The 144,179-nt window shown below is 45.2% G+C and overlaps 6 protein-coding genes across 7 annotated transcripts; 2 read left to right on the top strand and 4 right to left on the bottom strand.

Annotated features, from left to right (window-relative positions):
- The first annotated feature begins 60,191 nt into the window (after positions 1-60,191).
- On the top strand, positions 60,192-78,087 carry LOC123424488 (vacuolar protein-sorting-associated protein 33 homolog). Its single transcript, XM_045108108.1, has 23 exons — positions 60,192-60,470; positions 61,206-61,274; positions 61,361-61,400; positions 61,483-61,563; positions 61,777-61,971; positions 67,095-67,205; positions 67,280-67,345; positions 67,722-67,829; positions 67,914-67,958; positions 68,140-68,196; positions 69,708-69,802; positions 70,127-70,178; positions 70,312-70,371; positions 72,060-72,122; positions 72,192-72,298; positions 74,293-74,415; positions 74,544-74,625; positions 74,759-74,829; positions 75,368-75,448; positions 76,372-76,429; positions 76,517-76,581; positions 77,231-77,318; positions 77,659-78,087. The coding sequence occupies exons 2-23, from the start codon at positions 61,222-61,224 to the stop codon at positions 77,758-77,760; spliced, it is 1,803 nt and encodes a 600-aa protein (XP_044964043.1). The 5' UTR covers positions 60,192-60,470; positions 61,206-61,221; the 3' UTR covers positions 77,761-78,087.
- Positions 78,088-87,058: 8,971 nt separating this feature from the next.
- LOC123424487 (thylakoid lumenal 15.0 kDa protein 2, chloroplastic-like) lies at positions 87,059-89,923 on the bottom strand. Of its 2 annotated transcripts, none has more exons than XM_045108106.1 (6): positions 89,622-89,923; positions 89,431-89,560; positions 88,905-88,995; positions 88,086-88,154; positions 87,384-87,493; positions 87,059-87,291 (listed from the first exon to the last, which is right to left on the bottom strand). In XM_045108106.1, the coding sequence occupies exons 1-6, from the start codon at positions 89,906-89,908 to the stop codon at positions 87,199-87,201; spliced, it is 780 nt and encodes a 259-aa protein (XP_044964041.1). In that variant the 5' UTR covers positions 89,909-89,923; the 3' UTR covers positions 87,059-87,198. The 2 variants fall into 2 exon arrangements, with proteins under 2 accessions (XP_044964041.1, XP_044964042.1); XM_045108107.1 differs by having other exon boundaries at positions 89,431-89,534; positions 89,622-89,891.
- Positions 89,924-90,333: 410 nt separating this feature from the next.
- On the bottom strand, positions 90,334-110,041 carry LOC123424486 (vacuolar protein sorting-associated protein 54, chloroplastic). Its single transcript, XM_045108105.1, has 19 exons — positions 109,233-110,041; positions 108,275-108,337; positions 108,012-108,091; positions 99,024-99,141; positions 98,126-98,200; positions 97,475-97,631; positions 97,294-97,382; positions 96,959-97,209; positions 96,612-96,783; positions 96,434-96,517; positions 95,568-95,914; positions 95,034-95,187; positions 94,434-94,515; positions 93,317-93,396; positions 93,040-93,201; positions 92,368-92,435; positions 91,582-91,662; positions 91,185-91,432; positions 90,334-90,837 (listed from the first exon to the last, which is right to left on the bottom strand). The coding sequence occupies exons 1-18, from the start codon at positions 110,001-110,003 to the stop codon at positions 91,294-91,296; spliced, it is 2,973 nt and encodes a 990-aa protein (XP_044964040.1). The 5' UTR covers positions 110,004-110,041; the 3' UTR covers positions 90,334-90,837; positions 91,185-91,293.
- Positions 110,042-118,100: 8,059 nt separating this feature from the next.
- Positions 118,101-119,363, bottom strand: LOC123425019 (acyl transferase 15-like). Its single transcript, XM_045108691.1, has one exon. It carries the CDS (start codon positions 119,361-119,363, stop codon positions 118,101-118,103), a length of 1,263 nt encoding a protein of 420 aa, XP_044964626.1.
- A 379-nt stretch (positions 119,364-119,742) lies between these two features.
- On the top strand, positions 119,743-120,875 carry LOC123425018 (acyl transferase 15-like). The gene is made up of 3 exons (XM_045108689.1): positions 119,743-119,752; positions 120,112-120,572; positions 120,621-120,875. The coding sequence occupies exons 1-3, from the start codon at positions 119,743-119,745 to the stop codon at positions 120,873-120,875; spliced, it is 726 nt and encodes a 241-aa protein (XP_044964624.1).
- A 57-nt stretch (positions 120,876-120,932) lies between these two features.
- LOC123424485 (DNA repair protein RAD5B) lies at positions 120,933-126,700 on the bottom strand. The gene is made up of 17 exons (XM_045108104.1): positions 126,077-126,700; positions 125,832-125,965; positions 125,578-125,713; positions 125,440-125,490; positions 125,085-125,243; positions 124,831-124,982; positions 124,659-124,743; positions 124,003-124,209; positions 123,602-123,745; positions 123,352-123,501; positions 123,142-123,209; positions 122,934-123,056; positions 122,705-122,804; positions 122,401-122,513; positions 121,743-122,316; positions 121,581-121,652; positions 120,933-121,458 (listed from the first exon to the last, which is right to left on the bottom strand). Exons 1-17 carry the CDS (start codon positions 126,608-126,610, stop codon positions 121,237-121,239), a joined length of 3,024 nt encoding a protein of 1,007 aa, XP_044964039.1. The 5' UTR covers positions 126,611-126,700; the 3' UTR covers positions 120,933-121,236.
- Positions 126,701-144,179: the final 17,479 nt, after the last annotated feature.

The following is a 144,179-nucleotide window of genomic DNA, read 5'->3' as shown; positions in this document are numbered from 1 at the left end:
TTAAACACTGCAGGGGCTGTTATAGATTGCAACAAAGGCAATGTCACTTTCCATGTCAACGGTAATGAGCATACAATGCACTTTCCAAAGAAACGATATCAAGTACATAGCATCAATGCTATCGAAAAAACTTCATCGATTCTTACTGGGAGCTTTGAATGCCCTATTCCTCGTGTCAAGATGAAGTATGATTTGCCTGTTGGGGAGATACATATCCCCATTGAGGTGACTTAGTGGCTATTCAAAAATTCTCCGTTCTCTTTTGCGATTCGCAAAGGTTTTGTCATGAGGATTTTATCAACTCCATTGATGGATTTCTTTCGATGACCATGAAATGGATGAATCAAGGAGTCACATACCTCTGTTTTAAGCTTTCACTTTCTCTTGCTTAGAAGAAAAATGATAGATTTAGTTTAGTTTTTCCTGTTCTCTGTTTCAGCGTCCCGGAGAAAAATACCTTGAAAATAAAAGTTCTCCGATGGTCCTGAAAATCTATTATGATTTTTTCTAGAATATTTGAAAAATACAGGGACTGAGAACTGGCCTGGGGGCCACACCAGTGGGCCACAAGCCCTGTAGCCGCCCCCCTGGTGGCGGCTACCAAGCTTGTGGGGCCCACAGGGACCCCCTCCACTCATTCTAGCTCCCATCCTCTTCTTCCACCTCCAGAAAAAATCGTTTCGCAACTCAAACCCGTGTTCTTGCTCATTTGGTTGTGATTTTCGATCTCCTTGCTCAAAGCACCATTCTCCGAACCGTTTTGGGGAAATTACTCCTTGGTAAGTGACTCCTCCATTGGTCCAATTAGTTTTGCTCTAGTGCTTTATCCTTCGCGTATTCTTGCTGCCTTGGTGACCCTGTTCTTGAGCTTGAAATGTTGATTTTAGCTGGTCCCAAGTGGTTTTAGCGCGTGATACGGTCTCTAGGCACTAGTAGGAGTAGTTGCTAAGAGTTGGGTTAATCCTTACTCACTTTTCTTTCGAAGTCTCTAAAAATTTCAGAATTTTTTAGAGCTAGAAAAGGAAAAAAGATGAGGAGGTTCTTGAGAGGCTCTTCAAGCCGTATCCCCAAGGAGGATGAGAAGAACCACCCCAAGTACGTGGTTCCTCGTGTCACAGAAGTTCGAGCGTGCGAGTGGCCAAGTGATGAATTTTTGCGCGCCGCTGGGCTTTATGAAGACTTTTATTACTTGGTGGAGAACGCAGGTCTTACCGCGTTCGTTGAAGATAAGTGCTCACAATACCTCGTCCTCACCAATATTTTCGTTCAAAGCTTCAACTTTTATCCGAGGAAGAATCCTCCCATGGTTGATTTCATGTTATACGACGTCCCCCAGTGCATGACGCTACAGGATTTTTGCAATGTATGCAAATTACCTTATGTTGGGGATATTCGTGACCCTCGTCCACGGGACTTGGAGGATTTCATAGGTACTATTGCTGTTGGAGAGGAGAGAGGAGTGTCTCGCGCTAGAATTGCTAGCGTACATTTTCCTGTGCTTCGGTACTTCTCATTATTTGTGGGAAAATATTTGATTGGCCGTGGGGAGGCTGGATCACTTAGCTCTCCAGACCTTGCGTTTTGCGTGAAAGCCTTTATAACGATAAGACTTATAGCCTAGGTGCTATAGTAGCTCAGGGGTTGAACACCAACCGTTCCAAGGGTGTCGTCTATGGAGGTATCTATGCTACCCGTCTTGCCAGACACTTTGAGATACCCGTTAGACTGGGGGGCAAGGAGAGATGCTTCTTCCTGAGAAATATCTGGATTATGACAGCATGGTTCGCCATGATTTTCTGGATAGAGATGCTAGTAGACGGATGATTTATAACCTGGTATTTAGTCAGGGTACTCGAGAGACTATTACTTTGCCTGCTCCTTCTTTGTTCGATCTTCATGCAGGCAGGTACACTATTATGCCCTCGGTCATCTACGCATATTGGGGCTTGGCCCAACCACAGGTGCCCGTGCCTGAGCTGCCAGTCGAGTACCAGACGTCAGTTTATCAGTGGGAGCCAGAGGAGCTCACACAGCAGTGGCATCCACAGTCTGCTCCGGAGTATCCCAGAGCTGGTTACTTCCCACCTTGGGAGTAGACCAAGCTAGGCCAAAAGCCTAAGCTTGGGGGAGTACGTGTTCTCACCGACCTTACATTCATGCTTATGCTTTCACTTTGTTCGTCGGTGTTTACACTTTGCCACTGTATTATCCATGCTAGTTTATTTTCGTTTTCTTGTTTAGTTGTTTTGTGTCCTTTTGAGAAAACCCAAAAATATTTTTCTTTCTTCTTTTGCTTGTTGGGAGTTTTCCCGTGTAAATAGTTCTCTTTTTCTTTGGGTCAAGGTAGAAGATATTGGTTACAATGTTTAGTGGCTCTTGCATGCATACATGTTTAGCTTTCAAAGAGCCATATTACTTTGTCTTCTCCTTTGTGTTTGCCTGCAGATTCAGCTTAGTCCAATGCACGAGCACTCTTATTATTGTTCACATCGTTTGATCGTGCAAGTGAAAGGCAATAATGATGATATATGATGAAGTGACTGAGACTGGAAAAGTTGGTATGAACTCTATCTATTTTGTTTTTGTAAATATGACTAGCTTGTCGTCCCAGATTCAGCTTTGTTGTGAGAGAACCATGTTTGCAATGACAACTTAGAGATCATAGTTTCTGATGCCATGCTTAATTAGCTGAGAGCTTATAATGGTTTGTCTTGAATGCCAACATAGATTTTGAGATGACTATGATGTAGTATGATAGGATGGTATTCTCCTTTGAATGATTCAAGTGGCTTGACTTGGCGCGTGTTCATGCATGTAGTTGAAACAAAATCAACATAGCCTCTATGATGTTCGTATTCATGGTGATTTATATCATGTTCATGCTTGCACTCAATGTTAGTCAAACTCATTGCATCTTGATGACTGTTGTCGCTCTCTAGTTGGTCGCTTCCCAGTCTTTTGCTAGCATTCACTTGTACTAAACGGAATACTGCTTATGCATCCACTTCCTTAAACCCAAAAGTTTTTCCATGAGAGTCCACCATACCTACCTATTTGTGGTATCTACCTACCGTTCCAAGCAAATTTGCACGTGCCATTCTCTAAACCTTCAAGAAATAATCTGTTTTGCATGCCCGAACCGCTCATGTGATGACAGGGGGCTATTGGTATCTTCCATGTTAGGCGTGTTATCCTCGACATGTGTTTATTCACTTTCATTCACGAGAAAGGGGTCAGTAATTGGAATCCCCAGTTCCACGCTTAAATCAAAAACATAACTGTAAAACAAGACTCCCCCCGGATTGATGTTAGTATGGACGGTATCCGAGGATTCGGCTAGCCGTGGAGTGTGATTGATTGGTGGTGGGGGAGTTAAAACTTTACTTTTATGTTTGGGAACCGCCTATAGCATGAGTAGCATGGAATATATTGAGAACTCTTGGTCATTGCGTTGACAATGAAAGCATGCCACCCAAGATTATTATCTCTGTTTTCAAAGCTTGAGCTCTGGCACCTCTACAAATCAATGCTTCTCTCTACGAAGGGCATGTCTATTTATTTTCCTGTTGAGTCATCCTCCTCTTGTATAAGCACCAATTAGAGAGCACCTCTATCATTTTTATGCTTTGCTTTTGATTGATATTGAGTATGACTATGACTGGATCTTCGTTGCTATGAATTACAATGTTTAGTCAGCCCTTGATCTTTGAAAGTGCTCTGCATTTATGTTTTGCGGTCTCAGAAAGAGCTAGCGAGATACCACTTATTCATATTGCTTCATGCTTGTTTTGATTGAATTGTTGGTATCTGAAACTCATTATTATTTGCTCGTTAGCTGATTATGCCATTGATATTAGTTTACCGTGAGACCTTTGTGTCACTTGCTTATGTGGTTAACTTGTGAACTTGCTGAAATTCTGGTTATGAGTTAGACATAGTTGCAACAACAAGATCAAACAGAGTTTGTCAAAGTTTTTCTTTCTCTTTCAGTTTGTCAACTGAGTTGCTTGAGGACAAGCAAGGTTTTAAGCTTGGGGGAGTTGATACGTCTCCATCGTATCTACTTTTCCAAACTCTTTTGCCCTTGTTTTGGACTCTAATTTGCATGATTTGAATGGAACTAACCTGGACTGACGTTGTTTTCAGTTGAATTGCCATGGTGTTGTTTTTGTGCAGAAATGAAAGTTTTCAGAACGTCCTGAAAATTTACGGAGAATATTTCTGGAAAATATGAAAAATACCTGCGCAAAGATCCACCGGAGGGGATGGGCCAGTGGGCCACAAGCCCTGTAACCTCCCCCCCCCACCTGGTGGCGGCTACCAAGCTTGTGGGGCCCACGTGGCTCTGCCGCCCCCAAACTCAGCTCTATAAATTCACTTTCGTCCCAGAAAAAATAAAAAAGAGAAGATTTCATCGCGTTTGCGATACAGAGGCGTCGCCACATCCTGTTCTTCATCTGGAGGGCAGATCTGGAGTCCGTTTTGGGCTCCGGGGAGGGGAAATCGTTGCCATCGTCATCATCAACCTTCTTCCCTCTCCAATTCCATGAAGATCTTCATCCTTTGTGAGTAATCTATTCGTAGGCTCGCTGGGCGGTGATGAGCAGGATGAGATCTATCATGTAATCGAGTTAGTTTTGATGAGGATTGATCCCTAATATCCACTATGTTCTGAGATTGGTGTTGCTACTACTTTGCCATGCTTAATGCTTGTCACTAGGGCCCGAGTGCCATGATTTCAGATCTGAAATTATTATGTTGTCACCAATATATGTGTGTTTTAGATCCGATCTTGCAAGTGGTAGTTACCTACTATGTATTATGACCCGGCAACCCCGGAGTGACAATAACCGGAACCACTCCCGGTGATGAGCATAGTTTGAGGAGTTCATGTGTTCATCAAGTGCTAATGCGTTGGTCCGGTTCTTTATTAAAAGGAGAACCTTAATATCCCGTAGTATCCTTTTGGACCCTGCTGCCACAGGAGGGATGGACAATAGATGTCATGCAAGTTCTTTTCCCTAAGCACGTATGACGACACACGGAATGCATGCCTACATCACATTCACGAACGGGAGCTAGCCACATATCTCTCTGTGTTATAACTGTTGGATGATGAATATCATCCAAACAAATCACCAACCCATTGCCTACGAGTTTGTCCCACTGCTGCTACTGTTACTTGTTTTGCTCTCCTACTGTTACTACTGTTGCTGCTGCCGTTACTTGCTTTGCTGTGTTGCTGTTACTACTGTTGTTGCTACTATTACTTGCTTTGTCGTGCTGCTGCTGTCACTATTGCTACTTGCTACTATTGCTACTTGCTACTGCTGTCACTACTGTTGTTCCTTGCCACTGATGTTACTCGTTACACTGCTGCTACCTGCTACAATACTTTTTCTCGCACCGTTGCCGGGAAAGAATATTTCCCGTCCACGGGCAACTTTTGGCGCCATTGATACAACAGTTAGGAATAGTCTGCCGTCAACAAATCGTTTCTGACACCGTTGTTATCATACTACTTTGCTGCTGACACCTTGCTTGCAGATACTAATCTTTGAGGTGTGGTTGAATCTGACGCATTCAGCTGCTAATACTTGAGAATATACTTTCGCTTCCCGTCATGTGAACCAACAAATTTGGGTTGAATACTCTACCCTCGAAAACTGCCTCGATCCCACGCACTGGTGGGCTATTGCAAGACAATTTCTAATTGTTGAGCAATCGAGAACAACATTTTTCTAGCTATTGCCAGGGATCTGCTAACACGTCCCACCTATGCGGAAATGCAACGTGCGTTCCACACGGGTCCGGGACAATGATGCACCACTGGCTCGCTACCCCGTGGATGATATCAAAGAGAGGACAGATTGTGAGCTACACCAGAAAATGAAAAACATATCCATAAAGGTGACAGTCGGCTTTGCTTTACCGAATGCACCTAAAGCAGCCATTCATGGCAATCCGATTCCAACTAGCTATGCTAAAGTCGAGGTGGATGAATTAGTTCTGGCGGGATACGATTCACTAGGACGTCGGCCGGGCCTCGACAGGCATCAGTCCCGGTTCAACTTGGACCTTTGGTCCGGGTTCCAGACAACAACATGGACTAAAAAGGTTGCTACCCTTTAGTCCCGGTTTATGTCTAAAACCGGGACTAAAGGGTAGCCTTTAGTCCAGGTTTTAGACATAAACCGGGACTAAAGGGTAGGCCTCCAACCCTCCTCTCAATTAAAGAAGAAGAAAAAAAGAGCTCAGCGGCGAGAGAGACACTGCCACTAGTCCCCTTCCTCCCACACACACTCCGCTCGCTCCATCCTCTCCTAGCCGAGGCGGCGCCAACACCGCCAGCCCTCCCCCCTGCCCACGCGCCAGCCCGCACATCGGGCGCCAACGGACCCCCAGTCGCGCGTGCCATAGCTGCGGGGTCTGAATCTCGTCCCGCCGCGGCAGAACACCACTTTTTTGGCTCCTCCTGATAACCGCATAATCATTTTCAGTGAGAATGCAGAATGTTGTCACTGCATTACGACAGTCCACCATCGACTGGAATACGGTGCCGACAGCAAGTTGAGGATATTTACTGTTCCACTCAATTGTTGGTATGTCATCACCATCATATTTATTTACTAAGCTGTCAATGTTCTCCTCCCTCTCTTCATCGTCACTGTCATCAAATCTAGCATCGGTGATAGGTTCCTCCTGATATTCATCCTCCATTGCTTGTTGGCTAACTTTATCTACAAGTTTAGTGTACATATTTTCATCCTCATCATCAAGCCGAGGCACTTCCTCGTCTGGTTCTACATCTTGTTCCACATTGGCCGCAGAAGCGACAATAGGAGAATTGGCACAAGAAGAGGAAGTGGTCATATTGTGACTTTCAGAACCACTAGCTCTGCTTGGTCTCGACCTATAAGAAGCGCCGAGGCGCTCGCTGTTAGTAGATACACAAGATTTCCCAACACCCTTCCAACTGTCACGGTCATTGCCTCGTGGCTGAAGCACCTCAACAAGAATTTTACCAAAGCGCCTTTGAGCATTCAAAGTGAACAGCAATCCCAGATGCTCGTCGCAAGTTAGTGGGACAATTTTTTGCTCGATACTGTTGAAATATTTAAGTTCAACAACATCGGCTTCAGTCAACCCATATGGAGGAGAACTGATTGCATCCTACAAAGCTTTGAAAGAAATGTTGGTTTCTACCACCTTCGGACAGATAAATCTAGTCATCAAATGCGGATTTGTACCACGTAGCACACTAACTTCCATTCTAACTCCCAGCCATAAAGCAAGTGCAGGATCAATCCTATTCAATTAGCAAATAAAGGTGCGAGTTAGGCCAGCAAAATTGGAAAACTTCACGCGACCACCTGTCAAATATGACCTAACAAACGAATCAACACATCAATTAAAAGAGGAAATGATGCTTACCCAGGGGTAATCCATGAATTATCCGTTGCCGATTCCACCCAAGCCTCTCCTTATCCATCCAGATGGGGGTGGGGTAAATGTGGCGGAGGGCACGACGGCGGCGGGGGTGGACTATGGTAGGTGCAGCACTCGACGGCGCGGAGGCGGCACGACGGCGGTGGACGCGACACGATGGTTGCTGAGGCGGCACGACGGCGGCGGAGTGGCTCGATCTGGTTTCAGTTGCAGATCCAGCCCGACACGTCAGTAAGCAACAGTCAAAGAAGTACCCTTTGACGCGACCCCACCTATCAGGTCTAACGGCCGGCCAATGGACAAAGAAGAACATGTTAGAAATATGCCCTAGAGGCAATAATAAAGTGGTTATTATTATATTTCCTAGTTCATGATAATTTTCTATTATTCATGCTATAATTGTATTTTCCGGAAACCGTAATACACGTGTGAATATATAGATCACAATGCGTCCCTAGTGAGCCTCTAGTTGGCTAGCTCGTTGATCAATAGATGATCATGGTTTCCTGATCATGGACATTGGATGTCATTGATAGCGGGATCACATCATTGGGAATGATGTGATGGACAAGACCCAATCCTAAGCATAGCACTAGATCGTGTCGTTCGTCTGCTAAAGATTTTCTAATGTCAAGTATCATTTCCTTAGACCATGGAATTGTGCAACTCCCGGATACCGTAGGAGTGCTTTGGGTGTATCAAACGTCATAATGTAACTGGGTGATTATAAAGGTGCACTACGGGTATCTCCGAAAGTGTCTGTTGGGTTGCACGAATCGAGACTGGGATTTGTCACTCCGTGTGACGGAGAGGTATCTCTGGGCCCACTCGGTAATCCATCATCATATTGAGCTCAGTGTAACTAAGGAGTAAGACACGGGATGATGTATTACGGAATGAGTAAAGAGGCTTGCCGGCAATGAGATTGAACAAGGTATGGGGATACCGACGGTCGAATCTCGGGCAAGTATCATACCGATAGACAAAGGGAATTGCATACGGGATTGATTGAATCCCTGACATCGTGGTTCATCCGACGAGATCATCATGGAACATGTGGGAACCAACATGGATATCCAGACTCTGTTGTTGGTTATTGGCCGTGGAGATGTCTCGGTCATGTTAGCATGTCTCCCGAACCCGTAGGGTCTACACACTTAAGTTCGATGATGCTAGAGTTGTAAAGGTAATAGTATGTGGTTACCGAAGGTTGTTCGGAGTCCTGGATGAGATCATGGCCATCACGAGGAGCTCCGTAATGGTCTTGAGGTAAAGATTGATATATATAGGAAGTCCTATTTTGGTCACCGGGAAAGTTTCGGGCTCATCGGTAGTGTACCGGGAGTGCCGGGACGGTGTCGGGGGACCCTGGGAGGGGTGTGACGACCAAAGGAGCTCATGGGCTATTAGAGGAGGTGGACCAGACCTTATTGGGTTGGCCAAGGCCTTCCCTAAAGTCGCATGCGGCTAGGGATAAGGAGATAAGCCAAGAGGGGGTTTAAAAGGAAGGGATCCACCTCCCTTGTGGGAGGTGGACTCCTCCCTAGCTCGGCCAAACTCCTCCTGCTTGGAGGAGGGGCCAAGGCAGCCCTCCCTCTCCTTCCCCATATATATACTTGAGGTTTTGGGATTTTTGAGACACAATTATTCATCTCTCTCCCACGGTGCAGCCCTACCTCTCTCTTCCTCCTCCTCCGCACCGCCTCGCGAAGCCATGCCGAAGAACCACATAGCTCCACCGTCACCACGCCGTCGTGTTGGCGGAGCTCTCCCTCAACTTATCCTCTCTCCTTGCTGGATTAAGAAGGAGGAGACGTCGCCGAGTGATACGTCTCCGTCGTATCTACTTTTCCGGACTCTTTTGCCCTTGTTTTGGACTCTAATTTGCATGATTTGAATGGAACTAACCCGGACTGACGCTGTTTTCAGCAGAATTGCCATGGTGTTGTTTTTGTGCACAAATAAAAGTTATCGGAATGTCCTGAAAATTTACGGAGATTTTTTCTGGAATAAAAGAAAAATACCTGCGCAAAGATCCACCTAAGGGGGCATGTGATGACCCACAAGTATAGGGGATCAATCGTAGTCCTTCGATAAGTAAGAGTGTCGAACCCAACGAGGAGGAGAAGGCTCTGATAAACGGTTTTCAGCAAGGTAATAACTGCAAGCACTGAAAGTAGCGGTAACAAGTGATGGTATAGTGAGGTGAAACGTAGCAAGCGAAAAGTAACAAGTAACAAGTAGTAGCAACGGTGCAGCAAGTGGCCCAATCCCTTTTGTAGCAAGGGACAAGCCTGAACAAAGTCTTATAAGAGGAAAAGCGCTCCCGAGGACACACGGGAATTTCTGTCATGCTAGTTTCATCATGTTCATATGATTCGCGTTCGTTACTTTGATAGTTTGATATGTGGGTGGACCGGCGCTTGGGTACTGCCCTTACTTGGACAAGCATCCCACTTATGATTAACCCCTCTCGCAAGCATCCGCAACTATGAAAGAAGAATTAAGACAATGTCTAACCATAGCATTAAACTAGTGGATCCAAATCAGCCCCTTACGAAGCAACGCATAGACTGGGGCTTAAGCTTCTGTCACTCCAGCAACCCATCATCTACTTACTACTCCCCAATGCCTTCCTCTAGGCCCAAATATGGTGAAGTGTTATTTAGTCGACGTTCACATAACACCACTAGAGGAAAAACAACATAGAGCATATCAAAATACCAAACGAATACCAAATTCACATGACTATTATTAGCATGACTTATCCCATGTCCTCAGGAACAAAAGTAACTACTCACAAAGCATAATCATAATCATGATCAGAGGTGTAATGAATAGCATCAAGGATCTGAACATAAACTCTTCCACCAAGTAATCCAACTAGCATCAACTACAAAGAGTAATCAACACTACTAGCAACCTTACAAGTACCAATCGGAGTCGCGAGACAAAGATTGGTTACAAGAGATGAACTAGGGATTGGAGAGGAGATGGTGCTGATGAAGATGTTGATGGAGATGCCTCCCCTCCAACGAGAGGAGTGTTGGTGATGACGATGGCGACGATTTCCCCCTCCGGGAGGGAAGTTTCCCCGATAGGATCGTCCTAGCGGAGCTCTAGATTGGATATGCTCAAGTTCCGCCTCGTGGCGGCGGCGAATCCACGAAAAAGCTCCACCCTGATTTTTTTTCCGGACGAAGCCCTTCATATAGCAAAAGAGGGGGGCCAGTGGGCCGCCAGGGTGCCCACAAGCCCTGTTGCCGCGGCCAGGGGGGTAGGCCGCGGCAACCAGGCTTGTGGGCCCCTGGTTGCTCCCCTCTGACACTTCTTTCGCCCAGTATTTTTTATAAAATCCAAAAAAAATCCACGTTGATTTTTAGGGCATTTGGAGTTGCGCAGAATAGAGCACTCAGACTTGCTCCTTTTCCAGTCCAGAATTCCAGCTGCCGGTATTCTCCCTCTTCAAATAAACCTTGCAAAATAAGAGAGAAAAGGCATAAGTAAGGTTCCACAAAGTATAATAACAATCCATAAAGCGATAAATATCAACATGAAAGCATGATGCAAAATGGACGTATCAGCGTGCCAGTGGGCCACAAGCCCACAGGCCGCGGCCTCCCCCTATGGACGCGCCGTGCAGGCTTGTGGGGCCCACATGGCACCACCACCCCCAAACTCAGCTCTATATCTTACGTTTCGCCTGGAAAAAAATTAAAGAGAAGGTTTCATCACGTTTTGCGATACGGAGGCGCCGCCACATCCTGTTATTCATCTAGAGGGCAGATCTAGAGTCCGTTTCGGGCTCCAGAGAGGGGAAATCGTCGCCGTCGTCATCATCAACCTTTCTCCATCGACAATGCCATGATGCTCTTCATCGTTCGTGAGTAATCTCATCGTAGGCGTGCTGGATGGTGATGAGTTGGATGAGATCTATCATGTAATCGAGTTAGTTCTTGACGGGGATTGATCCCTAGTATCCACTATGTTCCAGATTGATGTTGCTACTACTTGGCTATCCTTAATGCTTGTCACTAGGGCCCAAGTGCCATGATTTCAGATTTGAACCTATTATGTTTTCGCCAATATATGAGTGTTTTAGATCCTATCTTGCAAGTTGTAGTCACCTACTATGTGTTATGACCCGGCAACCCCGGAGTGACAATAGCCGGAACCACTCCCGGAGATGACCATAGTATGAGGAATTCATGTATTCACCGCGTGTTAATGCGTTGGTACGGTTCTTTATTAAAAGGAGAACCTTAATATCCCGTAGTTTCCATTAGGACCCCGCTGCCACGAGAGGGATGGACAATAGATGTCATGCAAGTTCTTTTCCCTAAGCACGCATGACTACATACGGAATACATGCCTACATTAGATTGACGAACGGGAGCTAGTTACATATCTCTCCGTGTTATAGTTGTTACATGATGAATCACATCCGTAATACTCATCCATCACCGATCCACTTCCTACGAGTCTTTTACTACTGGTCCTCGCTACGTTACTTTGCCTAGGCTTGTCCCTTGCTACAAAAGGGATTGGGCCACTTTGCTGCTCGTGTTACTTGTTACTTTGTTGCTGCTGCTACTGTTGTTCCTTGCCACTTCGCTGCTACTTGTTGCAAGACTTTGTTGGAGCCGTAGCCGGGGAAGCATTCTTCTCAAGAATAATCCCCCGTCAATGTGTTGGCGCCATTGATACAACAGTTAGGAATAGTCTGCCGTCAACAGATCGTTTCTGGCACCGTTGCTATCATACTACTTTGCTACTGATAATTTGCTTGCAGACACTAATCTTTCTGGTGTGGTTCAATCTGACACATTCAGCTGCTAATACTTGAGAATATTCTTTCGCTTCCCGTCGTGCGAACCAACAAATTTGGGTTGAATACTCTACCCTTGAAAACTGTTGCGATCCCATACGCTTGTGGGACATCAAGGCTTTTTCTGGCGCCGTTGCCGGGGAGGCACAGCTATATTCTCTGAGTCACTTGGGATTGACGTTTGCTGATCACTATGAGGAATCCGAAAGATCCAAGAACTAAAATCTTGCCTTCCACTACGAGGAGAGGTAAGGAACTGCCATCTAACTCTGCACTTGATTCACCTTCAGTTTTGAGTAAGTTTGCGAATTCGCCTCCTGCTAGAAATCTTGATATGTCGCGTGTGCTTGATGATGCTACTTCTGCTGTCCATGATGCTTATGATGATGCCATGCTTGATACTTGCCTGATGATGCTATGCCTGATACTGCTTTGCCACTTGGTGCCCTTGATGCACAACTTGCTAGAATTGCTGCTAGATGTGATGATACTTCTGAAACTGTTGATACTATTGAAGTAGAACCTGCTACTATGCCTAAATTGCGTGTAAGGATAGCTATGATATTGAGAAACTTCTGCGCAAGTGGAAAGAAAAATATCTGAACGCTAGGATGAAATACGACCCGAAGTTTGCCACTTCGCCTATCTTTGTGACCGATAAGGATTATGAATTCTTTGTCGACCCTGAGTTAATCACTCTAGCCGAATCTGATCCCTTTCATGGTTACGAGTCTCAGACGGTTGTAGCCCATCTTACCAAACTACACGATATAGCCACCCCATTCACTAGTGAGGAAAAGATCCGCTACTACTATATGCTCAAGCTGTTTCCTTTCTCGCTAAAGGATGATGCTAAGACCTGGTTCACTTCTCTTGCTCCTGGTTGTGTGTGTAGCCCCCAGGATATGGTCTACTACTTCTCTGAAAAATATTTCCCTGCCCATAAGAAGCAAGCTGCCTTGCAGGAAATATACAACTTTGCTCAAGCTGAAGAAGAGAGTCTCCCACAGGCTTGGGGAGGCTTATCCACCTACTGAATGCTTTGCCTGATCACCCTCTTGAGAAGAACGAAATACTTGATATCTTCTATAATGGACTTACCGATGCTTCCAAAGACCACCTAGATAGTTGTGCCGGTAGTGTTTTTAGGGAACGAACCGTAGAACAAGCTGAGATTCTACTGAATAACATCTTGTGCAATGAGAATGCTTGGACTATTCCCGAACCACCTCCTAAGCCAACTACGAAGAAAAGAGGTATTCTATTCCTCAGTCCTGAAGATATGCAAGAAGCCAAGAAATCTATGCGAGAGAAAGGCATTAAATCTGAAGATGTCAAAAATCTACCACCTATCGAAGAGATCCATGGTCTCGATAACCCGATACAGGTAGTAGAAGTAAATTATTTGTGTAGGTTTGATGAGAGTGATATTCCTTTTGATAAACCTGCTAGCTTATGCATGGATGAATTTGATAACTTCATTGCCAAACAACAGAGTTTCAATGATTATGTTAGTAGACAATTGGAAAAGAATGCTCGTATGCTTAGTCATTTAAGTGCTTGTGTGGATCAAAACGTCAATGATCTTAAACTTCTGAGTAAACATGCTTCTATGGTTACTACTCAAGTAGAACAAGTACTTAAAGCTCAGAATGACTTGCTCAATGAGTTGAATGACAATTCCGTTAGAGTCGTCACTAGAGGCGGTAGAATGACCCAGGAACCTCTGTATCCCGAGGGTCATCCGAAGAGAATTGAACAAGATTCTCAAGGAGTTAGCACTGATGCACCTAGTCATCCTAGAAAGAAGAAGAAAGATGATAGGAACCTGCACGCTAGCAACCCTGTTGCTGCCACACCTGAGAGTCCAAACGACGTCTTTGTCTCTGATGCTGAAATACAATCTGGTGATGAATATGAGCCTAATGATAATATCAATAGTGATGTTCATGATGATGCTCAACCTAGCAATGAAAAGGATGTGGAGATTGAACCTGTTGATCTTGATAACCCACAGCCTAAGACTAAGAGATACGATAATAATGACTTCGCTGCTAGGAAGCATGGTAAAGAAAGGGAGCCATGGGTTCAGAAACCCATGCCCTTTCCGCCCAAACCATCCAAGAAAAAGGATGATGAGGATTTTGAGCGATTCGTTGAGATGATCAGACCTGTCTTTCTGTAGATGCATTTGACTGATATGTTCAAGATGTCTTCGTATGCTAAGTACATGAAAGATATTGTGACTAATAAGAGGAGGATACCTGATCTTGAGATCTCCGCCATGCTCGCTAATTACACTTTCAAGGGTGGAACTCCGAAGAAACTAGGTGATCCCGGTGTGCCCACTATACCTTGCTCCATTAAAGGCAACTACATTAGAACTGCGTTATGCGACCTTGGAGCCGGTGTTAGTGTTATGCCTCTGTCTCTTTATCATAGGCTTGAACTGGATAAGTTGACACCCACTAAAATCTCTCTGCAAATGGCCGACAAATCAATTGCTTTCCCTATCGGCATTTGCCAGGATGTGCCTGTTGTGGTTGCTAACACCACTATCTTAACAGACTTTGTTATCTTGGATATTCCCGAGGACGATGCTATGGCTGTCATCCTCGGAAGACCCTTTTTAAACACTGCAGGGGCTGTTATAGATTGCAACAAAGGCAATGTCACTTTACATGTCAACGGTAATGAGCATAAGGTGCACTTTCCGAAGAAACAATATCGAGTACATTGCATCGATGCTATCGAAAAGACTTCATCGATTCTTTTTGGGAGCTTTGAATGCCCTATTCCTCGTGTTAAGATGAAGTATGATTTGCTGGTTGGGGATATAAACATCCCCATTGAGGTGACCTAGTGACTATTCAAAAATTCTCCGCCTTCTTTTGCGATTCGAGAAAGTTTTGTCGAGGGGACTTGATCAACCCCATTGACGGATTTCTTTCGATGACCATGAGATGGATGAATCAAGGAGTCACAAACCTCTGTACCAAGCTTTCACTTTAGGTTGCTTAGAAGAAAAATGATAGATTTAGTTTATTTTTCCCTGTTTTTTGTTTTAGCGTCCGGTAGAAAAGTACCCCGAAAATCAAAGTTCTCCGAACGCTGTGAAAATCAAGTATGATTTTTTTCTGGATTTTTTGAAAAATACTGGGACAAAGAGTCTGTCTGGGGGGCCACACCAGTGGGCCACAAGCCCTAGGGGCGCGGGCACCCCCCTGGCCGCGCCACCCAGGCTTGTGGGGCCCACAGGCACCCCCTCCACTCATTCTTGCTCTCATCCGCTTCTCCTACCTCCAGAAAAAATCGTTTCGCAGCTCAAACCCGTGTTCTTGCTCCTCTTGCTGGGATTTTCGATCTCTTTGCTCAAATCACCGTTCTCCGAACTGTTTTGGGGAAATTACTCCTTGGTAAGTGACTCCTCCATTGGTCCAATTAGTTTTTGCTCTAGTGCCTTATACTCCGCGTATTTTTTCTGCCTTGGTGACCATGTTCTTGAGCTTTGCATGCTGATTCTAGCTGGTCCCAAGTAGTTTTGATGCATAATATGGTCTCTAGGCACTTGTTGGAGTAGTTGCTATGACTTCAGTTGAGCCTTGTTCATTTTTCCTTTGGGTCACTGAAAATTTCAGAAAAGGAAGATGTTCAGGAGAAACTTTCATGGTGGTTCCTCAAGCAAGAGAGGTCCCCATCTTGCGATTCGGGAGCCTGATCCTTACCAACCTAGGGAAGCGCAGGTAGAACCATGTGAATGGCCTTCTGATGAATTTATGACTGAGGCAGGTTTCAAAGATGAGTTTGATGCACTTGTTCACAACGTCGGACTCGAAGAATTCATCTCCGATAAATGTGAACAGTATGTTGCTCTCACTGCCTCTTTTGTTCGTAGATTCAAATTTTCAGCTAGCCGTGAGCCATCGGTACTGTTTGATCTCTATGATAAATCGTATACCATGGATTTAGAGGGTTTCAATAGAATTTGCAAGATACCTACTTGGGGTAGCCTCAATGATCCTCCTAAATCTTCGGTTAGAGATTTTTGCTCTGGTATTACAGTTGGAGAAACTAGAGACATTGCGCAAGCTACCATGGGGAGTATTCATTTTCCCGCCTTGCATTACTTTGCCCTCTTCATAGGCAGATGCATTAATGGCAAGATTGAGCATTGTCACTGAAAGGATCGATATGGTTGACTAGAGGGGGGGTGAATAGACAACGACCACTTTTTTATTAATCTTAGCAAGTTAAGGTAAACAACATATGGGTTCACAAATATTACGACAATGAGGTGAACCCTAATGAAGCTAACAACGAGAGCTACTAAGACAAGTAAGATATAGTCCGCAACATAAACATACACAAAGTAAATGATAGAGATAACCACAAGTGGAACCAATGGAGACGAGGATGTGTTACCGAAGTTCCTTCCCTTTGACAGGAAGTACGTCTCCGTTGGAGCGGTGTGGAGGCACAATGCTCCCCAATAAGCCACTAAGGCCACCGTATTCTCCTCACGCCCTCGCACGATGCAAGGTACCGTGATTCCACTATAGGTGCCCTTGAAGGCGGCGACCGAACCTTTACAAACAAGGTTGGGGCAAACTCCACACAAAGCTTGGAGGCTCCCAACAAGACCACGAAGCTTCACCACAATGGAATATGGCTCCGAGGTGACCTCAACCGTCTAGGATGCTCAAACACCCAAGAGTAACAAGATTTGCAAGGGATTGGTGGGGGAATCAACTTTTCTCTTGGTGGAAGTGTGGATATAGGCCTTCTCAACCAATCCCTAAAGAATCAACAAGTTTGATTAGCTAGGGAGAGAGATCGGGCACTTTTGAGCTTAGGGAGCAACAATGGAGCTTGGGGAGGTAAGAGATGAGGTTCCACAGCTAGAAGAACCCGTTATATAGTGGGGGGGGGAATCCAACCGTTTTCCCACTCTCTGCCTGAGCTCCAGCGGTACTACCACTAGCTGCAGCGGTACTACCGCTGACCAGGGGCGGTACAACCGCCGACTAGCGGTACTACCGCTGGTTGCAGCGGTACTACCGCTGGCACTCCATCGGTACTACCGCTGGGCCCCTGGTAGTGCAAAAGCACTACCACCGCCAAGAAAGTCTTCGCAAAAAGGTTCGTCCACGAACAACCGCTAGGCAGGCGGTACTAAGCTCCTGGAGCAGTACTACCGCTGGCCAGGGGCGGTACTACCGCCAGCCAGCGGTACTACCGCTGGCATTCCAGCGGTACTACCGCTAGGGACCATTTTGCAAGGAGGAAAGAAACACAGTGGCGGGGGCCGCTCCAAAGATGAAGGTAAGGGAAAATATATGAAGTGTGCACGTGCAAAGATAGATTCCACCCAAACCTTTCCACTACGGTTCCCCTCTTAATAGTACGACTTTCCTATGACTCAAATAAAGAGAATCGTAGAGAGCGCCGTGCTTCCGTTCCATGAATGAGGAGGCGAGTCGTCTTGTGCCTTTGACGTGTGTTATCTGAAACCTTAACACACACGGTTAGTCCTTTACGGTACTGTCATCAATCACCAAAATTACTTAGGCATAAACTATGCCCCAACAATCTCCCCCTTTTTGGTCGATTGATGACAATACCTGATTTGCACAGTAAGAAATATGAGAACAAAAAGATAGAGATATATGACAGTACGGGGCATATGACTCACAACATATGATGGAAATAAATCTCACATAAGTTCATGTCTCACAAACGATAGCAAACTAGAAGCAAACCAAGTTCGAAGCAAACCACGAAAGAAATCAAAGCAAAGCAAAGTTCGACTCTGAAAGCAAATCCAGCTCCTAGACTCTCTCCCCCTTTGGCACAAGACACCAAAAAGGGGCACACCTAAAGCCACAGGTGGTTACTCCTCATCCTCAGCATCGCCAGACTCGTCGGTACCCTCCGGATCGTCCTTCTCTTCCTCTTCTGCCTCATCGCCAGACCACTGGTACCCTTGAGCCTGCATCCAAGTAGCCTCTAGAGTGATGTCGTCCTCTGATTCGCTGGAGATGTCAACATCAAGAGTCCTTAAAACACGCTTGTGCCTCTGGAGGCTCTCCTTCTGAGCCATGTGCGTCTGGTACTGACCCTTAGCCTGCATACAGAATAGAGTCTTCATCTTATCCTGCAGTTTGATGGCCCAAGATGGCATGGCGGAAGAGCGGGACTGAGATGTTGTTCCTCTGTCAGCAGCTGTCACTGTGTCAGTATCCATGTGCTGAGAGGAAGTGGATGGGTTGGCCCATTTATCCTTGACGCGAAGCTTGACAGGGTCGTGTATAATGTAGTCAGCCTGAATGTATAGCTCCTCCTCCGGATAGGTATCTTGCCACTTCTGACTAATATAAGCAAATAGATAGGGCCCGTAGATGGGAACCTTGCGCATCATGATGCAGTTCCAGAGCTCCGTGAACATCACATCAGAAATATCAAGAGGGGCAGACTCCTTAGTCATAGCCTCCTCACAGAGCAGCAGCATCTCAGCCAGAGAGCCATGAACCTCGTGGAAGTTACCAATGCGAGGAAAGAGGGTGTTGCGGAAGATCCGATGCATGATGTCCAGATGCTTGGGGAGCACACCCTTCTTCACATATAGTTGCTGCAATCTGTCCTTGGCGGGGGCCCTATCAGTGGGAGCTGCAGCATGAGGACGCGGCCTAAGTGGAGTGTCAGCTCGCTGGAACCCAACCTTGAGGAATGCCATGAATTCACGCCAGGTACCAGTCATCTTCTGAGTCCCAGTCATCCACACCATAGAGCGCTCGTCATCAGGAGAGAAGTGGACTGTGACATAGAACTGGGCAACAACATTGGGGTCAAAATCCGTCTTGAAGGTGATGATGTCCTTGATGCCCAGTTTGTCAATCAGAGAAAGGGCGTCACCAAAATAGTCCAGGTTCCGCTGAAGATGAGCGAGGTCAATCCACTGAACGGGGACAAAGTTCTTCTTGAACTGCATGACAATGTCACGGTAGATCCTGCAGTGATCCCTGGTCCAAACATGTTCAACATTCTTGATCACAACCCGCTCTTGGAGATAATGGTTCTGAGTGTGGAACCGCAGAAAGTCCTTGGGGGCATTGTGCTGACATTGATCCCCATGTCCTTTTGCGCGGTCTTCTTGAAAGCCTGCTTTTTGGGTTGCAGACCTGAAGTGGCGGAACCCTCTGAAGCCTCTGGGTTGCGATAATGCTTAGACTGCGTGTCCCGTGAGGGGTTCGAACGGCGAGCACCACCGGGATTCATGGCCCTTGGAGGAGGAAGGAGAAGTGGAGCAACCCCTCCAATCCAACGGAGAGAAGGAGCTCCACGAATAGAGATCAAAACAGGGGGATTTCGGGCTAGGGGAGGGAGGAGCCGCGAGGAAGAAGAAAGAGCCTGGGAAAAACGGGCTCCCCCTCCTTTATATAGCCCAAAGGGTACGGGCCAGCAGTAGTACCGCTGTGGACCTGGCGGTAGTACCGCTGGATGTCGCTGTTTGGATAGCTCTTGTCGTCCTGAATCCAACAAGCTTGGGTTTGCTCGATTCGGAGCTCGTATGCGAGAGTTATGGCTATTTCAGTGGCGAGCGGTAGTACCGCTGGACCTAGCGGTAGTACCGCTAGAGTTGGCGGTAGTACCGCTGGCCCTAGCGGTAGTACCGCCACTGGTCAGCGGTAGTACCGCCACTGGTCAGCGGTAGTACCGCTCCAGGAGCTTAGTACCGCCTGCCTAGCGGTTGTTTGTGGACGGACCTTTTTGCGAAGACTTTCTTGGCGGTGGTAGTGCCTTTGCACTACCAGGGGCCCAGCGGTAGTACCGCTGGGACGAGCGGTAGTACCGCTGGAGTGCCAGCGGTAGTACCGCTGCAGCGAGCGGTAGTACCGCTGGAGCTCGGGCAGAGAGTGGGGGTAACGGTCTGATTCCTTCCCCCACTATATAAAGGGGGTCTTCTTCCCCCTTGGCCTTATCCATTTGTTGAGCTCTTGTTCTACCTCCATTGTTGACATTCTTAGAGCTTGCTTACTCTCAATCCCTCCAATGATTCTTGCTTGTTCTTGAGGGAGAAGAGAGAGGAGATCTAGATCCACATCTCCAGCAATCACTTTCTCCTCTATGTGAGGGGAACCCCTTGGATCTTGATCTTGGAGTTCTTTGTGAGCTCCTTGTTCTTCCTCTCATATTTCTCCATAGCTTTCGTTGTTGTGGAGGGATTTGAGTGTGAGGGACTTGACCACTTCGTGTGTTCTTGCCATTGCATTAGTTGCATCGGTTTGAGTTCTCCACGGTGATACGTGGAAGTGAAGTTTGAGAAGCTTATTACCTTTGGTACTTAGTACCCTAGATATTGTTCTTCGCGGATGCTTTGGCGTCCTAGAAGCTTGGTGGTGTCTCGGAGCTCAATCATTGTGGTGTGAAGCTCCGGGCAAGCGTCGGGGTCTCCAATTAGGTTGTGGAGATTGCCCCGAGCAATTTGTACGGGTTTGGTAACCGCCCCCAAGGGTCGCTACGTGTATGGGTTCGGTGACCGCCCCCAAGGTTTGCCATTTGTACGGGTTCGGTGACCGCCCTCAAGGGTCCCTTAGTGGAATCACGACATCTTGCATTGTGTGAGGGCATGAGGAGATTACGGTGGCCTTAGTGGCATCTTGGGGAGCATTGTGCCTCCACACCGCTCTAACGGAAATTAGCATCCGCAAGGGTGTGAACTTCGGGATACATCATCGTCTCCCCGTGCCTCGGTTATCTCTTACCCGAACCCTTTACTTATGCACTTTACTTTGTGATAGACATATTGTTTATTGTAATATATCTTGTTATCACTTAGTTGTTTATCTTGCTTAGCATAAGTTGTTGGTGCACATAGGTGAGCCTAGTTGTTTGTAGGTTCTGTGCTTGACATATTAAACGTTAGTTTTATTCCGCATTTGTTCAAGCCTAAACCTTAATTATTTTAAAGCGCCTATTCACCCCCCCCCCTCTAGGCGACATCCACGTCCTTTTCAACTAGGTTCAACTCTAATTTCCTCAGGGGGTGCAAGTGGTCTAATGTAACCCCTACGTATCACAGTTGGAGCTTTAGAATAATCCTTTTTCCTAGCAGGGTATGGTGGTTTCTCAGCGTAGGCACAAGGAACAATAGGATCACTAAAAGCAATGACTTTCTCCTCAACTAGATTGGGTTTAACTATGTTGATTTCTACAGGAGGATGATATTTAAACCACTTCTCTTTCGGAAGATCAATATGAGCAGCAAAAGATTCACATAGAGAAGCTACTATCTCAGAGTCAAGTCCATACTTAGCGCTAAAATCTCTAGAAGTGTTTGTTTCAACAAAAGATTTAACGCAATCAGACTGGAAATTCATACCTGACTCCTTACCTTCTTCCAGCTCCCAATCTTCAGAGTTACGTTTGATTCTTTCCAATAAATTCCACTTGTAGTCAATATCCTTCTTCATAAAAGAACCGGTACAAGAAGTGTCAAGCATGGTACGATCTTCATGAGAAAGCCGAGCATAAAAGTTTTGAGTGATAATTTCTCTCGAGAGCTCATGATTGGGGCATGAATATAGCATTGATTTAAGCCTCCCCCAAGCTTGAGCTATGCTTTCCCTGTCATGAGTCCAAAATTTATAAATATAATTCCGATCACGATGTACTAAATGCATAGGATAAAACTTTTGATGAAATTCCAATTTCAACCGATTGTAGTCCCATGATCCAGTATCATCACATAGCCTATACCATGTCAACGCCTTATCCTTCAAAGATAAAGGAAAGACTTTCTTATTTACCTCATCCTCGGGCAAACCTGCAAGCTTAAATAAACCACAAACTTCATCTACATAGATTAGATGCAAGTCTGGATGTGAAGATCCATCTCCCGTAAAAGGATTAGCCACCAGATCTCAAGCATACCCGAAGGAATTTCCTAAAAGATATTTTCAGTAGGTACCTCAGGTTGAGGAACAACTCCTCGTGCTTCCGTTCGTGGTGAAGATACCCCGAACAAACTCCTCAAAGGAACAGTTTCCATAGTGACAAGTGACAATAAATTTCAGCACAGTATATAAATGTTTCCTTACCAAATTCCACTTACCAAAGGCGCTACCTCCCCGGCAACGGCGCCAGAAAAGAGTCTTGATGACCCACAAGTATAGGGGATCAATCGTAGTCCTTCGATAAGTAAGAGTGTCGAACCCAACGAGGAGGAGAAGGCTCTGATAAACGGTTTTCAGCAAGGTAATAACTGCAAGCACTGAAAGTAGCGGTAACAAGTGATGGTATAGTGAGGTGAAACGTAGCAAGCGAAAAGTAACAAGTAACAAGTAGTAGCAACGGTGCAGCAAGTGGCCCAATCCCTTTTGTAGCAAGGGACAAGCCTGAACAAAGTCTTATAAGAGGAAAAGCGCTCCCGAGGACACACGGGATTTCTGTCATGCTAGTTTCATCATGTTCATATGATTCGCGTTCGTTACTTTGATAGTTTGATATGTGGGTGGACCGGTGCTTGGGTACTGCCCTTACTTGGACAAGCATCCCACTTATGATTAACCCCTCTCGCAAGCATCCGCAACTACGAAAGAAGAATTAAGATAACGTCTAACCATAGCATTAAACTAGTGGATCCAAATCAGCCCCTTACGAAGCAACGCATAGACTGGGGCTTAAGCTTCTGTCACTCCAGCAACCCATCATCTACTTACTACTCCCCAATGCCTTCCTCTAGGCCCAAATATGGTGAAGTGTTATTTAGTCGACGTTCACATAACACCACTAGAGGAAAAACAACATAGAGCATATCAAAATACCAAACGAATACCAAATTCACATGACTATTATTAGCATGACTTATCCCATGTCCTCAGGAACAAAAGTAACTACTCACAAAGCATAATCATAATCATGATCAGAGGTGTAATGAATAGCATCAAGGATCTGAACATAAACTCTTCCACCAAGTAATCCAACTAGCATCAACTACAAAGAGTAATCAACACTACTAGCAACCTTACAAGTACCAATCGGAGTCGCTAGACGAATATTGGTTACAAGAGATGAACTAGGGATTGGAGAGGAGATGGTGATGATGAAGATGTTGATGGAGATGCCTCCCCTCCGACGAGAGGAGTGTTGGTGATCACGATGGCGACGATTTCCCCCTCTAGGAGGGAAGTTTCCCTGGCAGGATCGTCTTGCCGGAGCTCTAGATTGGATCTGTTCAAGTTCCGCCTCGTGGCGGCGGCGAATCCACGAAAAAGCTCCACCCTGATTTTTTTTCCGGACGAAGCCCTTCATATAGCAAAAGAGGGGGGCCAGTGGGCCGCCAGGGTGCCCACAAGCCCTGTTTCCGCGGCCAGGGGGTTAGGCCGCCGCAACCAGGCTTGTGGGCCCCTGGTTGCTCCCCTCTGACACTTCTTTCGCCCAGTATTTTTTATAAAATCCAAAAAAAATCCACGTTGATTTTCAGGGCATTTGGAGTTGCGCAGAATAGAGCACTCAGACTTGCTCCTTTTCCAGTCCAGAATTCCAGCTGCCGGTATTCTCCCTCTTCAAATAAACCTTGCAAAATAAGAGAGAAAAGGCATAAGTAAGGTTCCACAAAGTATAATAACAATCCATAAAGCGATAAATATCAACATGAAAGCATGATGCAAAATGGACGTATCAGCGTGCCAGTGGGCCACAAGCCCACAGGCCGCGGCCTCCCCCTATGGACGCGCCGTGCAGGCTTGTGGGGCCCACATGGCACCACCACCCCCAAACTCAGCTCTATATCTTACGTTTCGCCTGGAAAAAAATTAAAGAGAAGGTTTCATCACGTTTTGCGATACGGAGGCGCCGCCACATCCTGTTATTCATCTGGAGGGCAGATCTAGAGTCCGTTTCGGGCTCCAGAGAGGGGAAATCGTCGCCGTCGTCATCATCAACCTTTCTCCATCGACAATGCCATGATGCTCTTCATCGTTCGTGAGTAATCTCATCGTAGGCGTGCTGGATGGTGATGAGTTGGATGAGATCTATCATGTAATCGAGTTAGTTCTTGACGGGGATTGATCCCTAGTATCCACTATGTTCCAGATTGATGTTGCTACTACTTGGCTATCCTTAATGCTTGTCACTAGGGCCCAAGTGCCATGATTTAAGATTTGAACCTATTATGTTTTCGCCAATATATGAGTGTTTTAGATCCTATCTTGCAAGTTGTAGTCACCTACTATGTGTTATGACCCGGCAACCCCGGAGTGACAATAGCCGGAACCACTCCCGGAGATGACCATAGTATGAGGAATTCATGTATTCACCGCATGTTAATGCGTTGGTACGGTTCTTTATTAAAAGGAGAACCTTAATATCCCGTAGTTTCCATTAGGACCCCGCTGCCACGAGAGGGATGGACAATAGATGTCATGCAAGTTCTTTTCCCTAAGCACGCATGACTACATACGGAATACATGCCTACATTAGATTGACGAACGGGAGCTAGTTACATATCTCTCCGTGTTATAGTTGTTACATGATGAATCACATCCGTAATACTCATCCATCACCGATCCACTTCCTACGAGTCTTTTACTACTGGTCCTCGCTACGTTACTTTGCCTAGGCTTGTCCCTTGCTACAAAAGGGATTGGGCCACTTTGCTGCTCGTGTTACTTGTTACTTTGTTGCTGCTGCTACTGTTGTTCCTTGCCACTTCGCTGCTACTTGTTGCAAGACTTTGTTGGAGCCGTAGCCGGGGAAGCATTCTTCTCAAGAATAATCCCCCGTCAATGTGTTGGCGCCATTGATACAACAGTTAGGAATAGTCTGCCGTCAACAGATCGTTTCTGGCACCGTTGCTATCATACTACTTTGCTACTGATAATTTGCTTGCAGACACTAATCTTTCTGGTGTGGTTCAATCTGACACATTCAGCTGCTAATACTTGAGAATATTCTTTCGCTTCCCGTCGTGCGAACCAACAAATTTGGGTTGAATACTCTACCCTCGAAAACTGTTGCGATCCCATACGCTTGTGGGACATCAAGGCTTTTTCAGGCGCCGTTGCCGGGGTGGCACAGCTATATTCTCTGAGTCACTTGGGATTTACATCTGCTGATCACTATGAGGAATCCGAAAGATCCAAGAACTAAAATCTTGCCTTCCACTACGAGGAGAGGTAAGGAACTGCCATCTAACTCTGCACTTGATTCACCTTCAGTTTTGAGTAAGTTTGCGAATTCGCCTCCTGCTAGAAATCTTGATATGTCGCGTGTGCTTGATGATGCTACTTCTGCTGTCCATGATGCTTATGATGATGCCATGCTTGATACTTGCCTGATGATGCTATGCCTGATACTGCTTTGCCACTTGGTGCCCTTGATGCACAACTTGCTAGAATTGCTGCTAGATGTGATGATACTTCTGAAACTGTTGATACTATTGAAGTAGAACCTGCTACTATGCCTAAATTGCGTGTAAGGATAGCTATGATATTGAGAAACTTCTGCGCAAGTGGAAAGAAAAATATCTGAACGCTAGGATGAAATACGACCCGAAGTTTGCCACTTCGCCTATCTTTGTGACCGATAAGGATTATGAATTCTTTGTCGACCCTGAGTTAATCACTCTAGCCGAATCTGATCCCTTTCATGGTTACGAGTCTCAGACGGTTGTAGCCCATCTTACCAAACTACACGATATAGCCACCCCATTCACTAGTGAGGAAAAGATCCGCTACTACTATATGCTCAAGCTGTTTCCTTTCTCGCTAAAGGATGATGCTAAGACCTGGTTCACTTCTCTTGCTCCTGGTTGTGTGTGTAGCCCCCAGGATATGGTCTACTACTTCTCTGAAAAATATTTCCCTGCCCATAAGAAGCAAGCTGCCTTGCAGGAAATATACAACTTTGCTCAAGCTGAAGAAGAGAGTCTCCCACAGGCTTGGGGAGGCTTATCCACCTACTGAATGCTTTGCCTGATCACCCTCTTGAGAAGAACGAAATACTTGATATCTTCTATAATGGACTTACCGATGCTTCCAAAGACCACCTAGATAGTTGTGCCGGTAGTGTTTTTAGGGAACGAACCGTAGAACAAGCTGAGATTCTACTAAATAACATCTTGTGCAATGAGAATGCTTGGACTATTCCCGAACCACCTCCTAAGCCAACTACGAAGAAAAGAGGTATTCTATTCCTCAGTCCTGAAGATATGCAAGAAGCCAAGAAATCTATGCGAGAGAAAGGCATTAAATCTGAAGATGTCAAAAATCTACCACCTATCGAAGAGATCCATGGTCTCGATAACCCGATACAGGTAGTAGAAGTAAATTATTTGTGTAGGTTTGATGAGAGTGATATTCCTTTTGATAAACCTGCTAGCTTATGCATGGATGAATTTGATAACTTCATTGCCAAACAACAGAGTTTCAATGATTATGTTAGTAGACAATTGGAAAAGAATGCTCGTATGCTTAGTCATTTAAGTGCTTGTGTGGATCAAAACGTCAATGATCTTAAACTTCTGAGTAAACATGCTTCTATGGTTACTACTCAAGTAGAACAAGTACTTAAAGCTCAGAATGACTTGCTCAATGAGTTGAATGACAATTCCGTTAGAGTCGTCACTAGAGGCGGTAGAATGACCCAGGAACCTCTGTATCCCGAGGGTCATCCGAAGAGAATTGAACAAGATTCTCAAGGAGTTAGCACTGATGCACCTAGTCATCCTAGAAAGAAGAAGAAAGATGATAGGAACCTGCACGCTAGCAACCCTGTTGCTGCCACACCTGAGAGTCCAAACGACGTCTTTGTCTCTGATGCTGAAATACAATCTGGTGATGAATATGAGCCTAATGATAATATCAATAGTGATGTTCATGATGATGCTCAACCTAGCAATGAAAAGGATGTGGAGATTGAACCTGTTGATCTTGATAACCCACAGCCTAAGACTAAGAGATACGATAATAATGACTTCGCTGCTAGGAAGCATGGTAAAGAAAGGGAGCCATGGGTTCAGAAACCCATGCCCTTTCCGCCCAAACCATCCAAGAAAAAGGATGATGAGGATTTTGAGCGATTCGTTGAGATGATCAGACCTGTCTTTCTGTAGATGCATTTGACTGATATGTTCAAGATGTCTTCGTATGCTAAGTACATGAAAGATATTGTGACTAATAAGAGGAGGATACCTGATCTTGAGATCTCCGCCATGCTCGCTAATTACACTTTCAAGGGTGGAACTCCGAAGAAACTAGGTGATCCCGGTGTGCCCACTATACCTTGCTCCATTAAAGGCAACTACATTAGAACTGCGTTATGCGACCTTGGAGCCGGTGTTAGTGTTATGCCTCTGTCTCTTTATCATAGGCTTGAACTGGATAAGTTGACACCCACTAAAATCTCTCTGCAAATGGCCGACAAATCAATTGCTTTCCCTATCGGCATTTGCCAGGATGTGCCTGTTGTGGTTGCTAACACCACTATCTTAACAGACTTTGTTATCTTGGATATTCCCGAGGACGATGCTATGGCTGTCATCCTCGGAAGACCCTTTTTAAACACTGCAGGGGCTGTTATAGATTGCAACAAAGGCAATGTCACTTTACATGTCAACGGTAATGAGCATAAGGTGCACTTTCCGAAGAAACAATATCGAGTACATTGCATCGATGCTATCGAAAAGACTTCATCGATTCTTATTGGGAGCTTTGAATGCCCTATTCCTCGTGTTAAGATGAAGTATGATTTGCTGGTTGGGGATATAAACATCCCCATTGAGGTGACCTAGTGACTATTCAAAAAAGCACTACACCGCCAAGAAAGTCTTCGCAAAAAGGTCCGTCCACGAACAACCGCTAGGCATGCGGTACTAAGCTCCTGGAGCGGTACTACCGCTGGCCAGGGGCGGTACTACCGCCAGCCAGCGGTACTACCGCTAGCATTCAAGCGGTACTACCGCTAGGGACCATTTTGCAAGGAGGAAAGAAACACAGTGGCGGGGGCCGCTCCAAAGATGAAGGTAAGGGAAAATATGTGAAGTGTGCGCGTGCAAAGATAGATTCCACCCAAACCTTTCCACTACGGTTCCCCTCTTAATAGTACGGCTTTCCTATGACTCAAATAAAGAGAATCGTAGAGAGCGTCGTGCTTCCGTTCCATGAATGAGGAGGCGAGTCGTCTTGTGCCGTTGACGTGTGTTATCTGAAACCTTAACACACACGGTTAGTCCTTTACGGTACTGTCATCAATCACCAAAATTACTTAGGCATAAACTATGCCCCAACAATCTCCCCCTTTTTGGTGGATTGATGACAATACTAGATTTGCACAGTAAGAAATATGAGAACAAAAAGATAGAGATATATGACAGTACGGGGCATATGACTCACAACATATGATGGAAATAAATCTCACATAAGTTCATGTCTCACAAACGACAGCAAACTAGAAGCAAACCAAGTTCGAAGCAAACCACGAAAGAAAGCAAAGCAAAGCACAAAGCAAAGCAAAGTTCGACTCTGAAAGCAAATCCAGCTCCTAGACTCTCTCCCCCTTTGGCACAAGACACCAAAAAGGGGCACACCTAACGCCACAGGTGGTTACTCCTCATCCTCAGCATCGCCAGACTCGTCGGTACCCTCCGGATCGTCCTTCTCTTCCTCTTCTGCCTCATCGCCAGACCACTGGTACCCTTGAGCCTGCATCCAAGTAGCCTCTGGAGTGATGTCGTCCTCTGATCCGCTGGAGATGTCAACATCAAGAGTCCTTAGAACACGCTTGTGCCTCTGGCGGCTCTCCTTCTGAGCCACGTGCGTCTGGTATTGACCCTTAGCCTGCATACAGAATAGAGTCTTCATCTTATCCTGCAGTTTGATGGCCCAAGATGGCATGGCAGAAGAGCGGGATGGAGATGTTGTTCCTCTGTCAGCAGCTATCTCTGTGTCAGTATCCGTGTGCTGAGAGGAAGTGGATGGGTTGGCCCATTTATCCTTGACGCGAAGCTTGACAGGGTCGTGTATAATGTAGTCAGCCTGAATGTATAGCTCCTCCTCCGGATAGGTATCTTGCCACTTCTGACTAATATAAGCAAATAGATAGGGCCCGTAGATGGGAACCTTGCGCATCATGATGCAGTTCCAGAGCTCCGTGAACATCACATCAGAAATATCAAGAGGGGCAGACTCCTTAGTCATAGCCTCCTCATAGAGCAGCAGCATCTCATCCAGAGAGCCATGAACCTCGTCGAAGTTACCAATGCGAGGAAAGAGGGTGTTGCGGAAGATCCGATGCATGATGTCCAGATGCTTGGGGAGCACACCCTTCTTCACATATAGTTGCTGCAATCTGTCCTTGGCGGGGGCCCTATCAGTGGGAGCTGCAGCATGAGGACGCGACCCAAGTGGAGTGTCAGCTCCCTGGAACCCAACCTTGAGGAATGCCATGAATTCATGCCAGGTACCAGTCATCTTCTGAGTCCCAGTCATCCACACCATAGAGCGCTCATCATCAGGAGAGAAGTGGACTATGACATAGAACTGGGCAACAACATTGGGGTCAAAATCCGTCTTGAAGGTGATGATGTCCTTGATGCCCAGTTTGTCAATCAGAGAAAGGGCGTCACCAAAATAGTCCAGGTTCCGCTGAAGATGAGCGAGGTCAATCCACTGAACGGGGACAAAGTTCTTCTTGAACTGCATGACAATGTCACGGTAGATCCTGCAGTGATCCCTGGTCCAAACATGTTCAACATTCTTGATCACAGCCCGCTCTTGGAGATAATGGTTCTGAGTGCGGAACCGCAGAAAGTCCTTGGGGGCATTGTGCGGACATTGATCCCCTTGTCCTTTTGCGCGGTCTTCTTGAAAGCCTGCTTTTTGGGTTGCAGACCTGAAGTGGCGGAACCCTCTGGAGCCTCTGGGTTGCGATAGTGCTTAGACTGCGTGTCCCGTGAGGGGTTCGAACGGCGAGCACCACCGGGATTCATGGCCCTTGGAGGAGGAAGGAGAAGTGGAGCAACCCCTCCAATCCAACGGAGAGAAGGAGCTCCACGAATAGAGATCAAAACAGGGGGATTTCGGGCTAGGGGAGGGAGGAGCCGCGAGGAAGAAGAAAGAGTGTGGGAAAAACGGGCTCCCCCTCCTTTATATAGCCCAAGGGGTACGGGCCAGCGGTAGTACCGCTGAGGACCTGGTGGTAGTACCGCTCCCCCTGGCGGTAGTACCGCTCCCCCTTGAGACAACCCTAAAAATTTCCTAGTAGGTCGTGTTAGATGGGAATCCTGGCGGTAGTACCGCTCCCCCTTGAGATAGCCCTAAAAATTTCCTAGCAGGTCGTGTTAGATGGGAATCCCGGCGGTAGTACCGCTATCCCTGGCGGTAGTACTGCTGGGGTCCTGGCGGTAGTACCGGTGGGGTCCTGGCGACTACCGCTGGTGTCCTGGCGGTAGTACCGCTACCCCGGGCGGTAGTACCGCTGGGGTCCTAGCGGTAGTACCGCTACCCCTGGCGGTAGTACCGCTGCGAATGACATAACACGACCTAGGATAAGAGAAGAACTTGGGCAAATGACAAGTAAGTAAAAAAAAGATAGCATCCTAGAAATATGTACTGACTTGTCATTGTATATCCTTTCTTCTATACGAAAGAAAGGTGGGAGGGGCGGTGGCCGAGGCCACCTATGTTTGAGACAATGGTATGACACCGCGAAGAATTATCCTTGGGTTCATGACCAATGCTCGTCTTTGAAGCACAAGTGCCATTTGACAATGGCTAAAGTGAAAGACTAGATTGATTTATGCATAATGGGGGGAGGGAAAGTTCATTGAGAGAACAACACTCCTCCTATGTCCATGCCTACATCTAGACCAAGATGGAATGCAAAGTGAGGTGCAACATGCCTAGTTTCAATCCACATTACTTGAATCAATGATATTTAGCTCATGCCTTAACTCCCGGAACCTTGCTTCATCTAGAGGCTTAGTGAAAATATCTGCAAGTTGCTCTTCAGTGTGGATGAAGTGAACCTCAATATCACCTAGCTTGATATGTTCACGAATGAAGTGATGGCGAATATCAATATGTTTGGTTTTGCTATGTTGCACTGGGTTGAGGGAAATCTTGATAGCACTTTGATTGTCACATAGAAGAGGCACTTTGTCACAAGTGACACCATAATCCTTTAAAGTTTGCCTCATCCATAGCAATTGTGCACAACAACTTGCAGCTGCCACATACTCAGCTTCGGTGGATGATAAGGAGACGCAATTCTGCTTCTTTGACGACCAACTTACCAATGAGTGACCAAGGAATTGGCATCCTCCAGACGTTGACTTCCTCTCCACACAATCTCCTGCCCAATCTGAGTCAGAATAGCCAACTAGATTGAAGTTCGCTCCTTTGGGATACCAAAGGCCAAAGTTTGGGGTATGAGCCAAATATCGAAAGATTCGCTTAACAGCCATGTAGTGACTTTCTTTTGGTGCCGATTCAAACCGTGCACATATCCCTACACTCAACATAATATCCGGTCTAGATGCACAAAGGTAAAGGAGGGATCCAATCATGGAGCGATATACCTTTTGATCCACTGCTTTACCATTGGGATCACTGTCAAGCTTGCATCTTGTTGGCATGGGGAACTTGACCGGTTTGACATCTTCGAGTTCGAACCGTTTGAGCATGTCTTGAGTGTACTTGGCTTGTTTGATGAATGTCCCTTCTAGACCTTGTTTAATCTCGAACCCGAGGAAGAACTTCAACTCTCCCATCATGGACATCTCAAACTTCTCAGTCATTAGTGCAGCAAATTCTTCATTGAAGGAAATGTTAGGAGAGCCAAAGATAATATCATCAACATATAGTTGGCATATGAACAAATTCCCTTTAACCCTCTTAGTAAAAAGAGTGGGATCTATCTTCCCAATTTCAAACCCACGATCTTGTAACAACTCAGTAAGATACTCATACCACGCGCGTGGGGCTTGTTTAAGGCCATAGAGTGCCTTATTAAGTTTGTACACATGATTGGGGAGCTTGGGATGTTCGAATCCCGGGGGTTGTTTGACATAGACCAACTCATTTAAAGGACCATTAAGAAAGGCACTTTTCACATCCATTTGTTGTAATTTGAAGTTATGATGAGAAGCAAATGCAAGCAACATGCGAATAGATTCTAGACGAGCAACAGGGGCAAAGGTTTCACCGTAGTCGATACCCTCGACTTGGGAGTAGCCTTGAGCCACCAATCTTGCCTTGTTTCGAATCACAATCCCATTGGCATCTTGCTTGTTCTTGAATATCCATTTGGTCCCGATGACATTATGTTCCTCCATTGGCCTAGGCACTAAATCCCAGACTTGGTTGCGCTCGAAGTTGTTAAGTTCTTCGTGCATGGCCATAAGCCAATCCTCATCATCGAGCTCTTCCTGTACCTGTTGAGGTTCACAATACGAAACAAACCCGTGATGCTCACAATAATTCCAAATCTGTTGACGAGTGGATACTCCCCTTTTTAAACTGCCAAGTACATTCTTCATAAGATGTGACTTGACTCTCAGCTTGTTTGCAATCTTGGCTACTCGACGCTCCAAGAGATCTTCATTAGATAACGGGGGAGCATAGACTTGTTTACTTTGCTTGCCCTTGCGTCTTGAGCCGGCTGTTGGTGCTCCAGAAGGGAATTGTGAGACAGTCTCCTGATCATCTTGTCCTTCGACTTGAGCAGGTTCACTAGTTTGTTCTTGTATTTGTGGTTGCTCTTGATCTTGATCTTGTGCTTCTACTTGGTCTGGATCTCGGGGTTGCACTTGATCTTGATCATGAGCAGGTTCGGAGTCTTAGGGTAGTGCTCGAATATCCTGAGACACATCATCATTGTTGGGCAATTTATCTTGACCTTGAGCTTGTTTATTTTGTTGTTAGTCTTCTCTTTGTTCATCGGAAGCGTGTGGGGCTTGTGGTGGTGATGGCTCCACTCGAGTAGAGCATTGTCCTTCTCCTTCGGCCACAAGGGGTTCCTCAATGGGGAGTATTTGACCAATCCCCATTCTTCTTATGGCTTGGGGAGGAATTTCATCACCTACATCACACAGACCACTTTGCTCCACTTGGGAGCCATTATTTTCATCAAACTCTATGTTACACGTCTCCTCAATTAGTCCAGTGGACTTGTTGAGGACACGGTAAGCATGAGAGTTTGTAGCATAACCAACAAAGATACCCTCATGTGCTCTAGAATCAAATTTAGCTAACCGTGCACCTTTCTTGAGAATGAAACACTTGCAACCGAATACCCGGAAGTACTTGAGATTGGGTTTGTTTCCAGTTAGAATCTCATACGGAGTCTTGTTCAAGCCTTTGCGGATATAGAGCCGATTGGATGCATGACATGCTGTGTTGATGGCCTCTGCCCAGAAGTTATATGGAGATTTGAATTCTGCCATCATTGTCCTTGCAGCGTCTATCAAGGTCCGGTTCTTCCTTTCTGCCACGCCGTTTTGTTGAGGGGTATATGGTGCAGAGTATTGGTGTTTTATTCCCTCATCACCTAGAAACTCATCCAAGGTGTAGTTCTTGAACTCGGTTCCGTTGTCACTTCTAATCATCAAGATCCTTGCTTCATGTTGACGTTGCGCTTCATTAGCAAAGTTGATGACCGTTTGTTGAGTCTCACTCTTCTTTTTAAAGAAATATACCCGGGTATATCTTGAGTAGTCGTCAACAATCACTAAGCAATACTTTCTGCCTCCAAGACTATCAAATGATGGAGGACCAAACAGATCCATATGGAGAAGTTCCAATGGCCTCTTAGTGCAGATAAGAGTCGTTGGACGATGAGCAGTTTCATGAATCTTTCCTTCAATGCAGGCACTGCAAACATGATCTTTAGCAAAACTCACATTTGTTAGTCCACGAATATGGTCCCCTGTCAGAAGGCTTTGCAAAGATCTCATATTGACATGAGCTAAACGGCGATGCCAAAGCCAGCCCACATCAACTTTAGCCATTAAACATGTCGCAGTCTTAGTGGGTCGCTTTGAGAAGTTCACCACATAAAGACCATTTTCGACATATCCAACATAGGCTACTTTAAGAGTCTTGCTCCTCGGGAGGACCACAGTATCAAGATTAAAGAAAGTGGAAAAACCCATAATTGCGAGTTGACGAACCGAAAGTAAATTGTAGGCAAGTGACTCAACAAGCATGACCTTCTCAATAGATAAATCTTGAGAGACGACCACCTTACCAAATCCCAATACCTTTGAAGAGGATGCATCGGCGAATTGGACATGGGTGGGCATAGATGGAGAAGGATGCACATCCACCACTAAGTCCTTGCTTCCGGTCATATGATTTGTTGCTCCACTATCGAGCAACCATGGCACCCCACCGGAAGCAAACTCCTGCAATAGATCAAGGCTTGGTTTTAGGTACCCATTTTTTAATGGTTCCTTTCATGTTAGAGACAAGGGTCTTAGGAACCCAGATAGCCCATTCAATATCGTCATCGTAGGAACCAAAAAATCTGGCATAAACATGCCATCACTAGCACAACATAAGACATAAGAAGAATTGAGTTTGCCAGCTGTGTTAGTAGGAATGGTTTTGCCCTTCTTGAGGTTTCCATAGTCCACCTTGTTCCTGTTCGCCATCTGAGTCCCCTCACCCTCTTTGACAAAGATGTCCATGAGGGTGGGAGATCGTTTGTTCCTGTTCCTCCTTTTACCTTATGACTTGGAGGTAAGTCCAAGTCCCTCCTTTCCTACAACACCCTTTTGAGTGCTCAAGAGGTCGTTTAGACTCTTCTCACCTTGTATGCATGCCACAAGGCCCTTCTCAAGTTTCTCCTTTAACTTGGCATTTTCCTCCACAAGATGTACATGCTCACAACAGGGGTTAGTTGCACAAGCATTATCAGTTAACACAAAGGGAGGGCAAGTAGAGATCTCCTTGGTAAGCTTTGCTTGGAGTTGATCATGAGACTCTTTTAGAGAGAAATGAGCACCTTTCAAGACCTTGTGGGCCTTGTCAAGTGTGTCAAACTCCTCTTTGAGTCTGTCATGGCCAACCTCAAGAGCATACTTTTCAGACTTAAGCATACGAGTAAGAACAACATCATGATCTAGTTTCTTTTGCATTTTAGCGTAGTCATCGTTATATGACTCCTCAAGAGCCAAACGAAGAGTGGGCTCCTTTTCTAGAGCATTAGATAATTCGGCAATTTCATCGGCATAGTCGCGACTGCGTCCCTGAAGCTCGGAGATGGTCTCCTCATGAGACTCAATGAGGTCAGTGGCCTCACCCAGTTGTTCCAAGAGAGCAACAAAGTGCTTCTTGGGTTCTCCCTTAATAGTGCACAGAAACTTGTCAAGATCATGCTCATTAAGTTCCCCAACATCACTATCTTCAACACAATTTAACAATGAAGGGGCGGAAGTAATGTTGGTCTTAATGATGGGAGTTACCTGATTGATACCTTTTGCCATGAGGCACTTGGTGATGTGGTTCTCGTTGGGGGCGTTGAAGAGAGACACCTTCTGGGGAGGTGTAGTGGCAATAGAAGCAGTTGTCGTTGCCACTGTATCATCATCATCATCATCATCGGAAGGGTACTCTTCAAGGGCCACCATCCCTTTTGGGTGAGGTTTCTTCACAAAGTTGTTCTTGATTGGAAATGATTTGGTTTTGTCTTTGCGAATGAGCTTGCCTCCGTTGTCTTCCCTTTTATCATAGGGACATTCGGCCACGAAGTGACTCACGTTACCACAGTTATAACATGTCCTTACTCGTTGTTTGGGTTTGAATCCACTCGAGTTGTTCTTGGTGAAGGAGGGTCTTGAGTTCCTCTTGTTTCCCCAGAATTGCCTTGATGCAAGAGCCATGTGCTCATGATAGGCATACTTTGTTTCTTGAGGGCAGCCCTCCTCTTCCTCATCTTCTTCTTCTTCTTCAAGCATTGCTTTTGCTTTCAACGCAAGGTTGGGTGAAGTTGTCTTTGATCGAACACGAGCAAGTGCATTGTCGGCTGTTTCGTTCATGATTGACATTGCAATGAATTCATCCAACACCTCACTGGAAGACAAGGAGTGGAAGTCTGGCCGCTGACGAATGACAGATGACATGGCTTTGTTGAAAGGCATGATGGCTTTAAGGAACTTGCGCTTGACCCATGTATCATCCACGTCCTTGCTCCCATGATCCTTGAGTGCCACAGCAATAGCAGTCACCCTCCGATAGAGATCACGAGGGTCCTCGTCTTCCTTCATCACAAACTCATCGGCCTTATCAAGTATCACTTCATAGTTGGATCGTTGAATGCTTGAGCTTCCCTTGTACAACACCATAATATGCTCCCAACAATCCTTGGCCAAAGTGAAGGGACGCAAGTGAGGAAGATCTTCAGGTGGCACTGCAGACTGGAGGATAAACAAAGCGGAGTGATTGTATTGATTGTCTGCATCTTCTCTTGGAGTGAGGTTGCTTGGATCATGGGGATAATATCCTTGCTCGATGATTCTCCACAAGTTTGTTGAGCTGTGATTCAAATGAGACTTAATAGAAAATACCTAGTTAGCAAAGTCACCTTTCACAAGCTTAGGAGGAGGACCAACAGGATTAAGACGTGGTGCGGGAACGGATCCTCCATAGACCATGGGGGTGGAACTGAGGCATATGTTCCAGTCCCATCCTTTTCGTGAGATGAGGGAGGTTGCATAGATGAGTTGGCCTCCGAATCGGAAACGGTGGGTTTAACCACTATAGCCGGTTCGGGTGAACTTTTAAATCCCTCAATTAACTCTTCAAGCATGGTCTTGACCTCGTTCGTCAAGGACGTCTTGGGAGCGGCCATAGCCGTATTCAAGTCGTCCCTTGTGACCGAAGTCAAGTCCATGGCCTCGGGTTGCCCATGGTTAATTCCCTCTTCGCCTTCCATACTCTTCGGGTGGTTAAACCCTTAATAAAGAGACGTGGCTCTGATACCAATTGAAAGGATCGATATGGTTGACTAGAGGGGGGTGAATAGACAACGACCACTTTTTAATTAATCTTAGCAAGTTAAGGTAAACAACATATGGGTTCACAAATATTACGACAATGAGGTGAACCCTAATGAAGCTAACAACGAGAGCTACTAAGACAAGTAAGATATAGTCCGCAACATAAGCATACACAAAGTAAAGGATAGAGATAACCACAAGTGGAACCAATGGAGACGAGGATGTGTTACCGAAGTTCCTTCCCTTTGACAGGAAGTACGTCTCCGTTGGAGCGGTATGGAAGCACAATGCTCCCCAATAAGCCACTAAGGCCACCGTATTCTCCTCACGCCCTCGCACGATGCAAGGTACCGTGATTCCACTATAGGTGCCCTTGAAGGCGGCGACCGAACCTTTACAAACAAGGTTGGGGCAAACTCCACACAAAGCTTGGAGGCTCCCAGCAAGACCACGAAGCTTCACCACAATGGAATATGGCTTCAGGTGACCTCAACCGTCTAGGATGCTCAAACACCCAAGAGTAACAAGATCCGCAAGGGATTGGTGGGGGAATCAACTTTTCTCTTGGTGCAAGTGTGGATCTAGGCCTTCTCAACCAATCCCTATAGAATCAACAAGTTTGATTGGCTAGGGAGAGAGATCGGGCACTTTTGAGCTTAGGGAGCAACAATGGAGCTTGGGGAGGTAAGAGATGAGGTTCCACAGCTAGAAGAACCCTTTATATAGTGGGGGGGGAATCCAACCGTTTTCCCACTCTCTGCCCGAGCTCCAGCGGTACTACCGCTGGCACTCCAGCGGTACTACCGCCGACTAGCGGTACTACCGTTGGTTGCAGCGGTACTACCGCTGGCCCCAGCGGTACTACCGCTGGGGCCCTGGTAGTGCAAAAGCACTACCACCGCCAAGAAAGTCTTCGCAAAAAGGTCCGTCCACGAACAACCGCTAGGCAGGCGGTACTAAGCTCCTGGAGCGGTACTACCACTGGCCAGGGGCGGTACTACCGCCAGCCAGCGGTACTACCGCTGGCTGCAGCGGTACTACCGCTAGCATTCCAGCGGTACTACCGCTGGGGACCATTTTGCAAGGAGGAAAGAAACACAGTGGCGGGGGCCACTCCAAAGATGAAGGTAAGGGAAAATTTGTGAAGTGTGCGCGTGCAAAGATAGATTCCACCCAAACCTTTCCACTACGGTTCCCCTCTTAATAGTACGGCTTTCCTATGACTCAAATAAAGAGAATCGTAGAGAGCGTCGTGCTTCCGTTCCATAAATGAGGAGGCGAGTCGTTTTGTGCCGTTGACGTGTGTTATCTGAAACCTTAACACACACGGTTAGTCCTTTACGGTACTGTCATCAATCACCAAAATTACTTAGGCATAAACTATGCCCCAACAGTCACCTCTGCGCACCTGACCTTAGTATCCTTAAGAGCGCAGTGACGGGTGACAAAAGCTTCAACATGGGAGCTATTATAGCAAGGAGGCTGAATAAGAATGCTATTGAAGGGGATTTCTTTGGTGGGATCTATGCCACTCGCATAGCAAATTTTCTTGGAGTACCCATCCGCGAAGGAGATCCCCCGCTCCATACAGCTTTCCTTGACCGCGTCACTTTGACACACTACCAGTTCCTTGAGAGGGATGATGAATCCCTCCTATACCGTTTGATATTTAACCGGCAGCGTGTTTTCCATATTACCCTTCCTGCTCCTGATTTCTTTGACTTTCAGGTAAAACAGAGATATTACATAACCAGAGGAGAGGCAGAGGAGTATGAGAGGGAGGCAAAGCCTGCTCGTCTCCGTGAGGCAGCTATTCAGGCAGTGGCTGCAGCGCTCCCGTATAACCCCCATTATGATTTTGGGTTTCGCCAGGACCATCCTTAGGAGTAGACCAAGTTAGGCCAAAAGCCTAAGCTTGGGGGAGTACGTGTTTCTCACCGACTTTACATTCTTGCTTATGCTTTCACTTTGTTAGCCGGTGTTCACACTTTGCCACAGTATCATCCATGCTAGTTTATTTTCTTTTTCTCGTTTTCTTTTCGTGTGTCTGTCTAGTTTGAGAAAAACCAAAAAGATTTTATTTTCTTCTTTTGCTTGTTGGGAGCTTTCCCATGTAGATAGTTTTCTTTTTCTTTGGGTCAAGGTAGAAGATATTGGTTACAATGTTTAGTGGCTCTTGCATGCATACCTGTTTAGCTTTCAAAGAGCCATATTACTTTGTCTTCTCCTTTGTGTTTGCCTGCAGATTCCAGCTTTAGTCCAATGCACGAGCACGCTTATTATTGTTCACATCATTCGGTCGTGCAAGTGAAAGGCAATAATGACGATGTATGATGAAGTGACTCAGCCTGGAAAAGCTGGTATGAACTCGATCTATTTTGTTTTTGTAAATATGACTAGCTCATCATGCCTGATTGAGCTCTGTTGTGAGAGAAACATGTTTGCAATGACAACTTAGAGATCATAGTTGCTTATGCCATGCTTACTTAGCTAGGAGCTTATAATGGTTTGTCTTGGTTGCCAACATGAATGTTGAGATGACTATGATGTAGTATGATAGGATGGTATCCTCCTTTGAATGATTCAAGTGGCTTGACTTGGCGCATGTTCACGCATGTAGTTGAAACAAAATCAACATAGCCTCTATGATGTTCATGTTCATGGTGATTTTTGTCCTACTCATGCTTGCACTCAATGTTAGTTACGCTCAATGCATTTTGATGACCGTTGTTGCTCTCTAGTTGGTCGCTTCCCAGTCTTTTGCTAGCCTTCACTTGTACTAAGCGGGAATACTGCTTGTGCATCCACTTCCATAAACCCAAAGTTGTGCCATATGAGTCCACCATACCTACCTATGTGCGGTATCTACCTGCCGTTCCAAGTAAATTTGCATGTGTCACTCTCTAAATCTTCAAGAAATAATCTGTTTTGCATGTCCGAACCGCTCATGCGGTGACAGGGGGCTATTGTTATCTTCCATGCTAGGCGTGTTATCCTCGATATGTGTTTATTCACTATCAGTCACGAGAAAGGGGTTGGTAATTGGAATTCCCAATTTCATACTCAAATCGAAAAGATAATTGCAAACAAAACTCCCCCAGGATTAATGTTGGTATGGACGGTACCCGAGGATTCGGCTAGCCGTGGAGTGTGATTGATTGGTGGTGGGGGAGTGAAAACTTGACTTTTCTGTTTGGGAACCGCCTATAGCATGTGTAGCATGGAAGATGTTGAGAACTCTTAGTCATTGCGTTGACAATGAAAGCATGCCACCCAAAATTATTATCTCTGTTTCAAAGCTTGAGCTCTGGCACCTCTGCAAATCAATGCTTCCCTCTGCGAAGGGCCTGTCTATTTATGTTCCTGTTGAGTCATCCTCCTCTTACAAAAGCACCAATTAGAGAGCACCTCTGTCATTTTTATGCTTTGCTTTTAACTGTGTTGAGTATGACTATGACTGGATCTTCATTACCATGAATTACAATGTTTAGTCAGACCTTGGTCCTTGAAGGTGCTCTGCATTTATGTTTTGCGGTCTCAGAAAGAGCTAGCGATATACCATCTATTCGTACTGCTTCATGTTGTTCTGATTGAAGTGTTGACACTTGAGGCTTATTATTATTTGCTCGCTAGTTGATTATATCGTTGATATGAGTTTACCGTGAGACTAGATGTCATTTGCTTATGTGGTTTGCTTGTGATGTTGCTGAAATTCTGGTTATGAGTTAGACATGGTTGCAACAACAAGATCAAACAGAGTTCGTCAAAGTTTTTCTTTTGTCTCTCTCAGTTTGTCAACTTAATTGCTTGAGGACAAGCAAGGCTTTAAGCTTGGGGGAGTTGATACGTCTCCGTCGTATCTACTTTTCCGAACTCTTTTGCCCTTGATTTGGACTCTAATTTGCATGATTTGAATGGAACTAACCCAGACTGACGTTGTTTTCAGCAGAATTGCCATGGTGTTGTTTTTGTGCAGAAATAGAAGTTCTCGGAATGTCCTGAAAATTTACGGAGATTTTTTCTGGAATAAAAGAAAAATACCTGTGCAAAGATCCACCTAAGGGGGCGTGCCAGTGGGCCACAAGCCATAGGCCGCGGCCACCCCCTATGGTCGCGTCGTGCAGGCTTGTGGGGCCCACGTGGCACCACCGCACCAAACTCAGCTCTATATCTTCCGTTTCGCCTGGAAAAAAGTCAGAGAGAAGGTTTCATCGCGTTTTGCGATATGGAGGCGCCGCCACATCCTGTTCTTCATCTGGAGGGCAGATCTGGAGTCCGTTTCAGGCTCCGGAGAGGGGAAATCACCGCCATCCTCATCATCAACCTTTCTCCATCGACAATTCCATGATGCTCTTCATCGTTCGTGAGTAATCTCGTTGTAGGCTTGCTGGACGGTGATGAGTTGGATGAGATCTATCATGTAATCGAGTTAGTTCTTGACGGGGATTGATCCCTAGTATCCACTATGTTCTAGACTGATGTTGCTACTACTTCGCTATGCTTAATGCTTGTCACTAGGGCCCGAGTGCCATGATTTCAGATCTGAACCTATTATGTTGTCGCCAATATATGAGTGTTTTAGATCCTATCTTGCAAGTTGTAGTCACCTACTATGTGTTATGACCCGGCAACCCTGGAGTGACAATAGCCGGAACCACTCCCGGAGATGACCATAGTATGAGGAGTTCATGTATTCACCGCGTGTTAATGCGTTGGTCTGGTTCTTTATTAAAAGGAGAACCTTAATATCCTATAGTTTCCATTAGGACCTGCTACTGCGTCAACAGACCTTCCCTGGCAACGGCGCCAGGAATCCTTCTGCTACGGGCTACGGCTATAGGGACTTCCTTGGCAAATATGCAAAGAATTTCCCCGCGGCCTTGGAGCCTTGCGTTGGTGTTCCCTTGAAGAGGAAAGGGTGATGTAGCACAGCGGCGGTAAGTATTTCCCTCAGTTTGAGAACCAAGGTATCGATCCAGTGGGAGGATCGCGTCAAGTCACAAGTACCTGCACAAACACAAAGAGCTTGCACCCAACGCTATGAAGGGGTTGTCAATCCCTTATAGATTGTTTGCAAAGTGATAACTCAAAGCAAAAAGTAAACAAAGCAAAGTAAAAGTGAAAGTGGAGACGATAGTTGTGAATAGACCCAGGGGTCGTAGTGTTCACTAGTGGCTTCTCTCATGAAAGCAAGTAGACAGTGGGTGAATGCATTACTGACGAGCTATTGATAGAACCGCGCAAAGTCGTGATGTTATCTAAGGCAATGATTATATCTATAGGCATCACATCCAAAACAAGTAGACCGATACTTTCTGCATCTACTACTATTACTCCACACGTCGACCGCTATCCAGCATGCATCTAGTGTATTAAGTTCAAAAGAACAGAGTAACGCCTTAAGCAAGATGACATGATGTAGATGGACAATCTCAAATCTATGATGAAAGCCCATCTTGTTACCCTTGATGGCAACAACACGATGCGTGCCTTGCTGCCCCTTCTGTCATTGGGAAAGGTCACCGCAAGGTATGAACCCAAAACCAAGCACTTCTCCCATTGCAAGAATCATAGATCTAGTTGGCCAAACAAAACCCAAGACTCGGAGAGACTTACAAGGATATCAAATCATGCATATAAGAAATCAACAAAGACTCAAATATAATTCATAGATAATCTTATCACAAATCCACAATTCATCGGATCTCGACAAACACACTGCCAAAGAGGATTACATCAGATAGATCTCCATGAAGATCATGGAGAACTTTGTATTGAAGATCCAAGAGAGAGAAGAAGCCATCTAGCTACTAACAACGGACCCGTAGGTCTGAAGTGGACTACTCACGAGTCATTGGAGAGGCGATGATTTTGATGTAGAAGCCCTCCAACTCCAAAGTCCCCTCCAGCAGGGCACCGGGAAGGGTCTCCACATGAGATCTCGCGGAAATGGAAGCTTGTGGCGGCGGAAAAGTGTTTTCGTGGATGCCGTGATTTTTTCTGCGATTTTAGGGAATTTATAGGCCAAAGAGCTAGGGCAGGGGAGCGCCAGGGAGGCCACAAGTCTGGTTGCCGCAGGCCCCCTCGCCGCGACAACAGGGCTTGTGGGCTCCCTGTGGCCCCCCTGCCTTGGCCCTCAAATCCCCCGATCTTCTTCTATTCTGGAAAAATTTATTTCAGGGATTTTATTCCGTTTGGACTCCGTTCCAAAATCAGATCTGAAAAGAGTCAAAAACACAAAAAAACAGGAACTGGCACTTGGCACTGAATTAATAAGTTAGTCCCAAAAAAGATATAAAAGGTGTATAAAACATCCAAAGTTGACAAGATAACAACGTGAAACCATCAAAAATTATAGATACGTTTGAGACGTATCAGGACCCCGCTGCCACGGGAGGGATGGACAATAGATGTCATGCAAGTTCTTTTCCCTAAGCACATATGACTACATACGGAATACATGCCTACATTAGATTGACGAACGGGAGCTAGTTACATATCTCTCCGTGTTATAGCTGTTACATGATGAATCACATCCGTAATACTCATCCATCACCGATCCACTTCCTACGAGTCTTTTACTACTGGTCCTCGCTATGTTACTTTGCCTAGGCTTGTCCCTTGCTACAAAAGGGATTGGGCCACTTTGTTGCTGCTGTTACTTGTTACTTTGCTGCTGCTACTACTGTTGTTCCTTGCCACTTCACTGCTACTTGTTGCAAGACTTTGTTGGAGCCGTAGCCGGGGAAGCATTCTTCTCAAGAATAATCCCCCGTCAACGTGTTGGCGCCATTGATACAACAGTTAGGAATAGTCTGCCATCAACAGATCGTTTCTGGCACCGTTGCTATCATACTACTTTGCTACTGATACTTTGCTTGCAGACACTAATCTTTCAGGTGTGGTTGAATCTGACACATTCAGCTACTAATACTTGAGAATATTATTTCGCTTCCCGTCGTGCGAACCAACAAATTTGGGTTGAATACTCTACCCTCGAAAACTGCTGCGATCCCATACGCTTGTGGGACATCACCGAGCTGTATGTGTGTTCAACGCGGAGGCACCATCGTTTGGTGCATAGATGGGAATCTACCGCGATTTGAATTGTTGTGAGTACGACTCCATCAACCGTGTTCTAGTAACATTTTCGCTTAGCGATCTTCAAAGGTATGGAGATGCTCTACCCCTTTGCTCGTTGCTGGATTCTCCATAGATAGATCCTTGTATGGCGTAGGATTTTTTTTGAAATTACTACGATCCCCAACAGTGGCATCCGAGCCAAGGTTCTATGCGTAGATTCTATGCACGAGTAGAACACAAAAGTTGTGGGCGCTGATTTGTCGATTTGCTTGTTGTTACTAGTATTGTCTTGATTCAGCGGCATCGTGGGATGAAGCGGCCCGGACCGACTTTACACGTACTCTTACGTGAGACTGGTACCACTGACTGACATGCACTAGTTGTATAAGGTGGCTAGCGGGTGTCTATCTCTCCCACTTTAGTCGGATCGGATTCGATGAAGAGGGTCCTTATGAAGGGTAAATAGCATCGGCATATCAAGTTGTGGCTGTCACGTAGGTAAGAAACATTCTTGCTAGAAACCCTAACCAGCCACGTAAAACTTGCAACAACAATTAGAGGACGTCTAACTTGTTTTTGCAGGGTATGCTATGTGATGTGATATGGCCAAAAGGATGTGATGTTACATATGTGATGTATGAGATTGATCATGTTCTTGTAATAGGATTCACGACTTGCATGTCGATGAGTAAGACAACTGGCGGGAGCCATAGGAGTTGTCTTAATTTATTGTATGAGATGCAAGGCCATGTTGATTACTTTACTTTATCGCTAACGGTTAGCTATAGTAGTAGAAGTAATAGTTGGCGTGACGACTTCACGATGACACAATGATGGAGATCATGGTGTCATGCCGGTGACGATGATGATGATGGTGCCCCGAAGATGGTGATTGAAGGAGCAAGATGATATTGGCCATATCATGTCACTATATGATTGCATGTGATGTTTATCATGCTTTACATCTTATTGCTTAGAACGACGTTAGCAAAGATAAGATGATCCCCCATTAAAATTTCGAGATATGTATTCCCCTAAGTGTGCACCATTGCGAAGGTTCGTTGTTTTTAAGCACCACGTGTTGATCGGGTGTGATAGATTCTAACGTTCGCATACAACGGGTGTAAGCCAGTTTACACACGCAGAACACTTAGGTTGACTCGACCAGCCTAGCATGTACAGACATGGCCTCGAATACGGGAGACCGAAAGGTCGAACATGAGTCGTATGGTTGATACTATCGGCATAGAGATGCTCACCATCGATGACTGATCCGTCTCACGTGATGATCGGACACGGGCTAGTCGACATGGATCATGTAACACTTGGATGACTAGAGGGATGTCGATCTAAGTGGGAGTTCATTAGTAATTTGATTAGATGAACTTAATTATCATGAACTTAGTCTAAAAGTGTATTTACAAATATTGTAGATCAAATGGCCAATGCAAATGTCTCGTTCAAATTCAACACGTTCCTAGAGAAAACCAAGCTGAAAGACGATGGGAGCAACTATGCGGTTTGGGCTCGTAACTTAAAGCTCATCCTCAGTGCTGCCAAGAAGGCATATGTACTCACTGCACCGCTAGGTGATCCTCCCGTTCCTGCGGCTGACTAGGACACTAGGAACGCCTGACAGTCGCAGAGTGATGACTACTCTCTCGTTCAGTGTGGCATGCTTTACAGTTTAGAATCGGGGCTCCAAAGGCGTTTTGAGCAACACAGAGCATATGATAAGTTCGAGGAGCTGAAACTTGTTTTTCAAGCTCATGCCCGGGTCGAGAGATATGAAGTCTCCGACAAGTTCTTTAGGTGTAAGAAGGAGGAGAACAGTTTTATCAGTGAGCACATACTCATAATGTCTGAGTTGCACAACCGCTTGACTCAACTGGAAGTTGTACTTTCCGGATGATGCGGTCATTGATAGAAACCTCCAGTCGCTTCCACATAGCTATAAAGGCTTTGTGATGAATTACAACATGCAAGGGATGGAAAATACTATTCCCAAGTTGTATTCAATGTTGAAATCTGCGGAGGTAGAAATCAAGAAAGAGCATCAAGTGTTGATGATCAATAAGACCAACAGTTTCCAGAAGGGCAAGGGTAAGAAAAACTTCAAGAAAGACGGCAAAGCAGTTGCCGCGCCTAGTAAGCTAGTTGCCGGGAAGAAGTCAAAGAAAGGACCCAAGCCTGAGATTGAGTGTTATTACTGCAAGGGAACCGATCACTCGAAGCGGAATTGCCCCAAGTACTTAGCGGACAAGAAGGCCGACAACGTCAAAGGTATATGTGATATACTTGTTATTGATGTGTACCTTACCAGCATTCATAGTAGCTCCTTGGTATTTGATACCGGTGTTGTTGCTCACATTTGCAGCACTAAGCGGGAACTGCAGAACAAGCGTAGGCTGGCGAAGGACGAGGTGACGATGCGCGTCACGAATGGTTCCAAGGTCGATGTGATCGCCGTCGGCACGCTACCTCTACATCCACCTTCGGGATTAGTTATAAACCTTAATAATTGTTATTTAGTACCGGCTTTAAGCATGAAAATTGTATCGGGATCTCGCTTGATGCAAGATGGCTACTCATTTAAATATGAGAATAATGGTTGTTCTATTTATATGAGTGGTATGTTTTATGGTCATGCGCCGCTGGTAAATGGTTTATTCCTGATGAATCTCGATCGTGATGATACACATATTCATAGTGTGAGTACCAAAAGATGTAAGGTTGATAATGTAGTCCCACATACTTGTGGCACTGCCGCCTTGGTCATATCGGTGTAAAGCGCATGAAGAAACTCCATACTGATGGACTTTTGGAGTCTCTTGTTTTTGAATCATTTGACGCATGCGAGACGTGCCTCATGGGAAAGATGACCAAGACACCATTCTCCGGAATAATGGAGCGAGCAACCAACTTATTGGAAATAATATATACTGATATATGCAGTCCAATGAGCGATAAAGCTCGCGGTGGCTATCGTTATGTTCTCACCCTCACTGGTGATTTGAGTAGATATGGGTATATCTACTTAATGAAGCACAAGTCTGAAATCTTTGGAAAGTTCAAGGAATTTCAGAATGAGGTGGAGAATCAACGTGACAAGAAAATTAAGTTTCTACGATCTGATCGTGGAGGAGAATATTTGAGTCACGAGTTTGGCACACACCTAAGAAAATGTGGAATCGTTTCACAACTCACGCCGCCTGGCACACCGCAGCGTAACGGTGTGTCTGAACATCGTAACCGCACTCTATTGGATATGATACGATCTATGATTTCTCTTACCGATTTACCGCTATCATTTTGGGGCCATGCATTGAAAACTGCCGCATTCACTTTAAATAGGGCACCGTCTAAATCCGTTGAGACGACACCGTATGAATTATGGTTTGGCAAGAAACCTAAGTTGGCGTTTCTGAAAGTTTGGGGCTGTGATGCCTATGTGAAGATACTTCAACCAGAGAAGCTCGAACCCAAAGCGGAAAAATGCATCTTCATATAATACCCTAAGGAAACTATTGGGTACACCTTCTATCTTAGATCTGAAGGCAAGATCTTTGTTGCTAGAAACAGATCCTTTCTAGAGAAAGAGTTTCTATCGAAAGAAGTAAGTGGGAGGAAAATAGAACTTGATGAGGTAATTGTACCTCCTCTCGAACCGGAGAGTAGCGCAGCGCAAGAAAATGTTCTTGAGGCACCTGTACTGGCTAGAGATGAAGTTAATGATGATGATCATGACACTTCGGATCAAGATGCTATTGAACCTCGAAGGTCGACAAGGGTACGTTCCGCACCAGAGTGGTACGACAACCCTGTCATGGAAATCATGTTGTTAGACAATAGTGAACCTTCGAACTATGAAGAAGCGATGGCGGGCCCGGATTCCAACAAATGGCTTGAGGCCATGAAATCCAAGATAGGATCCATGTATGAGAACAAAGTATGGACTTTGGTGGACTTGCCCGATGATCGGCGAGACATAGAAAATAAATGGATCTTCAAGAAGAAGACTGACGTGAATGGTAATGTGACCATCTATAAGGCTGGACTTGTCGCTAAGGGTTATCGACAAGTTCAAGGGGTTGACTACGATGAGACTTTCTCACCCATAGCGATGCTGAAGTCGGTCTGAATCATGTTAGCGATTGCCGCATTTTATGATTATGAAATCTAGCAAATGGACGTCAAAACAACATTCCTGAACGGCTTTCTTAAAGAAGAATTGTATATGACACAGCCGGAAGGTTTTGTCGATCCTAGCAATGCTAACAAGGTATGCAAGCTCCGACGCTCCATCTATGGGTTGGTGCAAGCATCTCAGAGTTGGAACATTCGCTTTGATGAGGTGATCAAAACGTTTGGGTTTATGTAGTCTTATGGAGAAGCCTGTATTTACAAGAAAGTGAGTGGGAGCTCTGTAGCATTTCTCATATATATATATGTGGATGACATCTTGTTGATGAGAAATGATATAGAACTATTGGAAAGCATAAAGGCCTATTTGAATAAGAGTTTTTCAATGAAGGACCTTGAAGAAGCTGCTTACACATTAGGCATCAGGATCTATAGAGATAGATCGAGACGCCTCATAGGTCTTTCACAAAGCACATACCTTCACAAGATATTAAAGAAGTTCAATATGGAGAAGGCTAAGAAGGGGTTCTTGTCTGTATTGCAAGGTGTGAGGTTGAGCGCGACTCAACGACCGACCACGACAGAAGATATAGAGAAGATGAGTACCATCCCCTATGCTTCAACCATTTTATTAGGACAGTAAAACTGAACCTAAAGCGAGCCCTCTCAGTGTTTTGCTTTTTTGGCCGTCCATTTTGACGATTGGGTCGTTTCTAGCCGTCGGATGTGATGTATACAGCCACCTCCAGCACACTTTTTCATCGTCGGACCGACTGTCCTAATGGGCCGCTGCTCTGGTGGCCGAAACCGTGTTATCTAGTGAAATGGGCCTAATTTCTCAGTCCATCCAGGGTCCAAAGCGGTCTATTGCTGGTTCGTAAATGAAATTATTCGTTCAGGGGGATCCTGTCGAGGCGTTGATTCGATATCAGGCGATGGGTTCCATCCCGACCTCTCGCCTCTATTCTTCAATTCCCACCCGCGACCTCTGGTCTCTCACTCCACTATACAAGTTGCGCTGCCTTTGTTCTCGGCCGGCCGGCCGGCTGCCGCCTCATCTTCGCGTAGCCACTGTCCTCTTATTTACCCTTAAGATTCCAACACATAGGGGATCAATCTCAGATCGGTTGAGGCTCTACACCACTAAGGACCGAACCGGATTTTTCCTTCGTGTCACGCCATCGTTGGATCCAACCTCCCTTGTGTACCAGGACGCCGGTAATGGTGAGCTCCTCCTGGATCCACAACCCTAAATTTGGCATTTTATTTTGGATCCACGATACGAGTTGCAATGACCTCCTTCTGGCGACTCAGAGGGGGGTGACATGGACACGATGAAAAGGATGTGTTCATCCTCAATATTTTCTTGTCCGAGAGACCGGTGGCCGGTGGCATAGTTACCAACATGGTGTTCCAACACCATCCACGGTGAGATTTCGGTATCATTTATGTACCACGATTTTTCCATGGATTCACTTTTGAGATTAAATCCAAACTTCACTCAAGGGGATCTAGCGGCACACGCCCAGAGAAGCGACCGGTCTACGTCGATCCAGCCCCGATGAAAGGTGGATCGAGCCAAGGTGAGGCTCGCACTTGTCGACCGGAGGTGCGGCATCCGGATTCGGTCGATGCGCTCGTGGGCTTGTGGTGAAATGACTCCTCTGTCTTCGCCCAGTCGTCGTCCATCTCCAACCTTCTCAGCTCGTTCCCGTGTCTTCGGGTAGGTGAGAGCCTCATTCCCCTTCTACTATCCTACATTTTCTGATCTTGATGTTATACGTTGGCTAGACGTACATGTTGCTCTCCTGGCCTTCCCTTGATTTCTTCAGCCAAGTGAGCTCTTGTTGTGCCTGCCGTACGGTGTCCGTACAGAACGCGAGCCAGTGCCAAAATGTGTCATTAGGGCCTAGCAGTTTTTTGAACTTTGGCACTTCATAACCTCCTGCACCCTTCTGCTTGTGTTTAGAGTACTGACACAACTCCTACTGGAAACATGACAGATGGTGAACCCCAATTTCAGAAGAACTATCAAAAGAAAGTGTTGAGAATAAAAATGTGATCTACTATAGTAGTAATGTTATTTTCTTGTAGTGGGTGATATGATTTCCCCCCTTATGAACCTACTGTAGTTGTAATTTCAGCCCCCCCTTATGAACCTACTGTAGTTGTAATTTCAGGCCCCCCTTATGAACCTACTGTAGTTGTAATTTCAGGATAATGCATGTATAAGTTATATCATAATATACTCTTTATACTGCAATCTTCAGTTTAGTTCTCACGTGTGTGTTTTCTGCAGTTTTATTGAAAGCTTGATGATGTTGCATCTTCAAGTGCCATTGATTGCTATGCATCCGTTAAATCAACTAAAATTTCTATTGATTTTGTAGCTAATGTCGTGGCAACTCTTTGCATTGATTTCATATAATTAAGGTGCAGATCTATTTACCTTCTACAATCATTATTATGTTTTAGCATCATGATTCGGTTTATAAGATGTTAGAAAAATCTTGATAGGTGGTTGGGTTAGAGGCCTTGGAACATCCCGACTGCAGCAGTTGGAAATCTGGAATAACCTAACAAATAATCATATTTGAGTATGTGAAATGAAGCAGAAGTTAAGTGTTCCACTCATAACAGAAATGTTCATTTATGCTTATGTAAAGATATTTTTATTATTCTACCAAATTCCAGCGAAGGGCATCCCATTTATGGTTTTTATTATATCAGTTACTTGATTTCCTAACTAATTGAAATCCTTGTTAGCATTCTTCTTCATGAGTGTGATGCACTCCACACAAGAAATGTGTACCTGCACCAGGCCCGCCTAATTCTTCTTTGTTGTGGAACATGGCGGCCCTTTGGGTGGAGAGACGAGTAAACATTTCATTAATGCACAATGTATACAATCTATAGTGACAATTCATGTCTCATGTCTCATGTCTCATGTTTATTTTTTTGTGGCTTATTATGTGTCTTGCAACATGGATTGGTTTTATTGACTGAATATGTTGTCAGTCCAAGCAATTTGTGTATGTGAACCTTACTTTTTTTGTTGAAGTATATATGAGAGTTTCATTGATTATTGACTAATATAAAGTTATGTTTGTACAAGTATAATATATTTCATGTGCCCATAAATATTTACAAAAATTCCTATCATTTATCATACTAATAGACAGGCGCAGCAACGTGCGTCATCAATGATCTAGTAGGCTCTATTATGTATGCCATGTTGTGTACCAGACCTGATGTGAACCTTGCCATAAGTTTGGTAGGGAGGTACCAGAGTGATCCATGATTGGATCACTGGACAACGGTCAAGAATATCCTAAAGCACGTGAAAAGGACTAAAGATATGTTTCTCGTTTATGGAGGTGCTGAAGAGCTCGTCGTAAAGGGTTACGTCGATGCTAGCTTCGACACGGATCTGGATGACTCCAAGTCACAAACCGGATACATGCATATTTTGAATAATGGGGCAGTTAGCTGGTGCAGTTGCAAGCAAAGCGTCGTGGCGGCATCTACATGTGAAGCGGAGTACATCGCTGCTTTGGAAGCAACACAGGAAGGAGTCTGGATGAAGGAGTTCATCACCGACCTAGGAGTGATTCCAAGTGCGTCGGGCCATTGCAAGGGAGCCCAGGTTTCACAAGAAGACCAAGCACATCAAGCGTCGCTTCAACTCCATTCGTGGATACATCCAGGATGGAGATATAGATATTTCTAAAGTACATACGGATCTGAATGTCGCAGGCCCGTTGACTAAACCTCTTCCACGGGCAAAACATGATCAGCACCAAAACTCTATGGGTGTTCGATTCATCACAATGTAACTAGATTATTGACTCTAGTGCAAATGGGAGACTGTTGGAAATATGCCCTAGAGGCAATAATAAAGTGGTTATTATTGTATTTCCTAGTTCATGATAATTGTCTATTATTCATGTTATAAATGTATTATCCAGAAATCGTAATACATGTGTGAATATATAGATCACAATGTGTCCCTAGTGAGCCTCTAGTTGGCTAGCTCGTTGATCAATAGATGATCATGGTTTCCTGATCATGGACATTGGATGTCATTGATAACGGGATCACATCATTGGGGAATGATGTGATTGTCAAGACCAAATCCTAAGCATAGCACTAGATCATGTTGTTTGTCTGCTAAAGCTTTTCTAATGTCAACTATCATTTCCTTAGACCATGAGATTGTGCAACTCCCGGATACCATAGGAGTGCTTTGGGTGTACCAAACGTCACAACATAACTGGGTGATTATAAAGGTGCACTACACGTATCTCTGAAAGTGTCTGTTGGGTTGGTACGAATCGAGACTCGGATTATAAAGGTGCACTATGGGTATCTCTGAAAGTGTTTGTTGGGTTGCACGAATCGAGACTGGGATTTGTCACTCCGTGTGACGGAGAGGTATCTGTGGGCCCACTCGGTAATCCATCACCATATTGACCTCAATGTGACTAAGGAGTTAGCCACGGGATGATGTGTTACGGAGCGAGTAAAGTGGCTTGCCGGTAACGATATTGAACAAGCTATGGGGATACCGACGATTGAATCTCGGGCAAGTGTCATACCGGTAGACAAAGGGAATTGCATACGTGATTGATTGAATCCTTGACATCGTGGTTCATCCGATGAGATCATCGTGGAACATGTGGGAACCAACATGGATATCCAGACCCCGCTGTTGGTTATTGGACGGAGAGATGTCTCGGTCATGTCTGCATGTCTCCCGAACCCGTAGGGTCTACACACTTAAGGTTCGATGACGCTAGAGTTGTAAAGGGAATAGTATGTGGTTATAGAAGGTTTTTGGAGTCCCGGATGAGATCCCGGGACGTCACGAGGAGCTCCGGAATGGTCTTGAGGTAAAGACTGATATATAGAAAGTCATGTTTTGGTCATCGGAAAAGTTTCGGGCTCATCGGTATTGTACCGGGAGTGCCGGGAGGGTGTTGGAGGACCCCGAGAGGGGTGTGAAGACCAAAGGAGCTCATGGGATGTTAGAGGAGGTGGACCAGCCCTTATTGGGCTGTCCAAGGCCTTCCCTAGAGGCCCATGCGGCTAGGTATAAGGAGATAAGGCAAGAGGGGGTTTAAAAGGAAGGGATCCACCTCCCTTGTGGGAAGTGGACTCCTCCCTAGCTCGGCCGAACTACTACTCCTTGGAGGAGGGGCCAAGGCAGCCCTCCCTCTCCTTCCCCTTATATATACTTGAGGTTTTGGGATTTTTGAGACACAATTATTCATCTCTCTCCCACGGCGCAGCCCTACCTCTCTCTTCTTCCTCCTCCGCAGTGCTTGGCGAAGCCTTGTCGGAGAACCACATAGCTCCACTGTCACCATGCCGTCGTGCTGTCGGAGCTCTGATGATGAGTTGATGGATATACTTCTCGCCCCTCATTGGTTACCCCAAGTGGAAGGTGGAGATGTAGTTAGCAGCAGATTTCCCTTACACGGGGACTTTAAGGTTTATCGAACCAGGAGGACTCCGAGGATCAACAAGTAGGTGTCCGCTGCTCTGGCGCTAACAGAAGACGTGGACCTGCACACACAACAAATAACTTTGCTCCCAACGAGTACATAGAGGTTGTCAATCTCTCCGGCCTTGTAGTTTGCAAAGGATCAAAACACAAGCGGGAATAGTGATGATAGTGATTGCAAGGGAAAAGTAAATAAAAGCAGTAAATGGTGGAGGTGTAAGCAATGGTGGTAATATGGACCGGAGTCACATGATGTTCACTAGTGATGTCTCTCTCCCAAAAGATGATAAACAACTATGCTGGGTAAACAAATTACAGCTGGGCAATTGACAGAATTATAAACGCACCGTAATGCTAATCATGCTACTAGAAAGTTAGAGGCTCAAAAGTAATGGGCAGTACGCCAAGACAAGTAGACCGTTTATTCATCAGCATCTACTTACTAATCATCCACCTTGAGATATCTATCCAGAACATCTCGCTTGTATTAAGTTGCGAGCCCCACCCAAAGTGTAAACTCAAAGCAACGGACAACTGCATTAACGAACTTTGCGTAAGGTAAACAATACTTGCAACTGCAGTCACAAGCACCGTTGTTTTCTCCCTGGTGGCAACAACACATCCCCTAGTCTCATGTTTCTGTCACTCAAGCTAGATATCAGGGGGCATGAACCCACAATCATGCATAACACTACCTCTTGGAGTTACAATCTACTACTCGGCCAAAGCAATAAAAAGCAACGGAGAACATGCATGAATCACTAAAGAACATAATATAAAAGGATAATCAAATATATAACTCATCACAATCTGAATATAATCTCATAATCCATCGAATCCCAACAAACCAAGCATACCAATAGCAGGAAAATTACGTAGATGCCTTGATCATGTAGGGCAGCTCACAAGGGCTAAACATTGAAGCACAAGATTGGAGAGAAGACATCACATAGCTACTCGTCATGGACTCATGGTCCAAGGAGGACTACTCACGACATATCCGGGAAGCGTCCATGGTGGTGGAGAAGCTCCCGGAGATCAATCCTCCCTTCGGCAGGGTGCCGGGAAGAGGTCTTATGGTGCTCCCGATCTCGGGAGCGCTGCGGCGGCGGAACAATGGAGAAATTCACGATTATGGATATGATGGAAGGGTTTCCTATCGAAGAGGTAAATATAGGCCAAAGGAGGGCACCAGAGGAGGTGGGACCCACCCAGGCAACCTGTGGGCGCGCCCAGGGGGGAAGGCCGCGCAGGGAGGCCGCGTGGGCACGCCCTGGCTCCCCTCTGGCCCACCTTTGGTGCTCCGGAAGCTTCCGTCACGCTGATTTTTATATATTTTTCTCGGGATTTTTAGGACACTGTAAATTGGGGTAAAAGTCCCTGCAAAAAAGACATCAGCAGACAGAAACTGGCACTGGATGCACTGAGTTAGTAGGTTAGTCCAAATATGTGTAGAAGGTATAAAAGTGTAGCAAAACATATAACAATGTCACCCAAAAGGTCATGGAACAAACATAAATTATAGATACGTTTGGGACGTATCAAGCTCTCCCTCAACTTCTCCTCTCTCCTTGCTGGATCAAGAAGGAGGAGACGTCACCGAGCTATACGTGTGTTGAATGTGGAGGTACCATCGTTTGGTGCATAGATCGGAATCTACCGCGATCTGAATCGCTGCGAGTACGACTCCATCAACCGTGTTCTAGCAACGCTTCCGCTTAGCGATCTTCAAAGGTATGAAGATACTCTACCCCTTTGCTCGTTGTTGGTTTCTCCATAGATAGATCCTTGTATGGTGTAGGATTTTTTTTGAAATTACTACGATCCCCAACATCACCCTTCAACGCGACCCCATCTGTCAGGTCCAACGGTCGGCCCACTCGTCAGAGTCAACGGTCAAAGCTTGACTCCACGGCAAATGACCAGTTTGGGCTTTTGCGAGGGTTTCGGACAAGCGAATGGGGAAAAACGGGCTAAATTTTAGAGCGCGTGGATGGCTGAGTAAAGTTAAGGAACCAGGGGACATGAGTAATAAACCCTTATTTATATGATAACGACCTATATATTGACTTTGAGGAATTGTTTTAATTATACAATCAAGACACACTCGACAAATCTATCGTCCATTGATAATGTGTGTAAGTGATTTCTTTCTGTAATTTAAGTCTCTAGCTCAGCTCATTTATTACGTGTAATTATCCTCACTACATTCTTTTATATGCTATAATACATAATGAAGATTCTTGAATGTAAAAGAGGACGAATCTATGTCATTGCGTTCATTGACCCCATATATCCTTCATGAAAAATTGATACAAGACCACCCCGAAGACTCAGAGATGAACTTACTAAGGTTTTTAAAGGCAGAAAATACCAAAACAGAAATAGTATGGCCTTAAAACTTCAAGTGAATGTTATTGTCTTATACTACAAATTCCATTTTGCTTACTCGATGGTAAGTGTAGTTGATGAGTTATGCATGCATGTTTGTTTATATAAACGTGCGCAGGTTTCACTGGATACTGATAATCATTAGGGTTGATGCTCGAATTGTTGACGTCCAAGACTCACTAAATAAAAATCCTGAAGATTATGCCGGCGTGGTTAAAATGCTCGTATGTCTTGCTCAATTTGAAACATCTTCTCTGCGTAATTTGTAGCTTGACAAGGCTGTGTATGTTATGACATGCTCAATTTGAAACTTGACAATGTTGTGCTCAATTTGAGCGTCGCATTGTGTGCACTGGTCATGTCTATGTGCTAGTCGCCTTTGATCCATGTCCGTCGTATCTTGCATGTCAGCTTTCGCGGTGATGCGAGCTTGATGGCGTGGTGCAGCCACGCGGTGCCGCGATGCTCTTTTGGTACCTCCCTCATGGGGTGGTGCAGGTGTGGTAAGAGTGACCATGTCATGGTGGCGCGACAACTATGCCTCTCTCCACGACCGAGCAAGGTTTTACGGGTGGCCCCAATGTGTCGTGAGCGAAGGACGACAGAGAGTAAAGAAATGGAATATCATTGTTAGTTTCCGGAATATGCTATTTGGCGCTAGCGCCAATATAGTGCTCTGCTCTTGGTAGAAAGGGCAAACCCACATCCATTAGCTAGTTCTTTTTTTTTTTGAAAATTCCATTAGCTAGTTCTAATTGGGCCGATCCATGTATATCTCTCTCCTTCTCCGATTTTGAAACATTCTAAAAGATTCCCTCAAATTTTCCAGACCGGTTTTTTCTTATGTTTCTTTTGTAGTTTTATTCAGTTTGGATTCTTTTGTTTTTTTCTTTTCGTTCTTGAATTTTCTTCAAATCCGTGAACATTGTTTTAAATATGTGATTTTTTTGAAATCCACGTACTTTTTCGAATATGTGAAGTTTTTTAAGTTCGTACTTTTTTCAAATCCGTGAACAATTTATCGGGAATGCAAATATTTTATGAATTCATGACTACTTTAAAAAATTGTGACCATTTTTTTAGTTCACTATTTTTTTAATTCATGAAGATTCTTAATTTCCCAAACATTTTTCAAATACGTGATCTTCTTTAAATTAATAAGAAAACCATAGCCGTTTTTTCTGAACAAGCAAGATTTTTCACACGAGCTCCCAGAAAAATAGACCTAAGAGCATCTTCAACAGCCTTTGTATATTTGCACTCACTTGCTATTTTACAAATCTTGGCAAAAAAACCTTTTCCAACAGCGTTTATATAAGTGGTCCCCACCAATTTTTCTTACAAAGCTTGCTATATTTACACTCACATTTTGCATATTTGCCAAGCCAAAGGGCACTTTGTAAATTTTTAGCAAGCCTCCTAAAGCCTCACTTTGTCTCAATGACAGGTGGTCCGTGTACTAATGTGTGTGCTGCGCGTGCGCTATGTGTGTATGCGTGTGTATGTGTACGTGTACGCGTGTGTGTTGCATGTGTACGTGTATACGTGTGTGTGTTGCATATGTACGTGTGTGTGCTGCATGTGTACGTGTAAGTGTGTGTGCTGCATGTGTGTAAGTGTACGCGTGTGTGCATGTGTACATGGACGCAAGTTGTACTAGTATACATATACATGTACGTATGCTTATATGTAATGTGTCTATGACAAACTATCCACACATGTTATTGTGTGTTTTGTATAAATATAGCAATCCAATATACAAAGGCTATCAAAGCAAAAAAAACATGTTGGCTTTGTAAACCTTTTCTCTACTTTTGCTATAACAAGTTTTTAATAATTTAATATACAAAGGCTGTTGGAGATACGAAAATTGCAAATGATGCACGGGCATTATGGTGTCCGTTTTGGAAAATCATTTTCTACAATGTAAAAAAACATGAAACTTTTTGTAAACACACACATATCCAATTTGGTTATAACAAGTTTTTAACAATCTAATATACAAAGGTTGTTGGAGATACGAAAATTGCAAATGGTGCACAAGCACCGTGGTGTCCGTTTTGAAAAATCATTCTCTACAATGTAAAGAAATCTATTTTTTTTTGTAGATACACACAAACATTTTCTTGACATGCTCTCTCGCGAATGGTTCATAGTTCTGGAAGTATATCCAGAGCATTAAACACAAGATTAGGTTGGGTTTGCGGATCTCGGTGGGCGACGGATCTGGGACCCAGTTTTGGTTAGATCCTTGGTTGGAAGGAGAGCTTTTACGATTCCGTTTCCCGAGGCTCTTTGCTATCTGCGCCGACCCTGCTGTCCTTGTTTCTGCAGCTGCTCTGGAAGACGGATGGCATGTTGCATTCCGCCGTCCCCTTGGCCCTGTTGAGGTCCTGGACTAGGAATTACTCTTGGCAGTGATTCCCCTCCCGACCTCGGCGGTCAGTGATAGTGTCTCTTGGAGTCTCTCTCCATCGGGAGAATTCTCTGTTAGTTCGGCATACCTGGCCCTGTGCAGGATGTCGGTCCTCCCGTGGTTATCCCCACTCTGGAAGGCCCCGCTGCCCTTGAAGATCAAGATTTTTGTTTGACAGCTTCTCCGAGACCGTTTGCCTTCAGGGACCGAGGTGCTGAAACACCATGGTCCGGGTAACGGCATATGTCCCCTGTGCCATGTCCGGAGACTAGCTCTCACATTCTGTTCTCATGCGCTGCGGCACAGGTACTATGGTGCTTTGTATGCGAGGCTCTGGGACCGGAGTGGGAGGCTTCTGACCTTGCAGATTTTCTGCAGGTGCGGGCCACCCAGGTCGGTCATAAACGCCGACTGTTTTGGTTGATTTTCGCGGCTATGATGTGGACCCTCTGGACTACTCGCAATAAAATGGTGATTGAGAAGGTGTTTCCGCGGCGTGCTTCTGACTCGTTCTTCAAATTCCTTGCCTTCTTGCAGCATTGGCATCCGCTCGTTAGGACCCGGGACCGGGGCCGACTTCAGCACTACCTGGACGCGTTGATGGCGGCCGCCCGACGGCTCTCCTCTCCCTTGCTTGCTGCCTAGCTTGCCCCCGTGTGGGCATTTTTTTTGTTTCTTCTCTTTATTTTGGGCTAGATTGTGCTGTTGCCCCAGCGGACTCTCTTTTTTATTTTCTATGTTCGGACATGTGTGTTGGATTCAGGTCGTTGTGCTTTATCTATAAAGCGGGACGAAAGCCTGTTTCGATAACATGTATGTTGTATGTTATGTATCTGCAAAATTTCAAATCATTTTATGTTCACACGTGGCATACAAAAAAATAACAAATATGTATTTTTAAATGGGCTTCTTTTTTTGTTATTGGACCAAAATTTTGTTATTTTTGTACAGCTTACAAATTACATTTTTTCAAAACAAAATTTCACTAATTCATAACGAATGCATAGAAGTTTCCACAATTTTTTTTTGAATTTTTTCAACCTTTTAAATATGTTTTTCTATTTATTTTTAAGAAGGCACCAAAATACCCGGGCACATAAACTTCGCTCTCGTTGGAGATGCTCTAAGCAACCGAGCATACTGTGGCGAGACAAGCGACCGGGACGACCGTTGCCCGTCGGTGCTAGCCAGAAAAAAAAAACACGAGCGACCAGTGACTGGGCCACGGCCCGTGAGAGCCCGCGCGAGCACTCAGTCCTTCTTCCTACTGACTGGGCTGTTTACGTGGGAATTTTGAGGTCCCGAAAAAAAGTGGGAATTTCGTTGGTGGGCTGCAAACAAGCAGCCTGTCTGCAGCCCAGGCCCGTTTCCTTGTCTGTAACACGTCAGAGGAGCTCGTTCCTCTTCTCGCCCGCTCGGTTGCTCCTCCCCCACCGGAGCTCCGCCCTCCCGCCCGCCGGCCGCTCTCCGGCCCCCTGCAGCTCCTCCACCATCCGACCGCCCAGTCCCTTCCTTCCTCTCTTCCCTGCGCGGCCCCGTCCCCGTCTTGCCTCCTCGTCGCCTCGCCGCTGTCGACTCGACGACCCCAGCTCGCCGCCGTCCGCGAAGGCGACGACCGGAAGCAGCGGCCCAGATCGAGGAGCGAGGGCCCTCTCAGGTGAGATCCCCTCTCTCAACTGTCGTGCCACATGCCTCTGGTTAGCTCCCCGATTTGGACGATCCCGGGGTTCGATGCGTGCTGCGATTTATTTGGGGATCGATCTGGGATGATGGATGGTGGCTTTCGCGCTACCCACCCTGCTCCTAGTGGACGAGTCTCACGAAATCGCATCTCATGCCAACGAACCTGAGCGAATGATGAATAGTTGACACTGTCTGAACGAATCAACTTCACATCGCTCGTGCCATGCTAGCAGATCTCCTGTAGGCAATTTGGATTCATGTCAAGTGTATGCCAAGTGAATGAACATTGGCCGCATATGTTTATGCTTGTCTTTTTGCTACATTTTCTTAGATTTTCTGGGCAGTTCAAGCTTTTGGCCTTTGGAATGCAGCAATGCTGTTCGAGACCTTAGATCTGTTACTTGTTCCAACCCTATCTGGTAGTTATGTATAGTTTGCTTCTGGTTGTGTCAACTATAGCTACACTGGGATGTTCTGTTAGTGGATCAGTGGATGGTTTTGATTTTAATTATTTCACTTCATTGAGCAGAATGGAAGTCATCTATAAGTTGTGAACATCATGTGTGATACTTTTCATTCACCTTTTTAGAAATTTTCCTCAATACTCTGCTTCTGTCGCTGTCTTTCGATATGCTATCTAATAACTCGCGTATGCATGCTTCTTTGTGTTAAGAAGAATATATTTTTGATGTATTCGTGAAATATGAAGGTGTTGAGTGGGCCAAATGGCACAGATTCCAAACCTCGATAACGCCCCGCTCAACCTTACCGCCCTCAGGTCTCTTATCCTGATCTTACTCACTTCCTGTCTCTTCCTCTAAATCTTGAGTTGTGTTCTTAATCTGTTTTAACCCTGGCATCCAGGGAGCAGTCACAGAAGGAACTTCTCAGCATAATCAAGAGTGTGCGTTTCTCCTCCTGCACTCCCTGTTGCAATCTTATGTACTTTTGTTGACATTGAAGAGTTTGAATTCCTTGTGTATCAGATTAGGGGGAAGAAGTGTCTGGTCATTGATCCGAAGCTTGCGGGTACCCTCTCACTGATCCTGCAGACCTCGGTGCTAAAGGTTCGGTGATAGACTCTGGATGTGCTGCCAATAAGCGATACATTTCATGTCCCTAACTAATATCTTAATACATAATTTGAACTTTGGGAATGTGCCATGGGAATATTCCTTCAAATACCCTCCATACATAAACATAAGAGTAAAACCACGTTGCAGTTACTTTCTTTGTTTCAACTTGGAAAGCTCAGACATATGTTTTTTTACGTTGATTAGGAATATGGCACGGAGCTGCGGATCCTCTCTGCTGACCCTCTGCAGACAGAATGCCCCAAAGTGGTGTATCTTGTTCGCTCCCAGTTGAACTTCATGAAATTTGTGGCAAATCAAATTAAGAATGACGAATCCAAAGGGCTCCAGAGGGAATACCACCTCTATTTTGTACCACGCCGTATAGTTGCCTGTGAGAAGGTATTTTGGTTTCTGTATTTTTTGTTTCCATTAATGTACATGCATGTTTTGTTATTTTGTTTGGACTTATAATTCTAGTATGGTAGAATAATTTGTGAGACTCATGCAGAATTTGATAATTATAGAGCTCATCATTACAATAAGAGATGACTGAAACACAATCACCGTTGTCCTGTAGGGGTGTCATGTGTACTGTGGAATTTATTGATCCTTACTAATGCACAGAAAGATCGGAATTCCATCTTGTATGGATGAGATCTGCACTAGTAGATATCATAATTATAATTAAGCTTTGTTTGACTAGGTTTTAGTGAGATTGCACCTGACCAATTGACAATACATCCGAATGAATAGGCATGAAGGGAGATATGCTCCTAAGCCCCTTACTCACATATGAGGCTTGTGTGTTTTGCATATTCGCAAGCATCACATGTCAACTTGCCCTTGCCTATTTCACACATAACATCCACAAATATTCTACTCATCTTATCAAAAGATACATGCCCCATCCTGTAGTGATGGATCATCGCCTGCTTCTCCTTGTCCTCCATGGTCCCAACATACACCAAGTCCGGTTGCACTTCCTGGTCCATGTACCAGAGCCCCCTACGCCTGGTGCCAGTCCCAACTGTCTAGCTCGTTTGTAGCTCCTGAATCAAGCAACCGGACTTGTCGAGGATCACATGACAGTCTATTTGATCAATGAGAGCACTAAAAGAGACCAAATTGACAGGAAAAGCTGGCACATGTAAAACTGATGATAACGAGATAGTTGAAGTGCACTTGACTGTGCCAACCCCTATGACAGGCTGATTTGTATCATCAGCAGTTTGGATGGTGCCCTTTTGAGTAGGAGGTTGCTTATTGTAAAACTCAAACACACAGGAATTACCCACAACATGCTTAGATGCTCCAGAGTCTAGGTCCCACTCTGAAGCATCCACATTAGGAGTAAGAGATGCCTTTGTCAGATTACCTTCATCAGTAAAGGCCCAATGAGCAAAGTCTCCATAGGCAGCCTCATCAACTTCCTCGCCCTTGGACTTTGCAGTGTCCCTTTCAACTACCATATGTGCCCTCCGACCCCCTTAGTTTGCTGAATGGCCACCTTTGCCCCTAGAAACATGACCCCTTGAGGTCCCTAGGTATCAACCTATGCCTATAGCATGCCTACCTTTGCCAGTTCCCCTCTGTTGTATCCCATGCCTCCGCCACGAGTTGGACATTCCCTCTTCTAGTGACATACCTCCCCATAAATATGACATTTGTTGGGATCTCCCCACTTCATGCGCTCAGTGACTGGAAATGTCGAAGCCGGCACAACCTTCACGTCTGCATGCTCAAGAGATAGCCTCACCTCCTCTTGAGACATTGTTGCAATAGTCTCCTTAATAGTTGGCAGGAGAGGTTGGTGCAACAAGGATGCCCCCTGCCATGAAAGCAACCTCTGAGCCCTTCCAACAGTTTCAGCACACACCTGCATGCAATCCACTTGCGCCCTGACTCGATGCAAGCCGCATTACAGAGATCCAGAGGATCGCGGTTATCCTGCTTCGCCCACAAATCCTGCAGCTCTGCCACATATCCCATCATTGACATGTCGTCACCTTGGCGCAGCCGACTGATCTTCCCCTCAATCTGAGCAATTAGCATGAAATTATCCTTGCCTGAGTATTGGGTGGATAGAGCCTTCCATATCTCGGCGGACGTGGATAGTCCCTCCATAGAGTGTCCAATGGAGTGCACCACTGAGTTCAACAACCAGCCAATGAGCAGAGTTTATGACCTTCCACCTTTTCCCCTCAGCGGTAGTCTTGTCTACACCTGGGCATGGGCAGTCCGGCCCAAACACAAAGCCCGAACCCGGCCTGAAAAACCCGGGCCGGGCCGGGTTCGGCTTTATGTTTGGGCCAGGCTCGGGCTTGAAAACTAGGCTTGGTCTGTATTTCGGGCCGGGCTCGGGCTTGGGAAAATAGCCATTTTATACAGAGGCCAGACCCAGCCCGGCCCGAAATTCATCTTTTTAGTCCATTCGGGCCGGCTTCAGGCCTGAATATTCATTTTTTTGGCCAGGGCGGGCTTGGGCTTGTGATTTTCAGTTCGGGCTTTCTCAAGCCCGGCCCGGGGTATGCCCAGGTTTAGTCTTGTCTCCTGGTTCATCATCGGCACCCAATAAGTGCCCATCAAGTTCCTTCTGTTCCACAACCAACAATGCCCTCCTGGACCAGCTCAAATAATTTGTGGTCCGCTCTAGCTTCATGTCCAGGGACGACATTTCGAGCTTCTGAGGCCCTGTTGGATGGCCCCAAAGTTGGACACCGCGAGGATCTTAACTAACTTCTCGAAAGCCTCAGCGAGAGCATTTGATTCACTCATCTTTGGTTGGGATAACCAACAGCAGCAAAGACACACAGCAGTGCAGACCAATAAGTAGTAACACAACAGATCCTCCTTCCTCTCCGAAGCAGCAGCTCCAGAACCAACACACCCGCAACACACTCCAGCCGCCACAGCAAGGGGAGCTCCTCTCCCGACCAATCCCTCCCCCCCGCCCAGCTCACAGCCGCTAGCACCAGCACCAGTAGAACTCAGCCTCAGCTAGCCTCCTTTGTCCAATCAGCAGAGCAGCAGCAGCCCTCGACACCAATCAGCAGTAGCACCTTCGCTGTTGTCGGGGGGATGACCCCCGGGTGCCACAAAGGCGACAAGTCGGACGGGGTGCCCGCCCGCCCGGGCCAGCTACTCCGACTCGCACCCGTGGCCGGCTGGCCAGAGCCGGCCATGGCGTCCCATCGGACACGCGCGGACAGGTCGGCCATACCCCTCGGCGGTGCACCTTTGAGGGGTAGCAGTGCGTTGTACACACGTCAGGCGGTATCTTCTATAGTGTAACTTGTCCCATGGGCGCTGGTTTATAAAGTGCTCCAGGGGACAAGCATAGCCTAGCTCCCAAGCTAAGCGTGTAAGCTACCCATGCACTGTAGCTTACATACTAAGCCACACATCCATACAAAGGGACTCATGCCGACCACGTATGGGGATCCCCTTTTGGCTGCCCTCTCACTTCCTCATGCACACACACAAACATGAGGCTAAGGAAGGAAGCACTTAGCTCCCTCTCCCCCTCTAATACAGCTCCAGGAGCAATCTTGTACTGCAAATATACCTCATATATAGACATGCATGAGTAGGGGTATTATCTCTCCGGTGAGCCCCGAACCTGGGTAAACCATCGCGTGCTACTACCCTATCCCATCCCGGATCCTCCATGGCAGCCTTGCTCTCACCTTGATTAGCCTACCCATGGCATCTATCGTGAGAAAACGACGACAGCTGTAGTGCACACCACCAGCAGCAGCTGCAACCTCCTCCTTGGGCAATCAGCAGAACAGCAGACTCCAACAGCTGCCATACCCCTCGGCGGTGTACCGTTGTGGGGTAGCAGTGCGCTATACACACGTCAAGCGGTATCTTCTACAGTGTAACTTGTCCCATGGGCGCTGGTTTATAAAGTGCTCCAGGGGACAAGCATAGCCTAGCTCCCAAGCTACATATAGCTTGGCGTGTAAGCTACCCATGGTAGCTTACATCCCAAGCAGCTTAGTATGTAAGCTACCCACTGTAGCTTACATACTAAGCCACACATCTATACAAAGGGACTCATGCCCACCACGTATGGGGATCCCCCTTTTGGCTGCCCTCTCACTTCCTCATGCACACACACACACACACAGACATGAGGCTAAGGAAGGAAGCACTTAGCTCCCTCTTCCCCTCTAATACAGCTCCAGGAGCAATCTTGTACAGACATGCATGAGTATGGGTATTATCTCTCCGGAGAGCCCCGAACCTGGGTAAACCATCGCGTGCTACTACCCTATCCCGTCCCGGATCCTCCATGGCAACCTTGCTCTCACCTTGATTAGCCTACCCATGGCATCTGTCGTGAGAAAATGACGACAGCTGTAGTGCACACCACCAGCAGCAGCTGCAACCTCCTCCTTGGGCAATCAGCAGAACAGCAGACTCCAGCAGCTGCCCTTCTTTCTCTTCCTCTCTCCTTCTCCAGTACTCCTCGATAAATATAGCAGAAGAGAGATATATAAGAGAGTCGGGGGCAGCAATGAACCAGCCCCAGCCGTTGCACTCGCAGCCGCTTCTCCTCCTAGCGCGCACGCAGCCCCCTCTTCTCCAGCGCGCAGGACCACCGCTGATCCCCGCCGCCTTGCCGGCCGGCGTCGCCATCCGTCAGGCCCTGCCGAACCTGGCCAGTGACATGTACAGTAGTCACAGTAGGATGGAACTTTTGTTACAGATTATTCATATGAATATCTTTATACAATCTGAATGAGCTTCTCAAGGATTTCAGCTTGCCTGCTGCTTCACTGTTATATACAGCTGATGCCCTTTTACTGTAATTCGTGACCCATTGACTATGTTGTTTTGACAATTAAAATTGAGAAGCTTGAGCTATGCATTTACACTAAGTCATAATGCTGGCTATGATCCTCTAGCGCCTAAACTAGAGATAGCGTATTTCAGTTTCTCTTGAACTTCGTCACCATTGTTTGGTATTTATAAAGGAGTAACGAATTTGACTAGCCAAAAGAGGATCCAGGAACGCTAACTATCTTTATGTATAATAAAATAAATAAATCCTAAGCTATCTTTTGTAATCTCCCCTGAATTGTCATGTATCTGCGATGCTAATCACTAAATATCTGATTATGGATGGCACAGACAATTGTAAGACATAACTCAATATAGATTTTTTCTGAGTTGTAATATTCGTTGAGGAATAAATAAATGTTTACAAATTGGCAAATACATAATTCATAGCCTGTATGCAGTTATTATACTATGTACATACTTTCAGGTGCCAAAAAATTATACTGTCCTGTTGCATTGATGATAAGCAGACATTTTCCTTGTTATAGTAGTAATCTTATCCTGGCAAGTTTTTCTTCCCCTTACCTCGTGGATGTCCAAACACATGATTAGCTATTGTTCTCAGAATTTTGTGAGCTAGGAGCCTAGGACACATGAATCCAGGAATCCACTCCATGAATTTCTCTTTGCACTAAGTCATCTTCAATTTAATTCTCTTTTTTTTGCTGTCACAGATTCTAGAGGAAGAAAAAGTTCATCAAAAGTTGACAATCGGAGAATATCCCTTGTATCTAGTTCCTTTGGACGAGGATGTCCTTTCTTTGGAGCTTGACTATTCCTTGCAGGTACAGCTACATAATTGGTGTAGCATGTTTTTCTAACATTTTATGGGTCTCATTGGAGCATTTATGATTTTCAGGAATGCCTTATTGAAGGAGATACAAGTTCTGTCTGGCATGTTGCAAAAGCTATCCATAAGTTAGAGGTATGTATGTATGTCTTCCCTTCCTTCATTTGGAATGTTTTGTACTTGAAATAATGATCACTCCATTTGTGATTCATTAGTTTATGGCCGAAATATTGTTATGGATAGGCTAACTTGCGATAGACCACTATACTTGACGTTTGCATATTACTCCCTCCATAAAGAAATATAAGAGCGTTTAGATCACTAAAGTAGTGATCTAAACACTCTTTCTTTACAGAGGGAGTACTTACCAACTCTGCATCTGCAATTTCATAAGTTTTTTGACGCAATCTTTCGTTTACTAGAAATCCTTTCACCCTATTTCAATGTGGGAAACTGGCTTCCATCAAATTCATAAAGTGTTGCTCTTACGCGTATAAGATTTATTTTCCAGTTTGCCTTTGGGGTTATCCCCAATATTAGAGCCAAGGGTGTAGCATCAACCAAAGCTGCAGAATTGCTGAACCATATGCAACTCGAAGACCCGGTCAGCATGGATAATGTAATGCCATTTGATTTCAACCTTTCATGACTCAGATCTCTAAATTCAGCTGCTTGCCTAATTTTTACTTTATGGTGCTTTTAGATGGGGATTCCAGAGATAGACACCGTTATTTTGCTAGATAGAGAGGTAATTTTCTGTTGTACACTTTGTGATCATTTCTTGCTTTTCTCAGCATACATGAACCTTTTCTCTATTTTTTTAAGTGATCAAAGTTTTTTACAAATTATAGTGATCTTAGGTGTGAATGTGTGATATATTTTCTTTTGATGTCTTCTGCTTTTCTGGAATGCATATTTTATTCATTCAGGTGGATATGGTGACACCAATGTGCTCTCAGCTAACGTATGAAGGTCTATTAGACGAGGTAGGCCATGAACTTTTTGATACTGGCATTACTTATAAGTCACAAGTGTTTGATCTATTAGCTTTCTCTGTTGAATCTTGATTGATAACATATGAACGTATGACTCCATGAGCTAGCATGTTCCTGGCTTTCTAGTATTGATTTCTCTTAAGTTGGGGTTGATGCTGAGACACCACACAGTTTGTGTTCCTTGCCAATCAAAATAAGACATTTTTATTGCCGCCTCCATCTTTGTTGCGGCTCCTCCACCAGATCATGTAGGCCTTGTAATGAATTCAGCAGTATGTATGTTGTGAACCACAGTACACAACGGGGTAAACACTGCCGGGAGGGTGTCCGAATGAAGTCAGACTGATTGGGGAAGCGATTAGATCATAGGTGGGAGTTACGTTTGGGAAGGAAGATACCAGACCTGGCTGCTGGCTATATACTAACAAACTCAATCTCTAATTGATAACTATCTACTCTATGCATAACTGCGTGATAGCCATCCACCCTAGTGTCGCAGCTGTCCGGCTGTAGTCCCAAGGTCCACACCTCCCTAATCTCTACCAATGACATGTAGTAAATTTTAAAAACCATAGAGTTGCAGATGGAAATCACAGGATGCCACCAAAGGCCACCTAGAACTCTGGTTGTTACTTGGTAATGGTTCCTTGAGCCTTCATGTTTACTACCCTAGTTCCAAAATAGATGTCATTTTAAAATGTATGCAGTCAAACTTCTGTGAATTTGACGACTAATATACAGTAAAGTTGTTTAGATTGGCCTTTGTTGGTGGATTTCTTTATCAAATGATTTTTGGAATAATGTGGTCAAAGGTGTGTACTGAACTGTATGCCAGAAACATCTACCCTGGATGGAGGGGTCCTACACATTATTGCTGTCCTAATCAAATAACTGATTTGTCATCTAATATTGGTCTATCCAGATGGCTACTGGAGTTGAGCTGCATACAGAATGTTGTATCCTGACTGAACTAACTGTGATAAAAAGCTAGCTTTTAAGTAATGTCCACCTTGCGTTGGATTGTTGTCTTGAACAGGAGACGTGAAATGCAAGTAGATGCTTCCCCTGTTTACTCTTACCCTCCTAGTTTGCTAGGTTATATGCATTGCAATGGTAGCAGTGATCATACTAGTTTTAATTGTGTTAGAATGAGCAGGGTGCAATGATATTTTGGTAAATGGTGAGCTCATTAATATTTCTTAGACCAAGTTGAAACGCCTATGTAGCTGCATGCTTATACTCGTCTTTGCAGCAGGGTATTGCTTAAGATTTTAGCTCATTGGCTGGGTTGGTCTTGGTTTTATCAGTATTGTTTGTATGATTCGGGAGCAACATTAACTCAGGTGTATCCGCTGCATGAATGGCAGCTGTGCGATGTTTATTGCCTAAATCAATGCAACCAAAATGAACTGAATTTCTACCATCCTGCCACTGCATTTCCGTTACGAATCTAAATTTAGAGTAGCTTTGAATGAATCGTGCGATTATGTTTTATTTGACAGATGTTGGAAATTCATAATGGGTCTGTGGAAGTTGACGCCAGCATTATGGGTGCTCAACAAGATGGAAAAAAGGTCAAGGTTCCACTCAATTCAAGGTAAACTATCCTTGGTATGTACTATCTGGGAAAACAAACAATGAACACTGTTATAACGATGTGGCGTGTATAATTTTTGTGTGTGCAAGAATTGTTGCTTTGCTGTTTGGAAGCTTCCTCTATACATCTATATTATTGCCATTGTCATCCCGCAATATTGGTTGTAATTTTGTAGTGCATTTCTGAAGACTCAAATTTTGCATATGTACAAATACATTTTCGAACCTTCTCAGATTGCAAGTTATGCGTGTGCAATGCTCCTATGTACATAAGCATGCAATGGATTTGGAGCTATAAATTTATGTCGCTGTCTTCTCTTTTCAGTGATAAGTTGTACAAGGAGATTCGAGACCTCAACTTGCATGTTGTAGTCCAGGTTCACTCCACTGGCTCTACCTCTTGTTTATCTTGTGTGAATGAGCTTTGCACTAATGTTGTTGTTCTGGTTGTTATGCAAGCGGCGGTAAATAATATCTTGTTCTGGTCATTGCAAATTGTTTTGACTGCAGGTCGTTCGCCAAAAGGCAACGTCTATTCAGCAAGATTATGCAGAAGTAAAATCAACGAATGTAAGTATAAAAACTAAAGAGTTCTGCATCATGTTGTGTATTCTTAGTATGTATTGTCTTTTAATATTTTTCATGAATGTCGACTAGGTCCACCCAGCAGTAGGTTAGGTCCATGTGGTCCGTGACTCTTGTATAAATTTAACTATGCTTAATACAATGCAATGCATATATCTGTGATGACTTCTCTTCCCCGAAAGCTAGCATGATATTAAGAGCGAAGCAACCCCTAGCCCATCCACCATGCCAACCTCTTTGCGTGCGGTCTGCCACCTCCGCATGTGCCCCCACCAGATTTGTTTATCCACGATCAGTTCCCGCCTTGGTTCACTATGGGCATCTACTTTGTGTGTTTCAGTATTTGAGATTATAAGGTGGATTACACAGCGTATTTTCTATTTTCAATTCAGCTCCGGCATCATGCTTACTCCTGCTTAGTGACTCGTTAGATCTGGTATAGCGGTCATAGGTGTGTTAGTGTGCCTCCCTTCTTGTGCCTCAAAATGCTATAGCATAGTTCAATCACCGGTGCCTGGAGTCAATTGCAGGTTTGGCCTTGAACGTTCAAATTCGGAATAACATTGACTCATTCTGAAACTCTAGTGCCTTCAGTATGTGTCTCATGTATATGATGGTGTTAATATGTTGACTAGGATGGATAGGCTTATCTAGAATCCTTCACAATACTGTTGAATAAAAAGGTTCCAAATATGGTGTTAGTGTATGGAGCACCATCTTGAGCTGATTTTCTTTGAGAAATTTGACTGAATCCCTGTTTGTATGAATAACCACTCTATGATTGATTTTTTTGATATACTGGGCTGACATGGAATATAGGGTCATAGTTTGAGAGTTCATCTTAGTCAGTCTATATTTTTGATCTTACCCTCTTTTTGGCAAGATGAAAGTTTGATTTCTTTGTAATAAACAATGTAGTAAGGTTGTTGGTTATATGCATCTTAGAATGCAGAGGCCAGGGGTAATAAAAGCTTCCGTTTTCTAAAAAAATAATTAGAGTTAGACTTCATTTTTGTTGTTTGATGTTTGCATTGACAGGTTGCTGTCGCTGCAGTTATTTTGAAATATGGTTAATGATTCTATCTGTTGTCATATTCAGAACAAGAGCCCGTATCCATTTTGAACAATATGTTTTTGTAGTGTAAATATGATTACATTGGCATGAATTGAACTATCTGATGTGACGGTTTTGAAGAAGAAAAAGGACCACTAAACATGTACAATATGAAAATATTGTATTGTTAACTTCAGAACTATCATATATAATATATTGCCTGTTTGGCAGCTCTTTAATCTTCACTCAATATTTTTTTGATGTGGCAATTCAGAGAACATGTCTTGCCTATACTTCACATAATGTTTGGTCAAAATTTGAACTGTTCGATTTGGATATTCGGAGGACATGTCTCACGTATACTTGATGGAATGGTTTGTCAAAATTTGAATTGTTGTATTTGGAGATGATGCTGGCTTTTGATGTTACATTTGGAGTAAGGAGTGATGAACACAAGTGTCAGGATAAAATTATAAGTTTGTCCCTTTTTATGAGAACTACATACTTTGTATATCCCACTAGGGAATTTGGTGTTTAGCGTCCAAAGTATCTGCATGTGTATTCCAGTTGGTTTCTTTGTTGCTTGAATGGAAGTTATCTAAATATTTTTCATAAACAGACACAGTCGGTTTCTGAGCTGAAGGATTTTGTGAAGAGGTTACACTCGCTACCGGAGATAGCTGTGAGTTACTTCAATACCTAAGTTTGTTTGCCTCTGCTTCCACTAATTATGACACATTGTATGATTCAGAGGCATGTTAATTTGGCTCAACATTTGCAATCATTTGCGGCAAAACCCGCATTTCATGCCCGAGTAGAGATTGAGCAAATAATACTGGAGGCGCAGACCTATGAAACGTGAGTTACTTTCTTCTCAGTTTTCTTTGAGTTACTTTCTGTTAATTCCATGCTCCTTGAGTTCTGCTCCCTCCGTCCCATAATATAAGATCTTATTACATCCAATATGCGAGGACTCACATATTGAATGTAATAAGATCTTATATTATGGGACGGAGGGAGTATTATTTATTAACGCTCTATCTTCTATATGCTTGCTTCTATTGAGTAATCAATTTTGCACCTTGAAGTTTCGGGCTGGTCGCTTTAACTCCCTTAGCTTCCTAACCATGTAGTCTACCATCTAAACTTTTGGTATCAGATCCGTTGAGGCGATTTTGCCATGTGGCTCTGCATGGATATTTCTAGCTGCTTAGCAAGCTGTATAATGAAAAGAGGGGGCGGTTCTCTTACTTGTCACTGTGGAAGCTTCTGTTTTCCCTATATGCGTTATGATGGCTAGGTAAAAACCGGATATATAAAGCTAGTAGCATTGACCGCTCAGCTGGTTTGAAAAAGAGTAGCATTCTTGAGAGGAGAGACACAAACTTTGGGGCATTGAACTGGACATTCTCATTACTTGACTAATTAAAACACAATGGCTCCCTTTTTTTCGTGAAAAAGCAAAGGACCCGCGTTTCTTTTCATTGAAAAGGTAGAAGTTCAGTCACAATCCTCCGAGGAGGTACGAGGTGCAAAAAGATAAAAGAAAATTAGTGAATATCCCAGGTTTAGGGCATAACAACCTGAGCCCTTGAGCACCAGCACCAGCCCCGCCAACAGCTCTCCCCTCTGCCTCCCAGCCCCCTCCCACGCCATGTCACCCCTCATGCTGACTTCGTCGACCGTTGAGCGACCCCATTCGACGGCCATGTCTCGATGACCGTCGGCTCGATTCTGAGAGCGAGTCCTCCATGTGCTCGTAGAGTGACGTCGCCCGCATCCCTTGGGCCACCGCAACCGCTCCGACGCTCTCCCGCCCCAGGCCCCATGGCGGCACCCTCTCGGCTGCCTGCCAAGACTCACCTGGGATCTTGCTCTGAGGTCCGCGTCTCTAGCGGCGCTATGGTGGACGCCAACGGCTTCGCAGGAACCGACGCTGTCGTCCACGCCAGATCGTTGTGCCTAGCCCTCCCCCACATCACCAGCACAACCCCTCGCTGGAGGAGGTCCCAAGGTTGTGCTTTGGTTGGCTCGACCATCGCCCCCGTCTGCGTAGCTACACCACCGTCTCCCAGCTCACCAAGAACCGCCTCGACGGTGACCACTTCATTCCGAACCCATGCTTCCCTCTCTCGCTTTGTCCTTGGAGCAAGCTCGCCCATGTCGTCTCCGCCGAGTTTGAATACTGCGTCGAGCTCGAGCTTTGTGGCACCCTCACCCAAGCATGTCACCTTTCAACAACCTAACATAGCCTTCGAGAGAGCCGTTGGATCGAGCTCTCCACTCTCACACGTGTTCCTGGTAGTGGTATGTATGTGCTTTGGATGAGCTATTGTATGCTGGGATGCACACGTCATACGGTTAAACCTGTTCAGCCATGTGGTGGTGGGGAGGGGAATGGAGGTGGGAGCCTTTTCGGAGGCGTGAACTATCCTTTCTTGCCTTCTAAAGAGCGGAAGTTCTTCGTTGATTTTCTACATGGATTTCTCGTGGTTTCTTGGGCTCAACGTTTAAACCTTAGCTTGTTGCTTTGCTGTGGTTCCATGTGTCTGTCGGTCTAGTAACTTAGATGACTGTATGCTGTCATTTCCTGATTTACTAACATGGGAAGGGTACTGTTTTAGCCTACCAATTGCCATACTGGTATGAAACAGTAAGTTTTTTCATGTCGAATGCCAAAATAATATAGGTCCGATAGAAGATTCAATATTTGCCAGTGGCATATGGAAAGCTTCCCCCAAAATATTTTGTTCAATCCACTCCCTTGTTTTTAGCTTTTAGGATATCAAGCTGCTGTCAATTAGTTTCCTCTGATCTGTGTTGAAATATTAAACTAAGCTAACCATGCCCAGGTGTTACGAATACATTGAGGAGATTATACAGAAGCAAGAGCCTATTGAAACTGTACTTCGCCTTCTAGTATTATTTTCCCTTACAAATGCTGGGTTGCCGAAGAAGAATTTCGACTACTTGAGGTATTGTTATATTTCTTTATAAATCACTGTATTTCTGGGATTTCGTGATACTTTATATTTTCACTTTACAAATTCGCAACATACAAAATGTGTGTTATAGTCTTTATTCATGTTTCTGCTTCTTCTAGGCGCGAAATACTTCACAGTTATGGCTTTGAGCACATGCCCTTGTTATACAATCTGGAAAAAGCTGGCCTTGTTAAAAGGCAGGTTAGTCAAAGTAGCTTCTCTCAACTTGGCTTTCTTTTTGTTTCAGATCCTTAAGTGGCTCCTCAATGGTGTTTTATCTTGTTACTTATTCCACTTACTCTCGCATCAGTTAATGTACTATCGTATTGTGCAGGAATCGAGGACTAATTGGCCTGTTATTAGCAGAGCTCTCCAGCTTATAGTTGATATAAAGGATCCTGAAAAGTATTAACTGCATAAACTTCAGATTTACTTTGGCCTCTCTTTACAAATTTACTTATAAAACTTTATGCTGAATTAATCTGCACAAATTTTTCATCTTTCAGAAGGTGTAGTTTATTAATGTATTTTTTGTTTATTTTCATAACTGGCTAATTTATGTTCTTAAAAAGTACCCATACTTAACCGAAATGTTTTTGCAGTCTTGAGCTGTTGTGAGATGCAAAAGAATTTTCTCATTTTTGTTACTTCAGTAAATAAAATTTGTATGAATGAAGAAAAATGCTAAATTCCATATTTCCAATGAAGGTTCATGCCATATGCTTTGTTGAAACTTGTTTATGTTTTGTGTGTGTTTGAATATGTTGAAATATTGTTCATTCTCCCTCACCATGTTATGGAAAATATTCATAGCACTTCTGGGAACATTCATTCTTCTGCCTGTTGTGCATTTGTTACTAAGTTTCCATACTTAATTTGTGATCACAAGTTATCTTGGTCATGATAACAACTATCACTAAAATGTTCCTGTTTTCAATCTCAGCCCTGATGATATAGCATACATCTTTGCTGGATATGCACCTCTTAGTATTCGCCTTGTTCAGCATGCAGTGAGGTCTGGATGGTAAGTATATCCAATCAGTTTATTTTAAAAAATATATTCATGCTAGTTAGAATGTACTCCCTCCATTCCTTTTGTAAGGTGTATAATTTTCGGCACGGTGATCAAGGCACATAATTATAAAGGTGTTAGGACAAAATTACCCTTGTCAAATTTATTGGTTAGTGACAAGTAAATCAAGGAGTCTAGAAAAGTAAGAGATACACACAATCGAGAGAGAGATAGTTTCCTTTTTTGATACAATTAGAGATACATGTAATCATGAGAGATACTTTCCTTTTTCTGAGGGGCTAATAAGGGAATTAAAACGATTTACAAGAAATGCACCTTGCATTGTGGAATTTTATCGAAAAAAAAATGCACCTTATATAAAAGAACGGAGGGAGTAGTTTGCATGAGAAAATATGTTCAATTTCCCTAGTGATAGATCTTTTTTGGAGAAAATAAGCTAAAAAATCAAACAGTGAACCCTGGTAAACATCTCTAGTGTGCTCTGAGTTACAGAAAGTAAGCATTATTTATGAACTTCCCTTTTTTCTGCACTTTTAGCTGTAACAGAACTTTATACACGGTGAGAAATAATGGTGTCCCTTCTTTGCACCAGTGTCATTCTCAAACCATATTCTCCACAACGCGAATGAACTTCCATTTTTCTTATAAGCATACTTATTCATTCCTTATGGAATGTAGTTTTGGGGAGCTCATTAATTAGTTGTTTCGTAATACATCGTAGCAAGAGAGTTGTCAGTGCCAATTTGTTTGATTCATCTGTGTATGACTTCTCCCTTATAACAAGTCGTATCGACTTTCTTATCTATGATGTTATGTTGAGCAAGTGGTTTGCTTGAAAAAACAGTATTGAAGGGTTAGAAGGAGCCACAGGTTAAGATGTTTTTTTCGATATCAATTTGTGTACCATTGTGCAGGCGATCTATTGAAGAACTGTTGAAATTATTGCCAGGTCCTCATTTGGATTTCAAAAGAGTGAGCAAATATTGTCAACATTGAATTTCACTTTTTGGGGATATTGAATGTTTTTTCTTAAGATAATGATCCAGTTTACTCATATAGGGTATCTCGACCATTAGTTCATCAGAATTACTACCAGGTTCCGGGTCACAACAGAGTACCGACAGGTAAATTACCTTGATGTGAACTGTTGTTGCCACATTTTATGAATGCTAGAAATGGAAAGGGTCTGGTTATCCCAATCATGTTTGCTTTGTAGACTTGCTTGAATAATAGGTTCCGGCATTGTTTGTTGATCTGATATACCAGTTCCCATGTTATTTCATGATCTTACCGAGCAAGTATTTTTCATGTGTAGAGAGTTAGACTGTCAAAATTGTGGTGTTCTCCACATGGTTTGATCCTAAGTTATATGATATGTCTGCTGTGTGAGCTTAGTTTGACTTTTTTGGGCCATTAGACCTTGTGACATGTGAGAACTGAGGGTGTGTGATCATAAAGTAGCAGACCTTGGAGAAGAGATTATATGTAGAGTCCAGGGGAGGACGTGAAGAGTAAAACTAGGGAGACATGAAACCAAGGTGAAAAAGACAGAGAAGATTAGTACTATTAATACTATCATTTGACATTGCATCCTCTATGACTTTTGTCCCCTGGAGAAGCCGAGAATTGCACTGTTTTGTTAATCGAAGTTGTTTGTTGCCAGAACCGTATGGCTGGTTTAAGTAGATGGTTTTCCCCTATTGTGCTTGATAGCAGTGTCATCGCCAAGTTTTTTCTTCACCTGGATTTGTTATAAATGTCTGTTTGTTCTAGGGTTGGTCATCGCTCCCTGGTTCTGGTTGTATTTATTGGTGGTGTCACATCTGCTGAGATTGCTGCACTTCGGTTTCTTAGTGCACAGGTATGTATGTGCAAATTTCTCATTTTCTTTCAGATGTGAATATGGAATGGCCTACAAGATGCTACAAATTCAGTACATTTTGGAGTCCCAAAATGGAAATTAAAAATGGAAAGAGTTTGTTCCAGTTCCTTTCTACTTCATCCACTGTTTTCACTATTTTCCATGTCTAGTTCTCATTCATGATTTTTCGAAGTGATTGTTGGGAGCCTGAGTTTGACTCTGTAGATGAGGTTTTCCTTGCCACTCGGCATTACAGTATCACACTACAGTTTATTTCAGGAAAATCCTGCCATAGGCTCGAGTTTCTTACTTGCCATGTCCTGTCTCTTGTCTACCGCAGGAAGGAATGGGCTATGACTTCCTGGTTGCAACAACAAAGGTTATCACTGGCAACACATTACTGAGACCAATTATAGCCAGCAGCAAAGAGGGAATGATTTAGTTGTCTTTTCTGTGCACATCCCTTTTCGATTGTACAAAGCAGCGCACACCCGAGCCCAAGATGTGGGATTTTCCTTGTTCAGTTCTAGGCCACTTTTATTCTGCCACCGGATATGCTATTGCTTGCGCTCTTTCATTCATCAGTCTTGTTTTTCTTGTCAGATCATGTACATCGAAATCTCCTGTACAGACACAGCCGTGCTAGTTCCTTCCTTGGTGCTGGATGGTAGTTCAGCATTATGTTTTTTCATGTATATTCTTGAAATACATATCTTCATTTCTAACTCAGTTCTGCTTTCACCTTATAGATCAAGTGGTGTGTTGGGTATGTTAAGTTCTTTTTTCTGTGCGGCAATGCCAACCCTGCGGTGCACCCGACCATAATTCTGTTTTGGTTTGTGAGTGGCTCTGGGTTTGGCGAAGTGTCCGCTCTGTCAAATTGACTTGTAGAAGATTGGTGGTGTTCAGCTACTGCATTACTGCAGTTTGCACCTGTATGTATTTTTTTTTCTGGGACAAAAGTGACTGTCCTTTTCCAAGAGGCATGACTGCCTTTCGGGGAAGCAAATCCGTGCCTTCATGAGAAGTATTTTTCTGCCAATTTGTCTTCTTTTTTTGAATTTTTTTGGTCAAAAACCTAAGGAAAACCAGGAGAAAACTGAAAAGCCGAAAAATCATCTAAAAGGTTAAAACGCGTATAAAAAATAAAATCCGGAGGGAGCGCGACATATGACGGTGGCTCTTGGGTCTAATTGAGTACATGTGTGATAGTAGAAGTTGGCCTTCACATAGGCCATTCTGTTGATTGTGTCATTGTATGTCTTTGCTGGTTGGTCTACAAGGAAGCCGCATGCTGATATAGTAAAAAAGGAAATTACATATTGACATAAACGGAAGTTCTGTTTTTACATCCGTTCCATTGAAAAACATCAAAAAGCTTAAAAACAACAGACTGATTTAGCGATTGCCTAAACCGCCTCCGGCTTCGTACATGTGTCCAGGTGAACAGTTCCACCAGCGTAGCTTTCTCTCTTTTTTCCTTCACTCCCTGCGACGTGGTTGCATCTTTTCCGCGTCTTCCTCAGGTCCTCCTTGTTACATCCTCTCTCTCTCTCTCTCTCTCTCTCTCTCTCTCTCTCTCTCTCTCTCTCTCTCTCTCTCTCTCTCTCTCTCTCTCTTCTCTCTCTCTCTCTCTCTCTCTCTCTCTCTCTCTCTCTCTCTCTCTCTCTCTCTCTCTCTCTCTCTCTCTCTCTCTCTCTCTCTCTCTCTCTCTCTCTCTCTCTTCTCTCTCTCTCTCTCTCTTGAAAAAGCGGAAAGTTTTCGCTCCATTTTCATCATCCAACAAACAATGTGGTCTCGGACACTCTCCCGGGCATTTCAGGGTCTTGAGGCCTGAAAGACGATTCAACCGGAACATCAATTTGAATGATCCAGCACCCATCCTAAGCAGTCATGGGACGTCTCGGGCCTCTAAGAACAAGAGAGTCCTGAAAACATCAGCAGTAAATTCAACCACAATCGCTAAAAGAAAAGGACGACTTAGTTTATGAAGAAATATCATATCATACCATGAAAGCATAAGGTATTCTTCCTGTATGCTCCGATAACCAAATGGAGCGTCTTTTAATAAACTGGTCCTTTTCTCCTTCCTTGGACTCGTAGATTAAAGTACCACCTCGATCATCATAAAGTACGATAGTCTTTACCAAGCACAAATTTGTGCGGATAGAGAAAATATCAAAGAGAGTCTGGCCTGTAGGAAAATATGGTCGCGAGGGGATAGATTTCCTGATGAAGTTAACCATATCTTCCTCGGGGGAATTCCCAATCGAACCAGTTTCACTTGCACTTGTCAGTCTAGACAGTCCTTGCGCCTCACCCGAATCTGGTCCGTGTACTAAAGAAATCAAGGGAGATCGAGCTAACAGCAGGAACACCGGCAGTTTTAGTGCGGATCGGCTCTAGCGGCACCTCTGATCCACGCAACAGAATTCCACAAGAGCCAACAGCAGGTCCAGATGAAGTTTCTTCTCCGCATATCACCGGCGGCGGCGGCAGCATCATCGGATCCAAACCACCACGCCCATGTGAAGACATGGAAGAATCAGACAGCACCTGACCCAAACCAGTTGCATGTGCAGATCCTAGAGAATCGGCGCTTCTTCTGCTGATGATCAAAGATGATTCTTCCATGCTGCTGCTTCTTTTTTTGCTGATCAAAGGGTGAACCCAGTTCTTGCCAACGGCCAATCCTGCCATGAAGGCCATTGCTATTTTGCTCGCCTCACTGGTCCCTGGCCCGCTACCATTGTAATTCTCCTTGTGTTCTCCACCATCGCCGACACCCTCCGTGTTGTCATCACAACTATCAAGCGGCACCGAGACCCCGCACGGCCGCCGCCGTGCGTGGGTACCGTCGTCGCCGGCACCGCTTCTGGATGACGCGCGGGAAGAAGGTGGCCGGCGGAACACTTATATACGGATGTGAAGGGCCTCCGCACCTCCCACGTCGCCGTCAGCGCCACAAGATCCTCCGCCGGCGCTCACGTCGCTTAATAAATCGCCGCATCGAAATGCCGGATGAGTCGGGGAGGAACGGGCTAGGTTTTCGGCCGAGAGCGACTCAGAGCGCCAGGCGGCTTCACGGCCCAAATTCTGGATATGTTTCCCTTTTTCTTCTAAACGCTAACGGGCTGCCGTGGGTCTTCTCGACAAAAAATTATTCCTTCGGGGCCTTATGTTTATCAGTACATTTTCTATGATATGGCCGTTTCTTTTCGGGGAATTTGAGGATTCGCCACACCTTTTATTGCATTTTGAGGATTGCCCCCGTTAACCCTGTAACTAAGTATAGGTCACGTATTTGTTGTAATCTTGAGGATTTGACCCTGACGAGACCGGACCACGACAAAATGACCAACATGCCCTCATGTTGAGAAGGCACCTAAAATCCTAAAATCAGCTATGGATGATGTACTATGTAGTGCTTCATCGTCCATGGTTGTGGATAATGCCAATGAAGAAGCACTTGAGATCGTCCAGTCAATGGCGAGAGAAACAAGTGCTTTTGTTCACAATGATATTAATTTCTCAACATGTGATGTTCAACCCAATGTGACATCAATTTCTGACGTTGCTGAAAGCAATGAGCAATGCGGGTCTTCAGTGGTCGTGGATATAGAACCACCAATTGATTGGAGCCAAATTGAGATTGCTCCTCCAAATGAAGATGGGGTGGATGTTCCAATTACAGAGGAGAATATGTGCGATTTTCTAGGTATCGAGGAAGATGAGACACATGAATATATGTACCTCACTGATGAGCAATATATGTACCTAGTGAATATATGTACCTCACTGATGAGCAATATATGTACCTAGTGAATATATGTACCTCATTGATGAGGAGGACCAACAACTATTGACTGGGGCCGCTATTCCTGTTGATTACAAGATATCTCAAGAGGAGGTGATTGCATATGACAAAGAGAACCTCCGTTTGTATGTAGGTGCCTTGTTTCCTTCAATGGAAGAGTTTAGGATGGCAATAAAACAATATGCCATTAACAACGAAATTTACATATTGGGATCTAAAACATACAAAAAAAGATATCTCAAGAATTGCAGAGGCATCAAGTGTCCATGGAGAATAACTACTCGTTTAAGGGCAGATGAGAAATCAAAAAGGGTACTTACTTTATTGCTAACAATAACTTATGTTTCTAGTACTCCCTTTGATTCATATTACTTGTAATATGGATGGGGGAGTGATTAATTTTCTTTTATTGAATGTAGTACTATTTCTCATTGGTCATTTGTTTTGTATGGATGCAGGTCACTAAGATGAGTAAGAAACACAAGTGTTCTTCAAGTAGCAGAGTAAAAACCACCACTGCAACAGAAGGTTGGGTTGCAGCCAAGGCAATAAGTATATTCCAGAATGAGCCTACTATAGGATGTAAAGAACTACAAGAGAAACTCGAAGAAACTTATGACATCACCATTGGTTATGATACAGTTTGGGCGGGTAAATCTAGAGCCGAAAAATATATTTATGGCACTTTGAGGCCGAGTTTTCAGAATTTGCATAACTTCAATGCAGAAGTTGAGAAGAGATCTCCAGGGAGCATCGTAGAGGTTGATACCAAGGTAGTTGATGGAAAAGTCCACTTTCACAAATTCTTTATGGCTCTTAAACCTTCCATTGATGGTTTTCTAGTTGGTTGTAGACCATATCTTAGCATAGACTCCACGACATTGAATGGTAGATGGAGAGTACACTTGACAGCTTGTACATCATTAGATGGTCATAACTCGATGTTTACTGTTGCAATTGGGTTCATTGATGGAGAGACAAGGAAAACTGGACTTGGTTCATGACTCAATAGGGCTTTAGATCCAGTCCCTAATTTAGTTATATATACAGATGCATGTAAAGGTTTAGAAAATGTTGTCAAAAATATATTTCCTCATGTTGAGCACAGAGAGTGTTTTAGGCACTTGATGGCAAAATTCACAAAAAAAAAAATAATCAAAGGTGATGTCTTTTGTAGGATGTGGCATGCTGCTAGGGTATATAGGCCTGAAGTTTTCACCCATCATATGCAGAAAGTCTTGGCAGCTAGTAGTCGTGTGCATGAATATTTGTCAACCTATCACGGTTTGAAGTGGAGGAGATGCAGTTTCGATGCAGACAACAAATGTGATTATATAAACAACAATCTGGCTGAGTATTTTAATAATTGGATAAAAGACTATAAAGACTTGCTTGTTGATGAGCTTGCTGACACATATAGAGAGTTGTTGATGAAACTAGTATACAAAAGAAGGAGAATTGGGGAGAAATTGAGGGGAAAGATCATTCATGCTGTTATACAACAGGTTTTCAATAGGACTAGAGGGCTTGGTCATATGAAAGTTGGAAAATCAGGTGATGGTAGTTGTGAAGTCAGGGACACAAGCAAAAACAGTCTTAGGCATGTTGTGAAGGTTGACAAACATGAATGTACTTGTTTGGAGTGGCAGCATACCGGAAAGCCTTGTGAGCATGCTCTAGTATTTTTTATGTGGAGGAGAAACCCCAAATGGGTAGACTATGTTCATAATTATTTCTCCTTCGACAAGTTTAGGCCAGCTTAGGCAGGTGAGACTGAGCCCATGACGGATAGGAGTCAATGGCCTCATGTGGATGTTGGTTTTGACATGGATGCATCGGTTGACAAAGGGAGGCCGCCTGAAAGGCCTAGAAAGCAGAGGTACAAGAGTGCCCTCGAAGGTGGAAAAGGTGGTCCAAAAAAGAAAGAACCTAAACAGTTGGGCAGACAAAACAGATGCAAAAGATGCAATGAAGTAGGTCACGGACAAGCTAGTTGCCATTTAAATGGTCCCAAAAAAAGGTAAATAAGTATAACCAATTATACTTTGCATTATTTTTCTCATGTTACAAATTGTTTTCAGTTATATGCATTTTGTGTCATGTTACAGGAAGAGAAAACAGAGAGCAAGAACATATCTTGCTAAAGATGATGAGCCAGGACCTCAATTTGGTGTTGCTCCCATTGGCACACCCAACAGGCAAACTGGTCGTGTTCCTGTTGGCACACCCAACACGCAAATGTTTACTATTCCTGCAAGTCTCCATGATAGTCTCGGGCCAGTAACAAGAAGGTAGCGTGCAGTAAAATCGATATTTCATTGCAGTCCAAAGTTGATCTCTCATGTTGTATTGTATCCACTCTTTGTAGGATGCTGGCTACGGCCTTGGCTGATGAATCATCGGAGCCAATAGAGGATCATGTTCCAACAAAAATGCCTTCAGTCTCGCGTGCCAAAAAGTTGACCCCTAAGAGAAAGAGAACATAGATCGTGTCTTGCCTATGTGGTGAACTAAATGTTATATCACGTGATTTTTTTGGGCTAAACATGCTATCAGTGCCCTTTTGTGTCGAACTATGTATGGATGTCATGCAATTTATGGATGTGAGACTATGTTGATTCTTATGGATGGATGTCAGACTATCTATTATTGTAACCAAATGTTTGCACTTGACATGATTTGTGAAGAAATGTTGTCCAAATGGTAGCCTCATGATGTGCAATTTTTTGGCCAAAAAAATAAACTACCCAGAAAAGGTTGAAATAATTCCAGAAAATAAAGTATATTTAACTCAACATTTTGGGCAAATTTGAGCTCATTTGGCTAAACCTAAACTGAGAAACTTAAAATAAATCATTTACACTCTATTTCTGGGTCGAACTTGGCCTAAAATTGAAATTATGCATAATTGAAACAATATCTGAAACTCATGGATATTACATTGAGTATTCTGGATAAATTTCAGATCATTTGGCCGAACAAAAATTAAGTAACTAAGAAAATCATTAGCTCTTACTAGTCCACAACATTAGGAAGTACCTAGAATGACAAATCTGTAGTTTTGTTAGAGTTGTGACAGCACACACCTATGGAGCAGCTCGGGGAAGGCAGACCATGTTGTGGCAGCAGCAAGCTCGGCGAGAGTCAGTGGGACGAAGCAACAAGCTCGCCGAGGGTTAGCATGACGCAACAACAACTCAGGGAAGGTGCACACATTGGGTCCGTTCAAAGCTCGCGAAGGCACATCACCACGCAGCAGCAGCTCGAGGAAGGTTGCGGATAGTGGGGACGCAGCAAGCTCAAGGAGACACTGTACCATGCAGTAGCAGCTGGGGGGGTGCCCTTGCCGGTATAGCCGCTGCAAGGTCGCACGTCGGACGACAAAGGTTCCAGATCGGCCATCCACCAGGGACGAACATAGTACAAGAAAAAGGAAGAAGAAGATAAGGTTCGTACATGTCCGATTGAGAATTACTCAACCTGATTTGGGTCAGGGGCATTTTGGTCACAAAATTTGTACTATAATCTGCCAAATAATCAAAACCGTGTACGGAGGGTAAATCCTCAAGATTATAGAAAATGTGTGGCTAATCCTTAGTTACACGGTAAACAGGGGCAAATCCTCAAAGTGCAATAAAAGGTGTGGCAAATTCTCAAATTCCCCTTTCTTGTCTTATATAAGCATTGTTTAACTCAGACAAAAATGTTCCATAAACTATGCCAAGATACATTTAAAGATGAGAAATATTTATAAGCACGCGTAGGTTATTATGGGTCAAAATTATGCTCTTTAGGCAGAAAACAAACGGTGTATTTCATTAAAAAAACAAATGGTGTATTTGGTTTATGTTATTATAATGTTTTCTCCACCGCCTATATGTTTTCATGGCCTGAAGATACGTTAAAATCATGTTTGAATTTTTACGGTGGGAAATTTTATGTTGTGGTAACGTTAATATCGTTTTTATTTGAGTGAAGTTAGTGTTGAGTTCATTCTTGGGACCTCCTATTCGCCGCTTCTTGCGACAGACTGCCGGACAAACGCACAGGCGGCCCTGATTGGGCCGGCCCAATGGCGAACGGGCGAGTTGATTGTGCCAGCGACCATCCTCTGTAGCAAAAATAATTTGGCAAAAAACAAATAGAGCATCACCGAGGATTGAACATGAGACCTCCTGCAAAAAAAATCATGATAGCCAGCATAAATAATATGAGCTAGTGATTACATAGCAGCACAAGCTTATAAGAACCAGTACCAACAAAGATCCAAACAATTCTTTTTTTTGCGTTTTTGAATTCTTTGTTCGAAATTCAAAAATATGTTCTTGAACCTTATATTTGTTCACAAATTCAAATAAAAATTGTTTACAAATTTTGAAACCGCAAACATTTTTCAAATTGTGAACAAATATTGGAACATGTATAAATTTCAAATTTGTACACAAAAATATAAAATTGTGAACATTTTTTGAATTGTGAACAAATTTTGAAACCATAAACATTTTTCCCATTGTGAACCAATTTTGAAACATGAATAAATTACAAATTGTTGAAGAAAATTATAAAACCGTGAATATTTTTCGAATCTGCAAACAAATCCAGAAACCGTGAACATTTTTCGAATGGTGAACAAATTTTTAAATATGAACAAATTTCGAGTTGTGAACAAATTTTGAGACCATAAACATTTTTTGAATTGTGACTTTTTTTAAAGATGAAAAAAATTCAAATTCGTGAAGAAAATTATAAAATTGTGAACAAATTTTGAAACCATAAACAATTTTCGAATTTTTAACAAATTTTGAAACATGAATAAATTTTAAATTGTTTGAAGAAAATTATAAAATCGCGAACATTTTTATAACCTGCAAACAAATTTTGAACTGGGAACATTTTCGAATTGTGAACAAACTTTGAAACCATAAACATTTTTTTATTTTTGATTATTTTTAAGGATGAATAATTTCAAATTCTTGAACAAAATTATAAAATTGCGAACATTTTTTGAATTGTGGAAATCATTTGCAAACCATAAACATTTTTCGAATTTTGAACAACTTTTGAAACATGACTAAATTTCAATTGTTGAAAAAAATTATAAAACCGCGAAACATTTTGAATTGTGAACAAATTTTGAAACATGAACAGATTTCGAGTTGCGAACAAAATTTGAAACTATAAACATTTTTTGAATTGTCAACTTTTTTTTAAACTTGAATAAATTTCAAAAAGGTGAACAAAATTATAAAATATGAAAAAAATTCTAATCTTCAAATAAATTTTAAAACCATGAACTTTTTTTGAATTGTGAAGAAATTTTGAAACGTGAAAAAAATCGTAAACAAAATTATAAAATTGTGAACATTTTTCGTTAAATCTGTGCATATTTTTTGAATTATGAAAAAATTTCAATTCGTGAACACAAAATTATAAAATTTTGAACATTTTTCGAATTGTGAACAAATTTTGAAACCATAATTTTTTTTCGAATTGTGAACAAGTTTTTAAACTGTGAATATTTCTGGAATTGTGCAGAAATTTTGAAACCATGAAATTTTCGAATTGGTGTACAAATTTTAAATTAATAAAAAATTGAAATAGAAACAAAAGGAAAAAAGATAAAACAGAGAAAGAAAAAAATGGTTCAAGGAACCTTCTAGAAGTTTTTCAAAACCAGAAAAAAAAACGGCTGAAAATAGGTGCAGACCAACCAGAGTCGATCGAATCAGCCAAAAAGATGACTGAAATCAATGTTGGATCAGCACTGTGACAACACTGGCTATAAAAACCGGCTGGAACTGGCCGGTTCCCATGGCTGCGACAACTGCAAGGGGCTATTTCTTGGTCCTGGCGGCTGACTCTGCCCAGATCATCACATGCCAGGTGGTGATGATTTTGTATCTTTGCAGCATTCTAGCGAGGATAAACGAATGTCCTTTGACTTTCAAAAATTAAGGTGAAAACATGTTCAGTTTATGTAACTGACATTTCAATTATGTACATATAGTATTCGCTGGTCTTACGTTCGTCATGTCTCAGTCCTTCCCCGATGAACGTCCACCTCTAAAATACCTCGGAACAATTACTTGCCCCTGTGGGCTCTCTCAGGCAGCGCGATATTGCCGTCACGGCGCCTTCAATTGGACGCATCTCTCCCTGTCCCATGTAATGCCATAAACAAAGGCATGATCAGGAAAAGCTAGAGGAAAACTACGCAGCAATTACGAAGGTTAATCATGCGTGTTAACCTTTTCTTTCCAATAGAACATGTTTCCATACTTCCCTGCAACCCGACTCCAGAAGCTCTGAGGAATGTCTAGATCAATCAATGAACCAATGTTGAAATTTATAATGTTACCTACAAAAACAGAGCCACGCTTGAGCATTTCTGTCCTGCCAGCAAACACGAATGCGTGACAACACTTGTGTTTCAAAACTTATCTAGCAGAAACAAAAAATACTGTAAGGTGAGTTTTATTGCAAAATCGAAGGCGCTATGATGTAACAAATCTGGATTTCTAGATCAGGATCATGTGCATGGCATCGTACACACCCTAGTGCATGCACTTGTGTGCAATAGTGCAGCCTACATCAAAAAGTGTGTGTTGTTGCAAGATAATATTATGCAGACACGAAATATACACATCAGGAATTAACATCATTGAGTATGCCCTTAGGCTTAAATGACACATCAGCTGCATGGATAAGTGAACCGAATGGGTGTCATGATCATTCCTGCATCATGCTTCACCCCAGCAGTGTTTTCTTAATTCAGGAATCGCACTTTACAAATGATCTATATTTGAACTTTATTAGAGTTATATACTTAAATTTGCAATCAATATGGGGGATCAGTTCTGTTATTCAGATAGTAACAAAATAGCTATGGCAACAAACAAACAAAAAACTAGTGTAGCGTGAATATTATCTTTAAAAGAGAAGTATCATACCGAAGGTGGGATCTGCAACAAAGACTATAGTCCGGTCATCAACTTGCCAAAAATCCTTGATAGCCAATCCTATAAGACAGAGCATTAATCAATTTTTATGTGCTGCGAGCCTACGATACATGTGCACAACCATGAGAATGCGAATTAATGCCTCCTGTTAGCTATAACAGAGAAGAATAAAAGATAATATGCTAATAGCATAATAAAAGATTATATGATAATAGTTTATACATGCCATGTTGGCCAATGATAATCACAAGTACAAGCTCTACATTGGTTTTGAAAGTAAATAATTGCCACATAAGGAGAGAATAATCCTACTCCATATTACGCGAGGTTTCTGTACATTGATAAAAAAAATTACAGATTGTCGAGTAAAAAGAATCAGATAGATTCAAAAATTAATCTGCATAAGTCCAGCAAACTCAGGACATCAGCATCCCCGATCCAATTGAATACATACGCAGCTGCCCTCGTGGGCCAGACTTGTATTCCCCATGGTCAAAAGGTGCTATCTTAGGATCAGCAGTATATCTAATTGCGTGACTTCTGTAATGATTTTAACCAATAAATCTGTGACAGTATGTGACAAAACTGAAAACAATTGCGTACTGGAGATAATTTCAACAACAAGATAATATGTATCTTTTTTATGTGGCCAGTCCAGAAAATTTTACTAGCTCTATAGCGATATTCATCGTCAGCAATATTTGACCAGAGACATGCCATCCTTGCATGTATGTATGCACATATGAGCTGAAGAAGAAAAAAGATACAACGCGACTCATACAAATGTGAAAAACAAGAAGCAAAAGTCACCTGGTGTATCCGGATAATTTTGTGCGAGAACTCTCAACTTATACCCAGTGTCCTTCTCTAGGTCTTCTATCTCTTGGCGTATACGATTTTCCTAAGAACGAATCAAAAAAGTCAGCAACCGTCTAACATAACGTGTGTTATCCAATTATCAGCACCAAAAAAATAAAAGGCAGAGAGACTAAGGGCCTGTTCGGAAACGGCCCGCTCCGGCCACTCCGCTCCCTCGGAGCTGGAAATGAGGAGCGACAGAATGTCAGCTCCGTAGAAATGAACTGCACTCTGCTCCGCTCCACCATGGAGTTGGGAGCCGGAGTGTTTCCGAACGAGCCCTAAGACTACCCTCTGAAGGTAAGAAGTATTTGTAGTTGCATTGCACCCTTATGGAATGGAAGCCAATACGACGTGTTAAAAGAAAAATAGGCACAAGGGAACTACCACGCAAAGGATGGAAAACACCGTCTCATCCCACACCTCAAATTTGCAAAGTGGCTGTGAATCATGTACAGGATTTGAGGTGTGAAATTACCTGGCCTGAAGAGAGGAAACCGGCGACGTCGATGACGGTGGTGAACTCCTTGGGGAGCAACTCGGGTTTGTTGACCCCGGCCTTGGCATTCACCAGACCAACAACTGCAAAGCACAACGGGAAGTTCCCGCTAAAAAATTGCTACACTCAGGAAGCTGGATAATGAAGGAAGGATGAGATGGATGGCTTACAGCAGGAGAAGGACAGGGTGAGCGCGAGCGCGCCGGAGACGGCGGCCTTCTTCCATGGCACGGCGCCGGCCCAGGAAGCAGCCTCCCTGCCGGTGGCTGCGGCGGCGGGCGGCGGAGTCCGGCGGGCGGAGCAGCGGGCGACGGCGAGAGGATGCCGCGGGTGAGTGGATAACGGCGACGATGTGGACGCGGCTGCTGCTCCGTAGGGTGCCCGCGGGAGGGTGGATGGGACGAGCAGAACCATTTTTTTTTCCTACTGAAAATATGCGTCTCCTGCTTCTTTTCATTCTGACGGAGGAAAAAAACAGTCCCACTTGGGTAGTGTTTGGACTTGGTTTTAATTTTTATTATTATTTGCTTGAACTGGATATCGTTCAAAAAGAAGACATTTAGATTTTGTACAGTTTGGATCGTCGTAGATTATTCACACTCCCAACGTGAGAAATTGTCCGACTCCTTTGAAACACCGCAAACACATCCCAACTTAATATAAACCTTGGTAAATCTTCATCATGACAACCAAGGTTTTTTTCTCACGAATTCCATCGCTTTCATGAATTTCAAACCCGTTGATTTATTCTGCTAACTATTCAAGAATATATTTACCACAAATTTTAAGTTTCTGCCCAGATAAAAGATCGCCGTGTTTAATTGATCTTTTATCAGGCTTTATTCAATCTTTCAAGACTTCTACAACATGTACAAACAACAATTGAAAAAATGGGCATGTCTAAGCCCCTGAATTCCTGTTTAATAACCATGTATAGTATGAATAATATCTTCATGTACTAAACATTTCACAATTACTTATTACTGCACTGACAAGAATAGTTATACAAACCTTACAGGAACAAGATACAATCGGCTGCATCAACGACACGATATCCAATTAATAACACACTGCACCAAAAGGCAGGGCAATACGCAAAGAATGGGCCGTGCTGCCGAAAATGTCTGTCAGGTTCCTTCTATGGCTCCTCTATACCCAACATCTAACCAATATCAGCTTTTCCCACAAAAGGGGTTGAAATACTATCGGAACAAGCAAAAGATGGAACGCGGCCTAACATGGCGGAAGTACGGTGCAAAAATTTCGGCTCAGGTCAGGTGTGGAAAACCATTGGCATGTGATCTCGCAAAGCGCTACTAGATGTATTGACGTAGTAATTCATTGCCATCAAGAGCACTATGTTTCCGATATCCTCTGCAGCAATACCTGCATAGTTGGCAGCATTGCATATTCGTTGTCAGGACATTTAGTCGTCAAATCCTCACTCCGTCCGGAAATACTTGTCATAAGAACGGATGTATCTAGATGTACTTTAGTTCTAGATACATCCATTTTTATTCATTTGTGCGACAAGTAATTCCGAACGTAGGGAGTACAAGATAAAGGATCAAACTTGTGTACAACTCAAATATCTCTTAGGGAAGACCAATCTACATAAGTTGCTCCGGAAGGCCGTGAGAGACAAACCAGGGTTGACTTTACATTGGAAGATATCTAGTTGTCTACGACGTGAGAAAGCAAATAAGTCACAAAGGTATGAATCCGAATCATACCTGCTTAGGATTTTATGCCAACAGTGATGTCTTTGATAGCTTCACATTTACCATATTTACCACCACTGAACATTTGCAGACAGCAGTCAGTTCCTAATGTACATGTCAATCACTCGTCAACTTTTGTCCCGAACTTCTCAGCCAAGAACTCGTCAAGAAGACCATAATTTCGAACAGGTTCTGAGCTGAAGTTCTGAGCAGGCAACTTTCGAATACATACAAGAATATGTTGAACATCTCGACATAATCTGGGTTCCATCAATCATTAAAATAGCAGTGTTAAAAAAGCATAGGTATAGAATACATACAGCACATACGAAAAATTAATTGACTTTCTTTTTTTTGCATGTGGGAAAAAATGGCATAAGTGTAGCAGTACGATTTATTGGTACTGTACCTGTTCTTTGCCTGAGGACTATTGAGTTCCAACTTTGAAAATGCATCTGTAATATGGGAATGGAATATCTGGACTACTTGCCTGCATTGCATAAAAGGGTCAAACGATATTAAGAGACAATAAGATCTTGCAAGGGAACAAATAATAAGAAATTGTCATGCTATGGATAATATTTCTAGCAAAATCATTACTAAACAGTAACATAGAAAATCAAAATTAGAAATAATGGTGCTACTTGCATTACATGAACCCCTTTTAACTCGGTTTGCCGAAGTTCCATTACTCAGGGGGCAAATCATTGAAATTATTTAGCTAAGAGATAAATAGTTCGACTTATCTTTAGATGGCCTTAATGTGTTTATCTCTAGGCCTAATATGTTAGAAACTCCTTATAAATAAGGAGGCGTTATCATCATGCTCCGTTAAGCAATAAGAAGAATGAATTAGTCTCTCAAGGTTCTTATCCCCATTCATATGGTCTCAACTTCCCCTACAATCTCTAGCCTTCAGCTATGCTGAATGGCCTCGTATGGTTGCTACCGCAATGAACTGAGCTTCATCTTAGAGAACAGTAATACCTTACAAAAAAAATTCAAAACTTCAGTGCTCCGATTGTTTTAAAGCAATGCAGTTACTAAACTTTGGTGTTCCAATCAGGGTTTTTTACATATCATGAATAAGTTAACCAGCTACATACACTGAATAAGAGCCGAAGCTGATAACCTCACCATTCTAAAAAAAAGATATGGTCCAAAGATTCTAAAGATACAAAGGATACTTCTTTACCTGAATATCGCTTGCAGATCAACCTCAAGCAGTATTTGAGAAAGGATGCGATGCAAATAAGTGACTTCCTGCAAGATGTTTATGTACAAAATTTCAGCAACAAGCCAACAATTAACTAAACTGGAAGAAAAACCTGAGTCGGAATTCAAATATCATAAATAAGCGAAAACACCTGAAACGAGATTCCAGGAGAATAAAGGATGGTACATGGGGGTCAATAAATGAGTTAAGATGTTGTTTCCAAGTAGCAACAGATGAATTTGCATTTCCATTGAACAATCACAACGAGTGTGGCTGCAAATCATAATTAAATGATGCAACCTCTGTTTCTAAATGTAAGACGTTTTTGCAGTTCATGCGTCTTAACATTTAGGAACAGAGGTAGTAACAGAGTGATTTCAATTGATACTCCCTCCATTTTTTTTTTACTTTGCATATAAGATTTGTCTGAAGTTAAACTTGATAAAGTTTGATCATATTTATAGGAAACAATATCAACATTCACAATACCAAATCAATATTGTTAGATACATCATGGAATTAATGGTCGTATTATATAACTTTAATTGATATTTTCTAATACAAATTTGGTCAAATGAAGTTGGACTTCAGACAAATCTTTTATGCGGAGTAAAAAGAAACGCAGGGAGTAACGTGCAAAACCATAACTACCTTTGTAACAGCTTTGGCGAATAGACTTGGCTGTGAATCATTATCATCTGGTCCATTCCAACTTTCCACGATTTGCGGTAATTTTCTAAGATTTGCTAGCAACCTCTCCCTCATTATCTGGACTAGCTTGGTGTGAATTTCATCTCGATGAACCTTATAGTCCTGTCATTTCCGAGAAACTTGTAAGAAATGAAATCCATGCAGGTACATGAAACAGGTTGGTGCCAGTCAAGGGTTACCCCATGAAATGTCAAATAAATAAAAATAGTAACCATACCTGAGTAACTCTATCCAGTTCAGACATCAACAGATGTTTGCGTGCTTCCGGTATTTTCAGGAAAAGTACTCGACGAATATCTGCAATTTCAAACAAAAATGGTTTGACCAAGCAATGATCAAAATCACAGATACTTCGAAGATTCCCAATTGGTCATCCTGAAAAAATTGATTCAACATGGCCATTTCCATTTTCTTTACCCTAAGTAAATATTGGGTGCAGCAAGAACAGGATGGCTCTTGGGATATACTCCCTCCATCTGGGTTTATTGGGCCCTTGGGCCACCAAACACTACCATTTTTATTAGGCCATTTGCCTTAATAACGCATCATTAATTCCCTCGATTCCTGATTCTTGCATCGCTCGATGGAAGGCCAGCACATGCGCTTGCCTCATTGGATACCAACAAAGCTGCATGCATGCGGTAGCCAGTGCATGAACAATATTTGCTAATAGGGCTAATTAATAGGGGCGATTTATTTCCCAATTCTTTACCACCATGCCCTTCCTTGGTCTCTGCATTTTGGTTCTCAGGCACAATAAACCCGGACGGAGGGAGTATGTTCCATATTTGGTGAATTTATTAATGAAATGCAATGTTAGTTCTGGTTGGCTGTAAGACTGTTTACTTGTACCAAAATGAATCTATTGCCTATCATGCTATCACCATCACATGAAAGTTACTAGAGTACATGAATCAGGCTCTAGATAAACAAAGGGGAACAGCACATCTGGTACTGGTCCCTAAGCTGGAAACAAGCTGTTGCTTCTACTTTTTCAAGTTTGTGTTGTTCCTACCCTTCTACATCATATAGCTACTCAAATACCAACAGTTCTAGGGAGAGAAAAAGACACTTCAGCTTATATCTGGTACTGTAGATATCTTTTAAGGACCCTGGTTTTCAGTTCTCCAAACCTTCATTCCACCAGCAAATCAAGACACAAAAATATTCAACTAAAAACATATAATAAGATAAGATAATACAACCCACAATCACTTAAGTGACAGGATATAGTCAGCCTTCAGAACTTTATGTTTTTGCAAAATTAACAGAAAGTATGGATACCATAAATAACAGTGTAGCAAAAAGATAGAAGATTGCGGGGAAATGCTTACCTGGAATCAAAGAATGTATGAAACTGATAATTTGACTTGCCAAAGCTAAATGCTTAGAAGTAATTGATTTCAGACCAGATACCTGAAAAGGAACCCAAGGAAAATAAACCAATCAGTCCAGACTTCTTGATAGAAAAAAAGAAGTGCGGCAGCACATGCCTACATCAAATAGCTATTTAGCTTGATTAAGATTTGAGGAAACTAAAGGTGCATTGAAGTACTATTTTAAAAAAAAAGATAAGATTTTCGTCTTTTCTTAAAAACTGTTGCGTTTCCATATTGGTACAGTACTATTGTGCAAATAGTGTCCTATACGATGATAAATTGATAATGCAAGTTCATTTAGCAGACATCTAACTTTTTAATAGAAAGACTGTACACGAGACCTTATACAGTATACATGTGAGCACCAGAATTGTAACCCTGGTGGGTGGAAGTCATGCCCTCAAAACTCCACCACCACACCAAGAGGTGGTTCTCAGCACAGACATACATTTATTCAAACGGTAAACGATGAGAAATTGCTAATAACAAATTATGGGCTGTGTTTACACATTTAAACAATGAGGAATTATTGTTACCAATGGTAAACAATGATACCTGCATGGCACCTGCACCAAGAACCAGCTGGCAAGTTCTAGTATTGAAATGTTTTAATATCTCAACAACACGTTGGACCACCTCAAAAGATAACGATGGCAAACATTTACTGATGTCAACATACTCTGATAGCATTTTCAACAATATCAAACCGCTGCCAAACAAAAATTGTAGCATTATTAACATAAGGCAAGTATACATCTCACAGAAATACAGAAGACTAAATGAGTACATAAGATGACAAGAGAAACAGAACAAAGACAACGCATATCACTATAGAAGAATAGCAAATAAATACAGACAGGAACTGTTACTGGATGAAGCTATCTAGATTTTGGGAAGCAGTTTGATTCTTTGCCACACTTTATTACAGGTTTGATGATTTGCCTGGGGATTGTGTCAATGGAGGGGGGGGGGGGCAAATTATCAAATGGGTTAGTTAAGTGTGGCGACTGAGCTAATTTCTCCTCGGCATGGCAAAGAAGAAACAGTAACTTGTTTTGAAGAATTAAATGGAAATTTTAGATGACTAACCAGTTCACCATATGATAGCCAACACCTCCAAGCACAATGGTTTGCGAGACTGGCCTAACATGGCCAGCAACACTATTTTCAGTCTGAGAAGTGGATTCAACCTTGTTTTCATTGCTTGTGGTAGATGTTCCATTGCTATTTTCAACATTATTTTCAGTTGAATGTGCTGATTCTTGACTTGTTGAAATCCCATCCTCAATGAGCTTTGAGTTATCATTGCTAGGCATCTCCATGCCATTAACAGGAAAGTCAGTTGATGACAGTGACAGAACAATCGCTTGGAATTCTTCAGGAACATCAACAGCGACCCATGTCTCTTGGTCAAGAACTGCCTTAATTTTTGCCATCTTCAATTGAATATTAAACGTTCAGAGCACAAAAACTGTATAAATCATGCATCAACTACAAATAAGATCGGTATTAATCTAAAATCTATATCAATTTTTTAAACCAACCCTAGTGTTATTATTTTGAAGATAATTCAAAAACAATTGACAACCAGTGATTTCTTAAGCCTTTGTGTCCTTAGTTCCACTATCATTTCAACCTCAAGTTATTTGATTGATGGTGAATACCACTACTGCATGGGTAATATTGTTTGCAAAACAGAACTAGAAAGGAACCGCATTGCATACAAGCTGGTGTACATCCATAGGATATAACTGAGGGAGAAGGCTGAAGGCTTTATACTTCAGAAATAGCACCATTACCAATTCATGTTTCAGGCACAATAATGTTGTAATTATCCTACAAGCTGTTGCTCGTACTAACGAACTTCAAAACAAGCTTCTGAATTTGCTCCATTATCTGATTGTAAAACTATAAATCTGGCTTTCATAAACTTCAGCAAAGTAAACATAACTCACCCGAACACTATGCTGATACTCAACAAATTGCTTTGACTGTTGCTGTAGAATTCCGCGAATGTTGTAACCTAACCTGCCTCCAACCTATAGAACAAGAGGTGAAAATAATATCATAACTTACTTTTACGCAATTAATATGGATATCTGTGCATATAATTTAAACAGAAAAAATAATAACCTTTTCTGTAGCAGCTATGAATTCTTCCGTTATATTATAGATGATCAGGAACTCCTGGAGCCTTAACTTGGGATGTAGAGCAGCACGAACACCTAGCAGCTTAGCCCATCGTCCATGTGCAGCATCACATGCAGCAAACACTGCTTCTGTGCTTTCTCTCAACACATCAGCTCTACAGAAAATGCAAGTGCTCAAGCAAATCTGTGTTTGCGTCATCACATATAATTAAGGTTTGCAAGTAATGCAATACTATTACTATATTTGCCAAAACTGACCACAGCATCACCATGATACCAGCAATTAAATTGGTTTTTACAGAACAAAGAGCAAGTTATAACTTAACTTACCGAATATTCTTTATTGAATTTATACTGGACATATCATTTGCCTTTCCTTGAAACAACGGAAGCTTAGTAGGACTGCGTGTAACAGTATTAGAGACCCGTGAAGTAACATCATAGTCTTTCTCTTGGGAAAAATCAACTGAGCCACCATGTTGTACGACAGGATTTGTGTCATCAGGACTTATGTTCCCATCAAGGTTTCGCATGATCCACTGAACTATTTTTTTAACTTCAGCTGCTTGCAGTAAATGTACCTGGAAAGGAGGTACACATATTTAATTTGGTAGACCATCTTCATTTAAAGGAAAACAAAATGATACATTGAGAAACCAATTTACCTGAACTATACTAAAAATAGCCGATAAAAGCTGAACAAAACCTTCAGATGATAGACTACGCAGTTTATTTGCTAAAGACTGGCCTCCAGCTGCACAATTGCAGTTCAAAACAAGTAGGAAGTTAGTGTGCAAAGTAGCAAGCTATGAAGACATATATTGAATTAAGAAAAAAATGTGAGACCATCAGAATCGGCAGCTCTGTCTCCAGTTACTGAATCAGAATCTATTGGTTTGGAAATCAAAACTGGAAGCATCTCTGCAACTGTGGATTTGATTGACGCTTTCATAACAGTAATAAGGGTATCCCGGTATATTCTGAGCACTGCAGGAACTTTGTCCTGCAAGATATAAATATGAACCTTAGTATTATGTATCCCCGCAGACTAATGAGTCATGAATATACCAAATATCCAGAAATAGATGAACATGATCCTTCCGCCCCTTGGTTTTTTAAGTTCATAGGTGATTGACCTTTTCAAAAAAAATACTGAACTTGGTTTTCTGTATGCATGAAATTTCAAAGGGCATTTTATTTACAAGTGCCTTGTTAGTGAGGGTAGTCTCTTATAAGGCCCCATAAACCCAGCTTATATGAGTGAGAAACTTATTCAATAATCACAAATATTAGTGTGCTCATTGTGTGGCTAAATAGCGCATACAAATGTGAATGAGTGCTTCTCTGGAACTAAATCTATATGTCATCTACACTAAAGCCCCCATCGCTAGCTCTACAATATTGAATAGAAAAGCAGCCGCAGGACACCTTATTTTTCTGCACATCCACCCTCCATTTGAATATCTCAGCTTAATGGAAATATCTGACAGAACTAACCGTTCTCAGCAGGCAAATAATGAGGGGAAGAAGACGATCTCTGAGGATGAAGCCATCCTCCTCATCAACGTTTACCTGCATTGAGGATGAACGTCGGTCAATAGAAGAAACAGAGCTGAAAACATTTTACTAGAACAACAACAAACAAACAACAACAACAACAAAGCCTTTAGTCCCAAACAAGTTGGGGTAGGCTTTTACTAAAACAACAACAGTGTAGCTTAAAAACGAACCATAATCTAAACCAAAGGAGTACAGTACACATCAAGCCATTGTTAAAAAAACAAATTAGTATTTCACCTTTTGGCAAATTGGAGAAGATCAAGAACTGATTGGACAATAGTCGTGGTATATATTATAACAGTGTGATAACAATGTTTAAGATCTGAAAACTGTAATTATTTCGGGATGACGTTTTGTGACGTGAGGATCCTATGATGACACTCGACATACATCAAATAGAATTTTCGGTAAAATTATTTTAGTCATCAAGAAACTACATTGCTCAGGTATGCTATATGGATGCAACTCCACAATACAAAAGTTACCGAAAACAAGGATACAACAACAGAAATAATAATGTAATGTGATGAAGCTACAAAGAAATCGAAATAGCATTGCCCTTGCCTTCTTGGCATTGATTCATTTACAGAGCCAATGGTTGCAAGTGTCAACTCGGCATGAATGGGAGGTATTCACTCCCTACCAGTTCTAAGCCTCACTAGATCTCTCAATCACACTTCATTACTCATGTTCATTCAGTTTCAGTTAACTAATTATTATTATTTAAAGTTGGCATGAAAGGTACACAAAAAACTCAGCATGAATGCATTGCATTAAAATCAGGTAAAGATAGGCCAATTGGAATGGAGAATTTCAAAGCTGAAAGCGCACATACTTCATGCTCGGTCCCATTGAGGGGGGTAGAAGTCTTCCTTTTCACAGTTGATAAAACCATTGCATCGACAGTTTTTCCATCAGGAACAGCAGCCCGTACAAACTCTGCTGAAAGAATGCTACAAGAATGAATAGTATGTTATGTTAGGAAAGCAACTTGTATTCCCATGAGGCCATAGGCCGATATATATACATGTACAGGTGATGGACTATATGCAGGAAAACCCCTTATATATTGGGATAAATACAAAAGGGTACATGACTTGTATTATAACTCTAACACCCCCCCCCCCCCTCAAACTCATGGTGGATGAACAACACTAAGTTTGGAGAGATAAAAGCCATGTTGTGCTCTAGTCTGGGCCTTCGTCAGGAAATCCGCTAACTGTAACTCGGAAGGCACATACTGAAGAGCAACAACCTGATCCTGCACAGCAGCGCGCACATAGAAAGCATCAACACCAATATGCTTGGTGAGCTCATGCTTCACAGGATCGCGCGCAATGCTAATAGCACCTGTACTGTCAGATAAGAGCAGAGTCGGTGTAGTGACAGAAACACCAAAATCCTGAAGTAACCACCGTAACCAAGTCACCTCTGCCGTCAAATGAGCCATCGCTCGCAACTCAGCCTCTGCACTCGAACGGGAAACTGCAATCTGTTTCTTCGTCTTCCAGGCAATGAGAGAACCACCAAGAAAAACACAGTAAGCAGAAAGTGAACGGCGATCTGAAGGATCACTAGCCCACGTAGCATCCGAATAGGCCTGAAGCTGTAATGAACTGGAGCGAGGAAAGAATAAACGATGAGAGATTGTGCCCCGAAGATATCGGAGAACACGGAGGAGATGACTATAGTGAACCGATGTGGGAGTAGAGACAAACTGACTCAGAATATGAACCGGATAAGAAATATCCGGACGAGTGACAGCTAGATAAACAAGACTGCCAACAAGATGACGATAGCGCGTCGGGTCAGGCAGGGGATCACCATCAGTAGCAGAGAGGTGAACATTGAGCTCCATAGGAGTCTCAACAATGCGCTCATCAGTAAGAGCAGCACGAGCAAGAAGATCCTGGATATACTTTTCCTGGGATATAAAAAAGCCATCAGAGGTAGAAGAGACTTCAATCCCAAGAAAGTAGCGAAGAGGTCCAAGATCAGACATAAGGAACTGCTCACTAAGACGAGCCTTGACAAAGGCAATATACTCAGGGTCATCCCCAGTGATGACCATGTCATCAACATAAAGAAGAAGAAGAGTCCGACCACGAGGAGAAAGGTGAATAAACAATGCTGGATCATGAACACTGGGTGAAAAACCAGCGGCAGTCACCACAGAGGCAAAACGCTCAAACCAGGCTCGGGGGGCTTGCTTAAGGCCATAGAGAGAGCGACGAAGACGGCATACCATGCCATCAGGAACAGAATACCCAGGTGGAGGCTGCATGTACACCTCCTCAAGCAGCTCACCATTAAGAAAAGCATTCTTAACATCAAGTTGAGAGATAGACCAGTGGTGTGTAGAGGCCATGGCAAGAAGTGTACGAACAGTGGTCATATGAGCCACAGGAGCAAAAGTCTCGTCATAATCACGACCATGCTCCTGCTGAAAACCACGAGCCACAAGACGAGCTTTGTGACGCTCAAGAGAACCATCGGAGCGAGTCTTTACCTTGTAGACCCACTTACAAGTGATGGGACGGACTCCAGGAGGAAGGGAAACAAGATCCCACGTACCTGTGCGTTCAAGAGCAGCAATCTCCTCAGCCATCGCAAACTGCCATTCAGGTTGAACAACAGCCTGATGATAAGTAGTCGGCTCAAGAACAGCAGCTCCAGCGGTGGAAAATCCTAAGCGATCAACAGGCGAACGAGGACGAGAACGCAAGCCATAAGTAGGCTGAGACGAGGATGACGGCACATCCAGAGAGGCATCCACAGAACGTGAACGACAAGTGTAACACTGAGTAAAAGATGGAACAATGGAAGGAGGAATCGCTAAAGTAGAATCGGAGAGTGGCGACGAAGAAGTCACCGGAGATGAAGGTGTAGAATCCGGTGACATGCTAGACGAGGAGACCGTGGAAGATGGTGGCGACAAATTGACTGGAGGTGGAGAAGCAGAGGGAGCGGAATGAGTAGGCAAAGGCTCGACGAGTGTGATAGGCGTGTCAGGAAAAGTGAGAAAAGAGATATCCTCCACTGAAAAAGTCGAGGAAGATGGGCGTGGGTAGAAGGGACGAGACTCATCAAAAGTCACATCCCGAGAGATACGTATCCGACGACCGATAGGATCCCAACAACGATAGCCCTTATGCTCATCATTATAGCCTAAGAAGACACACTCAACAGACTGAGCGGTCAGTTTGGTGCGTTCGCGGGGGGCAAGAAGAACATAGCAAACACAACCAAACAAGCGAAGCGTCGAATAATCGGGAGACCGATCAAAAAGACGCTCGAAGGGAACACCACCCTGTAGAGCAGCGGAAGGCTGGAAATTGATGAGATAGGTGGAGGTGGAGACAGCCTCAGCCCAAAAATGAGGCGGGAGAGAGGCAACAATCATCAATGCACGAGCCGTCTCAAGAAGATGACGATGCTTGCGCTCAGCCACGCCATTCTGAGCATGAGCACCAGGACAAGAGAATTGAGAGAGAGTCCCTTGCTCAGCAAGAACACCACGCAACATCTTAGAGATATACTCGCCAGCGGAGTCAGCACGAAACACACGAATGGGAGAAGAGAACTGAGTATGAACCATGGCAGCAAAACGCTTATAAATGGACAACACCTCACTACGAGAAGTCATGAAATAAAGCCATGTGTAACGAGAGAAGTCATCGATGAAAATAATATAGTATTTATGACCCCCTTTCGAAGCGAAGGGAGCCGGACCCCATACATCGGAATGGACTAAATCAAAAGGACGCTTAGACACTGACTCACTATGTGGATATGGTAACTGAATCTGCTTGCCAAGGCGACAACCCTGACACTCTAAGGAGGCATCTCCTGAGACAGACCCCAGAAGACCTCGACAAACTAACGACGACAAACGAGAACCACACAGATGACCAAGTCGATGATGCCACTGCTGGAAAGAACCAGTAGCCGAGGCGACCAAAGCGGAAGAACTGGCGATCGAATGGCCAGCGGAAGGAACATGAAGCCAGTCCAACTCCCAAAGACCCTCAGAATCACGGCGGCGAGGACCAGCCCCAACCAGAGTGTGCGTGCGACGGTCCTGGACAGAACAAGAGTCAAGATCAAGGATGACACGACAACCAGAATCAGCAAGTTGACCAGCGGAAAACAAATTCATGGTAAGTCGAGGAACATGAGCAACATCGGGAACAGAATAAGGAGTGGTAAGAGTGCCTCTACTAACGACAGGAAGGGGAGTACCATCAGCAGTGAGGACATGAACAGGAGAATCAAGCGAACGAAGAGAGGACAGAGTGGAAGAATTAGAAGTCATATGAAAAGAAGCTCCAGAGTCCAGAACCCATGGGGATGTACCTGACTGTGTAGAAGGTGGTTGCTCAGTGCGGGAAGCCTCAGTCACAGAACCAGCAGTACCCGTTGAGGAAGAACCTGAAGCAGCGAGCAGACGCTTAAGTCTCAGAATATCCTGCTCAGTGAAAGCGATGGCTGAAGCTGTCGAGGTAGGTGACGAAGTCGCTGTAGATGATGACCGCGCCTTGCGCAAGTGTTTCTTCTTCGTGTAGCAGTGGGGCTCAATGTGACCATCATTGTTGCAGTAGTTACAATGTGGACGGGGGCGACCTGAGCCGCCAGAAGGAGTGGGCAGGAGCGGCGGAGCACTCGAGCGAGAAGGGGTCGATGCAGCAGGTGGCGTAGAAAAAGTCCAAGCAGCGAGCACCGAGGGAACCTCCAGCAAACCAGCACCACGTAAGCGAGTCTCCTCAGCACGAATCTCAGAAAGCGCCTCCATGAGAGAAATACGACCACGAGCAAACAACTGAGCACGCCGGGGCTCAAACTCCTTACGGAGCCGAGACAGGAACTCGTAGACGCGATGAAACTCCAAGTCGGCCTGAACAGCCTGGCAACAGGGGCAAGTACGACAACCAGCACTGCGGAGAGAATCAAGCTGGCGCCAGATAGCAGAACTCTGTGCATAGAAGTCATCAACAGTAGAGTCACCCTGATGAAGAGCATGCTCCTGACGGACCACAGAGAGGTATAAGGCATCACCAAAGGGCTCATAGCGCTGACGAAGGCGGGTCCACATCTCAAATACAGTAGGAAGACCCAAAAACTCAGAAGCAAACTGAGGCAGAATACTAGCAGTGAGAACAGCGGCAGCACGAGCATCATCATCAAGCCACTGAGTGTAAACGGACAGAGCATCACGGTACACCTGAAGAGCCTCCTCATAAGCCAAGACCTTCTCATCATAAGCACTCAAAGCGGCCTCATCAGCAAGCTGAGTCGCATCCTTTGCGGCCTGAGAAGCATCCGCAGGAAGAGCCGGTGGGATCGGCGGAGTGGGAGCCACGGGAGGAACCGGACATGGCGGACAACAGACCTCGCCGAAAAGAAAACCCCATAGGCGGATGCCACGCATGTGAATGCGCATGAAGCCAATGAACTCGGTGTAGTTAGTGCCATCAAAGATCACCGGACAACGAGGAACAGCAACATAGCCGGATGAAGCAGACATTTTTTTTTTAAGAACCAGAGAGCCGGATCCAATCGAGATCAAAACGAGATCAGGGCGGCGGCTGGCGTGCGCTGCAACGGGAGGACGAGAGCAGCGCTGGATCTAGCGAAATCAGCAGCAGGGGCGACGAAATCAGGACCCTGGTTCGGCCTCGTCACTGGAAGCCGGCGATGCAGTCGATCTGGAGCTGGGCGACAGGATCCGATCTGGTAGGCGAGCAGGAACAGGAGCAGCTCTGAGCGACGGAATCCGATCTGGAGCTGGGCCTGCAGCGCTGGTGTCTCAGCTCACGGTCAGGAACAGGAGCAGGAACAGGAAGGCCTGCAGCGCTGGTGTCTCAGCTCACGGTCAGGAACAGGAGCAGGAACAGGAAAAGCTGAGCGACGGGATCCGATCTGGAGCTGGGCCTGCAGCGCTGGTGTCTCACGGGAACAAGCAGGGCCTGCAGCGCTTCTATCCCACGGGAACCAGCAGCGGTGGGAGACGTCGGGAGGAGGCAGGCGCTGGAACGAGGTGACGAGGAGGAGCCGCTGCCTGACGGGAACGAGCCAGGAGAACGGCGGCGTGGAGCGGATCAACAGCACGAGTTGCGGCGTGCAAAAGTTAACCTAGCTCTAATACCATGTTAGGAAAGCAACTTGTATTCCCATGAGGCCATAGGCCGATATATATACATGTACAGGTGATGGACTATATGCAGGAAAACCCCTTATATATTGGGATAAATACAAAAGGGTACATGACTTGTATTATAACTCTAACATGTTAAACAGCAAGTTGCTGATGGGACAGAAAAGGCTGCAAACAATATCACTATTCCAGGGGGCAAATATAAAGAAAATAAAATTACACGATTTTAAGATAGCTTCAGATTAATGACAAAATTGACCTTTATATTATAGATAACGATAACGTACAATTAGCAACGAAACAATATAGAAGCTAAATTTAAAGGATAGATGGATCTAGAGTACATTTTCACTAAAATGTCACTTAAATGTGTATATTGAAAAGGCAGCAAAATGCTTTGGCTCATGTAGTAAACATGTAACAAAGAAAAACGATGGCCCAGAACTATTCAACTGTCAATGATATGGATGATTACGAAGGCAGAATGGCCACAAGGCACACTTGAGGTGCTGCATCGGTAAATCAACGGGAGGTTAGGTGGCAATGATGATAACAGAGTTAATTTTTCAATTATCTTTACTAGAGTATGGAATATTCACGCTACCTCATATATGTTTACACCATTTTTTCACATTTTTATAGTTATAGTCTCCTAGGAGACCCGAGAAACTGTGTGCCACCTATTTACCATGAAACAGTGAATCCCTCTTAAAACAGAATGAGACAATAAAGCAGTTATGCAAAAACTAAAAGCTCCGTTCAACACACACACACACCTCCCTCGTCGCCCCTCCTCTGGCAACACGGGGGACCCCCTGTAGCGCCACCGCGTTCCCTCGCTCCCACTCAGTCTCGCCGCCACCCTAGGAGGCCGCCGATGAAGGCCACGTGCGCTCAGGGGAAGGTGGTGGCGGGGCACTTCTGCAGCTCCTCGCCACCATCCCATCGCCAGAGGAGGGGCGTTGGGTCGTGTTGGATCTGAGGGCCCGTCTTCGCTATGGGCGCGGTGGTGGCGGCTCGGGGCCGTCGGCCATGGCGCACGGTGGCGCTGGTCAAAGGCGGAGGGTGGGCGCGGCATCGGTGTGGGCGCGGCATTGGTGTGGGCGCATGCTCGATCTGGAGGCTTCGCCAGGGGTTGTCGCGGTGGAGTCCTTCCGTGCACGAGGCACGGAGGCGCGAGGACGCTGGGCCGGATGCTGCGGGGTGGTGCGCTCTGAGGGGCGAGGGAGTCGGGCCGGCTGTTGTGAGGTCGTAGGCGCGAGGGTGCCGGGCCGGTGATGTGGCGGCGGCAACGAGGGTAGGGGGCTGCACAGTTCTATGATGTGCGGTGCGCACGAGGGTCGGTGCTCTCTGGCACCGGACGAATCTGGCGAGGAGCCCATGGTGGAGGGGCTTGAGCAGCCTGTACGACGCTCAAGCGGCGGCTTCGGCCGCAAGGGGCGCGGCTGGCGGGTGTCTACGCGATCTGGCATCGTGTGGACGCCCCTAGGGATGCGCGGATCGAAGGCCCATGGCTACGAGGAAGTGCGCTCCGACGACGTGTGATGCAGATCTGGTCTCCGACCGTCGGTGGTCTCCGCGAGGTGCGGTTGGCTGCGGCGGATCTTGGGCTTCTTCGTCGATGGGCAGCTTCGATGGTGGTGATGTTTGATGGGCTTGCCGATGCCAATGCGGGATGATGTGCGGCTGAGGTGGTGTGGAGCTTGGTGAAAACCATGTCTTGGCCTCGTGCCGTGACCAACGATGGCGGCGGATGTGGCCGTCGTTGACCTTCATGGAGGCATCGTTGCTTTGTTCTCCCACCCCTCCCGCACAGATCTGGTCATTTTGGCCTCTCTGGGGGAAACCCTGATCTATGATCAGACAATGGCGGCGCCTTGGTGTCCTATTCCCTCTTGGGGGCTTCGTCTTGGGAGCTTGGCGTCGACGAACGAGATCGTTGGATGGCGGTTGGTGGCAGGTGTGGCGTCCAGGCTTCTGTAGCAACGATGATGGTGGGAGCGATGTCGACGACGCGGCAATGGTTGCGGTAGTCGGCTCTTCTTCGGCATGTCCACGGTTTTGCCTCGGTTTGTTTGTTGCTATGGAGTCGAAGCTGCGGCGACGGGGCCCTATGGTATACGATGACTGGTTGCAGGTAGCCCGTTCGGTGATCTCCCATGGCGCCAGTCGTGCCTGGTTTTGTCCTACTGAGTTCTTCGTCGGAGTTGCGGCGTCTGGCCGGAGGTGGTTGAGATTTTGGCATAGATCTTCATGCAACTTCACGTGCCCTCTACAGTGTTGGTTGAGTCGACGATCGCCTACGGCGGAGTCGGAGTCGTTTGCTCAGAGTTTAGGGATGGCGATGACACCTCTAGGGGAGGAGTGATGACGATGACGCATGCGTGCTGTCTCGCCGAGACCCTCTTTGGAGTGGTGTGCGTGGGCTTTTTTATGTGTCGCTCAACGGTTGTAACGGTTTTCGCCCGGTTTTCCATAATCATCTGGGCAATCTGGTTTTCGCTCGGTTTTCCCTAATTAACTGAGCAACCCTTTTCTTAATGAATGCAGGATAACTGCCATTTCAAAAGAAAGAAAAAAGCTAAAAGCAGCACAGTTTCCAGTCTCTTGGTCCACTACAGTTTGTTTTGCATCCAGAGTTCCAAAAGACCACGTAACTCCTCTAGCATTCCTCTCACCTCCTCCCTCCTGACCTCCCCAGAGTGAAACTATGCTTCTCTACTCCCTTTTCATGAGTCTGCACTGCTCACGCTACTTTTTTTGCTCATATTCCTCGCATAACTGATCAATAAAAAAAGCAGGTCCTGCTAATGCTACTTCAGCCCTTCCAATTTTCATCATTCATCTTATAACTCCTTAGTCATTATCTCTAGTGTACTATTAGTATTTGGCTGTGAGATCCCAGCCCACTAGAGAACAAGCCCATTGTGGTCCATGTGGGTATGTGTGTGAGAGCATGGTTGGGATAGTCCCACCTTGCTAGTTTAGGAGGAGCAACACAAACACATAAACCCATAGGTTCCCTAGGTGGCAACTCATAACCTTTTTGCATGAAGCGAGAACAAAAACACACAGAGGGTTGCTACATGTGTGTCTGACCCAATACGGGGTTAGCTCTAAGCCAGTATGAAAACTGGGGCATTACATTGGCTTTATTTCGACTTTAGGGCCTTTACATTAGATTTCAATGCCCTCTCCTAATCATGTTACCGTGCAGTTTGACCAGGCATGCACCTTGCACCACAAAGGCGCTGAGCCCTGTGTAGCCTCGGGTACTTTAGCCTTGCTGCGCGCCTAGGCCGACCACCTAGGGGTGACTTTGGCGCATTTGTAGCACTGATGCATACTCTGATAGATCATACTGCAACGACAAGATACCAACAAATGACTGCAGTACCAAGCCTCTATATGTTTCCACTTTTGTTTCAAATACTCAGATGAAATTGCAATTGAAGTTAAAACACTGCATGGTTCCTGATCTCATAAATCAGCCTACCTACACTGATAGAGATTATGTCTCAAGCTTTCCGTCGGAATTCATAATGTATTTCTAAGCATGTAAAGGCATTTATTTTTCACATCAGAGATATCATTCATGTGATAAGTATTGCCCCTATAAAATAAGAGCACATTATATTGAGGATGTCTGTTTAGTTTGTACGAAAATACCTGTTCACTGAATCTAATGATGCTCCCAACTGATCACGAATATGTCGAAAGCAATAAAGCCCAGCAAGTTCATCAGTGTCCTGGTTGAAAGAATTTATGTATCATAAAAATAGGCTACACATACTGCACATGTCTGCTGACTGCAGTCATTCATTGGAAATTTGCTAGGTGGCGTGTGATGGCAAAGAGTAACAGCATTACATAGGAATATTATGATAATACTAGCATCAGGTCATGTAGAAGGTAATGTTTAGGTAACTTACTATGAGATTTTGCAAGTCATCAATGACATCAAGCGCACCAGCACAATCTGCCGCTAGCACAAGCTGCACGTATAGAACAAGCTTATAAACCCAACGCACAGAGGAGACTTGAAGGCAGGAGGGACCTTTAAGCAATAGGTTACTGTGATTCAAATATTCAGTAGAAAAGCAAACAAGAATCTAGTTGTTTCTTAAGTATGAACAGTTCAGGCCAGGCTCCCAAATCAGATATGATAGATCATTGTATTACATAAATAGCACAGTAGTGATCTGGCAGACAATAATGATAATTATGGACTAGCAGCAAAAAAATAAAAACAAATGCAGTTGGGTTTGCAGTTGAATAAGGAATATCTTACGCAGCCACTACTTAGAAATTAGAACGGTGGTATGTGCTTATGGGACATTTACACAAGCTCATATCCTCTCAAACAAAGACTGGTCATAATTTCTCTGTGATCAAATAAAGACCATTGTCCCCAATAAGGCAAGAAGATGGATCCAAAGACATCGTTAGGTTCCGTTTCCCATTCATCCATTTTTCTAGTGTAACAACTCAAGAATGGACAGCATGTCTCAATGTCAACCTGCAGTTGGCACTTGACACTTGTGACTTCCAAGGTACCAGTAGCATATGGAAAATATGCAAGGTCATTCCATGAAAAACACTGTCATGCATATAGCGTAGCAATTCATGGTGTTCCATGCACAGCAATGGTTGTCAGCTAATCAATCAGTTCACTAACCCCCAGAGCAATGTCTGCATGCGCATGGTTTTTGTGGTTTTGCATACTTCGCACCTAACCTGAGTATGAACCGACTCACGGAACTATGAGAGAAATGGTAACACACCAGATCAATAAACAATGTGCAGTACATGTGCGGACCATTTCTGGGAGCAGCATTGCTGATCCTCCACAAGCAAACAAAGCGCAATGCTCGGCAAAAGACCACTCACCAGCTTGAGGGCTGCGAGCGCCTGACTGACATAGAGGATGATGGTGAGCTTCTCCTGCAGCGCGACGAGGTTCCCCCGGGTGGCATTGAGCTCCTGCACCTGCTGGGCGTCGCCGACCAGGTCGCCCGTGAGCACCCGGACCACCTCCCTGAGCTCCCGGATCCTCCCGACGGCGGCGACGATCTCCCCGTCGAGGCCGCGGAGCCGGCCCTGGGCCTCGTAGAAGGACTCGGAGCGGCGCGCGATCTCCCGCACGAGGTGCGCCTCGACGACGTCGAGGTGCTGGCCGAGGCGCTCCTGCAGGGCGGCGTCGGCGAGCGGGCAGGCGGCCTCGAAGGTGGCCCCCTCCTCGAGCGCGAAGTCCTCCTTGAAGAAGAGCGCGGGGACCTCGCGGAGGCATGCGGCGAGGCCGGAGGAGGAGGCGGAGGCGGGGGCGGCGAGGTCGGAGGCGGCGAGGGCGAGCTCGGCGGTGGCGTGGAGGCGGACGTCGGCGAAGCGCGCGAAGGGGTCGGCGACGCGGGCGAGGTAGGGCGCGAAGTCGGCGCGGGAGACCTCGCAGGGGTGGGAGGGCGGGGGCGGCGCGTCCGGGAGGGCGGTGGGCGGGGGCCACGGGAGCCAGTAGGAGCCGGCGGAGGCCGAGGGGAGCGGGTTGTTGAGGAGCGACGTGATGGACTGCGGGACGCCGCCCGGGGGCACCGCCGCGGCGGTGGGGGAGTCGGTGGAGTAGGAGGCGGAGGCGGAGGCGGTGCGGAGGGGCGGGCGCGAGGCCATCGCTGCGCGTGCGGGGGGGCTAGGGGAGGGGAGGCGGAGGCATGGGAGATCGGGATCTGAGAGGGCCGGGGAGCGGAGGCAACCGCAGGTGGAGAGATCTGTCGCTGGTCAGGTGGGGGGAGGAAGGGGAGAAGAGAGGGAGGGAGGGGAGTGTTTCTCCCGGTTTTTTCCTCCTCCCTCCTTCGCATTTGGTTTCTCTCTAATCTTCTTTTTCCAGTTTGGTGATCTAATCTTATCTTCTTGTTCATACCAATAATCTTCTTTGTTTACTACTCCCCCGTAATGTTGATCTAAACATTCTTATATTATATTTCTTTATTTAAAAAGAAAGTAATTGTTTTGAATGCAAACTATATTTTTCTCCGTTTTAACTTGGACACATATAAATCTATGTAAAAATACTCAGGTGCTAGAAGGCCGCAACCAAGTGTTTCCTAACATAGCAGCCCCCACGTGAAGGCAACTAGGAAGGCGATTCTCTACCCCCGATCTCCACCGCCAGGGCCGATTCTTTTAATGACAATGATTTCGCTTCACGCAAACTGTTTTGAAGATCCATATGGCCGCAGATCATCGATGGAGCGATGTCGAGCTCGGATGACGAGGTGTTCTATCTCCTTTCCCTTGGGGGAGAGAGACGGGCATTGGTTTTTTGCGTGAGATTATTCAATCTTTTCAGTCATGTAGTATCAGTGTTTACGTGTCTTGTAACTAAATCTTTGTTTTATTAATGAAACACGTATTGCCATGCAGGAAAAAATAGTACTCCTATGGGGAAGCATTTCGTAGTCATTGTCTTAGTTAATGGCTTACCAAATGACTAACATAAATTGATATGTGTATCCTTCTAAGAAATCTGTGATTTGGATTTACGGATGATTGATAATATGAATTCAGAGTAGGTAAAATGATATCACAAAGGTAGCAAACAGACAAATGATAAAGAATAATTAACAAATAACCCAAAAAATCATTGACATGCAAAAGCCATGAACACATAAGTGTATATTTGATCATGTACGTCCACACATTGAAACGTCGATGTTAGTCTTATAACATTAGAAAATGCACCTATCATGGAAAGTGTCCTTGCAATTAGGTTGTTCTACCAAGTTGACCGCACCCCATTTCTTTTAAGAATATGGAACAAATTTGGACGGTCGTGACTACCTCATCAACGGACTTCTCCTTGCTAACATAGAGAAACATCGACAAACTCAAGATGTGAAGGAGAGTCCACTTTCATGTTGAAGCTAATGTTGGAGTCATCCCTCACTCCAAAAAAAAAAACAATTGTCTTCAAGTGTATGCGAGAGTTCCTTGGGGTTCTCATAAAGTAAGGCATGGGACATAGGATGGCTCATGGGGCACGTATAGAGTTGGCACGTGTAGGCCCTTGTCGCGTTAGTAACCTGGGCGGGGCCCTAGTGCCCACCCCCTTCTTTGCGTCCATTTGAGTACGAGTTTGTCATCTCCACCCTACTAGGGTTTTGACGGGATTTTCTGAGACAGCGGCAAAACTTAGAACCCATTTTTTCGTCCAGAAGGGGGTTGGATTCCACGAATGTTGTCATCTTCGCTGGGGAAATTTGTCTTTGTCGTCCTTAGAAAAATTAAGGTAAGTGATACATCTCTAACATATCTATAATTTTTGCATGTTTTGGGATATATTTCCACCATTTATACAAAAAAATTGAAAATATTTTGACTAACATATTAATTAAGTCTCCGGTGCCAGTTTTCTGTTTCCACTGTTTATGTTTTCAAGGGAAATAGGTTTTTAAACCTTTAATGGAAAAAAAAGAGGACGATGTATGCACCAAGGAGCATCTAGGGGACCTGGACTCGCGCGTGAAAGACCCGCATGGCACCTAGGTGCCCCTGTAGGCGCTTAAACTCTAGGGTGCCTACTTAGGGCTCCTAGGCGCACCAAGAAGATTTTAGAGTCCTCCTTTGGGCGCAAACTTGGCCCCCATTTTTTGACCAACCCTAAAAAATTAAGCTTTTTGGGAGTTATGAATCTTCAAGAGAAGATAAACAATGAGAGACTCATATTTTAAAAAAATAGTTAGAATGAAAGTCAAATCCAATCTCAGGAGAGGCTCTCGTCCTCCAAGGCCATGGCCACCAAAATCAGAGGAGGGGGCCTTCTCCAACATAGGGAGAGGGCCAAGGAAGATGAAGAATGAGGGAAGCTCCTTCCCCCCTCCCTGGCGGCGAACGCCGCTGGGGAACCATCATCACCACCATCAGCTCCAACAACTTCACCACCATATTCTTCCTCGGTACAAGGGCTTCTCCATCCATAAACATCTGTAATTTATTGGCAAATATTGATGTCTTGTGCTATGATTTTTTTTTCATGATTTAACGCGTCCTTTTATCAATTTTGAGTAGTAACTTGTTTCATGGCATTGGAGTATGTTGGTTTCTATGCAATCTTTTGTGTCTTGTGTATGGGTGCACGTGTACCGTACATTAGGATGAACACTTAAGGTGTTGCAATGTGTTATGATAAATATTTGTGCGGAGACCGAAGTGACAGAAATGACCATCCCAAGCATATAAGAGTTATAAGGTATATGAGTTAGGGGATCGATGAGTGTTATTTTTACGCTCATCACACCTGAGTTTGAACCGATCTATTTCATAAAAACTAAGATATTTGCTCAGATATTCATACTAATGACTAATTGATACAGATGATTCAGAAATTGTATCTTAATGTTGTTTCTCCAGAGAACGGGGCATGCATGGACGAAATGAGACAAACATATGGAAAATGGCGAATGCTTCATTTGGATGTTTACATTGGAAGCCTTGGCATTGCATTGGGTGGAATACCAATATGACATGATATTGGTATTGAGATTGAATGCCAATATTTCTGTTTGGATGATTAGGTATTCGGACCACAGATTTGATACTGAGGTTGAATGCTAAATTTTGTTTGGATGGTCAAAGTGAGGAATTGAGTTGTAGGAGACTTCGATTTTTATATTTAACATTTGAATATATGGTCAGCGTGGGGAATCGCAAGGATCAAGGGTTGTAGAGCCATGGGGGTGAGCGTCATGGGAGCAGAAGGATGCATCACGCTCCACGGGTGGCGGTGGTGGTGGGCGAGGGGCGACGGCGCGGTCGCCATGAGTGGCAAGAGGCTACGGTTGCCATGGGATGTTGGTCGTGCTGGGAGAGATGGGGTGGTGCAGGCCCGCGAGAGGGGCGGATAAAAGGGGGATGTGCGGAGGCTCGCCAGAGAGATGGAGGAAGGAGGAGTACGAGCATGACCTCGCTTGCACTACCATCCAGGTAGCGCGCTGCTTCTATTCTCCACCGGCCGAATCGAAGGGCCGACTAGGCGAATACCAAGCAAAACCGAGGGTGTGTGTGTGTGTGGGGGGGCTCTGATCTGGAGTCCGGGTCGTGCGAGTATTGTCTTGGGGTAACGAATATTGCCATGGCCTGCCAAACAGCAGTATTCGGCTATGCGAATGCCAAAGTCTAATTATAGCTCTCAATGCCAAACGCCCAAACACAATGGAAAAGAAAATAAAAGAGGATCAAGTGGGAGGCGATGGAATCGTTCCAGAATCATACCAGCACTCGTATAAGTGCCCACGACACCGTGGCGTCCAACCCTCCAACTTCCGTTACAAAATGACGAAATGACACGTATTGCCACCTAAAACTTATACCATCAAACAGGTTTAACTGGATCACACATACAAATACATAAAAGATCGAAAAAATAACGCCCACACGTATGGATGTTTGCAAACCGCCCATACACATGCATTGCCGTTCATTTATGGTTGCACGAATCTTGATAAATTTTATCAGTTATGCCATGTAGGACTTGGCTCATGTGTGGGCATTTCACTCGGACGCCCACACGTTCGTTCACGTACATAGAGTGGCTGGTGTGTGGCGTTTATCAGTTCGTCCATACGCATGTTTCATACACGCAGATGAGTTAATGTGTGGGCGTTTATCCGTTCGCCAACACGTCTGTTTTCACGCCCATATGCACGCACGATCACCACTCGTCTCCTCTCTCACCCCAAATTGCCAGTTGTCATGTTTTTTTTAGTGGTGCATGGCAATTGCCTATTATGCTTGTAAGCAGATGACAACTCTCTCTCTCTTACCCGAATATGTTATTCTTGTTATGTCTTTTTGGTACTGTTTCTGTGACAACTGCCTAATGTGCTTACAGCATGTCTAGTAGAACCCTCAAACCCTTAAAGCAGTTTTAAGTGTTAAGAAGTGCCAGTTTTTGGTACTTTTAAGGGTTAAAAAACAGGGGCAAAGACTAGAACCCTCAAACCCAACCCTTAAACTGCTTTAAGGGTTGGATTTGAAGATTTTAGTCTTTGCCTCAACCCCAACCTTTAAAACTGTCATTTCATATATCACACATTTCATCACATTTCATCATATGACATATCACAAATTCCATCACATTTGACATAAAACAATAATCATTCTAGTTAGTATTACACCACCGAATAAAACAATAATCATTCAAATTATTACAACAATGTTTGAGCAAATTACAATAATTGTTTGAATCAAATAGGACATAGAAAAGTAAAACAAAGATACATCATGGGCCAATGCGCCGCCCATCCAACTGCCAGTGGTGCTCTACTAGATCATCCCGGAGCCGACCATGAGTGGTTGCATCCTCAATCTCACGATGTGCTTGAAAAAAAAAGCGTGTATGCGAGAAGGGTTTCTTTTTGGTTGCACACGGGTACCAACATTGTCATAGAAACAAGGGAGGTTTAACCCTCTCTCATCCGCTAGAATCATGTTGTGTAGAATCACACAACATTTCATGATGTTCACCAAGGTTTTTTTGTCCCAAAACCGAGCTGGACCCCGAACTATGGCAAACCTTGCTTGCAAAACACCGAAAGCTCTCTCAATATCCTTGGGGGCTGCCTCTTGTGCCTTGGTGAAATGAGCCTATTTTCTTGTTAAGGGCACCCCATTTTTCTCCTTGATGGACTTCACAAGAGTTGCACATTCGGGATAGATGCCATCGGTGAGATACTATCCCATTGAGTATTCATTGTCCATGATTTTGTAGTTGCAAGCTGGAGCATCCCCAGAAATTAATCTTTTGAACAAAGGAGATCTATTGAGGACATTGATATCATTGAGTGTTCCCGGCAACCCAAAGAATGCATGCCAAATCCATGTGTCCTCCGATGCTACGGCCTCAAGCACACTGGTAGCATCACGGCTTTTACCGCAATACATTCCGTGCCATGCCTTTGGGTAATTTTTCCATCTACAATGCATGCAATCAAGACTACCAAGCATCCCCGGCCATCCCCTTTTTTCATTCATTTCCATTAATCTCTTTGTATCTTCCTCGTTTGGTGCCCGAAGATACTGCTCACCATACAACCGGATGACCAACTTGGCAAACCTACGGACGGACTCCGTGGTTGTATCTTGCCCAATGCGAATATACTCGTCGGTATAATCCGCGGGTATGCCATAAGCGAGTACCCGCATTGCCGCCGATATCTTTTGATATGCACTAAACCCCATGATACCGGCGGCGGATCTATGACGCTTAAAGTAATAGGAGGCGGCCTCACGATCAGTGATAATCTTCACAAACAAACTACGACGCATTCGGTACCTTCTGCGGAAGAGACGAGGAGGGTATGTAGGTACCTCCGCGAAGTAGTCTTGCATCAAATGCTCGTGTCCGAGAGCGCGGTTCCGGTAGATGGTGAGCCGCCCCATCTTCGACCCTCTCCTCTGATCCATAAGCTTCACACGGTCTTCAAACGCTTGCACGTCAACGAGGAGGCTCATCATCTCGACATCGTCGTCTTGCAACAACTCGTCAATGTCCGAATCGTCGGATGACGACAAATCCGACGAATCGGACAATGAGTCCATGTCATCGTTGTTCACCTCCATGTACATACCGAGTGGCAACAATTGTGAGTGCCAATGAAGCAAAAATTAAAAATTGAACTTTTTTTAAAAAAATCTCAACTTCGGGAGTCGGGGGCCGGCGTCGAGTGGGACGGGGACGCGTCGGGGGTCGGCGTCGAGCGGGGCGGGGACGCATCGGGGCCCGGCGTCGAGCGGGGAGGGGACGCGGGCGGGCGGCGTCCGGGGCGGTGAGCGGGCGACCGGGGCGGGGCGCGGAGGGGCGGCGGGTGGGCGGCGTCGATGCGGAGGGGCGGCGGGCTGGCGGCGACGGCGGTGGGATCGGGGGACGGCGCAGCGCGGGGATGAAACTTCCCTCCCGCGCGAGGGTGGAAGAGGAGTGCGGGTTGGGGGAAGTTTTTCCTCCCAACCCTCACTTCTACAGGTTGGAAAAATGTTTGAGGGTTGGACCTCTAATTTTTTTTACGGGTTTGAGGGTTTATGGGTTCTAGTCTACCCCTTTTTTTTGACGAAAACCGTAAAAAAGCAGTTATTTTTAGGGGTTTGAGGATTTGAGGGCTCTACTAAACTTGCTCTTAGAAGTATATGGCAACTCCAAGACATTATTTTTGTCTTGTCTTTCAAGTGTTATATGACAGATGTCTAGTGTTAGTAGGTGGCAACTCCTAAAGCTTTCAAATTATGGCAACTTTCAAATTATGACAACTGTAGTAGACCAAGTCATACATAACAATCGTTGTAGTTGTCCATAAATGACAACTGCACTTGATCTAAGATAACAACTGCACTTGATCTAAGTCCACTACTATCACAATTCCCCCCACCCCAAAAAAAACGCATATTATCATCTTCTTCTCGGGAACTTGTCACGTGGTTCTTGTATTCCCAAGGACAGTGGACAGTGCTGCTGATCGCGTCGGCTTTCTTTGTATTTTCTTTTTATTCTTTTTCAATAATTCGGTTGTGTATATCCTCAGTTGATATTGTGTTCCGAAGATCAGGCCCGGCCCTGAGGGGGGCGGGAGGGGCGGGAGGGGCGGCCGCCCCGGGCCCCCAAATCCAAGGGGCCCCGCCCTGATATGTGCAAGGACCACTACGCCAATCACTGGAGGCACCATTAGAGAACTCGAAGGTGTATCTCTACGAGGAAGAAGAAAGCGAAACATTTTCTCGTTAGCGTACTAGGCATTGGGCCTTTCCCTATTTAGCATCAAATGTGTGGGGTTAATGTGTGGTTGGGCCATCTTGTGTTGAGCTAGCAAGGCCGGTTTCTTTTTCGAAGATGGATTCACATATTCACGTGCTCGTCACTTATAGCAATGGGAAAAAAGCCCTGCAATGGAATCCTTTTTTTTACAATAGCCCTAAAAACTTAATACTACCTAGTTAAAAAAAACTAATACTACCTCGATCAATCAAAAAGGAAAAAATCTAAAAACGTGGCAAATTAGATGTAGTGGCACTTTTTCTGCGGGATAAGTGTAGTGGCACTTCAACACCTACCGTCGTCATGGCAAAAATATATCATCTTTTTAGGGTTAAAATATATAATTTGGAACATTGATTTATGTTATAGATTGATACTGATTTTCTTTTTGCGTCGGACGTTGATACTGTTATACCAGCTTTATTTAGTCATACTATATTTTTGAGTTTATATGTTCGTATTATCTGACTGTATTTTTTATTTGGATGATTATATATTTTAGTATATGTTATCTATTAATTTCTTCTACAAAAGTTAATATACCGTGCCACTTAGGTACCACCAACGTTTGATATCCTATATGCCCGTGATCGGAGACGCCCCATAACCACCCTGCAGGCAGCCATGCCGAGAGGAGACATCACTACGTCTATCATCTACCGTGCCAACACCATTTCAGAGAAAAAATGTCCCTGGTTCTGATTATTAACACGGACGTTGCTTACTTTGCATCTATTAATGTTAATAATAAAAACAGGGGCCTAATAGTCTACTTCCGCCCCGGGCCCCCAAAAACTTAGGACCGGCCCTGCCGAAGATCAGGTGAAAATGATATCATGCATCTTCATTTTCCCTTGGTCAAAAATGTTGCCTCTTTGCAACTTTTTTTCATACTTGAATTTGTAAAATGCGGAGTAGCAATGAACGGACGGCAAGTTCCATGGAACTTCTCCACTATCACAAGTTTACGTGCACGACTTCAGATCTGCTAATGCGGCGAGCTCTGCTAGGAAGGCGTCGGCATGCTCCGGCCTGACGCAGGCCGACATGACGCCGACCCCGTCCTTGTCCGGCGGGCACACGACGCAGCACGGCACCACCGTCTCCTCCACTTGCCACGTCACCCGCGCCGGCCTCCCGCCGCCGAAGTCCACCGCCTCCAACCCCAGGTTCCTCCAGCTCGACACCACCAGCGTGTTGTACAGCGGCGCCACCCCGTGCTCCGCTGCAGTACCCGCTCCGCCGGCGCCGGGAGCGAGCAGCAGGTCGGGTACCCTCTCCTTCGCGCGCCGGATCATCCTCGCCACGTCCGCGGCGGTGCCGTGCGCCACCGCGCCGCGCGTCGCCGTCATCGACTGCACCACCATGCAGTTGCCGTAGTACCCGGGCCTGGCGCCGACGAGCCGGCGCACGTTGGCCGAGAAGGACAGCGCCACGGGGGCATCGTCGGAGCCGGAGACGATGGCCGCGCGGGTCCGGCACTGCCACAGCACTGCTGCGACGGCCTCGAACACCGTGCACGGGTCGCCGAGCCCGGCGGCGTCGAACTCGGCTCTGACGCTGCCGATCAGGCCGGCGGGGACGGTGACGCCGAGGAGCGCCAAGTCCCGGTTGAACACGCAGCTGAGCGCCCGCTTCTGCGCGGCGATCATCGAATGCGGGAGGCGCGGGAGCGAGCCATCGTCGGCGCGGAGCGGCCGGACGGACGGCGCCGGCGACGCCCCACGCGCGAGCTCGCCGACGGCACCCAGGAGCTGCGCCATGCCCTCTCCGTCGGCCAGCACGTGGTTCCACGTCGCCGCGACGGCGAACCCCCCGCAGGCGAACTCGGTGACCTGCACAAGCAGCAGCGGGTCGGCGCGGCGGCAGATCCCGCCGGGGTACCGCGCGACGAGGCCGCCGAGCAGCGGCACCGCGACGTCCGCCAGCGCGTAGCCCGCCGACGCGGCGACGAACAACACGCCTGCTGCGCCCTCGATGCGCAGGAGCTCGCCCTCGGCTGCGAGGCGGCCGGCGACGGGGCAGTAGTGGGCGAGCGCCTCCGAGAGCGCCGCCCTGATGATCTCCGCCGGCTCGGGGATCGACCGGTCGAAGAGGAGCAGCACGGTGACACCAAGAGGGACGGCGGACCTGTCGAAGGAGGAGGTGAGGTGGACGATGGCGTCGTCCCCACCGGGTGGGCCGACAACGAGCACCGGCGAAGACTTGGTTACCACCGTGGCGCCCATCGTTGGATACTGTAGAGAGATCAGCCGGTTCGAGCTAGCTGCCATTGCTGGCCGGCGACGGGGCTGTATATAAGCCTTTCCTTGTTGGATGTGGCGCCAAAGTGCAGCGATAGCTTGTGAGAAATAGAATCCTACTGCTGCAAACTGTTTCAACTCATAAGATTCGCCTGCCTCTTCACGTCTACAATGACTACTATTACGTACTACCTCCTTTCTAAAATACGAGTATAAGACTTTATATACTAATACAAATATATATAGAGATACATCTTAGAATATATATTCATTTATTTTGTTTTGTATGTGATAAAATCTTTAAAAAGACTTATATTTAGGAACAGAGAAAATACAAGGTTTGACGCGCTTTGCTGCGCGGTCGATGTTGTTTGGTTTCTTAAATAAATAATCATATTTTTTAAATATAATATACGTTGCTCTTCCAAATAGGTAAATTTTTTAAGTTTGATCGAATTTATAAAAAATATATATTAGAATCAATAATATCAAATTGATATCTTCTGTTTCATCATGAAATGAATTTTTATATTTTTATATTTAATATTGGGATGTTGATATTTTTGCTCTTAACTTGGAAGAATTGGGGAACATAGTAAATCAAAAGAATTGACTCGGAGTGCTTCTAGCCCGACACCGGCGCGACCAACCGACCTCTACTCCAACCCGGCGGCTCGGTGGCCCGTCATGGCCGTCGTCCGCACATAGTTCCTGTGCGACTGTGCGTCGTCAGGGAGCTCGCGCGGGGCTTCCTCGGCGCCGTCCGTCACGCCGCTCCGCGCCGACGACGGCTCGCTCCTGCGCCTCCCGTCGTCGATGGTCGCCGCACAGAAGCAGGCGCCCAGCTCCACGTTCAAAATGAACTTCGCGCTCCTGGACGTCATCGTCCCCACCGGCGTGATCGGCCGCGTCAGGGCCGAGTTCGACGCAGTCGGCCTCGGCGACCCGTCCACGGTGTTCGAGGCCGTGGCGGCGGTGCTGTGGCAGTGCCGGACCCTGGCAGCCGTCGTCTCCGTGTCCGACGAGGCCCCCGTGACCCTCTCGTTCGCCGCCAACATGCGCCGGCTCGTCGGCGCCAAGGCCGGGTACTACGGCAACTGCGCGGTGCTGCAGTCGCTGACCTCGACACGCGGCGCCGCTGCGGACGTGGCGAGGATGATCCGGCGCGCGAACGAGAGGATCCCCGACCTGCTCGTCCCCGGCGGCGCAGCGACGGAGCAGGGGGCGGTGGCGCTGACGTAGAACACGCTGGCGGTCTCGAGCTGGAGGAACCTGGGGTTCGAGGCGCCGGACTTCGGCGGCGGGAGGCCGGCGCGGGTGACATGGCATGGTGAGGAGACGGCGGTGCCAGGGGGCGTCGTGTGCCCGCCAGGCAAGGACGGCGACAACTGCGGTGTCAGCGTGATATCACTCTGCGTCAGGCCGGAGCACGCCGACGCCTTCCTAGCAGAGCTCGCCGCCATGTCGCCAGCGTCCATGCCATCCTCGTCGCCATGAATATGTAAACTTGTAAAGCTGTGACAGTGGAAGCTGTAATAATTCAAGTATGAAAACTGGCTCAAATGATGACTATTTTACTCCATGATTGAACAGAGGATATCAGCTCCTCATTTCAAATAAATTCTTCAAGATTTCTGCTTCGAATTCAAGATAAACCACTAGACAAAATATACAGCTGCCTGGCTGTGACTGGGGATACATGAACAAAACTGGAAGGGGGCACAACGCACACCCATTCCACCCCCAATCACAAAGGTCTGAACCTTCGGCCATCTTCCCTACATACTACTGCTACTACTACTACCAAGGGCCTGAAGCTACTACCACTACTGTACAAAATCCTGGAGCCGGAGCTCCATCATTTGAAGAGCATCTTGAGCTCCTCGATGCGCGAGCTGCGGACCTCCTCGTCCGTCAGCGCCCCGGCGATCATCCGCTGCTTGCGCCCCTGCACCTGCTGCATCCGCTCCTCCACTGTGTCCTTGACGATGAACCGCCTCACCTGGACCGCCCTCTTCTGCCCGATGCGGTGGATCCGCATGATGGCCTGCTCCTCCACCGCAGGGTTCCACCACGGATCCTGTATCAACACACAACAGAAATCAGTTATTGTCACAGATTGCTACCTCAGGGAATGAATTGCCAAGCAAAAGTAGTTCACTCAATTCACTGGGTTGACACACAGGGTTGAGATGGAATTACCATGAGGAAGACATTGGAGGCAGCAGTGAGATTCAGGCCCACACCACCAGCTTTGAGTGACATCAACAGCACCTAATTAATTTCCAGGGATAAAAGATCAGCAAATGAAAATGCTTCAAGAATCATCAAAATATCAGGACAAATAAATGCATGCATACATACCAGCTTGTCCTTGCTTTGACTGAACTCATTGAGGATCTTCTCCCTGTGCTTCTGGGTTACCTTCCCATCAAACCTCAAGAACTTGATCCCCTTATGGTTCAAGGGGATCTCAAGAAGGTCAAAGAAGGAAGTGAACTGGCTGAACACGATGCTCTTCTCCCCCTTCTTCCCGAGGTCCTTCAGGGTCGCAAGGAGCCTCACCACCTTGCATGAATCCTTCCAGTTGTTCTTGGCATCAACCTCGTAGCGGCACTGGACAGGCAGCATGATCAGATCAGCCTTGGTGATGGGGCTTCGGCAGATAGGGCAGGCCCCCCCAGCCGGCGTGCTCCAGCTGGAAAGGAGGCACTCACGGCACATACGGTGCGCGCAAGGGGTGATCACAGGGTCATCAGAAGTCGACTCAAAGCAGATAGGGCACTCTGCGGCCGTGCCCTGGCGGATCTCCTCGACAACCTCCTCCACAAATGCTCGCGAGGGTACAATGGCACGGCATCCAGGATCATTGCGTGCCCCTTTAAGGAACCGTTCAGCTAGCTCGTCTAGGTCAGTGTACTTTTTGGTATCAGCTTTGCTGCATATTGAGAGTTCAGCAAAGAAATTAGAAGATGAGCCAATGAAATGCAAGACAGTGGTTTTGTTGCGATTAATGGCTAACCTGATGACCAGGAAAGGGTGATCACAGCACTGCCTTAGACGAAGAAGTAGCTCAAGAATATTAGCATAGTTGTTAAGAACATTGCCTTGTGCCACAAACTTATCGAACTGAACCTGTTGGAATGGAAGACCGTTGAGTTAGAAATGAAAAGAAACTTGTCCATGAACTAGAGGTATGCTGATTTTGTAGTGGTACAAAGTACAAATCATTAAATTCTTGCCAAGATGAACAAGAAATATAAAACTTCCATCCTTTCAGTAACTAATCAACAAAACTAGGCACATAAACTCTTACAAGCATATACCTTTGATCTCCTGAAAAGCGCTTCATAGAAATCACGTTCCTCAATAGACTGTTCGCATTCCACAACCTCAATGTTAGCTGGTGGGAGGACCAATATGGGCCTGAAACAAGCATCAGAGGCATGTGGTCAACAATAGTTCCAAGTGGAAAGGCACTTATACACATTCAAAAAAAGGCACTTATTTATGCAACTAAGAATTTCAAAGAAAAACAAAATAAGAAATGCATACTTTCCCATCTTGTCTTTTGTTTCCTTGGTTCTCCTCAGCATGAGCGGCCTAAGAATAGCCTTGACAAGCTTCAATCCCCTCTCATCACCATTCTCATAAGGTCTCTGAATCAGCTTCTGCCACCTAGAGGGAAATCAAAACAGCTTGTGAATCAGGTTATAAATTTTCAGCCACAAGTATTTGAAGTGAAAGTCTGATAAAGCCATACCAATTTGAATTACACCATGGCTCTACACGTAAGAAGCAAAGAAGACTGTAAAGGTCCTCCAAATTATTCTGCAGCAAATGTGATCGTATAAGTTACTGTTTCCAAAAACTACAAAAGGATGGATAAAAAATTCTAACATTAACAATACTTGGAATTATTACATCCAAATGTGATGTAAAAGAAGTACAAATGCAATGGCCGAAAACACACCTGCAACGGTGTACCGGTTAGGCACCATCTGCATTGCGAGCTTAACATATAAGCTGCTTGGGCAGCTTTAGTTTTGGGAGACTTGATTGTATGTGCTTCATCAAGTACTATTCTATACCAATCTATCCTGTGAAAGGCACTGCTACCATCCTGTAAAGGTACCACATTCATTAGTTAAATGAGACAGGTATGTTTCCAAAGAAAAACTATTATCTTCAAACTTGACATAAAAGGCCATTGACAAACTTACAGCTTTATGAGCTGATTGAAGGACACCATAGGTCGTCAAGACAACAGTATGTTCAGCCATCAATTTGAGGTCACCAGTTCTATCACCACCATAGTATACAAATACAGAAATTGCTCCCGGTGTTGAATGTGCTTCCAGTTCATCCTACAAGCAGGAATAATGAGGACAGCGCTAACGTTATTTACTTGTGTAGTGAAATTCTCTTACAGACAAACAAGTTGATTGAAGATGCAAGGAAAAACATCATAAAACTGCAATCTGGCATTGCAATTTCAGCTATTCTGATGTTGATTGCAGACTCTAGCAGTTCACTGGACCGAAAAAGGCTAGATATCTACTAACTGTAACCGTAACCCCAGAGATTTAACATTTTTATGAGTCACTCCTGTAGACATGCTTACCTTCCATTGACCCAACAATGCCATGGGACACACAATAAGGGTACCTCCTCTTATAGAGGGGGTCGAAGTGCGTGTTCTGGTATCACGACCTCTTACAGGCCTTATTATGTCTCTTTCTATGTAGTCGGAATGCTCCCCCCTTGGATTTGACAGTATCAGGGCAATAGTCATGACAGTTTTGCCAAGACCCATTGCATCTGCCAGTATCTACAAAAGCAAAGATAACACATAAATACTTCTCATAATAGTACCACATAACTATGATCTGGTGAGGCAAATGAAAGCATTGTAAATACATAAAAAAAATATAGAAACATAATTCAAAGAATCATTTCTTAGGCTTAAAGTCTATCAACTAATATCAGTGTGGTAAGCATAGTGTCACCAAACATGCACAAACAGGACTTCAGCATCCTCAACAAAAGGCAATCATAAGTATTCATTTCCAGAAACATGCACAAACAGGATTTCAGAATCCTCAACAAAAGGAAATCATAAGTATTCATTTGCTATTGGAATAGTTAACCAACATATTAAAAACAGTGTTGGCAAATCAATTAAGAAACAACAAGATGCAAGGCAAAATGATATACCCTACATTTCCTAATATAATGTAAACCAGGCACATACACGAGGAACCATCATAAGAGACTTACCCCTCCCCGTGTCGTCTTACTTAAACTTGGAAACTTGGTTGTCGCTTCACCAGAGAAAACATTAATGTACACAGCAGGAGCCCTCCTGGGAAAACAAGCCATTACAGTGATTAGCAATGACCATTATCAAAATTCTTTTAAAATTACACAAATAACACAGAAAAGCACACACTTGTCAGCAATAGTGTAGGCACTAAAGCAGGGATCAATAGCATTTTTTGATTCATCGTCAATGCATCCCTTCTCCAATTCTGACATCCAAAAGAGAGCTTCTTTCTGATACGGTTTGAGAACAGAAACAAGAGTACGTGGTGGCTCTGCTTCCTATTTTACACATTGTAGACCAATATTCAAAATGGTACATTAGTTTCCATGCAAATAGAATAGTACGAGCAAGAGTGAAACAGAAATGCTCTTTGTTGTTACCTTCAAGTCATATATTTCAGCTGTGCCAATAATTTTGTTCAAGGCAGCTTCTGAAATGGCCTGCTCATCAGCGGCCTGCTCCGGAAAAGTTTGCCCAGCTGTGCGACGGGTTTCAAGTCCAACGATAGGAGTTGATTCATCATCTCCATTGGTGTCGCCCTAATTTATGTGCCAGAAATTTCTAATAAGCTATCATCAAAGATAAATACAGAAACAAATCGGCTTACAAATGTAGAACAGCAACAGAAAACAAGAGGGTTTAGTTATCATTGTATACTTGCTTTGTTACGGATGCTACAGATACACACTGAACAATTTGGAACAGTAACAGACAATAAGAGGAGTTTTAGCTCACCCTCAGATTCCACGGTCGCTTTCTCGTGAGCTCATCAAGAGTGAAATCAGCCTGCAAAACAAACATGTATACCGAATCAATCAGTCACCATGAACACCACAAGAACTGCATAGTTGAATCGATTGGCTTCAGTTATACCTTGACAGATGCCCTTAGCTTGAGTAACTTGAACAGAGCATGAAGAGGGTTGTCTGAATAATCAACATTTGCAGGAGCAAGCTGGCTCAAGGATGAGTTGTCGCCTTCGGTGAACACTGACTTGTGGATGTAGAAGCTGTAGGAGCAACATTTAGCATTGATCAGACTTGCAGACAAAATTATGTAATGTACTGGGGGAAAAAAAACAAGATAAATCACACAGCAAAGCACATTGTATCATCATCAGCCATTACCTGACATAGAGCAAGATGTCCTGCATCAGCCTCAGCTCCATTGTCTGAAACACGATCTTCCCCTGAATCTTTACTTTGGAAGAGTTCACCAGCGGGACAAGGCACTTTGTCCACTCCGGAGATAGCTTTCCAATCTGCAATAGCCATCAGAAGTTGCACAAGATTAAGATGATTTTGCACAGAAAAGGTAGCAATTCCAATCATCTGTCCACAATGCATCAAGAGATCAATGAAGAGCAGTTCACCTCTCCGGCGCGCTTGGTCGAGAAGCGCACAATCTGTAACAACGACGCCGCCTTCTTGGCCGACATCTTGATGCCACAGTTGGCCCTGTCGTAGGACGGGAAGCCGAAATGGACAATCTCCCCGGCGTCGAGCATCTTCCTGCCGCTGTGCGTGGACAGCCCGGCGACGTAGGACTTGTCGACGAGGAACCAGTCGGGCTCCAGCGGGAAGTCCCCGAGCTCGGCCTCCGGCGCCGCCACGACCATCTTCCAATCGCTCTTCGGCGGGGCCGCGATGGCGCTTGCCATCTGCGGCCGCTGCCGCTGCGGCGGGGTGTGCATCTTGGCGGCCTCTCGCGGCGGAACAACCCGGATCGGCTGCGGGTCGTACATCCGCGCGGCCTCCTCCGGCGGAATGGCCCGGATGGGCCGCGGGTTGAGGTAGGGAAGCGGGTGCGTCGCCGTGAGCTGGACCACGTCCTCCTCTTCCCGGACCCTCTTCTTCGACCTCGGCGCGGCATCGATGACCTCCACCTCGTCGCTGTCGCAATCCATCTTGACCGGCCGCGGCACGAGGCTTATGCCGCAGCCGCCAGCGCGGGAGCGGGGGCGGCCGCTGGTAACCTCCTCCTCCTCCTCCTTGACGCGGCGGGGCGGCGGCAAAGGGGCCACTTTGGCGGGAGGGGGGCAGAGAGGCCGCTCCTTCTTGGGCACGTCGACGGCCTCGGTCTTCACCCTGAACTTGGTCGCCAGCGTGAGGGCAGCGTCGCGCTCCGCCTTGGCGCGGACATTCTCGGCGTCGAGGAGCTCGTCGATGGCGCGCTCGGCGGCGGCATCGGCGTCGGTGTCACCGTCGTCGAGGAGCGCGTTGATGGCGCGGTCGGCGTTGCCGCCGCAGCGGGAGAGCGCAGCGAGGACGCGGGCCTCCGGGAGCGCGGCGCCGAGCACCGCGCGGATGGCCGCGACCTCGGCGGCGAAGAGCTCGGCCTGGCTGGGGGACTCCTGCCAGACGCCGTCGCACGTCATGGCGGCGGCCGCCGGCTCGGCGGGACTGGCACTGGCCTCTTCCGGCGGCGGTGGATGGAGTGGGCGGGGGCGGATGGGGATTCGGAGCGCGGGAGGCGCGGCGGACGGGGGGGGGGGAGTGGGGGCTGGATTGGGGGGAAACCGGCGAGGGTTTGGCGAGGTTTTATGGGGATTTCTTTTTGGCGCGTGAGGAGGGAAATGGTTTTTGGCGGGGGAGGGAAAGTGAAAAGATTAGAATGGTGGCGGTGAGGTGAAAATTACAGCAGGGTTTGGGGGTGGAAAGCCCAGCCGCTGCCACGTGGGCCCTGCCAAGTTGGTATGGGCACTGCCATAGTTTACCAGCCATCTAAATAAAGACCTGATCGGAGGTCCCCTTCTCATGTCGAGCTAAAGATCAATGAGAAGCTAGCGAAACTTTATCGCAGGGAAGAGACCCATGTGGCCTCAACGGTCCAGGGTTGAATGGTTGACTTCGGGGGAAAGGACGATCAAAAAAATCTAAGTGGTGGCGTGCGCATCCCGTCCTTCTTGTGTGGCGGTTGTGCGGTTCGGGTAGAAAGCAATCCTTTCATGTGGGCCCGTAATATCTGGTTCGGTCGCGCTATACCGGCAGTGACTGTTTTTTTCTGAAACAACTACAGTTAGCTTGGTTTGATGCAGTTAAAGTATAGCATGCAAAATAATGCATGGGTCGGGCTGACTAAGGATTGCTGCTATATAATACATGTATAATATTGCAGTTGCAACTCCTCTTTTTTCCCTTGTTTACTCACTGGTCACTAGTGAACCTTGAAAGCCTAAGGATCGTGGTTCTCAGATATTTTCACATGCTTGCAAGTTGAAAGCCTAGGAAAGATTATCTGAAAAAGTTTTTATCGTCGAGATAATAATCTGGCAACTACGGTTTTCTTCACCGGGTAAATACACGCATTTTTGCTTAAATCTGACGACTACAATTGTTTAAAACCAACAACCACATCTATTTTACCTGACAAGCATCGGAAAATATCTGACAACCACATCTACTTAAATCTGTCAATTACACTTGCTTAACCATGGCAATCATGTATCATGTAATAATGTGGCAACTGAGAACATGTAGTGCAACTTAACAAGTTTAAAAATTTGGCAACTAAGTACATTATAATCTGCTGACTAACATGTTTAGCATGGCTCCCAAGTACAAGTAATGTATGTCAGTATATGGCAACTAATCACTTCATAATTTGAAAACTAAATATTTTTAACTTGACAAGTATGATAGTTAGCACATGCACGTCGAAATAAGTCAGAATAGTGGATGCCTACTTTCACTGTACCTAGCGCTGCCATGCATGTTTCTCGTTTTGGCCTTTTGTGATGCCTCATATGCATACGCTTCCATGTGATGTCATCCTGTCACGTCCTTTTCAAGAAGAAAGGAGATTCATGCAGTACATGCCACTTCATGTGCATGAAGAGGCTTAGAGAGTTGAGTGACAGGTGAGTGAGACCTAAAACACGATTTAGGATGCGGATTAGTAGCCGCCGCACGGGAACGCCTACGTGCGGCGCCTCTACGTAGTCGACTCCTTAGAAGGAAGAAGAACATGATAAAGGCACTCTGGAACTCCTTCAGAGTGTTGTCTGATGATCCCGATGAACTCAGGGCAATGACACATGATTTTCATAAAGAGTTGTATACTTCAGAGGGGACCCAGAACATGGACGAGGTCCTCAACACAGTTCCCAGCAAGGTGTCGACTGAGATGCATATATGTGCGCCATATATAAATGATGAGATGAAGACGACTCTTTTCAAATGTTCCCAACTAAATTCCCCGGTCCAGATGGTTTCCCGACACATTTTTACCAAAGGCACTGGGACTTGTGTGGTGCCGAAGTGACAAGGGCAGTCTTGGCTATTCTAAGGGGTGAAGAAAGTCCGGAGAGCATCAACGGAATAGTACTGGTTTTGATCCCCAAGGTAACAAACTCGTCCCTACTTACTCAATTCAGACCAATCGGCTTATATAATGTCCTCTACAAGATAGCATCCAATGTGATGGAAAATAGGTTGAAGCAAATCCTACCGGATATTATTTCTAAAGAACAATCAGCTATCGTCCCTAGGAGGCTCATCACGGATAACATTATCTATGCTTATGAATGTTTACACTTTATGAAACGCAGCAATGCCAAAGCAAATAGCTATTGTGCATTGAAAGTTGTCATGATGAAGGCATATGATAGGTTAGAGTGGAATTACTTGGAAGTTATGATGCTGAAATTGGGGTTTGATCAAGCCTGGGTTCACACGATCATGGGCATGGTCTGGTTTGTATCCTTCTCAGCTATGTTTAATGGAGAAAGACTTGAACATTTTGTGCCAAGTAGATGTATCCTGCATGGAGATCCAATTTCCACATATCTTTTCTTAATAGCGACAGAGGGCCTTTCGTGCCTCCCGAAATCCATTTCTTCGTCATCACTGGGCGGCATCAAGGTGGCTCCTACAGCTCGGGCTGTGAATCACCTTCTTTTTGCTGATGACAACCTACTGTTGTTTAAGTCAAGCATTGATGGGGCAGTTCAAGTATCAAACCTACTAGATAGATATTGTTTGACATCGGGGCAACGAATAAATCATGATAAATCTTCTAGCTTATTCAGTCGGGGTTGCCCGCAAGGGGTACGTGATAGTACAAAAACTACTTTGTTGGTTCAAAATGAATCTCTCAGTGACCGGTATCTGGGTATGCCAACTCATGTGGGTCACTCGAAGAATGGGACGTTCAAATATTTGCATGATCGAGTATGGGAGAAAGTTAAAGGGTGGACGGAGAAACTCTTGTCTGCAGCAGGAAACGATGTGTTGACCAAATCAGTGGCGTAGGCCATCCCGGTGTACTCGATGTAATGTTTTTGCCTACCCCGTGGCTTATGTGACAGTGTAACCTCTCTGATCAGGCAATTCCGGTGGGGAAGTAAGCAAGGGAAACGAAAGCCGGCATGGGTAGCTTGGGATGTGATGACAAAGCCCAAACACTTGGGTGGAGTTGGCTTTCGCGATCTAGATATTTGAAATCTAGCTCTTTTGGCCAGACAATCTTGGCGTATGATACAAAACACTGATGCTCTTGTTGAGTAAATAGGCAATTTTCCGAGTAGATTAATCCATGAAATAATTACTAACATGGCATTGACTAGGTTCATGACATACTGATCACGGAGTATACTAGCAAGTACTACGCATATAGCAGAAACATCTACGCATATAGCAGAAGCATCTACGCATATAGGCAATACTAATAGTGCAGACAGAAACAGGAGAGAGATAAACCTATCATACCCTCCGATCGGCCAATTGGCCGTAGCAACAGCGGTGGCGGCGGCAGTATCCTCTGCCGCCTTCTTCTCGGCTTCGGCCTTCTCGCGGACGAGACGGTCAACTTCGCTTGGTGAAGACATGGCGATGACGAGGGCGACGCGAACGTAGACGAAGCAGACGGACGGAGGCGAGCAGTCGCATGATCGCTCCCCAAAAACCTAATCGCCCCTCTCCCGTACATGAACCGGAGAGGCGGGGTTTCGGAGGCCTGCTCTCCCGTCGACCGTGTACGCGGTAAACGGGACGGAGTCGCCGGCGGCAGCAGCAGCAAAAGGAACGAACGCGTGAGGCAGATGCGATTTGATTCTCGTGACGGCTAGGGTAGGCAATGTTGGAATTATGCCCTAGAGGCAATAATAAATGTATAGTTATTATTGTAATTCCTGTATCAAGATAATAGATTATTATCCATGCTATAATTGTATTGAATGAAGACTCATTTACATGTGTGGATACATAGACGAAACACCGTCCCTAGCATGCCTCTAGTTGGCTAGCCAGTTGATCGATGATAGTCAGTGTCTTCTGATTATGAACAAGGTGTTGTTGCTTGATAACTGGATCACGTCATTAGGAGAATCACGTGATGGACTAGACCCAAACTAATAGACGTAGCATGTTGATCGTGTCATTTTGTTGCTACTGTTTTCTGCGTGTCAAGTATTTATCCCTATGACCATGAGATCATATAACTCACTGACACCGGAGGAATGCTTTGTGTGTATCAAACGTCGCAACGTAACTGGGTGACTATAAAGATGCTCTACAGGTATCTCCGAAGGTGGTAGTTGAGTTAGTATGGATCAAGACTGGGATTTGTCACTCCGTGTGACGGAGAGGTATCTCAGGGCCCACTCGGTAATACAACATCACACACAAGCCTTGCAAGCAATGTAACTTAGTGTAAGTTGCGGGATCTTGTATTACGGAACGAGTAAAGAGACTTGCCGGTAAACGAGGTTGAAATAGGTATACGGATACTGACGATCGAATCTCGGGCAAGTAACATACCGAAGGACAAAGGGAATGACATACGGGATTATACGAATCCTTGGCACTGAGGTTCAAACGATAAGATCTTCGTAGAATATGTAGGATCCAATATGGGCATCCAGGTCCCGCTGTTGGATATTGACCGAGGAGTCTCTCGGGTCATGTCTACATAGTTCTCGAACCCGCAGGGTCTGCACACTTAAGGTTCGACGTTGTTTTATGCGTATTTGAGTTATATGGTTGGTTACCGAATGTTGTTCGGAGTCCCGGATGAGATCACGGACGTCACGAGGGTTTCCGGAATAGTCCGGAAACGAAGATTGATATATAGGATGACCTCATTTGATTACCGGAAGGTTTTCGGAGTTACCGGGAATGTACCGGGAATGACGAATGGGTTCCGGGAGTTCACCGGAGGGGGCAACCCACTCCGGGGAAGCCCATAGGCATTTGGGGGGGGTCACACCAGCCCTTAGTGGGCTGGTGGGACAGCCCACCAATCCCCTATGCGCCAAGAGAGAAAAAATCAAAGGAAAGAAAAAAAAAGGAAGAAGTGGGAAGGGGGAAGGACTCCCTCCCACCAAACCAAGTAGGACTCGGTTTGGGGGGGGAGAGTCCTCCCCCCTGGCTCGGCCGACCCCTTGGGGATCCCTTGGACCCCAAGGCAAGGTCCCCCTCCCTCCTCCTATATATATGGGGCTTTTAGGGCAGATTAGAGACGACTTTCTCACGGCTGCCCGACCACATACCTCCATAGTTTTTCCTCTAGATCGTGTTTCTGCGGAGCTCGGGCGGAGCCCTGCTGAGACAAGATCATCACCAACCTCCGGAGCGCCGTCACGCTGCCGGAGAACTCTTCTACCTCTCCGTCTCTCTTGCTGGATCAAGAAGGCCGAGATCATCGTCGAGCTGTACGTGTGCTGAACGCGGAGGTGCCGTTCGTTCGGTACTAGATCGTGGGACTGATCGCAGGATTGTTCGCGGGGCGGATCGAGGGACGTGAGGACGTTCCACTACATCAACCGCGTTCTCTAACGCTTCTGCTGTATGATCTACAAGGGTACGTAGATCACTCATCCCCTCTCGTAGATGGACATCACCATGATAGGTCTTCGTGCGCGTAGGAAAATTTTTGTTTCCCATGCGACGTTCCCCAACAGTGGCATCATGAGCTAGGTTCATGCATAGATGTCTTCTCGAGTAGAACACAAAAGGTTTTGTGGGCGGTGATGTGCGTTTTGCTGCCCTCCTTAGTCTTTTCTTGATTCCGCGGTATTGTTGGATTGAAGCGGCTTGGACCGACATTACTCGTACGCTTACGAGAGACTGGTTTCATCGTTACGAGTAACCCCCTTTGCTCAAAGATGACTGGCAAGTGACGGTTTCTCCAACTTTAGTTGAATCGGATTTGACCGAGGAGGTCCTTGGATGAGGTTAAATAGCAACTCATATATCTCCGTTGTGGTGTTTGCGTAAGTAAGATGCGATCCTGCTAGATACCCTTGGTCACCACGTAAAACATGCAACAACAAAATTAGAGGACGTCTAACTTGTTTTTGCAGGGTATGATTGTGATGTGATATGGCCAATGATGTGATGTGATATATTGGATGTATGAGATGATCATGTTGTAATAGAAATATCGACTTGCACGTCGATGGTACGGCAACCGGCAGGAGCCATAGGGTTGTCTTTATACTAACATATGTGCTTGCAGATGCGTTTACTATTTTGCTAGGATGTAGCTTTAGTAGTAATAGCATAAGTAGCACGACAACCCCGATGGCAACACGTTGATGGATGATCATGGTGTGGCGCCGGTGATAAGAAGATCGTGCCGGTGCTTTGGTGATGGAGATCAAGAAGCACGTGATGATGGCCATATCATGTCACTTATGAATTGCATGTGATGTTAATCCTTTTATGCACCTTATTTTGCTTAGAACGACAGTAGCATTATAAGGTGATCTCTCACTAAAATTTCAAGACGAAATTGTGTCTCCCCGACTGTGCACCGTTGCTACAGTTCGTCGTTTCGAGACACCACGTGATGATCGGGTGTGATAGACTCAACGTTCACATACAACGGGTGCAAAACAGTTGCGCACGCGGAACACTCGGGTTAAGCTTGACGAGCCTAGCATGTGCATACATGGCCTCGGAACACATGAGACCGAAAGGTCGATCCTGAATCATATAGCTGATATGATTAGCATAGGGATGCTTACCACTGAAACTACTCTCGACTCACGTGATGATCGGACTTGGGATAGTGTAAGTGGATCATGAACCACTCAAATGACTAGAGAGATGTACTTTTTGAGTGGGAGTTTGGCATATAATTTGATTAAGTTGAACTCTAATTATCTTGAACATAGTCTAAATCCACTTTGAATGTATTTGTGTTGTAGATCATGGCTCACGCAAGTGTCATCCTGAATTTTAATACGTTCCTAGAGAAAGCTAAGTTGAAAGATGATGGAAGCAACTTTGTAGACTGGGCTCGTAATCTTAAGCTAATCTTACAAGCTGGAAAGAAGGATTATGTCCTTAATGCTGTGCTAGGAGATGAACCACCCGCTACGGCTGATCAGGATGTTAAGAACGCTTGGTTAGCACGTAAGGAGGACTACTCAATAGTTCAATGTGAAGTCTTGTATGGCTTAGAACCGGGACTTCAACGTCGCTTTGAGCGTCATGGAGCATTTGAGATGTTCCAGGAGTTGAAGTTTATCTTTCAGAAGAACGCCCGGATCGAGAGGTATGAGACCTCCGATAAATTCTATGCTTGCAAGATGGAGGAAAACTCGTCTGTCAGTGAACATGTGCTCAAAATGTCTGGGTACTCAAACCGTCTAGCTGAACTGGGGATTGAACTCCCGCAAGAAGCTATCACTGACAGAATCCTTCAATCACTGCCGCCAAGCTATAAAGGCTTTGTGTTGAACTACAACATGCAAGGGATGAACAAGTCTCCCGGCGAGTTGTTTGCGATGCTGAAAGTCGCAGAGTCTGAACTCCGTAAAGAGCATCAAGTGTTGATGGTGAGCAAGACCACTAGTTTCAAGAGAAACGGCAAAGGCAAGAAGGGCAATTCGAAGAAGAGCGGCAAACCTGTTGCCAATCCGCCGAAGAAACCCAAGGCTGGACCTAAGCCTGAAACAGAGTGCTTCTATTGCAAGGGTATGGGTCACTGGAAGCGCAATTGCCCCAAGTATCTGGCAGATAAGAAGGCGGGCAAAGAAAAATCAGGTATATTTGATATACATGTTATTGATGTGTACTTAACCGGCTCTCGTAGTAGTGCCTGGGTATTCGATACCGGTTCTGTTGCTCACATTTGCAACTCGAAGCAGGAACTGCGGAATAGACGAAGGCTGGCGAAAGACGAAGTGACGATGCGCGTAGGAAACGGTTCCAAGGTTGATGCAATCGCCGTCGGCACAGTGTCACTTCAACTGCCATCGGGATTAGTGATGAACTTAAATCATTGTTATTTAGTGCCTGCGTTGAGCATAAACATTATATCTGGATCTTGTTTATTGCGAGACGGTTACTCTTTTAAGTCTGAGAATAATGGTTATTCTATTTCTATGAGTAACATCTTTTATGGTCATGCACCGAATGTGAGAGGATTGTTCATATTGAATCTTGATAGAGATACGCATATACATAACATTGAGACCAAAAGAGTTAGAGTAAACAATGATAGCGCCATATTTTTGTGGCACTGCCGCTTGGGTCATATTGGTGTAAAGCGCATGAAGAAACTCCATGCTGATGGACTTTTGGAGTCACTTGACTTTGATTCACTTGACACGTGCGAACCATGCCTCATGGGCAAGATGACTAAGACTCCGTTCTCCGGAACAATGGAGCGTGCAAGTGACTTGTTGGAAATCATACATACCGATGTGTGTGGTCCAATGAGCGTGGAGGCACGCGGCGGATATCGTTATTTTCTCACCTTCACTGACGATTTAAGTAGATATGGTTATGTCTACTTGATGAAGCACAAGTCTGAAACATTTGAAAAGTTCAAGCAATTTCAGAGTGAAGTGGAGAATCATCGTAACAAGAAGATCAAGTTCCTACGGTCTGATCGTGGGGGTGAATATCTGAGTTTCGAGTTTGGTACTCACTTAAGACAATGTGGAATTGTTTCGCAGTTAACACCGCCTGGAACACCACAGCGTAATGGTGTGTCCGAACGTCGTAATCGTACTTTGTTAGAAATGGTGCGATCTATGATGTCTCTTACGGATTTGCCGTTATCGTTTTGGGGTTATGCATTAGAAACAGCTGCATTCACTTTAAATAGGGCACCATCGAAATCCGTTGAGACGACACCATACGAACTGTGGTATGGCAAAAGGCCAAAGTTGTCGTTTCTTAAAGTTTGGGGATGTGATGCTTATGTCAAAAAGCTTCAGCCTGAAAAGCTGGAACCCAAAGCGGAAAAGTGCGTCTTCATAGGTTACCCAAAAGAGACAGTTGGGTACACCTTCTATCTCAAATCCAAGGGCAACGTGTTTGTTGCTAAGAACGGAACTTTTCTCGAGAAGGAGTTTCTCTCGAGAGAATTGAGTGGGAGGAAGATAGAACTTGACGAGGTTGTCGAACCTCTCATCCCTCTGGATGGTGGCGCAGGGCAAGGGGAAACCTCTGTCATTGCAACGCCGGTTGAGGAGGAAGTTAATGATGATGATCATGAAACTCCAGTTCAAGTTTCTGTTGAACCACGCAGGTCGACGAGATAACGCGCTGCTCCAGAGTGGTACGGTAATCCCGTCTTATCAATCATGTTGTTAGACAACAATGAACCTGCAAATTATGAAGAAGCAATGGTGGGCCCAGATTCCAACAAATGGCTAGAAGCCATGAAATCCGAGATAGGATCCATGTATGAGAACAAAGTGTGGACTTTGGAGATGTTGCCTGAGGGCCGCAAGGCTATTCAGAACAAATGGATCTTTAAGAAGAAGACGGACGCTGACGGTAATGTGACCGTTTATAAAGCTCGACTTGTGGCAAAGGGTTTTTCACAAGTTCCAGGAATTGACTACGATGAGACTTTCTCTCCCGTAGCGATGCTTAAGTCCGTCAGAATCATGTTAGCAATAGCTGCATTTTTCGATTATGAAATCTGGCAGATGGATGTCAAAACGGCGTTCCTTAACGGTTTTCTTAAGGAAGAGTTGTATATGATGCAACCCGAAGGTTTTGTCGATCCTAAAAATGCTGACAAGGTGTGCAAGCTCCAGCGATCCATTTATGGACTGGTGCAAGCATCTCGGAGTTGGAACAAACGCTTTGATGAGGTGATCAAAGCATTTGGGTTTATACAAGTGGTTGGAGAATCTTGTATTTACAAGAAAGTGAGTGGGAGCTCTGTGGCGTTTCTAATATTATATGTGGATGACATATTACTGATTGGAAACAACGTAGAGCTTTTGGAGAGCATAAAAGGTTACTTGAATAAAAGTTTCTCTATGAAGGACCTAGGAGAAGCTGCTTACATTCTAGGCATTAAGATCTATAGGGATAGATCAAAACGCCTGATAGGACTTTCACAAAGCACGTACCTTGATAAAGTTTTGAAGAGGTTCAAAATGGAACAGTCCAAGAAAGGGTTCTTGCCAGTGTTACAAGGTACGAGATTGAGTAAGACTCAGTGCCCAGCAACTGATGAAGATAGAGAGCATATGCGCTCCGTCCCCTATGCTTCAGCCATAGGCTCTATCATGTATGCAATGCTGCGCACTAGACCGGATGTTAGCCTGGCCATAAGTATGGCAGGCAGGTTCCAGAGTAATCCAGGAGTGGATCACTGGACGGCGGTCAAGAATATCCTGAAGTACCTGAAAAGGACTAAGGAGATGTTTCTCGTGGATGGAGGTGACGAAGAGCTCGCCGTAAAAGGTTACGTCGATGCAAGCTTTGACACAGATCCGGACGACTCTAAGTCGCAAACCGGATACGTATTTATTCTTAATGGGGGTGCAGTAAGCTGGTGCAGTTCCAAGCAAAGCGTCGTAGCAGATTCTACATGTGAAGCGGAGTACATGGCTGCCTCGGAGGCGGCTAAGGAGGGTGTCTGGATGAAGCAGTTCATGACGGATCTTGGAGTGGTGCCAAGTGCACTGGATCCAATAACCTTGTTCTGTGACAACACTGGTGCCATTGCCTTAGCAAAGGAACCAAGGTTTCACAAGAAGACCAGACACATCAAACGACGCTTCAACCTCATCCGCGACTACGTCGAGGAGGAGGACGTAAATATATGCAAAGTGCACACGGATCTGAATGTAGCAGACCCGTTGACTAAGCCTCTTCCACGGCCAAAACATGATCGACACCAGAACTGTATGGGTGTTAGATTTATTGCAATGTAATTCACATGGTGATGTGAGGGCTAGATTATTGACTCTAGTGCAAGTGGGAGACTGTTGGAATTATGCCCTAGAGGCAATAATAAATGTATAGTTATTATTGTAATTCCTGTACCAAGATAATAGTTTATTATCCATGCTATAATTGTATTGAATGAAGACTCATTTACATGTGTGGATACATAGACGAAACACCGTCCCTAGCATGCCTCTAGTTGGCTAGCCAGTTGATCGATGATAGTCAGTGTCTTCTGATTATGAACAAGGTGTTGTTGCTTGATAACTGGATCACGTCATTAGGAGAATCACGTGATGGACTAGACCCAAACTAATAGACGTAGCATGTTGATCGTGTCATTTTGTTGCTACTGTTTTCTGCGTGTCAAGTATTTATCCCTATGACCATGAGATCATATAACTCACTGACACCGGAGGAATGCTTTGTGTGTATCAAACGTCGCAACGTAACTGGGTGACTATAAAGATGCTCTACAGGTATCTCCGAAGGTGGTAGTTGAGTTAGTATGGATCAAGACTGGGATTTGTCACTCCGTGTGACGGAGAGGTATCTCAGGGCCCACTCGGTAATACAACATCACACACAAGCCTTGCAAGCAATGTAACTTAGTGTAAGTTGCGGGATCTTGTATTACGGAACGAGTAAAGAGACTTGCCGGTAAACGAGGTTGAAATAGGTATACGGATACTGACGATCGAATCTCGGGCAAGTAACATACCGAAGGACAAAGGGAATGACATACGGGATTATACGAATCCTTGGCACTGAGGTTCAAACGATAAGATCTTCGTAGAATATGTAGGATCCAATATGGGCATCCAGGTCCCGCTGTTGGATATTGACCGAGGAGTCTCTCGGGTCATGTCTACATAGTTCTCGAACCCGCAGGGTCTGCACACTTAAGGTTCGACGTTGTTTTATGCGTATTTGAGTTATATGGTTGGTTACCGAATGTTGTTCGGAGTCCCGGATGAGATCACGGACGTCACGAGGGTTTCCGGAATAGTCCGGAAACGAAGATTGATATATAGGATGACCTCATTTGATTACCGGAAGGTTTTCGGAGTTACCGGGAATGTACCAGGAATGACGAATGGGTTCCGGGAGTTCACCGGAGGGGGCAACCCACTCCGGGGAAGCCCATAGGCATTTGGGGGAGTCACACCAGCCCTTAGTGGGCTGGTGGGACAGCCCACCAATCCCCTATGCGCCAAGAGAGAAAAAATCAAAGGAAAGAAAAAAAAAGGAAGAAGTGGGAAGGGGGAAGGACTCCCTCCCACCAAACCAAGTAGGACTCGGTTTGGGGGGGGAGAGTCCTCCCCCCTGGCTCGGCCGACCCCTTGGGGATCCCTTGGACCCCAAGGCAAGGTCCCCCTCCCTCCTCCTATATATATGGGGCTTTTAGGGCAGATTAGAGACGACTTTCTCACGGTTGCCCGACCACATACCTCCATAGTTTTTCCTCTAGATCGTGTTTCTGCGGAGCTCGGGCGGAGCCCTGCTGAGACAAGATCATCACCAACCTCCGGAGCGCCGTCACGCTGCCGGAGAACTCTTCTACCTCTCCGTCTCTCTTGCTGGATCAAGAAGGCCGAGATCATCGTCGAGCTGTACGTGTGCTGAACGCGGAGGTGCCGTCCGTTCGGTACTAGATCGTGGGACTGATCGCGGGATTGTTCACGGGGCGGATCGAGGGACGTGAGGACGTTCCACTGCATCAACCGCGTTCTCTAACGCTTCTGCTGTACGATCTACAAGGGTACGTAGATCACTCATCCCCTCTCGTAGATGGACATCACCATGATAGGTCTTCGTGCGCGTAGGAAAATTTTTGTTTCCCATGCGACGTTCCCCAACAGGCAATAGCGTGCTTATAAAGGCGACTGGGTGGAGAGAAGTGGGCCGAACCCACGTCCGAGTCGGTAACAGCCCACAATCCGACGTCTCGGATCGTACCGTGTCCGTTACGTATTCTCCGTTCCTGACCGGCAAAAATAAGCGCGTAGGTATGAGCTCGGCTCGGCTCATTCCCGCAACCCGCGACGCGTCGTGACGAGGCGTAGCGTGGCGTGGCGTGGCGTGGCGAGGCGGGCGGCAGAGGAGGAGTGCGCGAGGGCACCTTCTCTTCTCACTCTCCAATAGCATGTGGAGGAGAGACCCTTATAAAGGGGTGCAACTCCTCCTCCACTAGCGGGGTGGGACTAAACTTCCCACCACCTTGTCATGCCACCACCTACATGGGCCCTTGGAGATTTTTCTAAAATTTGTCTTATGGGCCTAAGGCCCATCTCTAATTTCAACAATCCCCCACCAGATCTCAAGGACACATCGTGTTCCCTCGTTCCAATCACTGTTTTGCTATACCATCATTTCAGTGAAGACCTGTTAAGGTTGAGCTTCACCTAGAGCAAGGAGCTACACCCCTTTACAACTGAACAATGGACTATGCCTTGAATTTTCAGTTTGGCGTAAAGGAGCTTCACCACAAGTCTTACTAGTACTAGACTGCCGAAGGTGACCCCTCGGGTGGAGCATATTAGTCACACTCCTGGCCTATTCATGAGTTTACTAGAGATCACCCAAATCTCATAGACTGTGACCAGCAGTCAAGCTCATATAGGTGTGTTCCTCCAAAGATCGCTCTGTAGGGCAGCATCTTGCTTACATATAAGCCTTAGAACACATTAAGACAGTAGTCATCCTACCATACAGTATCCGGGAGTATTGCATCTCCAACGGGGTGGGTTAGTAAAATTACTCTCCTCAGTTCACCACTAGCTTGTTTTCCCAGGTCCTACTTCACGGGATCTCCGATCATATAGGTTGGGTTACTACCATGGCAACTCATGTGGGTCTCATACCCATCTCCCTTGATGCACTATCTATCACAACACGTGATAGCCCTTTAGTAAAGGGATCTGCCAGATTCTTAGCCGTTTGGATGTAATCCAACGCTATCACTCCGGAGTTTCTCAAACGTCTGACAGACTTCAATCTCAATCTTACATTTTTGTTGGACTTCATATTGTCCTTTGAACTCTTCACTTTAACAATAACTGTTTGATTATCGCAGTTCATAAGGATAGCCGGAACCGGCTTCTCAACCACAGGTAAGTCCATCAAAAGATCTCGAAGAAATTCTGCTTTGACACCAGATGTGTCTAATGCTGTTAATTCTGCTTCCATTGTCGATCTCGTTAAGATCGTTTGCTTGCAAGACTTCCAGGAAATAGCACCACCCCCAAGAGTAAACATATACCTAGTGGTGGCCTTCATCTCTGTGACAGCCCGATGCCGACGTTCTAGAAGATTCCCTTTTCTTTCCGTTTTCGTCGCATGTCTATATTCTTTTGTCGCATCATCCTCGCATCATTCGCATCATCTGCATTGCATCGACATCTCTGTTGCCGCCAGTTTTCGAAACCTGCATCCGTTAGTAGTTGCCGGTTCTCGACGTTGTCCGTTCCCAGTCCGACCGCACACGCACGCGCCCGCGGCACCGTCGTAACCCTGTTTTAAAAGTGTGCGTTAAACTTTCTCTGATCTGGTTGAGATTTGACGTGCAGTCTTATTTTAATATAGCCAGGCCGCCTGTCGAATTTCGTCGCGATCGGAGACCGTCTGGTACCCGAACGGTCGACCGTAGCGGCACGTCTTCGGTTATTCGTCGGACGTTCGTCAGTGTTTTAAAAAATCGTTGCCGCGTCGCCCGTTTTCCCTCTCGTCTCCGGATAACCGCTCTACACAGCCCACTAGTTCCACCTAGCCACTTCCTCCGTTCGTGATCATCGGATCGCGATCGGACGGACGGGGTCCACCCCACCGGAGACCAACCCTATATAAGCTCCACCCCATGGAGGGACCTCTCTCACTCCACTAGGGTTCCCCCTAGTCATTTTCGCAGCCACCCCCCTAGAAAGATCCCACCTGCTAGTTCCACCTCCTCTCTCCCCGAAATCCAATCTCAGGTCAGATCTGGACCATTGGATATCCATCCAAAGGCCCAGATTTGCCCAAAAACCCCACCTACCGGACACGTCCGTGGCCAACTCGGACATGTCCGGACGACCACCGTGCAAATAGAGCCCCTCTCTCCTCCCATGTCCAGCAGCCCGAGCTGCCAGCCCCTCGTCGGAGATCCCCGCTAGGAGCCTCTCGCCGCCGCCATCTCGCTGCCTGCGTGGCGCGGCCGGCCTTTGTTCCCGTCGCTGTGCACCGCAGCGAGCCGCCGCTAGGAGCCGGCGCTACCCGAGCCTCCCGCCGCCGCCTCGGCCTCCCTCCGCGCCGCCTGGACCTTGTCGGGTCCTCCCCTCGCCGTCGACGCTCCTTCGCCGGAGTACCGCCTGCAACCACCGCCGGGAACAGGGCAGATCGCGTCGAGGTCGCCTCCCCTCGTGTGGGATCTGGTTGATCCAGATCGAGCGAGCGCCTCGCTGCGTGCGCCTGCGCGCCGCGAGCGCCACTAGCCCGACGTCCCCTGGGCCTCGCCCGCGGCCCAGCTCCCCCTAGCCAGCGCCGCAGCTCCAGGCCGACCCAGCTCCTCCAGCCAGCCGCACTGCCTCGTGGCCCAGCGCCTCCACTCGGCTCAGTTGGCCTCTGCTAAAGGTCCGGGCCTCAGCCCGAGGTAAACCACCTTATCCCTCGCCTGTGCAACTGTTAGCTAAGTCACGTATGCCCAGTTTAGGCCCATCAGTACATTTTAGTTTTTCCCCAGGATTTAGATATTCGGTAGATAAATGTTAGTTTTAAAACGCGTGTATCTTTTAAACCGTAAATCGGATCGAGGCGTATTTTATATGGGTTTGGGGTAGTTTCGCGAGTAGAACACGATTCCACAACTTTCATATTTAGGGATGTATACCGTAGATTAAATGTCCATGTTTTAGGGACCATTTTTCCATGCATTTTAGAGCGGTCATTTATAGTTTTGCGTATAGGGAATTGCCTCCAGGTTATTTTCCCGTATATAAGTTATTTATCTCGCATTTATGTGTGGCTATATTTTGTGTTGCAACCCCACATATTTTATATGTTTTCGGGGTAGAAAAATCCATTTGATTTTTCTGTGCAATTAGTTTTAGCTTTTGAGTAAGTTAGTTCGCGAGTTATTTTGCCATGTTGTCCTGTTGTTTGATTCATAGGATTTAATCCGTTCTTCGTTTGACGGAGTTGTCAACTAGGGAGTTGTTCTTGGGTGTTTAGACTAGCCCCTGGTATTTTTAGTTGCAATAGAAATGAATGTTTAGTTGTGGTTTGATTGCCCTCAAGTTGCTAGAAATAGTGCTGATTTTGAGGAGCTGAAATATTTCTAAGTCTGGAATCTGTTATTATTTTGTTGTTGTCTTGTCTTGCTTGTGTCTTTCGATCTGTAGCTCTTTTGAGGTTGGTCCAATGGAGTTAGTTGTACCCCTTGTGTTTCTCTTGCATGCTGTAAATTTTCATGCCATTTGGAGTCCTGTAGCTTATGGTTTTGCTGCTGTCAATATTGCTTCAGATCGAAAACTGCATTTTCATGAGGTGTAATTTTCACTAAGTCTGAAATAGTGTGTGAGATGCCATTTTGTGTCTTCTTTTCCTAGTGCTCCTTGCTTCTATGCTAGTTGTTGTTAGTTGTTTGTAATAGTGTGTCTTGCCCTCTTTCTTGCCATGCCTTGGTTGAGTTTATCGGAGTTGTGTAGCTCGTAGTTGTGGGGCGTAGAAAATGCTATGTGGCTGATTTTGGCAGATTGTAGTGAATTCTTGTTTTGCTCGTAGTTGTTGAACTGTAGCTCCGATTTGATCGTGTCCTGCATGAAACATGCTTAGAATCTCGTGTAGTTTCATTTTCTCTTGCTGGTTGTATGATTTGAAGTGCTCGTAGCCGTCGTTGCACACATGTTGCATTCATGCCATCATATCTTGCGGTGCTTGTATCTTTTGACCCGTAGCTCCGTTGGAGATGATCTCTATGTGTAGATTGCTTGAAATGACGCGTAGATTCACGTGAACCTATTTGTTTTGCCGTTTAACAACTAATGAAATGCATTAGTTCAGATCTGGACAGAATTGTAAATTAAGATGTGAGGTCGTTTCGGAGATGCTATGTGTCATTTCCGACCTCATTTAAAATGCCTAGATAGGTAGTTTAATTGCGCTTCACCTCTTGCCATGTTTAACCACATTTAATATTGTTGTGTATCTAATCGGGATAGAACTAAATATTTAAACGTGGAGTTTCGTCAATATGCAACTCGTTGCATATTGAACTTCACTTAACGTTGGCTATGTTACTGCTTGCTTAACCCTGTGTTAGCGTTGCTAGTTGCAGGTGCAGTTGCTTCCATG

This window comes from Hordeum vulgare, chromosome 2H (assembly GCF_904849725.1).
Source record: "Hordeum vulgare subsp. vulgare chromosome 2H, MorexV3_pseudomolecules_assembly, whole genome shotgun sequence".
In the NCBI taxonomy this organism is placed as follows: domain Eukaryota; kingdom Viridiplantae; phylum Streptophyta; class Magnoliopsida; order Poales; family Poaceae; genus Hordeum; species Hordeum vulgare.
The sequence above is the reverse complement of the archived record's forward strand: the minus strand, read 5'-3'. Positions and strand labels throughout refer to the sequence as shown.

Coding starts and splice junctions, on each gene's coding strand:
- LOC123424487 (XM_045108106.1), bottom strand. CDS start 89,908: ATGAAAAGAAGCAGGAGACGCATATTTTCAGTAGGAAAAAAAAATGGT. Junction 88,996..89,430: donor GTTTCCTCTCTTCAGGCCAG/GTAATTTCACAC, acceptor ATTCGTTCTTAG/GAAAATCGTATACGCCAAGA. Junction 87,494..88,085: donor TGTTGCAGATCCCACCTTCG/GTATGATACTTC, acceptor CTGTTTTTGTAG/GTAACATTATAAATTTCAAC.
- LOC123425019 (XM_045108691.1), bottom strand. CDS start 119,363: ATGGGCGCCACGGTGGTAACCAAGTCTTCGCCGGTGCTCGTTGTCGGC.
- LOC123424486 (XM_045108105.1), bottom strand. CDS start 110,003: ATGGCCTCGCGCCCGCCCCTCCGCACCGCCTCCGCCTCCGCCTCCTAC. Junction 97,383..97,474: donor CAGAGCTGCCGATTCTGATG/GTCTCACATTTT, acceptor GCAATTGTGCAG/CTGGAGGCCAGTCTTTAGCA. Junction 91,663..92,367: donor GATCTGCAAGCGATATTCAG/GTAAAGAAGTAT, acceptor TATGCAATGCAG/GCAAGTAGTCCAGATATTCC.
- LOC123425018 (XM_045108689.1), top strand. Junction 120,573..120,620: donor AGAGGATCCCCGACCTGCTC/GTCCCCGGCGGC, acceptor GCGCTGACGTAG/AACACGCTGGCGGTCTCGAG.
- LOC123424485 (XM_045108104.1), bottom strand. CDS start 126,610: ATGGATTGCGACAGCGACGAGGTGGAGGTCATCGATGCCGCGCCGAGG. Junction 125,966..126,076: donor CGACCAAGCGCGCCGGAGAG/GTGAACTGCTCT, acceptor TGGCTATTGCAG/ATTGGAAAGCTATCTCCGGA. Junction 123,746..124,002: donor CATTGTTGGGTCAATGGAAG/GTAAGCATGTCT, acceptor TCCTGCTTGTAG/GATGAACTGGAAGCACATTC.
- LOC123424488 (XM_045108108.1), top strand. CDS start 61,222: ATGGCACAGATTCCAAACCTCGATAACGCCCCGCTCAACCTTACCGCC. Junction 61,564..61,776: donor TGCAGACCTCGGTGCTAAAG/GTTCGGTGATAG, acceptor TACGTTGATTAG/GAATATGGCACGGAGCTGCG. Junction 70,372..72,059: donor CAGAAGTAAAATCAACGAAT/GTAAGTATAAAA, acceptor TTTCATAAACAG/ACACAGTCGGTTTCTGAGCT.